The sequence below is a fragment of the Entelurus aequoreus genome, linkage group LG08 (assembly GCF_033978785.1).
Source record: "Entelurus aequoreus isolate RoL-2023_Sb linkage group LG08, RoL_Eaeq_v1.1, whole genome shotgun sequence".
NCBI classification, from domain to species: domain Eukaryota; kingdom Metazoa; phylum Chordata; class Actinopteri; order Syngnathiformes; family Syngnathidae; genus Entelurus; species Entelurus aequoreus.
Window position 1 is genome coordinate 21,115,584 of NC_084738.1, and position 144,179 is coordinate 21,259,762.

Here is a 144,179-nt window from a genome sequence, read left to right on the forward strand (position 1 = left end):
TTGAGTCAAACATCACCACTGATCACGTTGGATTGGTGAAACAGAATTGTGACTGCCACTACAAGAATTCTCTGTAACGAACCAAACAAATACATCTTTGGAAGCAGTAATCAATAGAATATAAATAAAAATAATGATGATGTAGGACTTGTCCAGGGTGTACCCTGCCTTCCGCCCGAGTGCAGCTGGGATAGACAAACCACCTTGCGAGCCTGAAAAGGGACAAGGAGTTGAAAAATTGATGGATGGATAATGATAATGGAAACAAATGTAGCGGTCAGAATGAAACTCATTGAAACGGAGTAAAAGTAGTGTTTTGTCACAAAAATATTCAAGTAAAAGTAAAATGCATGTTGCATTAAAACTACTTTGACAAGTACAAATTATCCAAAAATTTACTTAAGTAAATATAACGGAGCAAATGTAGCGCATCTGTTTGAAACAGGGTTGGGGATCGATCCATTTATCATCCATTCAAACCAATTTTAGAAAGAAAAAATTGTTTTGCTTTTTTTTTTGAATAAACTAAACCATTACCATTCAAATAAACAATATGCTGATCTACTGTCCTGTGTGTCTTATTAGGCTAGCCAAGGCAACCCTGACCCTTATTCCTTTGTTTGGGATCCATGAGGTTATCTTCATCTTCGCAACAGATGAGCAAACCTCAGGGGTTCTGCGCTATTTTAAAATATTCTTCACACTTTTTCTCAACTCATTCCAGGTAGGTGGAACTGTTTTTCCATAGTTTATTTCTGTTCTGTCCGTGCTTTAAGGCCTCACTTTGTCAAGGAAAATGACATTCTTATTCAACTGAATCTTTGCAGGGTTTTCTGGTGGCTGTTCTCTACTGTTATTCAAATAAAGAGGTAGGTTGTTCTATAAATTATATATGTATACATATATGTATATATATATATATATATATATATATATATATATATATATATATATATATATATATATATATATATATATATATATATATATATATATATATATATATATATATATATATATATATATATATATATATGCAGTATATTCATTTCCATCCATCCATTTTATATACTGTTTGTATACACTAGACTGGTCCCGAGCTAATTGCCAAAATGGATGGATGGATGGATTTAGACCAGGACACATTGAGACAAACAAGCATGCCCAATTAAACAACAATTTAGAGCACTCATTCTCATCGAGGGCATCATCACAATTATGGCTGCCTCTCTGAAGGCTTCTTGTAACAGTGATTAACAAAAGTCTGTAAAGTGTCAGTCAAACTATAAAAAGAAAATTCCACCTGTATCCAGGATTTTACCAAATCCTTAAGTGCTTGGATCACATCGGGGTTGCAACCCTTCTCCGCTTGCTTGCTTTTTGATGCGAATTGCCAATTTGGCAGAACCAATTAAAAAAATTAGCAGTGCATGCAAACCCTTTTAGAGAGGAGTATATGTTTGCCCCAAAACAAACAATTGCAGTGAAAATACCACACTTAGTCCCTGGAACCATTCTTTTAAAAGTTTAAACATGAGCTTTAGCCTGTGACATTGTACAAACAACTGAAAAATGGTCTCTTCCTTTGAACAAAAACAACAGTGTGTGCTAACCCCTGGCTCAATGCGCACTCTGTGTCTGTTCGTAGCTATTGCTCCAACACAAGTCTCCACTGGAGGCCTGCCATCATTTTTTCAATGGGCAACTTGTACAAGGGCCTCCAGCTGCCTTTCGGTGAGAAGCCTGGCCCCAAGAACTCAGTACACCTCGACTCCTTTACTCCAGTCAATGCACTTAGACGTAATACCTTCACACAAGTTTGGTATTCAGCTTTCTTCCCAGTTGTGTGAAACTTGTCTAGGGGAGGGATTGCAGTGAGCAACTGCCCCCACACCCTGTCCTGCCTCTCCCTCACTGCTGGTGTAATGGCCAGTGAGGTCAAACCGTACTCACAACCCTCCTCTCAGTGTTCACTGTTAGTAGGGTACTGCAAAAAAAAGCTCTCATTGGTGGTAGTAAGGAGGCAAAGACCTCTGTTTTCACTCTAATGAGGACTTTGCTTGAAGAGAGACTCCCACGATTTTGTTCAGGCAAAGACTTTGTCTTGAAAAGGTGTCCAAGTGTTGAGTAGCCTGACTCCCTCAGTCTGCTCTTCAATATTGCAGAGTCCAGCATGTTTCTGTTTATGAGGCTGTTCAAGAACAGTGGTTCCTCCAGCAGCCAGAGGAATGGAATGGATTTGCCCAACCCTTGAAAACCTCAGTAGCTGCCAGGCCTGCAATACTGAGGATTAAAAAATTGTGGTAGTGCTGAGAGATCCAGACCCCCAGGTGTTGTCAAAAACAGTTGCCAATTGTAACCCCGCCTGCCAGCTCTTCCGAGCAAAGTCATGGCAGTGTTGTGCCAGCTTGGGCCACAGGGGTAGAGCAGTCTCTGTGCAGAAGGAAGATGAAAGGAGGCAATCTTTGCTTGGATGTCCGCCAGCTCTCGTCTTCCCTCGTTGACCGATAAGTGCATTGATGGACAACTCTACCGAAACTCCGACATCACATACTGGCTTACTGGTGGAGGCAATAATGCCAAGCAGAGAGAACTGGACATGGCTCTCGCCTACAACGTGCACCCCTCCGGAGTAAACAATGGCGCGCACTGATGACGTCAGGCACGCGACCTGGGTTACCATGGTAGCCGGTACTAACTCACCATGAACTTACCCAAAGGGCTAATTCTTGCACATTTGAACACTTGCAGTTTAAAGGCTTACTGAAACCCACTACTACCGACCACACAGTCTGATAGTTTATACATCAATGATGAAATCTTTACATGCCAATACGGCCAGGTTAACTTATAAAGTGCAATTTTAAATTTCCCACCAAACTTCCGGTTGAAAACGTCTATGTATGATGACGTATGCGCTTGACGTCACGGAGTGAACGGAAGTATTGGCACACCATTGTGTCCCAATACAAACAGCTCTGTTTTCATCGAAAAATTCCACAGTATTCTGGACATCTGTGTTGGTGAATCTTTTGCAATTTGTTTAATGAACAATGAAGACTGCAAAGAAGAAAGCTGTAGGTGGGATCTGTGTATTAGCGGCGGACTACAGCAACACAACCAGGAGGACTTTGAGATGGATAGCAGACGCGCTAGCCGCTGACCTCACCTTGACTTCCTCCGTCTTCGGGCCGCCGACCGCATCTATGATCGGGTGAAGTCCTTTGTCGCTCCGTCGATCGCTGGAACGCAGGTGAGCACGGGTGTTGATGAGCAGATGAGGGCTGGCGTAGGTGGATAGCTAATGTTTTTAGCATAGCTCTGTGAGGTCCCGTTGCTAAGTTAGCTTCAATGGCGTCGTTAGCAACAGCATTGTTAAGCTTCTCCAGCCTGGAAAGCATTAACCGTGTAGTTACATGTCCATGGTTTAATAGTATTGTTGATTTTCTGTCTATCCTTCCAGTCAGGGGTTTATTTATTTTGTTTCTATCTGCATTTAAGCCCGATGCTATCACGTTAGCTCCGTAGCTAAAGAGCTTCGCCGATGTATTGTCGTGGAGATAAAAGTCACTGTGAATGTCCATTTTGCGTTCTCGACTCTCATTTTCAAGAGGATATAGTATCCGAGGTGGTTTAAAATACAAATCCGGGATCCACAATAGAAAAAGGAGAAAGTGTGGAATCCAATGAACCCTTGTACCTAAGTTACGGTCAGAGCGAAAAAAGATACGTCCTGCACTGCACTCTAGTCCTTCACTCTCATGTTCCTCATCCACAAATCTTTCATCCTCGCTCAAATTAATGGGGTAATCGTCGTTTTCTCGGTCCGAATCGCTCTCGCTGCATTGTAAACAATGGGAAAATGTGAGGAGCCTTTCAACCTGTGACGTCACGCTACTTCCGGTACAGGCAAGGTTTTTTTATCAGTGACCAAAAGTTGCGAACTTTATCGTCGATGTTCTCTACTAAATCCTTTCAGCAAAAATATGGCAATATCGCGAAATGATCAAGTATGACACATAGAATGGATCTGCTATCCCCGTTTAAATAAAAAAATGTAATTTCAGTAGGCCTTTAAAGGCCGTTGCTATCAGTGGCGTGCCGTCACTAGAGGCAGGGGAGGCGGGGCCTCACCTGCTGTCATGGAAAGAAAAAAAATGTAAAAAGAAAAAAATAATAATTAAATTGTTATATGTATCCAGTGATTATACTAAAGTTATTTTCCATTTAACTTCACCAGTTTTAGATTATTTTTATTTTTATTTTCACATTTGCCGTTCAAATACTGAGAAGAGACGGTGCGGTGATCAGCAGCCAGATGAGGCACGTCACTGATTTGTGCCTCAACATGGATTGTGCACAATGACTCGGCTAACTGCTGAGCTGCTGTGCAGTGAGACTGTATTGCTATATGAATTATATCAGCTAACTAAACTATGGCATAGTTTAGTTAGCTGAGGTATATAATGTACAGTGTATTTTGTCAACAACTGTATGTGTGTAATGTATTTCTTGTGCTGAGCAATCATAAATCTGCTGCAAAAGACGTACTGGTTGAGGCTCGCAGTAATCCGGCCTCCTGGTGGTAGAGGGCGGTAGTGATCCCAGAGATCATTCCTCGGCCGCAGAAGAAAGAAAAAAAGAAAAAAAGTTTGCAAGCGATTGTTTATTTCCTCTAGCCTGGACTTTTATTAAAAACATGGAGGATTACATATGTAAAATAAAACAGTTTTCTAAACTGGACTTTCAATCGAAGCAGGAGGTAATAATTAAAGGTAGACCAACGCCGGAGCTAAAAGGTTTGCTTTTGACTTCGGGACTTTGATTGATTGATTGAGACTTTTATTAGTAGGTTGCACAGTGAAGTACATATTCCGTACAATTGACCACTAAATGGTAACACCCGAATAAGTTTTTCAACTTGTTTAAGTCGGGGTCCAAGACAGAAGACCCATTCTTTTCAAACGGCGTGGTACACACGCAAAGGCTGGCCAGCAAGAAAGGTAAGACCATAATAATGTTTTTTTTATTAACTGTGCTTTTTTGTGTGCTACAGTTGTGTAAAGAATGCTGGTATGAGCTTTTAAACATAACCCGTTAACTGCTGCCAATCACATGGTGAATAAGATACTATTTAGGGTTCATATGTTTGTAAATCTGACTGTGATGATGCAGTGCCTCACCAGACATTGACTTCACCGCACGCCACTGGTTGCTATAGTTATTATCAATTGTGCTGAAGTTGTACTTTTCTATCTGTGCAAAGGGTCAACTTGCAATCTGGATTGCGAGCCGTCTCGTATCAGTGTTTGTGTCCAGAACATCGAGTACTGTGACGCAGACAAAGCAGAAACAGGGCGATATCACGAGTGTCAGCACATTTGCATTTCTGAATAATCATATATTGTGTCTAACTGGGGCTGCTGAAATTACCCCCCTTCCTTCAGCAGCAGCCTCAGTGATGTAACCAGGGACCTCCCAAATAAATAGAGGAGCACGTGGGAACTGGACCTTAGAGCGTAGGTTGGATCTGTAACTAAGAGTACAGCCCAAAACGTCTCTCCTCATTGAGCTAAATTTAACTCTGTCTCTGCATGATTCCTTGCTTCTTGTCTGTTTAATGTCATCAGTGTTTGAACCTGACATGGAGTGATCCCACAATCAACCGGGTTGTGAGAATGGCTTATAAAGTCCTCAGGTAATTATCCTAGCAGGTGCAAAACATAATCACTAATCACTCCTGGGTGAAGAAGACAGCGCTTAGCTGTAGGGGTGAAGCTCCTGCAGGAACAACACAGACAGAACAGGACGTGGAAACAAAATAAAAGAAAAACACAGGAAACAATACCCATAAACCTAATAAAATGGAACAGGTGGTATCATTAATTTAGATTATGAAAGCAGGTAATAATAACATGTGATTAATCGTCATTAAAAAGTGGAAATAATCTGACGGTGATGCACTTTTTGGTTATAAAAAGAACATAGTGGACCTGGACTTGATGATATGGTTGCCATAAACAGGGCCATCCTATGCTGGTTTCACTGTTATCAATTGTGGTATTTTTCAGATTTTACTGTATGAGTATGAACATGCATGCTACATACACAATTGGAGATCTGTCTGTGTACTTGCCTACAGGTGCGGACAGAGCTGAAGAGGAAGCTGCGCACCTGGAGGTTAGAAGCAGAGATTGTTTGTTGTGGACAGTGACTAGCCGGGTTCGACACACGCATAGAGCCAGTGCCAAAGTGCAACAGATCCCCCGAGAGCACAATGAGGGCAATGGCCAACGCCTCGCCATGCACTCCGAACAGTTCTTTGATTTTTCATCATCCTATCCAGACAATCGCCCAGCAAACCGAGTCCTCACTGCTGCATTGTCCCAACGTAACAAAGGGTGACACCCAACTACATTCTGCAGCTGGAGATGAGGCTGTGCTGGCGTCTGGAGCCATGCAGGTGTCTTTCGTAATTCATCTTCAAGACCCCATAGAGTTACTCCCACATGTTGTAGATCTAGAGTCAGACTAAACACTGAAATTATTGTTCAGTTCAAAAGCACTGAGTTTTGTATCATTGTGGTATTGTTGTCTCTGTGCAGAAATAAGTGTGATCGTTTTACTTATTGAGCTCTTTTAATTGTTGTGTAAATTAGTTAAGAAAAATGTATGTTTGTCAATATGGGGAAGTTAATGTGTGATAAAAATTAATTCAGGCAATGTTGTATGGCTAACTATTCTGATGGCTGACGAAGCAAGATTTATTACTCGTATCTTTGCATCAGACTCTTAAATATAGCAGAGCAATCCTTTGATATAGAAGATTTTTGAATAAAGTTTTTGCAGTAGTTGTTTAAAAAAACATTACTGCTCAGATCATATAGAGCAGTGGTGTCCTGGTGGGGCCTCTGGGCCATTTTCAGAAAATAGTGTGTCCGAATATTATCAATAATAAATAGTCCTGTGCTACATCCAACAGATTAAATGTATGAAGTATCCAATTGATCAGTAAACTGCCCAGATTATCGGTCCTGCTTAGGGATACCACCTTAACATTTGACAACAAAACAATTATACAAAGCAACTCGGTAAAGACTGTCGGTATTGTTTTTGACTCAACTCTCTCGTTTGAGTCACAAATTAAGAGTGTTACTAGGGACATCTGGTTGAGCTGGACGTTGCAGGGTGTGTTTAGCGAGGGGCTCCATGGAAATGTGATATTTGTTCTGTTTTATTAGCAGTTCTGCTAACTCCAGCCATCAACTTTACCATACCTTTTACTAACCTGTCATATGGAGCTTCTTTTTTTGTACGTTTGTAAGTTGCACCTGTGAATTCTGCGATGTCTGGTCGAGGAAATCTGACTAGCCAAGCCGATTCAAGCTTTGTGCGCCTCCGGATCAAGATATCATGGAGGAGTCGGTCGTTGACTCGGCTCTTTTTAGGAGCATAAGTCAGAAGACGGATGAAATGCGAGCCGACATCCTCAACAATCTTAAATCCGTTTTCAGAGGAGAGATAGCGGCTGTTATGGAGCAATTCAAGAGCAATCACTCGTCCTGTAGCGGGGCTATCGCTAGCCTGAAGCTGGCTGCTAATGCGAATGCCAATGAGCTAAATGAACTTCAAACTAGCGTAAACAAGCTAAGTGCCACCATGGATCCCCTCTCTAAAGAATGTGATGATCTGGAGGGCCGCTCGAGGGGTGTGAGGGCCTCCGTCCGACTGAGTTCACTGTTCAGTTCTTGCAAGCGGTGCTGAAGCTTGACGACAAGCCTATGTTGGACTGAGCCCACCGGACCCTGTGCGCTAGACCTACAGATGGCGATCCTCCTCAACCGCTCGTTTTCGGAACCAGATTCTACGACGGGCGGGTGAGGCTTCTCCGCTATTCTATATGGGCATGAGGATTTTGATTTTTCCTAACTTCACTCTGGCCGTGGCTCGGAGGCGAGCCGTCTTTGCTACGGTGAAGAGAAGGCTACATTTATGTCCCAGTTTGGACTTCTCTTTCTGCCGACGTTGCGAATCACTTTATCCAACGGCCAGACTCCCAGGTTAGATGATCAACAAAGGCAGCAGACTTTGTTGACAAAAACATTAAAATGGGAGTTGCCCAAGATTCGATCAAGGAGGCATGCTAGCATGATAGCTGGCCGCCGCCATTTAGTAGATAGAACACTACAAATCCCAGAAGTGTGATATATCTTGCCTTTCTTATTGATTGTGTTCTACCTTAATGAGATGGTATCCTTCCTGGGTACTGTCAAAATGACTTAAGTATTTTTTGTATTATCTTATGGACTAATTTACCGGTTGTATATCGGTATATACATGTATATATTTTTGCACATTCCATAAAGGGAATGGTTTTGATAGTAAGCTGTAATTAAATGGCCTTTTTTCATCTTATTCAAACATATACCTAACTAACTAGATGTCACATTTTTGGCACCTACTGTGTTGTTTGTCAGTGTAGAACAGGCGTTATGGTTGTTTGTGGGCAGGGGATGTTGCACGCATCCAGGGCACCCATGCTTCTGCAAAAGTTTTGGGGTGCTGGGGTGGGTTTGGCCACTGTTTTGTTTTTCTTTTCAGTCAAGCTTATTTTCTTGAGTTTTACCTAGCCTAATCTAACAGCGATATCCGGCGGGTGTGGTATTGGGTTTACCAGTTTTAATTGCAAAGGACTTAATAATCCTATAAAACAAAGTAAATTGTTATATCGTCTCGGCATCGGGGAGCCCAGGTGATCTTCTTGCAGGAGACTAATCTTAAACATTCTGATCACTTGAGGCTGAGGAGAGGATGGATAGGACATACTTACCGCTCTTCATTTACGGGCAAATTGAGGGGAGTTGCTATTTTGCTATGTAAATCTGTTCCTTTTTTAACACTGAAATAGTATTTCTGATCCCAATGGGAGATATGTTACAGTCACTGGTCAAATTTCCAACACCCCAGTAGACCTCGTAAATGTTTATGCTCCCAACTATGACAATGACACCTTTTTCAAACTTTTTTTTATGAATCTCGCTAAGAGGAAAACTAAGAGGAAACTCAAATTGTTGGCTCGATCCCCAGCTTGATCACTTGTCACTCAAAACTTGCCCACAATTATGGTCCACTAAGGTATTCAGTCTTTTTTTTAATAATACATTTGTTTTTCAGATTTCTGGCGGGTTTTTTAACCCCAGAGAAGGCAAATACTCCTTCTTCTCTAACGTCCATCACACTTTCACAGCTTTGACTACTTTCTAATTTATACTAAATTACTTTCATGTATATCTATATGCAAACATGATGCAATTGTTATCTATGATCATGCTCCAATTTCAAAGGATTTACTCTTTAAAAACCAGAGAACCCACATGCGCCATGCCGTCTAAATATAGTTACTTTTTAAGTGAGGACTTTGTAGATTTTGTTTCGCGTCAAATAGATTTTTTTGTGCTCTTGAACAAGACTTCTGGGATGTCGGCCTCTGTACTCTGGGAGGCACTGAAAGCATACATCGGGGAGAGATAATATACTGTACTATATAAACTCAGGAATAATAAATTAACTAATTTGACACATGGTATATCTCTGTTAGATAACTTGTACTTGTACCTCTCAAAATCCAGACACTTTTAAGGAAAGGCTCTCTCTACAGGCAGAACTTGATGTCCTTTCTACTGAAGAAACACTCCATTCAGGATCTCAGTTCTATGAACATGGCGATAAAGCTGGTAAACTATTAGCTCATCAACTACACCAGATATCAGCCTCCCATTATATTCCGCAGATCCAATCCGATTCAAGTATAGTTACGGATGATCTTGAGATCAAAAATGTATTTAAGAATTTCTATGCGTCCCTCTGCTCAACTGGTCCTTTTCTACACCTGAGCTTGATACATTTTTGTCAATCTGGACATCCCCCTATTATTGCCATGAATTCATTAACGTGGACTTAAACAAATTGAAAAACTTATTCGGATGTTACCATTTAGTGGTCAGTTGTACGGAATATGTACTGTACCGTGCAATCTACTAATAAGAGTTTCAATCAATCAATCAATCAGTCCACTGCGGTAGAGTTAGAGAGACCAATTACTGCTGCAAAATTAAATGTTGCAGCATTATCGCTACGAAATTGAAAACCAGATGGCTATCCTCCCAAATTAAAAAAAAAATTTGGGCTTAAAGGGGAACTGCACTTTTTTTAGAATCTTGCCTATCGTTCACAATCATTATGAAATACAAGAAGACAAAAGGGTTGGGGTTTTTTCCCCGCTATTTAACATAAAAATCGGCTCGTACTGGGTGGCTAGCAATGCAGTTCATAGGAGCAATCAATTGTACCTCTAAATCACTTTAAAAATGCATTCAAAAACCATCAACAACTCTTGATTTACTTTCTGTAACCCGAATAACAACCAAGCTGTAGCGACATCGTTATTGTAAGAGCGAACATTGAAGAACTATTTTTCTAGCGTAGTAACACATTGGCGTGCTTCGGTATTAGCTGTAAAAGCTAGCTACAGCGAGAGATAATCTCGCTTCTACGTCAGCACAACACTGCGATACGACACCAATTGGGTAGTGACTGAAAAATATGAACAATCATATTACAGTATCTGTAAAGTATTAGCCCACATTTCATATTTTGTTTGTACACAGCTGAGCTAGCCAGGCAGCGTATGTACTGTAGTTGTAGTAACGCGCATGGCGTGCTGTGTGTATCATGATCGATATTAAAATGACTCACTCAATGGACAGTTGTTTGTCTGGTCCAGCTGGCCGGGTGCGTTTACCGTTGATTTTAGGTAAGGACGGCATTATGTCGAAATAGCTTGGCTCCAAGTACCATATTTATAACGTCAAAATGGCTTTTACCTTTCTCTCCCAGCTTCAGTCTGCTACAACGCCTCACTCTTCCTTTGTGCTCGCTTCTATAAACAGCAGTATATTTAGATTCAAAAGTATAAGGTGAATCCTCATTTGTCCTAAAATAGTCGTCTTCGTTGTCTGTTACTAAGTCTACCATGATTAGACAACACACTGGTGTTTCATTCCAGAAGTAGGAACACACATTGTTGCCAGAAGTCAGACGTGCGCTGCTATCGAAACAGAAAACAATGCGCTAAAGAAATCAGTCCCGGAAAGGATTCAAATGATCAAAATACGGTAAATATTGAACGTATAGTTATAAACGTGTCTGTTATTACACTTTATATAGAGTTGCAGTGTGTACACAACGTTGCTGGATGGTTTTGAAATTGTTTTAGAGGGCTTTGAAGGCTACAACAGTGACTCCCATTAGTCTTTCAAGCGTTTTTTATCATCTTTAAAATCTTTTTTTTTTAAAAGACGTGTTCTTGTCTCTCATAATGACTGTGAACGATAGGCTAAAAAGTGCATTTTCCCTTTACGATAGCCCCCCTATTATTAGATATGTACAATGCATTGTTTCTCTCCTTTTGAAAAAACCAAACACCCTTTATCGTCCTAATAGCCTGTTAAATGTAAACTTTAAATTATTATTCAAATTGCTGGCTTTACGTTTGGATACTATTCTCCCTTCTATTATTAATGCAGATCAAACTGGGTTCATTCGGAATAGGCACGCTTTTTCTAATCTTCGACGTCTTTTCAATATACTGTATGATGTGCCCACTCTTAACACTGAAGAGGCAGTGATATCTATGGATGCTGAAAAGGCATTTGACCGAGTGGAGTGGAATTAGTTATTTTATCTTCTATATTTATCTCCTGAGGCCTCAGTCAGGACAAATACTATTCAATCCGAATATTGTTGCCTTTACCGTTCCACGCGATAGGGTTGCCCCCTGAGCCCATTGCTTTTTGCTCTTGTCATTGAGCCTAGGTCAATAGCGCTCCGTACCAACCCGCTTATTACGGTGAGCATATGTAGCTACAATGTGCAGGTGAAAGTCTTTCTCTATGCAGATGACCTCCTTCTATATGTCTCGGACATCTAAGGGAACTGCACTTTTTTATTTTATTTTGCCTATCGTTCCCTATAGATCCCCCCAAAAAACATCCAATCACATCCATTAAGATTTTATGTACAAACGTGTATATATGTAATGTAGTAACGGGCACATTTATAATAACCTTAAATATTTACGTATTTTGATCATTTTAAGCATACGCTGCACATTAATTTCAGAAACTAATCACAAGGTTTTCTTTTTTTTATCCACTACATCACTGATTAAAACTCACTGCAGACTTAATGAGAGCCAACAAACATAGTAAAACATCACTTACTGTACAATGTCTGTTGTCATTAGGATGCCAACTGCTAGAATCGTTTTATATTCCCGTGTTAGATGAAGAATGACTCATAATCCTCGCAAAGAAAAGGGGGGTGGAACCAAGCATCTTATCGTGTCGTTCTCGCCATTCCCAGTCTAAATTGGCTGTCAAAGTGTACCAACTTTTCGGAATACGTCCTCAATCTTCTATTATCAAGGTTAGAGGCATGATTTATGATGTACACTAAACTTCCACGAGCAAAGGAAGCGAGGAAGCACCTTACCACTTGATGATGTAAACATAGGCACACACGCTAGTGATCACGGCGCCGCTATAAATAGTTTGTCTGCGTTAGCGCTTATAATGACAATATCACTAATACTTGGTTAATATTCAGGTCATGAAATGTAAATGGAGTATTGTTGGCGCTTTTTGGATGGTTTTTAATTGGGTTTTATGGGCGGAATAAAGGACCTCCCATTGGTTCCGCTGTAAGCTGACTTTTCTTTTCTTTTATTTACGAGTTAGAATGCATTAAAAAATAATACATCCGTCGTCATGTCTTGATTGTGAACAATAGGCAAAATTCCCAAAAAAGTGCAGTTCCCCTTTATCCCTGATTGAAAAGTCATTCAAAGGTAGATCATTGATGAGCCTTTTGTCTGCTTTTGAGTAGTGCTGCACCATGTTGGGGACATTCAGGAGTGCAGTTGTCTGTGGTTTCATGTCAATATTTGCCTGAACTTGTTTGACTGATGCATGTTTTTTTTCCCAATTTATTATTTTTCGTTTATTTAAATATTTGTGGGGTACTTGTTTTGGGGAAAAACATTTGACATGTATTTAATTGTTGGACTGTTTTGTGTAAAAAAAAAATCAATAAACAATGTGTAAAAAAAAAGAGTGTTGCTAAAACAGCCTTTTTTCATCTCTGTAACATCGCTAAAATGTGTCCCATTTTGTCCACCAACGACGCTGAGATCTTTATTCATGCGTTCGTTACGTCTCGTCTTTAATACTGTAACATATTATTTTCAGGTCTCCCGATGTCTAGCATCAAAAGATTACAGATTATACTCCTGACAAGGACAAGAAAGTTTGATCATATTACGCATATAGTGGCTCACCTGCACTGGCTTCCTGTGCACTTAAAGGCCTACTGAAACCCACTACTACCGACCACGCAGTCCGATAGTTTATATATCAATGATGAAATCTTAACATTGCAACACATGCCAATACGGCCGGGTTAACTTATAAAGTGCAATTTTAAATTTCCCGCTAAACTTCCGGTTGAAAATGTCTATGTATGATGACGTATGCGTGTGACGTCAATCATTGAAACGGAAGTATGTGGACACATTGAATCCTATACAAAAAACTCTGTTTTCATCTCAACATTCCACAGTATTCTGGACATCTGTGTTGGTGAATCTTTTGCAATTTGTTTAATGAACAATGAAGACTGCAAAGAAGAAAGTTGTAGGTGGGATCGGTGTATTAGCGGCGGACTACAGCAACACAACCAGGAGGACTGAGAGATGGATAGCAGACGCGCAAGCCGCCGAACTCACCTTAACTTCCTCCGTCTCGGGGCCGCCGACCGCATCTGTGATCGGGTGAAGTCCTTCATCGCACCGTCGATCGCTGGAACGCAGGTCAGCACGGGTGTTGATGATCAGATGAGGGCTGGCTGGCGTAGGTGGATAGCTAATGTTTTAGCATAGCTCTGTGAGGTCCGGTTGCTAAGTTAGACTCAATGGTGTCGTTAGCAACAGCATTGTTAACCTTTGCCAGGCTGGAAAGCATTAACCGTGTAGTTACAGGTCCATGGTTTAATAGTATTGTTGATTTTCTATCTATCCTTCCAGTCAGGGGTTTATTTCTTTTGTTTCTTTATGTAGTTAAGCACGATGCTATCACGTTAGCTCCGTAGCTAAAGTGTTTCACCGATGTATTGTCGTGGAGATAAAAGTCACCGTGAATGTCCATTTCGCGTTCTCGACTCTCATTTTCAAGAGGATATAGTTTTCGAGGTGGTTTAAAATACAAATCCGTGACCCACAATAGAAAAACGACAGAGTGTGGAATCCAATGAGCCAGCTTGTACCTAAGATACGGTCAGAGCGAAAAAAGATATGTCTTGCACTGCATTCTAGTCCTTCACTCTAACGTTCCTCATCCACGAATCTTTCATCCTCGCTCAAATTAATGGGGTAATCGTCGCTTTCTTGGTCCGAATCGCTCTAGCTGCATTGAAAATAATGGGGAACTGTGAGGAGCCTTTCAACCGTTGACGTCACGCTACTTCCGGTACAGGCAAGGCTTTTTTTATCAGCGACCAAAAGTTGCAACTTTATCGTCGATGTTCTCTACTAAATCCTTTCAGCAAAAATATGGCAATATCGCGAAATGATCAAGTACTACACATAGCATGGATCTGCTATCCCCGTTTAAATAAAAAAAAATCATTTCAGTAGGCCTTTAAGATCCGACTTTAAGTTTTTTTTACTTACATGTAAAATACTTAATGATCTAGCTCCATCCTATCTTGCTGATTTTATTGTACCATATGCGTTCTAATATCTCCGGTTTAATAGTGATTCTCAGAGTCCAAAAAAGGTCTGCGGGCTTTACAGCGTTTTCTATTCGGGCTCCAGTACTCTGGAATGCCCTACCGGTAACAGTTATAATAATAATAGTACATTTAATTTCATAGCGCCTTTTAGGAAACTCAAAGTCGCTTTACAACAATATAAAATACAATAAAACCAAGACATATAAATAAACAACACAATAGAAAAAAATAGGGCAAGAGTATTTGGTGAGTTAGACGGAGTAGGCAGACCGGAACATGTGTGTTTTGAGTTTAGATTTAAAGGTGGGCAGAGAGTCGCAGTTACGGAGGTCAGGTGGTAGATTGCTCCGGAGCTGGGGAGCAGAGCGACTGAAGGCTCTGCCCCCCATAGTGATGACGCAGGCAAGGGTCTATTGATGTTGCGGGGATGGAAATAAGCAGTGCGTGTAGTGACGTTGATGTGCCTCTTAACCTAAGGGGAGGGGGAAACTGAGGAGCTGTCAATGGTGAGAGAGAAACTATTAACCTTAGAAAGGGTGGATTTGGTGCAAAGAAGGAGGATTTCAGTTTTATTGCAGTTTTATTTAAAGGCCTACTGAAATGAATTTTTTTTTATTTAAACGGGGATAGCAGATCCATTCTATGTGTCATACTTGATAATTTCGCGATATTGCCATATTTTTGCTGAAAGGATTTAGTAGAGAACATCGACGATAAAGTTCGCTACTTTTGGTCGCTGATAAAAAAAGCCTTGCCTGTACCGGAAGTAGCGTGACGTCGCAGGTTGAAAGGCTCCTCACATTTCCCCATTGTTTACACCAGCAGCGAGAGCGATTCGGACCGAGAAAGCGACGATTACCCCATTAATTTGAGCGAGGATGAAAGATTTGTGGATGAGGTACGTGAGAGGGAAGGACTAGAGTGCAGTGCAGGACGTATCTTTTTTCGCTCTGACCGTAACTTAGGTACAAGGGCTCATTGTATTCCACACTTTCTCCTTTTTCTATTGTGGATCCTGGATTTGTATTTTAAACCACCTCGGATACTATATCTTCTTGAAAATGAGAGTCGAGAACACGAAATGGACATTCACAGTGACTTTTATCTCCACGACAATACATCGGCGAAGCACTTTAGCTACGGAGCTAACATGATAGCATCGGGCTTAACTGCAGATAGAAACAAAAGAAATAAACCCCTGACTGGAAGGATAGACAGAAAATCAACAATACTATTAAACCATGGACCTGTAACTACACGGTTAATGCTTTCCAGCCTGGCGAAGCTTAACAATGCTGTTGCTAACGACGCCATTGAAGCTAACATAGCTACGGGACCTCACAGAGCTATGCTAAAAACATTAGCTATCCACCTACGCCAGGCAGCCCTCATCTGCTCATCAACACCCGTGCTCACCTGCGTTCCAGTGATCGACGGAGCGACGAAGGACTTCACCCGATCATCGATGCGGTCGGCGGCTAGCGTCGGATAGCGCGTCTGCTATCCAAGTCAAAGTCATCCTGGTTGTGTTGCTGCAGCCAGCCGCTAATACACCGATCCCACCTACAGCTTTCTTCTTTGCAGTCTTCATTGTTCATTAAACAAATTGCAAAAGATTCACCAACACAGATGTCCAGAATACTGTGGAATTTTGCGATGAAAACAGAGCTTTTTGTATTGGATACAATCAGGGGCGGATTAAGAAATTTTGGCCCCCTGGGCCTGACATGGTCTTGGCCCCTCAACCCCCCGCGCGTGTGGGCGCACACACACGCACGCACTATGCAAGAAATACTGTATACTGTGAACAGACATGCACACTGTACTGTACAGAAGAGTGCACATACTGCACACACACTATTAGGTATACCACACAGACACTGACAAGCACAGGTTTCACACAGACACAGGGGGAGGGGATAAATGGCCTAAAAATAAACATTTTGGAAAATGATTACGCCCACTTCAGTGATGGTGCATTGGGTCATTTGAGAGATATTATGTATTGGAAGTTGGTAGCTATCATGAAATAAACCCCCCACCCCACCAAAAAACTAAATCGGACATGATTTTTGCCCCCTTTTCCTCCCTTCTATCATTAAAAATAAAATAATATCTTAGGAAAACACTTTGGCATAACGGCAGCTGTGCAGCAAATTGAGGCTCAAAGTCTGTATCTATTTGTGGTTAAGCTTGAGGAGAAGGAGAAAGGTAAAATGATAACATGCATCGGAGAGCACCACAAAGAAAGGTGTAGGCCAGTTCATGGTACAAGGGCTGCATGCAGGTCAAGATAGCCCATTTCCAAGAATGCTATAGTGGCTGGACAGGCACTGGACATGTCCTGAACTCAGTGTCAGACGTGGCTGCCGAATACTTGGATGAAGTGAAGCAGCTGACAGATCTCATGCTGCCCCATCTGAAGACTGTCCTGGCCAGGCAGAGGATGGATGAGGAGACCTTCCCAATGGACCCTGTCAGTGGACAGGCTAGTAACATTGATGGCACCCCTGTGCACAACATTGGGATGGAGAGACAATGTGGCAAGGTGGACTACAAACTGAAGAAGTTGGGCACACTGAACGCAGTCAATAGGTCAATAATTTTACAGAAGAGCCAGGAGCTTCAGAGGTTTCAAGGCAGCAGCACAAGCAAAAAGGGAGGTTGAACTCAACTGGAGTAAATTCATGAAGGCAAAATTCGAGAGTAGGGCAGATGAGAAACAAGAGATGGCTCAAAGAAAGGAGACTAGACATGCTGGACACACTGAAATCTTTTGATGGCCCCTTCACGATAGTGGGGAAGTTGAAAAGTTCCTTGTGGATGAAAGTCTGCACAAGAATGCAAAGCTGCAGAGAATGAAGCTTGAGGTTCAGTTTGCCAGAGAAAGCACCAAGCTTCTGCCTAAAGTCAATCCTATCTTCACAATCCAGGTGACACTTCCCAGAAATGGCAAAAGTGCAATTCTCCAAGTCATAATGGATACTTAGAATTTTATGGTGGTGGTAAGTATTCATGAAAACAGGTAGCCTAACATTAGTGAATGGGTGAATTCTGGAAATAACCTAAAAATCGTACACAGTGCACCTTTAAGCAAGGGGTTTCTTTCGTGCTTTCAATTTTGCAAAATCATCCACCACATCATTGAAGTCCAACTCTCTTGTCAGCTCACTCTCAATTGCCATTAGAGATAACGCATTTAATCTTTTCTGAGTCATTCTTGTGCGCAGCTCATTTTTTACTCTTGACAAAAGAGAGAATGAGCGTTCTCCCTCACAGTTACTGACCGGTAGAGTGAGAAAAATCTGTAGCGCAATGTATGTATTAGGAAACGTAGGCTGTAGTCCAAAATGTATTATTGTTTTGAGCAGTCCTGAAGGGGTCCTCTCCTCATCAGTGTTGTTGAGCTGTATAAAAGATTTGAACTGTATAAGCTCCTGTCCAAGACTTTCATTGAGGTCAGATGGGTATGATTCAGTGAGAATCTTGGCCTTGTGAAGGACTGAAGCATTGGACTCTGTATCCAAAGAGAAAAGGACACTGAACAAATTGTTCAGATGTTTGTAGGCCTCCAGACGGTGATTAAGGCTTGAACTCAGTTGATCAATAGAGGCAATAAATGTCTCTATTTGAAACAGTTGCCTTCCCTCAAGCACAACATCTGGGGATGCTGATTCATCAGCAAACTTTTTACGTTTCCTCGTCCGTTCAGCCCTGTAAGATGGGGTGCCACCCAACATGTTTAAGGCTTTCTGCTCAAAATGATCAAATAGATCTCTTTGGGAGAGAACAAAGGTGCGCAGAGATTCCAGCAATCTAACTGCTGTACCAAGGTCCATGTCTGCTTTTTGAAGTTGCAGACTTGTGGCCTGAAATCTGGACAGAACAGTGTCCCAAAAGCCTGCCATGAAGGCCATCTCAAGTGAATCCAGCTTCCGCACTAGACTGTCAGCTTCAGTTCGTGTGTCTCGTTTCTCTGTGTCATCAGTGGAAATAACCTGTAGTGCTGCTTTTATTTTACTGTAGTTCTGCCACAGTGCTTTGGTAGATTCTGCACGGCAACTCCAACGCGTGTTGGATAAAGCTTTAAGTGTGAGATCTATGTTGGAATTGCCAAATACCCTGTCCCATCGGTGTGTGGATGCAGTTGTGAAGTTGTAAATAGACTGAATCAAGTCAAAATACTTAGAGACTTCATTTCCACATCTGTCAATGCTGTTGACTCCCACCAAATTCAAAGAGTGAGCTGCACATGGAATATAGTGTATTAATGGGTTGCTTTTCTTTAAGTGAGCCTGCAACCCATTATACCTCCCTGACATGTTGCTGGCATTATCATAAGCCTGCCCCCTGCAATTTGACAGCTCTAACCCTAGATTTTCCAACACAGACATGACACAGTTAGCCAAACTTTCACCTGTATGGCTAGTAATGGGCTCAAAACCCACAAAGCGTTCAACAACACTGCCCTCTTTGCTAACAAAACGGAATATGAATGTCAATTGGTCCACATGAGATAATTCTGGGGTTGAATCCACAATGATAGAGTAGTATTTGCTTGCTTGCAGTTCATCTGCTATAGCCTGTTTGGTTTTTGCACCCATCAATTCAATGAATTCCTCACAAATGGTGGAGGACAGATATGAGGTATTACCTCGACCCATCTGCCCAAACTTTCTGATGTGATCCTTTAGAAAGGGATCAAATTCAGCCAGGACCTCCAGAATACCAAGGTAGTTCCCATTGAGAGGAGACCCTAACGATTCATTTTTACCCCTAAATGCAAGGCCCCTTTCTGCAAGGAATTTAATGACTGCAACAACTCTTTGTAACACCTGCCTCCAATAGCTGCTCTCTGCCTGAAACTGTTTGAACAGGTCTGCATCAACTGTGGCACCTTTGGCGCGGTTCAAGACTGCTTGCATGCAGGTTATGTGCTCAGCACTTCGCTCATGTTCACCAAATCTTTCTGAGTGTTTCCAATCACAATAGCCTGTCACAAAAGAATGCGTTTTTGGGGAAAACAGTTTGCATGCAAAGCAGTAAACATTACCAGTAGAGGGAGAGTACATCAGCCACTCTCTTTGTACTCGTTGTCCATTGGGCAAGTGTGAAGTAAAATGTTCATTGTTTAGGCATCGGGTTTTGCCTCCTAGCCCACTGTTCCTCACAGAAGCTGGATAATGGCTGTGACGGTTGTGAAATGATTTTGCACCTCTTTGAATAAGAACTTCCTTCATTGACTCAGTGAGGGTCTCAGCCCATTTAGCGGGATCACTAGGTAGAGTTGTCACTGTAGATGGTGTTGAAGAAAGATTCAGCTCATTTTCTATGCTGTCCAGAGGTGCAGTGACCTCACATTCATCCGAGCAACTGGCTACTGCTGAATTGGTTGAATCATAAGCATCAGAAGCATTTGGTTCAGTGTCTACACTTGTAGTGGTCTCAGGATCTTGGGAGCTACATGCTAGCTCAGGTGCATTGCTAACCTTAGCTGAATTTGCAGTAGCATTTATAGAATTGCTTTCAGCAGATGTCTTTGTACTGAAGAAGCTGGAGATATTTGGAACACTCTCAAGTAAAACTGATTCCTTTTTTTTCTTTTCTTGCTGAATTTTTTTTCTAGCTCCTCCACTTAAACGTTTATGATCCATATTTCCCTTCTTTCTTTGCACATTGGCTCTTTGCCTATCACAGCAGATAAACCAACTATGTGTGTGTGTGTGTGTGTGTGTGTGTGTGTGTGTGTGTGTGAGTTTGTTTGTGTGTTTATGATCGGTGCTGCTTCCTTCAAGTGTGTGAGGTGATTTAGAAAACTAGCAACCCAGCATCAACACTCCAAAGCAGAGAATAACAGCTTACTAGCATAGACAATTGAGAGCAGAGAATCAACTGATTCGTCTGATAGACAGCAGGAGAGCAGAGTGGTCAGTGATGATCGAATCAAGAAAATGTCTAAATGGCAAGGGAACAGACTGATTTGTACTGAGGAGAAAGAGAGAGAGAGCCAATTACAGTGAAATATATTCCAAAAGAGCCAAGTGACTAGCTGAAGGCAGGGACAAATGCCTTGGAGTGACCAACAAGAGTGCAAAGTACCAAATGGCAAAATGTGGAAAGACCAACAGGCAGATCTGCTTTTACCTCTTATCTTTACAACCAAAAAGTTGCTAAATGATGTTTTCAGTCGCTAGCCAGGTATGGCCAAAAGACGCGAAATCTAGCGGCAAAGTCGGTCAATCACACTGACAGTGAAACAAATATTTTGAAAAGATAATAATTGTACACCTTTGTGCACTTTAGTCTTCTATCTAAATATTTTCACAAAGGACACCAAGGCAGCTTGCTAGCTATGATGGGAGCAACAATGTCTGATAGACAGCAGGAGAGCAGAGTGGTCAGTGATGATCCAATCAAGAAAATGTCTAAATGGCAAGGGAACAGACTGATTTGTACTGAGGAGAAAGAGAGAGCCAAGTACAGTTAAATATATTCCAGAGCCAAGTGACTAACTGAAGGCAAAGACAACAGCCAGATACCTTAGCAGAGACCAACAAGAATTCAAAGTACCTAATAGCAAGATGGCGAGACCAACACAATAAATTGTATTAGGATTTAATTTATTAACGTTAATCTTAACAGCCAAAAAGTTGCTGAATAATGTTTGTAGTCGCTAGCCAGGTATGCCCAAAACAAGAGTCGCTAAACCTAGCAGCAAAGTTGCTTAATTGCAACACACTCTAGGATTCAGGGGAATTAAGGATAATAAAGATATTAATTGTACAACTTTTTGTACTTTTTTTCTAGTTTTTTGAGTCGCCAGCCATGTATGGCCAAAAGTCGCTAATTGAATGCCAACGTTGCTTAATCGCCAACACACTGGGACTCACTGAAGGACTGACTGAATAAAAAAGATAATTAAGATAATTGTGTACTTTTCTCTTCTGATATTTTCTCTAAGGACCCCAAGCTATCTGCAAGCAGCAATAATGTCTGACAGACAGGAGAGCAGAGTGGTCAGTGATGAATGGCAAGGGAACAGGCTGATTTGTACTGAGGAGAAAGAGAGAGAGAGAGCCAATTACAGTGAAATATATTCCAAAAGAGCCAAGTGACTAGCTGAAGGCAGGGACAAATGCCTTGGAGTGACCAAGAAGAGTGCAAAGTACCAAATGGCAAAATGTGGGAAGACCAACAGGAAGATCTGCTTTTACCACTTATCTTCACAACCAAAAAGTCGCTAAATGATGTTTTTAGTCGCTAGCCAGGTATGGCCAAAAGACGCGAAATCTAGCGGCAAAGTCGGTCAATCACACAGTGAAACAAATAATTTTAAAAAGATAGTAATCGTACAATGTCTTGTACTTTTGTCTTCTTTCTTAATATTTCTCAAAGGACACCAAAATGTCGCTATCTGCAGGCAGCTTGCTAGCTATGATGGCAGCAACAATGTATCTTAGAGTGACTGACCAACAAGAGCTCAAAGTACCTAATGGCAAAATGTGGAGAGACAGACACAATAAATTGCATTAAGATGAAGAGAACTGTTGCTATTATTAATCTTAACATCAACCAGAAAGTCGCTAAATGTCACCAGCCAGGTATGGCCAAAAGTCGCTTAATTGGCCACACACAGTAACAGAGAAACTAACAAAAAAAAGATCATAAAGATAATAGTTGTACAACTGTGTGTACTTTTGTCTTCTTTCTAAATATTTTCCCAAAGGACACCAAAATGTTGCTATCTGCAGGCGGGAGCGTGCCTATGTTCCCCGGGTCCTATGTTCCCCGGGTCCTATGTTCCCCGGTTGTTCCTGGGTCTTTGTATGCGACCGGGGAACTTAGGACCCTTTTTCTAAAAAAGGGTCCTATGTTCCCTGCATTGTATCTGGCGAAATTGCGAAATTGTGCCCTGACCAAAACCATCCCTAAACCTAACCTGTCACAGGGCGTTGTGGAGCACTTTTTTTTGGCGAAATTGTGCCCTGACCAAAACCATCCCTAAACCTAACCTGTCACAGGGCGTTGTGGAGCACTTTTTTTTGGCGAAATTGTGCCCTGACCAAAACTATCCCTAAACCTAACCTGTCACAGGGCGTTGTGGAGCACTTTTTTGGCGAAATTGTGCCCTGACCAAAACCATCCCTAAACCTAACCTGTCACAGGGCGTGCGGCAGCAGATAGAGCAACTCAAACGCGAACTTCCTTCCTTCGACAACTTAAACGCGTCTCTGTCATGAGTGTCTGCGTGCGTCTTACTTAGTCGCGCATTGGAAGCAGCGGGGAACATAGAACCCTTTTCTGGAAAAAGTGTTGTACGTTCCCCGCAGCGGGGAACATACAACACTTTTTTTTAAAAAGGGTCCTTAGTTCCCCGGTAGAGGGGAACATAGGACCCGGGTAACATAGGGACGGGGAACATAGGGATGACCCGCTGCAGGCAGCTTGCTAGCTATGATGGCAGCAACGATGTCTGCCAGACAGGAGAGAGTGGTCAGTGACGATCGAATCGAGAAAATGACAAAATGGGTCAAAGACCAAAAAGTTATTAACTGACAGCAGTGACAAATGTCAGACTGTAAACTTTCTCGAAAGAAAAGGACAAAATGGGAAGATGCTGATAATAACAGCAAAATGGAAAATATAAGAATTTCCAAGTAATGCTCAACTCAAGTGTGTGTGTGTGTGTGTGTGCGCGCGTTAAACTTCTTGTTGAATGATTTCAAATTATCTCTGAGTCTGAACTGAGGGAAAGGAAACCAAATTTTGAGCAGTCTCTCACGAGCTCAAAATACCAAATGAGGAGATTCTAAAAGAACAGACCGGTTTATGAAAGACTTGATGGAGGAGGGGCACAGCTAAGAATACTTGAGTGAGATTCTGTGATCCAAATTCGAGATAGAGCTTTTTGATAATGATAATTTGTCAGAGTAAGGTTGTGTAATCAAAATTTGAGAATGAGCTTTGTCAATCAATCAAGAATATTTGCATTAAGTTCTGTGATCAAAATTCAGAAACAACCTTTAATAATTGATAAAGAATATGTGAGTGAGGTTGTGTGATCCATCCAATTTGAGAATTAGCTTTGATAATAATGATTGAGAGCCTCTGGCCCTCTGTGGATCATGGCCGCGGGGCCAATTTTGCCTGGCCCCTTGGGGCCTCTGTGGGTCGTGGCCGCGGGGCCAAGTTGGCCTGGCCCCTTGGGGCCTCTGACCCTCTATGGATCGGGGCCAAGTTGGCCTGACCCCTCGGGGCCTCTGGCCCTCTATGGATCATGGCCGCGGGGCCAAGTTGGCCTGACCCCTTAGGACCTCAGGCCCTCTGTGGGTCGCGGCCGCAGGGCCAAGTTGACCTGGCCCCTTGGGGCCTCTTACCCTCTATGGATCGTGGCCACGGGGCCAAGTTGACCTGGCCCCTTGGGGCCTCTGGCCTTCTGTGGCTCGCGGCCGCGGGGCCAAGTTGGCCTGGCCCTTTGGGGCCTCTGGCCTTCTGTGGGTCGTGGCCGCGGGGCCAAGTTGGCCTGGCCCCTTGGGGCCTCTGACCGTCTATGGATCGTGGCCGCGGGGCCAAGTTGACCTGGCCCCCTGGGGCCTCTGACCCTCTATGGATCGTGGCCGCGGGGCCAAGTTGGCCTGGCCCCTTGGGGCCTCTGACCGTCTATGGATCATGGCCGCGGGGCCATGTTGGCCTGGCCCCTTGGGGCCTCTGGCCCTCTGTGGGTCGCGGCCGCGGGGCCAAGTTGACCTGGCCCCTTGGGGCCTCTTACCCTCTATGGATCATGGCCGCGGGGCCAAGTTGGCCTGGCCCCTTGGGGCTTAAGATTATTATTTTTGCAAAAGTAGTTTTGCTTGGGTCGCGGCCGCGGGGCCAAGTTGGCCTGGCCCCTTGGGGCCTCTGGCCCCCTGGGACACCATTGTATCATACAATGGTGTCCGAATACTTCCGTTTCAACGTTTGACGTCACGCGCATACGTCATCATACATAGACGTTTTCAACCGGAAGTTTCGCGGGAAATTTAAAATTGCACTTTATAAGTTAACCCGGCCGTATTGGCATGTGTTGCAATGTTAAGATTTCATCATTGATATATAAACTATCAGACTGCGTGGTCGGTAGTGGTGGGTTTCAGTAGGCCTTTAAGGAAGTTCGAGGTGAACCAGAATTTTTAATTAAGAGAGACAAAAGATGAGGGAGGGCAATGGGAGCGAGGAATTTGGTTTGCAGGAGAGGTAGAGCTGGGTGTCATCCTCAAAGCAGTGGAATGGGATAATGAATTTTCGGAGGATGTGGCCGAGGGGGATGAGATAAATAATGAAGAGAAGGGGACCCAGGACATATCTCTGGGGCACACCTGAAGTGTCTGGGGAGGGTTTAGAAGAGAAGGATTTGAGCTGGATGAACTGGGTGCAGCCTGTGAGGTAGTAATGGAACCAGCTGAGGGGAGTGTGGGAGAGGCCGATGGAGGAGAGTCTACTAAGGAGGATGGGGTGTGAGATGGTGTCAAAGGCCGCACTCAGATCAAGGAGGATGAGGATGGAGACGGAACCAGAATCAGCGGCAATAAGGAGGTCATTAGTGATTTTTATTAAAGCAGTGTCTGTGCTGTGATGGGGGCGAAACCAGATTGAAAAGGCTCTTAGAGTGAGTGAAGGGATAAATGGGAGTGAAGTTGGGTGGCAACAGTTTTTTCAAGAATTTTGGAAATAAAAGGTAGGTTAGAAATGGAACTGAGATTATTGCAATTATTGGGGTCTTAGCCAGGTTTCTTTACTCTGGGGGTGACAGCGGCAGTTTTGAAAGATGAAGGGACTATTCCAGATGAGCGTGAAGAGTGACTAATGTCGCATACGAGAGGGAGCAGGGAGGAGAGGCAGGATTTGACTAGGGTTGAGGGGAGTGGATCAAGCTGGCATGTGGTGGGCTTTGATTTGAGTAAGAGGTCAGAGATTGCACAGGTAGTGGGAAGAAGAAAAGTGGAAAAGAGATAACAGGGAGGGGGGGGTTTCAGGTGGGGAGAGAGGTGGCAAATTGTGATGGAAGTAGAGATGCTACCTCAGTAGAAGCATTTAAGTCCCATCTTAAAACTCATTTATACACATTAGCCTTTAAATACACCCCTTTTTACACCAGTTGATCTGTTAGCATATTTTGTCATGGATTATAGCACATGCATAAAAGTCCCTAACCTGACTTTCGCCAGATCCTTGTAGTTCGCTGAGCTCCACACAAGGATCTGGAATCAAGGGCAATGCAAACTCCTTCAAGATAGCAAAAAATAATGAACCAATCAGGATCGCCGGGCGGGATTTCATAGATGTGACGTAGCGCCGAAGCGACTGTTTGATTCAAACAACAATGACATTGATTCTGCTATTGCAACCGCTTTGTCGAATCTATCGAATATTCCATCCATCCATTTTCTACCGCTTATGAATATTAATTATTTAAAAGATGAACAGAGAACTTTTCGCTCTGTCGTTATCCAATATGTCGGCTGTTCTGTTTTGGATTTCCCAGCGTCGCTCTCATCAGCGTCACGGGTTGATTTCTATGTGAGTGGTTGAAGTAACACGTCATTCAAGATAACGGACAAGTGGTTTATCCAATCACATACAATTACTTTTTTTACAATACATCTCCTATTGAGAAGTGCCAGATCCTTGTGTGGAACTCAGCGAACTTACAAGGACGTGGCGAGAGTTAGGTTATAAAGTCCCTGTACCGCACAGTCAATCAGAACTACATTACCCATAAGCGCATGTACTGCGTGCATTACGTGGTGACGTCACGCCTAACAACAGCGGCAACTAAAGCGGGAAGGATATAAACGCTACCATATGGCTGTCAAGTAAACTTGTCTTCGTAATTCTCTCTTAACAATATTAACTCGACCTTACCTTGCTCGGCACTTTGACGTGTGTGTAGTTACAACCAGTGGTTAACGGAGACGGCGCCTGGCTAATTGTTTAGCAGCATGTTTACAAGCTAATGCATGTGAATCTACGTGAAGGCAGCGAGGCGAGTTGTGCTGACCTTAGCTAAGTTCTCACCTCACATGACCAACAAGTGGAGTGTACTTGTTTACTGTCTATGGCCTCCAAAGCAGGTAGGAACTTAACCACGATGCCAAATTTACGGACCTTTATGAAATGGAACAACTTTGATTTCAGTTCAGTTTTGCTTTGAAATTGTATTCACCCTGGCCTCTTTCACATTTAACAGCTTGGCAAGAACCTTTCGTCAACATTTTCAAACATTTCAGAGTTGGAGAGTGGAAGAAAGCTTCGAAAGGAGGAGATGTGTCTACATACACGGTGCGTGAACTGTACTATGTAGCCTATACTATATAAATGGGTTATACTTGTATAACGCTTTGACAGTATTTCCACATTCACACATTCACACACACACATTCACACACTGATGGCGGAAGCTGCCATGCAAGGCGCTAACCAGCAGCCATCAAGAGCAAGGGTGGTTCCCCGACGCAGCTCTTAACTCAAAACACTTGTATCTCAAATCAATGTCGCTCATTGAAATTATTTAAAATCAATTTAATTGGTGGTTGTTACTAGAGATGTCCGAATATGGCTTTTTTGCCGATATCCCGATATTGTCCAACTCTTAATTACCGATTCCGATATCAACCGATACCAATATATAGAGTCGTGGAATTAACACATTATTATGCCTAGTTTTGTTGTGATGCCCCGCTGGATGCATTAAACAATGTAACAAGGTTTTCCAAAATAAATCAACTCAAGTTATGGAAAAAAATGCCTACATGGCACTGCCATATTTATTATTGAAGTCACAAAGTGCATTATTTTTTTTAACATGCCTCAAAACAGCAGCTTGGAATTTGGGACATGCTCTCCCTGAGAGAGCATGAGGAGGTTGAGGTGGGGGGGTTTGAGGGTAACGGGGGGTGTATATTGTAGCGTCCCGGAAGAGTTAGTGCTACAAGGGGTTCTGGGTATTTGTTCTGTTGTGTTTATGTTGTGTTACGGTGCGGATGTTCTCCCGAAATGTGTTTGTCATTCTTGTTTGGTGTGGGTTCACAGTGTGGCGCATATTTGTAACAGTGTTAAAATTGTTTATATGGCTACCCTCAGTGTGACCTGTATGGCTGTTGACCAAGTATGCGTTGCATTCACTTGTGTGTGTGAAAAGCCGTAGATATTATGTGACTGGGCCGGCACGCAAAGGCAGTGCCTTTAAGATTTATTGGCGCTCTGTACTTCTCCCTACATCCGTGTACACAGCGGCGTTTTAAAAAGTCATGGATTTTACATTTTGAAACCGATACCGATAATTTTGAAACCGATAATTTCCGATATTACATTTTAAAGCATTTATCGGCCGATAGTATCGGCAGTCCGATATTATCGGACATCTCTAGTTGTTACTAGGAGAGCAAACTTCTACAGTGTCACCTTCCACCTGCTTCTCTGTCAAACACACCATCAGCAAATGTACCATATTTTCATTGATAAATGTCCACTGCTTAGATATTATTTTAACATTCTTGGCCGGCAATGGACTCGTTCTGCTTTAGTATGGCTCAGACTAGCAGATTAGTAGTTTTCTTTCTTTAATTTAATGAATATTATATGCTTATTCTCAGCACAGTCCGTCACACTTACCTTCTTCCATAGCATTCTTGAAAAACAAAGTTATGTCAAACTGTAGCAATCTCTAATGCTAGCAAGTTAAACCAGGTATTTTGGTCGGCTCTTACAGGGTACACTGTATCACGCATCATAATAATCCCCTCAATTCCCCCCAAAAACGGATTAACTCGCTGGAATATAAAGACAATATAACATACATCCATAAACGTGGATGCATATGCAAAAGTGCAATAAATTTATCTGTACAGTAATCTATTTATTTATATCTGCATCTTATTGCTCTTTTATCCTGCACTACAACGAGCTAATGCAACAAAATGTTGTTCTTATCTGAACTGTAAAGTTCAAATTTGAATGACAATAAAAGGAAGTCCAAGTCTTAAGTCTGTGACATTTGCTACGCCAACCGGCGTAATGCCTGTAACTCAAGTCTTTGCTTGCAACTTAAAGCATAGGATGATGTTCATCCACCGCTAGGCAAAGATGGCCATGACTACAGGCTCGGCAAGGTGCCATGTGTCCGCATGTGGCTCGTCAGACCTATGCGGGCACAAAATGCCCTGCCACGGATGGAACACGTGTGAGTTTGCTTGGTTGTAGGGGCATATATAACAATGATATCTTATATCTTACTTCAAAATACTCTATATCGATTAATTTGTTAAATTAGTCAAGTAATGGGATAAAACACACTTTCTAGCCTCAGTGCGACTTTTAGGATTTTTCTAATAACCTTTATTTTATTTTTTCCTGTAAATGCACATAACATTTAAATTGCATCTTTTCAACGGGAACATTACTATATATTACATTTTCACAGATGCCTAGAGGGCGCTAACTTGCCAATGTATTTCACACAGTATATCCCACCCTCTTACGGCTTCTTGTACGTAATGACCTAATTACGTACTTATGTAACAAATGCAGGCGTTGTTAGCTAATAATAGGAATTTGGATAGCTGGCGTTAGCTGTCATTGAATGTATATTATATCATAACAACAACATGACTGCAAATTGTTTGTTGCTTCTCTTAGACTGCTTTTGTATGACGAGACCGGGTGAGTGACCGCTGTAAACACCAATCATTTTGTTCGGTAACCTTTTTTATTACATAAACTTTGTAATTTTGAAAAATATAGACAATTGTCAAACAAATGTGTTCTGTTAAACCACTAATATGTTTTGCTTAGAAAAATCTTACTGTGAGGAAGTTGCAAACAGCACATTTAAATAAAAGAAGTTTAAAAAGTTAAAAAAAAAATTTTTAGCCAGATTAACATTACCAGTTAGTAGATAATGAATAAATAACTAAAGAAAAAGACTGATAAAGTATGATAAATTGAGTGAAAATGTATTCAACAATTTACCATATACACATTTGAAAAGGTAATAATTGGAGAATGGGTATTAGATTTTTAGAAAAACAACTTGTTAGCGTTAACATTCAAACTGTAGATGCTAACATGTCTTCACATGTGTTTGAATAAAACATTTGTTATGCAAGTCAAACATATAAGAAGGCGTTCACTGCCAAAATATACCTTTACCTCGTTTTCTGCTCCTAAATATGCAGAATGATTTCTGGCAATGTTGTATCGTTGTACTATTGTGAAATGTCAGCTGTTTGACAGTACAAACATTTCACCACGGTCTTGTCTTTTTCACTTTTAAATGTTCGCAAAACCTCTCATCTTCTCTGAGCTCATTGCAGTCTTTCCACTCTGTCGTTGTTTTTCTGCTTCTCCAATATCACCCAGCTGGGGCCACAAAATCCAGTTACGGTATTAACATACATTTTGTTATTTTACTTTATTTAAAATGTGTTTGTCTATTTGTGTCCATCCCTCTTAAACCACTTTAGGACAAGACCCTCAACTGTTCCGTGTTTCGGATCAAGGGTTCTGTACCTACCATTGGTTACATCCTCGTACCTAAAAACACCAGCCAGTCTATGGGTTTGACAGGAAGATATTTTTACCTCCTCTTCAATCCTTCACAGGGGAAATCTTTTTCGATTGTGCTGGATGTCATTGCAGAGGTAATATTGACAATGTTGTAGAATGCAAGGCACTTGCCAGCCACTCATTTAGGTACACATTTATAATGTGTATAAAAAAACATTACTTGTCTAAATACAGATAATTAATTGATAAAGTAATGGAAAACGTTCTCCTGGTTCTTTTTTGTTATGGGCAGGATGGCCGGGTGGTCCGAATCTCCATCTCCAACATGTTCAAAGAGTTCAAATCTACTCCGACGTCGCTTTGTCTGCCTTTCCTGTGCGGATCTGACAAGGATATGTTCATTGAAACTAAAGACCCATCAAGAGGACAAGGTAAAATACATATAAAGTGTAACCTTCAAATGAATACTGCGTCTGTCTTCTATAGTCGCTGGGTCCATGGTCTACAAATGCAAATACCCGGAGTTTCTAGCATCTGGTCAAAAACATTGTCATTAACAGATGTGGCTGTAGGAAACCCCCATTTTTATTATTATTCTGCAAAATGATAGTGGCTTGATTTTAGAGGTATCTAAATTACTTGTTTTGGGGGCCACATTTCCAGAAAGCTAAGGACCTGCGGGCCGGATTTCTCCTTTCACTATTAATCTTATTTGGTATAATCCAGACTACCAATGTCCTCTACCATGGACATTTGAGTTTGGTCTGTTTATTTTGTCAGTTACTGGAGTGCTCTGCTGTGGTTTTAAGGACCTTTTGCAAAAAGCTAGTCAAAGATCATCTCTTTGACAACACACTAGTGTTTTTAAGAATCTGGTGCAAAAATGAATGAGTGCACAAGTTTTTTTAACCGAATTGTCAGGGCACCAGATGAATGGCCCAAATGATGAAAAAGAGAGGACCTAAAATGCAACTATAACAGGGCTCGAATTTAAACACGGCAACTGCTGCGATTGCCCTTGTCTTTCGCCGTAATGCCCAAAAAATTTACCAACATTTGCGGCAAGAACATGCCGTCACCGCCCTCAACTTTTTACTTGTTAATGGACTAGGTATGTAACGGTAAACGGTATAATGATAATTTGCAATAAAATTCCAGACGGTTAGTAATACAATCTTAAGTTTTTAATTACCGAAAAACCGTCATTTATTAATGCATTTTCAGTAAAACTCAAAGTAAGGCGCATGCGCACTAGCTGTGTTTGTCATGGCGGACAAGCTACACGGACTTTGCTGCGGAGATTTCCCCTCGGAGTAAACGGAGCCAAGCGCTTGGTTTACGTCATTTTCCCTCGCCCTCTCGGCGTGTGTTTAAGAGCGCACTGCTGTGTTTAGATGGACACATGTGTGGACAATTTTGGAGACAGACACACTTGTCCCCACACTAAAAGTATACAGCGAAGGAGAAAACTATTTGATGTTTTGGAGCAGGCGATGTGTCATGAGCGTTGTCACAACTTGTTTATAAAGTCTTTACTTTGTTGACTGGGATGTTCACTCGTCCTTTATTTAACTGCAGACTGTATCAGTGTTCAAATAACATCAATACAAGCTCAAATGTTTTGTCATCTCATCGAACTGAACAAAGGCTGTGAAGATTGGGTATTCGATGTGAGAGGCATCACTCCGGTTTTTTTTGTTGTTGGACAAACTGTTGTACTGAAACACTAGGGAGGTGTTGGAGAAGAACAAAGCTTGTTTATTAGACTTCATCTTCATTAGCCAAACTGCTTTGTATTTTATTTTGATATAAAAAAGTAAACGCCATGTTTTTTTTACAATACTTGTAGGGATGATGTTCGAAAACCGGGTCTCCCGATGCTTAGATAAGAAAAGAACCGATTATATGGATTCAAATCCCTTTTTGAGAACCGGTTCCCGTTATCAAAGCCACTATACCATATTTTCGCGACCATAGGACGCACCGTATTAAAAGGCGCCGTGTCAGTTACGGGTGCTATTGCTGTATTTAACGCATAAATAAGGCGCAGCGTACTTTTGGGTGCAGGCATGGTTAAACATACGCTAGCTTAAAACATACGCTAGCTTAAAACAGAGGCTAGCATGCATGGACGCTGTTTTAAAAAAGCAGCAGGAGCAAAGCTGAGTTTGGTTGTACTTTATTGAAGTATTTATCAATGTACTCACATTATTTTTTGATCAATCCTCATCCACAAATCCATCAAAGTCCTCATCTTCTGTGTCCGAAATTAACAGCTGGGCAAGTTCTACATCAAACACCCCAGATTCCCTCTCGTTATTTTCAAAGTCAGTCTCGTTGCCGTGGGGCTCCTCGAAAAAGATGCTGGCTTTTGCGAAAGCTCGAATAACAGTGCAAGCAGACACGTTAGCTCAAGCATCCACGATCGATTCACAAATTGTGGCGTAACTCGCCCGATGCTGCCTCCCAGTTTTCGTGAAGCTGTGTTCGTCTGTCATCCGTTGCTCCCATGACGCTGACAACTTCACTTTGAACGTCCTGTTTACACCCATGTCCAGCGGTTGGAGTTCCTTCGTCATGCCTTAATGATGACTCCAGGTGGAAACTTTTCTTTCGGCAGCATCTTTCCCTTGAAAACCACCTTAGGTGGCAGTTTCTGTCCATTAGCATAGCAAGCTAGCACAACAGTGTGACAGTCTCCAGCTGTCGTGTGGGTTCCAAGGACCAGCAAGGAAGGACATGTCTGCGGGCAGGTTTAGACTTCTTTATTTTTTCAAATAAAACCTCCGTCGTCGGTCGCGTCGCTTTGCAGCTCCGCCTCCTCCTGCTCGCTCTGCCGTTCGCTCCTCAGCGTCACAGTGTCGTCGTCTTCTTCCTTGCGCTCTCAGTCTCTCTCGCTCTGCATCCGCCTCTCTCATCTCCGTCTCTTTTTCTGACGTTCGCGTCTGTCGCCCTTTTTTACGGTGCGAGAGGATAATTACGTTGTCTGCAGCTGCGCAGCCCCCCCCCCTTTCGAGGGAGCGGGAAGTGGGGACGGCCAGGTCCCCCTGTGGCCCCGGTCTTCTCCTTTTCCAGCTGTTCTTTTTCTTCCTCTTCTTTGTCTTTTTCTTTGCCTTTGTGTTTTCCTTTGTCTTTGTCTTTTTTGTCTTTTTCTTCTTTGTCTCTTCCTTCTTCTTCTTCTTCTTCTTCTTCTTCTTTATCTTTGTCTTTTTCTTGTCCTTCTTCCACTTCCACTTCTTCTTCTTCCACTTTTTCTTCTTCCACTTCTTCTTTTTCTTCTTCTTCCACTTCTTCTTCCACTTCTTTCGGTTCGGGGGAGCCACTCGCCGCCCCCCTCCATCTGGTCCGCCAATGCCTGCAAGAGCCGACTTTGCTGTCGGCTGCTTGCCGCGAGCTCCGTGAGCGAGCCTATGAGAGCCCACAGGGGATCTTCTCCCCTGCCTCTGGTGGTCCTTCCCTGTTGGGCGTCAAATGTGACCGTCTCCAGCTGTCGGGTGGGTTCCAAGGACCAGCAAAGAAGGACATGTCTGCGGGCAGGCATAGACTTCTTTATTTTTTCAAAAAAAACCTCCGTCTTTGCAGCTCCGCCTCCTCCTGCTTGCTCTGCCGTTCGCTCCTCAGTGTCACAGTGTCGTCGTCTTCTTCCTTGCGCTCTCAGTCTCTCTCGCTCTGCATCCGTCTCTCTCTGGCTCATTCTCTCATCCCGTCTCTTTTTCTGACGTTCACGTCTGTCGCACTCTTATACGGTGCGAGAGGATAATTACGTTGTCTGCAGCTGTGCGATCCACACACCTTGTGCTGATTGCGGCGTCGCTCCTGGCGCCCCCCGCCTCGCTGCTCGCTCGTCGTCCACGCCTCCTCGCCGCCATCTTGGAGCGGGCTCCGGTGTGCACTGCCTCCCTGTTGGACTGCCGGCCACGCCTTCTCGCCGCCATCTTGGAGCGGGCTCCAGCGGGGCACGCCTCGCTGTATGTCTGCCGGCCCCGCCTCCCTACAAACAGTAAAAGCGACTTCTCTTGCACTGTTGTGCGTATCGATTCACTACCGTGCTGGTCCCCTTCTTCTCCACAGTGTGCTTCACCGGGATGTCGAAAGTGAGCGGCACTTCGTCCATATTGGTGATGTGTTTGTCTGCAAATGTTTTATTTACAACGCACATAGCAGCACTATATGCTCACTGTGGGCGTGCCTTTAGCGTCCTGTCTCACCTGAAACCTTCACCCTTTAACGTCTGCATGCTGTCCTCAGTCACGTCCGCCTTTCCTCCATATAAACAGCGTGCCGGCCCAGTCACATAACATCTACGGCTTTTGGAACTTAGTGCACACACAACTATCTGCATTCGATAAGAGATTCGATAAGGAATCGGTTCGATAATGGGATTCAATAATGGCATCGACATCGATAATTTCTTAACGAACATCAGTGTTTCCCACACATTCATTTATTTGTGGCGGTCCGCCACGAAAGAATTACGTCCGCCACAAATTAAAAAATATATATATATATATTTTTATTTTTTATTTTAATTTATTATTATTATTATTTTTGTTTTTTGTTGTTGTCCTGTCCAGCTCCTCAGGCAAATCATATAGTTGATGTAGATGCCCATATAGACTGTTCAGATTTACTTTACAAAAGAGAAGTGTAGGATACTTCTCTTGTTGCCTTATTTGTATTTGACCACTACTGTTTTCTGTTTATTTGTTACTGACTGTGGCAGGACACTTCTGCCTCTGTTTCACTTTATGTTGCTGGTAAATAATATGGTTGTAGTAGTAGGCTAAAGTTAAATTATTTAGTATGCACTAATTAAAGGGGCAGAGCTTTAAGAGACATTTTAGCTTTTATATTTTATAAGATATATTTTTTCTAAGAACCACAATTAATAAATATATTTCAGTGAATAACTTATTGTTCAAATCTGTATATAAATATGTACATAAAGTGTTGTAATTATATTGTTGAATGGATGGACGTTTAAAACAAAACTGTTATTATTAATTAGTAAGTATACATTTTTTGAGCCTTTTTAGAGAAAATCATATCATTGTAGTAAATTATGTAAATTACTCGATGATGTCATGTTGACCACGCCCATAGCCACGCCCCCACCGCCACAGGTATCTTGGCAGTTTATGGGAAACACTGAACATCATCCCTAATTACTTGTTTTTTTCATATCACAAAGGTATTATACTTCAAAAAGCATTCATGTGACACATCATTTTGTTAATATTTTATTGTATATAGTTAATTCCTATACAACACATTTCTGCTCAAACTCTTAATGGATCTGTCCCGATAAAGCATCTACATGTACATAACTTAAAAATATATATATATATTAAAAAAAAAAAAAAAACCTCTATCAAAATGTAAAAATAGAGATAAATGCATCATGTAATGACAAAAAGCTGACAAGTTGATATTATTAAAGAATTTAAAAAAACTAATATTTGTCTTTAAATATATGTATAACGTTTATCTATAGCCTTTTTATCAGACATTGCAAATGACATGATGGTGTTACGTTCACACCCCAACACTGCTTTACCTAACAATCAGTAATCATGATTTCAGTATTGATAACAATAATCTTTATTATTACTTTGGCCATAATTGGCAGCCCTAGATCTCATACATGAACACTATTTTTATCTATATGGACAAAAAGTACAGTTATGTCTTATGGCCATCTGGTGTCATCTTTCAAAATGATCTTACATATTCATATATATACCTGTATATATATAATGTTTATTATGTGTGTGTGTGTGTGTGTGTATATATATATATATATATATATATATATATATATATATATATATATATATATATATATATATATATATATATATATATATATATATATATATATATATATATCTCCTGCCTCGAAAGAAAATAATGTTTCTCTTGGTGTCCTAACTTGCCTTGGTGCCCTAAAATATGAGACCTTCGTTAAGGCAACACTTGCCTTGACCTTAAAAAGTTAAAATTGGAGGCTTGCTAGAAGAACACTACTAGTAAAACTAAAGAAGTACAGCAAATGAGTACTGACTGCATCTGAAGAAAACAAGCTACAGCAACACCTTATTTACATGAATCATATTATGATCATATCATACCATCTTTTTTCCAAAAATGAGAGGGCTTAAAGGGATGCCTTGAGGAACGCCTCAGTTATGTTAATCCCAAGTTTTTTGTTTGCTTGCAAGGTTAAAATGTCAATGCAAGGCTCTGCCAATGTGTTTACTGTGGTGCAAGTTCCCTTATACAACAGGAGCACTCTGGAGTTTTTAGGAATTTTCTGCAAAAATGTTTCTTACAAGTTTCAAACTAAACTTCCCCGGCCAGATTTAGCACAGTTGCATAGCCCTGCTTTATTTTGTCAGTGCCATTAATGCTGACTGAGCAGTTTTGTCTTTATCATTACTACAACGTTGGTTCTGTTGTTGCTGTAATATGCAACATACCGTAATTTCCGGACTATAAGGCGCACCTGACTATAAGCCGCACCAGCTAAATTTAGGGGAAAATACAGATTGCTCCATATATAAGCCGCACCCGACTATAAGCCGCAGGCGTTTTGATGTGTAATTACCGTAGTATATAGGGGTTTGGCGGGACAGAGATGACTGTTTGGGAACGCAAAGCGTCCCATTTATTAACAATAAATCTTTCAATCATTCAATCAAACTTTGACATCTTTGACATGACAAACAACATTCGTGCAGAGTACAAATAATACAACGGTGCAAAGTAATACAAAGTTATCAAAATGGTTATCAAAATAACCAGCCTACTACCGGTATATGAAAAGTCAGTCTTTAATCATTGTGTCATCGTCTTCCTCCTGCGTACTAAAACCACCGAAATCCTCTTCACCGGTGTCGGAGAAGAACAGGTCCAAAATGGCGTCGTCAGCCACTCTCTCTCCTTTGTTCTCGCTCTCAAAACCTTCCTCTTCGTCAGTGGAATCAACGGCTCCGGCTTCGTCAGCCGTTACGCCGTCCTCTTCATCATCACGACGCAGCAGTCCAGCTTTTCGAAAGCCGTTGATGATCGTGGATGTTTTCACACTTTTCCATGCTGTCAGGATCCACTGGCAGACTTGAGCAAAAGTTGCTTTTCGCATGCGACCAGTTTTGGTGAATGATTTCTCACCGTTAGTCATCCATGCCTCCCACTGAACTCGTAGTGCCACTTTAAAAGCACGATTCACACTGATGTCCAGTGGCTGCAAATGCTTCGTTGTGCCCCCAGGAATCACAGCTGGAATAGAGTTTGTGCTCTTGATGGCTGCTTTCACAGAATCTGTTATATGGGCCCTCATGCTGTCCAAAACGAGCAGTGCTTTTTTTTGGTGAAAAAATCCCCCAGGTCGCTTGCCCTAGCACTCATTCAGCCATTCCTTCATAACGCTTTCCATCATCCACCCTTTCTGGTTGACTTTTATGGAGATGTCTTTCGGGAATTTTTCATTTGGCATAGTAATCCGTTTAAAAATCACCATCGGTGGAAGCTTTAGTCCGGATGCTGTGCAGCCCAGAACACAAGTGAAATGTGTTCTCTCATGGCCAGTTGTTCTCAGTGTGATGGACGATTCACCTTTTTTGTTAACAGTCCTTGTGAGAGGCAAGTCAAAGGACAGAGGCACTTCATCCATGTTTATTATCTCGTCCGGTCCGATGGAATATTCGTCTATCTTTCTTTGTGTGAATTTGCGGAAGTTTGTTATTTTCTCTTTGTGGTCGGGAGGGAGTTGCTGACTCAGAGTCGTCCGTGCCCTAATGGACAGTCCTTTTCGTCTCATAAATCTGAGATACCATGATGGTCCACCTCTAAAATCTTCAATATTCATTTCTTTGGCGGTTGTTTGGGCTTTCAGTCGGATCTGCACGGGGGAAACACCCCGGCCGTCTGCTCTCTGTGTGTTCACCCAGTCCTCAAGAAAGTTTTCAAGTTCCGGCCATCTGCTTTTATTACCTCTGAAGGATTGTTTTGTCTTTTTGCATTGAATCAGTTCTTCATGCTGCCGTCTCCAACGTCTCACCATTGATTCATTGATGTCAAGGGTACGTGCAGCAGCTCTATTTCCTTCTTTGACAGCCAGATCGATTGCCTTTAACTTAAAAGCAGCATCATATGCACTTCTCCGTTTGTTTTCCATATTGAGGGTGTTTGCATGAACACTTCCTTCGCGCAAACTGTCGCTGATGCTCTCCTACTCTTTGTTTTGCTCTCGTTACCTGGCGCCAGATGTCTGCCTCGGTCTCGCGCATCCTCGGTAGTGCGCGCCCCTGGTTACCGTAAGCCGTAAAAAAGCCGCACTGTTGTATAAGCCGCAGGGACCAGAACGAGGGGAAAAAGTAGCGGCTTATAGTCCGGAAATTACGGTACTTGCTGAAATGACTGTGTGGTAAAAGAGAGCTGTGTTTTCCTGTTCACTTTGCGGTGCAGGTAAATAAATGATATTAAGAAGATTTACAATTAATTCTGAAAAGCAGATGCTTGAGTAAATAGCAGTAAGGAAATGCTCTCCTAATTAGTGATACCAAATGTATTCCATAATGTTGTCATCACACTTTTTGTTCCCTTGGTCTAGTTTCTGAAGCCCCATCTCCCAGCCAGGTCCGCTGGACCTGTCTGATGATGGATTTGCAGGAAACACTCTCAACCTACCTCAACCAACTCCACTTCAAGCACCTGAAGAATGTCAAGCTTTGTGCCTACATGTCCGTGAAAAACATGTTTACAACCAACATGCTACTCAATCCGGGTGAGGATTCCTGTATAAATTATATTGATGTCTTCTATTTCTATGTAAATAATAGTCAAAAGAAACACAGCTGTACCATTTCTTAGAAATGCTACTCAGGCTATGGATTTCCCCAGTTGTACTATAATAATAAATACTGGTTGTTCTCTATATACACCGTATGTCGTTGTCTAATGCACAAAAAGAAGACGGCCTGATACAAAAAAGGACACTTTGATCAATCCATTAGCAAAAGAACTTTTCATTGCCGCAGATGTTGACACTTCAATCAGTGAACCGGTCATTTTGTTAGTCAAGAGAACGCTGTAGGAGTGAGTCCTTGAAATACAGTTGGTACGGAACGTATTCAGACCCCTTTAAATTTTCACTCTTTGTTTCATTACAGCCATTTTCTAAAATCAAAAAAGTTAATTTTATTTCTCATCAATGTACACTCAGCACCCATCTTGACAGAAAAAAACTGAAAAGTATACTTTTTTGCTAAATTATCAAAAAAGGAAAACTGAAATATCTCATGGTCACAACCTGCTCAGTGGCCTTGTGGTTAGAGCGTCCGCCCTGAGATCGGTAGGTCGTGAGTTAAAACCCCAGCCGAGTCATACCAAAGACTATAAAAATGGGACCCATTACCTCCCTGCTTGGCACTCAGCATCAAGGGTTGGAAGTGGGGGTTAAATCACCAAAAATTATTCCCGGGCGCAGCCACAGCTGGTGCTCACTGCTCCTTTCATCAACCAGTAGGGTGAACAAGAGGATGGGTCAAATGCAGAGGACACATTTCACCACACTTAGTGTGTGTTACAATCATTGGTACTTTAACTTTAACTTTAAGTATTCAGACCCTTTGCTCATATTTAGTAGAAACACCCTTTTGAGATAGTACTGCCATGAGTCTTCTTGGGAATGATGCAACAGGTTTTTCACTCCTGGATTTGAGGATCCTCTGCCATTCTTCCTTGCAGATCCTCTCCAGTTCTGTCAGGTTGGATGGGGAATGTTGGTGGATAGCCATTTGCTGCTCTCTCCAGACATGCTCAATTGGGTTTGGGTCAGGGCTCAGGCTGGGCCAGTCAGCAAAGGTCACAGAGTTGTACTGAAGCCACTTCTTTGTTATTTTAGCTGTGTGGTTATTATAGGGTTGTAAAAGCCTGTAAAGAGTTTTGTCAAAAAACACATGAATGACTCCCAGATCATGAGAAATAATATTCTCTCGTCTGACGAGACCAAGATTGCACATGTTGGCGTTAATTCTAAGCGGTATATGTGGAGAAAACCAGGCAATGCTCATCACCTGCCCAATATAATTAAAACATGGTGGCGGCAGCATCATGTTTTTCGGGTGTTTTTCAGCTCCAGGGACAGGACGACTGGTTACAAAGGAGTGGCTTCAGTACAACTCTGTGACCTTTGCTGACTGGCCCAGCCTGAGCCCTGACCCAAACCCAATTGAGCATCTCTGGAGAGACCAGCAAATGGCTATTCACCAACATTCACCATCCAACCTGACAGAACTGGAGAGGGTCTGCAAGGAAGAATGGCAGAGAATCTTCAAATCCCCTTGTTCACCCTACTGGTTGATGAGAGGAGCAGTGAGCTCTACTCAGTGGCCTAGTGGTTAGAGTGTCCGCCCTGAGATCGGTAGGTTGTGAGTTCAAACCTCGGCCGAGTCATACCAAAGACTAAAAAAATGGGACCCATTACCTCCCCGCTTGGCACTCAGCATCAAGGGTTGGAATTGGGGGTTAAATCACCAAAAATGATTGGTGCTGCCCGTTGCTCCCCTCACCTCCCAGGGGGTGAACAAGGGGATGGGTCAAATGCAGAGGACAAATTTCACCACACCTAGTGTGTGTGTGACCATCATTGGTACTTTAACTTTAAAGTGAGCTTTTGGCTCAGTCTGCACACTCTGGAAGAGGTTTTCTTACAGGATATCTCTGTACTTTGCCGCGTTCATCTTTCCTTCAATTACAACCAGTCGTCCTGTCCCTGGAGCTGAAAAACACCCCAAAAGCATGATGCTGCCACCACCATGTTTTAATTATATTGGGCAGGTGATGAGCAGTGCCTGGTTTTCTCCACATATACCGCTTAGAATTAACGCCAACATGTGCAATCTTGGTCTCATCAGACGAGAGAATATTATTTCTCATGATCTGGGAGTCATTCATGTGTTTTTTTGGCAAAACGCTATGCAGGCTTTTATATGTCTTGCACTAAGGAAAGGTTTTTGTCGGGCCACTTTGCCATAAAGCCCCGACTGGTCGAGGTTTACAGTGATAGTTGACTTAGTGGAACTTTCTCCCATCTCCCTACTGCATCTCTGGAGCTCAGCCACAGTGTTCTTTGGGTTCTTATTTACCTCACTCACCAAGGCTCTTCACCCACAATTACTCAGTTTGGCTGGACGGCCAGGTCTATGGAGAGTTGTGGTCGTCCCAAACTTCTTCCATTTAAGGATTATGGAGGCCATTGTGCTTTTAGGATTTAGGAACCTTGAGTGCTGCAAAAATTCTGTTGTAGCATTGGCCAGATCTGTGCCTTGCCACAATTCTGTCTCTGAGCTCCTTGGACAGTTCTTTTGACCTAATGATTCTCATTTGCTCTGACATGCACTGTGAGCTGTAAGGTCTTATATAGACAGGTGTGTGCCTTTCCTAATCTAGTCCAATCAGTTTAATTAAACACAAATGGGCTCAATTAAAGGAGCAGAACCATCCCAAGGACGATCAGAAGAAATGGACAGCATGTGAGTGAAATATGAGTGTCACAGCAAAGGGTCTGATGTGATATTTCAATTTTTCTTTTTTAATAAATTTGCAAAAAATTCTACATTTCTGTTTTTTTCTGTCAAGATGGGGTGCTCAGTGTACATTAATGAGAAATATTGAAAAATTAACTGTTTAGGTTTTAGCAAATGGCTGTAATGAAACAAAGAGTGAAAAATTTAAAGGGTACTGAATACTTTCCGTACCCACAGTAGCCATCAGCCAATATCATTGTGTAGCACTGGACATCCTAAGTGCAGCCCATGATGCAAGATTTTGTATCTCTTTGTTCTATCTGCTCTTTCCACAGAGCTTTCCTATCATGACTCCAAGCAATTGGCTGGGGCCTCTTCAGAGGCCGCAGCACCAATGCCGAGAGACATGGCATTTCCGGTGCCCAAGGGACAATCCTGGCTTGACTTGTACCATTACTTCAGGTGACCTTAAATTATACTTTTATTGTTTATGAGTGCAGGTTTAAATAGAGCATTTGAATATGGCATGGAGTAACCAGGTACCGCCTTATTAAATTAAAGGAAAATATAACTTTTTTTATTTTTATTTTGCTCATCAACATTCACTATGTGAGACAAGAACACATGTCTTTAGCCCTTTCCTTTGCATTCTAGATAGTGGAGAAACTGCAACCACAAAGCAGCTAGCAATGCAGGTAATGGGGATTCACATATTTTGTCTTTAAAGCCCTCTAAAAACATCCTTATACATGCTGTAACCATGCACGTAACAGGCACATACGTGACAATATGTAATACTTACAGTTTATTGGTCATTTTAAGTATTAACAGAACTTCTTTCCTGCAGTAAGTAGTAGTAGCCGCTCCAGTAGCTATACATTACCTCTTAGCCCTCAATGGTAGCCTAAAGTGCTGTGAGCAAGGCTCTGTCTACCTCTGCTGGAAAAGTAGTTGCTCGGCTTTAGCTCTTACAATAACAATGTCGATATACCATGGTTATTATGCAGGTCACAACATTGAAATGGAGCTCTGGTAACAGTTTTTGGCTGTTCTTTTAGAGTGCTTTATAGGCAAAATTATTTTAATCCCCATTATCTGCATTGTTAACCGCCTTGTGCTACCATTTTTTTTTACTATCTAGAATGCACAGAAAAGGAAAAGACAAGTGTTCTTGTCTGGCATAGGGATTACGGATGATGGGAACATTTTTTTAAAAAGTGCAATTTTCCTTTTCAGCTGGGAAATCAATTTGGTAGTACTTCTGCAAGGTTCTCCTTTTTCCACAGAGAAATGCTGAAACTCTGACAGATTGAACATTGGGTTCTTGGTCACCTCCCTGACTACAATAGGGCCCTTCTCCCCACGATTGCTCAGTTGCACAAGTTAAGTGCCACTGAACACAGTACATTATAGTCCTGTTTCAAGCGTCTGTCCCTAAAGGGGAACTGCACTTTTTGGGGGAATTTTGCCTATTATTCACAATCACTATGTAAGACAAGAACACAAATGTTTTTCTTTTTTTATGCATTCTAATTTGTATTATACATCAAGAACAAGGTGGCTTACAATGCAGATAATGGGAGTCCACTATTACATCCGTAAAGCCCTCTAAAACACATCCAAAAACCGCCAACAATACTCCATTTACATCCCGTGAGCTGAATAAAACCAAGTTTTAGCGATATTGTTAAAATAAGCCCAAAGTACTGAGCTGTTGCTGCTGCTGCAGCTTCGCCTTTAAATTAGCAAGAGTTAATTCTGGATTATAAATCATGCATATCACCTGGATAGTAGAAGGTTGTAGCTGTAAACCGAGAAACTGGTCAACTTTGACATTCAACTTAGACCCAAAGATAGCGAAAAAAGACAGGATAAAATGCTCGTTTGAGGCCACCTTTTTTTTTAAATTTTTTTACTTCCGGCAAGAATATGAATAGCTCTTAATTTAAACAGTAAGATATCAAAATCACATCTGTCTGCATCCTAGTGAGAGCAGACATTGTACAGTAAGTTATTGTTTTATTATGTTCATAGTTTGTATTTCTTGTTGAGCACTTAGCAATAGTGCTACATAATGCTTAGTGTATAAATGAAGCTTAATTGTTTTAGCACACTGCTTCTTAAAACTTGTAGCTCATCCTTCTTATGTTCAGGCTCAAAAATATAAGGGTCTGGATCATCATTATTTATCCCAAGGTAGTATTTGATGGCTCTCATGAAGTCTGTCATGATTAGTAGTGTTGTTGTTGAAGGGATAAGCGAACGTTGCGATCTGTCTGAGAAATGAATACACCGCCGTATACTTAAAATGATCAAAATATGTAAATATTACATGTTATTAATATTAATGTGCCTGTTACTACATTACATATATACTTACGGCATGTATGTATATAATGGAGGTTTTTTTAGAGCACTTTATAGGCGGAACAAAATGAACCCCATTGGATCCATTGCTAGCTGACTTTTGCTAACGTTAATTTGCATAAAAAAAGAAAAGCATACGTGTGCTTGTCTCATAAGGATTGTGAATGATAGACAAAATTCCAAAAACAAGTGCAGTTCCCCCTTTAAGGACCCATGGTACACAGTACTTTTTTTCAACATATTTTAAAATAATGGTCTGCTGTTTCCTCGCTTCCCTGCTGCTTGTAAGTTTATTGTAGGTCATAAATCATGCCTCTCACCTTAAAAGTAGATGGCTGAGGATGTAATCCGACAAGTTGTGACACTTTGACAGCCATTTAGGACCTGGAACTAGCGAGGATGACATAAAAAGCGCTTGTCCCTTGGTCGCTCTACCATCTGAACCATACCACCCTAATTTAAATGGGCCGGTTAACCCTATGGTTGTCGCCAATCAGTGAATATTATCATGTGTTTCTATGGAAACCCTGAACTTGTCTTTTTCTATTAGGTTTCCCCCAAAAGAACGACACACAGACGTCAAAGAAAAAGACAAGAAGAAGAACGAAGCCAGTGAGTATCTGAAGACTAGCAAGACCATATTTTGCATGTAACATTTTTCTTTTAATGTGACGTCCATTGTAGAGGTTTAGAAGTTTATACAGCAACTGACATTAAAAGCTTCAAATGTTGTCTGTTAAGTGTTTACACTCAGTTTATGGTGGGGTAAAGAAAAACAAGGGAGATGTGTGAATGTCATCTTGGCATGCTTGAATAAAAACTAGTCTTTTTTTATTAGCAATATGAATTTTAAAAAGTCACAAAAAACAGGTAAAATGTATTCATACATACTAATGAGTTGAGCAAATGTGATTGTTATCCACATTATTTACATCCAAATTCTGTTTGTGGCTTGCAAAGTGCTCTGTCTGCATGCTCGGTTTTTCACAACTTTGTGCAGATACAGTGATAGTACTGTACATGTTTGCTCAATTCTGACAGCCGCAAAAACACTGCAAAAGTTAACTATTTAGCTTTAGCAGAGATGCTAACAGTCCCTTTCATAGACAATATATTGTTGTGCTTTCCTCTACCTTTGCGGACGTTCTGGTTGTTGTTAAATGAAAACACTTGATATGAAGCACACTACACCTTTTGCAAGAAAACATTTCTATAGCATATCTGAAAAATGGCTGTTATGATGTTTGCCAATATTTGTTCCAATTTGTTTACAATAGAGAGGTTTCTGGATTTAACAGTGTATTCAAAACAGGTAACGGAAAAGTTACAACATCGGTCTCAATCAGTGAGCTACTGCCAAGAGGTTCCTGTAGAAGTGTATGATTTGTGTTTCCACCACATTTCACAGTTCAGGGTAATTTATACAAATCAGGCTGATGATGTATGGAGGAGTGGCTTAGTTTATTTTTACACTAAAACCATTTCAATAAACAGACATTATAAGGTTTGAGTTATTTTACTAAAGTCAAAGTAAATAAAATACAAAGCAATAAAATACAAAGTCATATGATTTCAAAAATAAAGTGTACAGAATTGTTAATAAAAAGTCAGGCTTTTTTCCAACAATCAGAAAGTTGTCCTCTCGGTAAATGATGAATTCATGAGTCAGCTGGATCTTTTTGGTCTATTTCAGCTGTAAATAACAATATATAAATAATAAATGTCAGTGTTTACCTCACGCCGACAACACGTGCATGTTGCTTTAAGCTTGTTAGTATTAGCATTATGTTTACTCAGGTTGAGGCTACTACCTACACAAATGGAGTGTCACTGACTACTCTACAACATGTAATAAAGTACAAAGTTAATATTTGATGTTATTTACCTTTGTTCCACTCGTTTACCGCGTCCTTTATTTCACATTTGCCCAATGAAGGCAGAGTAGTAAGCAGATGAAGTCGCCGCTTCGAGTACGGCTTCATACTCCTTCGTAAATATGTTTAAAAGAGTCCGTCATTTCTTTGTAAAGAATAATAAACAACAATAAACTGCATATAGTTTAAAGATTACAGCTGAGTAAAAACACTCCAAGTTAGTTCCACTGATCAGCGATCTTCAGCACACAAATAGCCCACAAAAGTTATTGCATTTCGAAAGCTCCTTTCGTTTTTGGTGGAAACACAGGGGGAACTTTATTTACCCGAGTAAATGGGAAAGCTCCTGTAAAAGTTCCTGCGTTCGAAAAGGGCCTATTGTTAGAGTGGCCAAAAATATTAAATATACTTGTTAAATAAAACATCTTCCGTTTTTTTTATTAATAATTAGGATTATGATGCTACTGCATTTTAATGTTGGTCATTATGGTAGAACTTGAAGAGCCAATTATTTTCCAAGGTGGTACTTGGTGAAAAAAGTTTGAGAACCACAGATATAGAATTTTGATTGCGATTCTCTGGGGATAATAAATTACTACACACACACCATTGATTGTCTAAAGAAGAAATTACTGTTTTTATATAATTATTACTATACATTTTAAGACTCCATATTGTCTTGTTCTGCTTAAAAGGGAACTGCACTTTTTTTTAAAATGTTTCCTATCGTTCACAATCATTATGGGAGACAAAAAGAGATGTTTTGTTTTTTTTTCACTTTCTAACATGTAAAAATCGTTAAAATCTACGTCAGGGGTCGCCAACCCATCGGTCGTGATTGACCAGTCGATCTTTGGCACCTTCCTACTGGTCGATCGTGAAAATATTAGAAAAAAACACCCCCCGGAGAATGACCATAAGACCCGCAAACTGTCACGCATTTTAACCCCTGAACACGCCCGCACGCCTTAGATCCCGCGGCTCTCAAAACCACGGCCATACCCTCAAGCACGGCCGTGCGCTACAACCGCTCGTCTTGCATTACGTGACATGCTCATAAATCATCGCACTGCAACATTGACTGAATGTCTGACTGTTGCAACAAATGAGACATTCTCCAGCATCCAAAACCAAACAACTTTTCCCTCAACCACGAGTCTATGACCATCATCGCTCACGTGTAACGGGAAGCATACGAGACTCCATGAACATTGCGCCCAAGTACTGATTATGTGTTGATTTATTGTGAATACAAAACTAAACATTGACATGTGCAAAGGCAGTTATTTATGATAAAACAAGGCGGCAGCTAAAGAATGACTTCCCCATTTATCCCCTCTTTATCACACAGGAAAAACCCACCCGGTGAAAGGCTGATTTTGCTAATTCCAATGCTGATGTAAAAACCATGTGACTCGCGTCCCATATGTGACCAGAACAAATATACTATAGTACTAAGACTATAGTGGCCAGAGACAGTTAGCTTCTACATCAGGGGTGCCCAAAGTGCGGCACAGGGGCCATCTGTGGCCTGTGACTCCGATTGTCATTGGCCCCAGGCACATTACAAAAAGCAAAAACAAAAAAAAACACCAACAAAAATTGGGAATGAGAAAAACTCAAATTGTTGGCATCAGCCAATAACAACGACACAATGCTTTGTCTTTAAAAAACATAACAAAATATATTTCCATCCATTCATTTTCTACCGCTTGTCCCTTTTATCTATTTATATTTTTGGTGCAACCATAGTCAAATATCTGTCCCCACATCAGGAAGTACGCGAAGCCTCGCTGTACAAGAAAAAAGCCAACCTGTTGTGAGCAGCATACCGGAGCTTGGGGAAATTGTCACTGAGCAGACTGACCACATAGTTGATCAGCCAAAGGACCACACACGCTCTCGTCGTAAGCGGCTCCCATCTACCCCCTCCTGTAACACTGATGACGGCGGTGCTCACTTGTTTGTGCATCAGCCGGCTGACGTCCCCAAACACCACGGGGAAACTGATGAGGTGGTGAAGCAAAACATTTCAATCACATAATAGCCTTTACTTTCAGCTTATTTTATTTCCAGTATGTTGAAAGTCCTCTTCCACATCCTGTCTGGATGTCATTTTCTGAAGACACCAAAGAGCAAGTAAAATAAATTGCAACAGTATTATACAGTATTTTGCAGCAGTCATTATAAACTGTGTATTTCATCTTTCCCTCCTCATTAGAAGCTGTTGCCGGACCCAATTCTCAGGCTGAGGAGAATCATTGGTTTTGGAGGAGCCACCACCAAATGTGTACGCCTATTTTACGCTATTTTAGCCCACATATGTGAAAAAGTTATCTGCAGTATTTTACAAAAGTGAGTACACCCCTAATTTTTTAGCAACTAGTTCACAGTCAGGTCGAGGCATGGGCCGGTATGATGTTCTGAGGGTATAACAACCTTTGGCAAAAAAAAACGGTATGGTATTACAGCTCTAAAATGTGTTTTATTTTGAAATGTCTTGATTGAAAAGAAGAGAAGAATAACTTTTCAGTCAGCCTGCCTTTTTATAAACAATATAATAGAACATGATGAAAATATTTATAAAGTATTTAAAATAAATAATAATTGTGGGCGAAGTGGCTCGGTTGGTAGAGCGGCCGTGCTAGCAACTTGAGGGTTAACTGCTCCCAGTGCCACCCACACTGGTTTAAGTGAAGCTGTAATGTGTAGATAATGGTTTTCACTATGTAAAGCGCTTTTGAGTCGCTAGGGGAAAAGTGCTATGTAAATACAAAACCCAAAACCAGTGAATTTGGCACGTTGTGTAAATCGTAAATAAAAACAGAATACAATGATTTGCAAATCCTTTTCAACTTATATTCAATTGAATGGACTATAAAGACAAGATATGTAATGTTCGAACTGAGAAACTTAATTTTATTGCAAATAATCATTAACTCAGAATTTAATGGCAGCAAGTTGGCACAGGGCATTTTTACCACTGTGTTACAAGGCCTTTCCTTTTAACAACACTCCGTAAACGTTTGGGAACTGAGGAGACCAATTTTTGAAGCTTTTCAGGTGGAATTATTTCCCCTTGATGTACAGCTTAAGTTGTTCAACAGTCCGGGGTCTCTGTTGTGGTATTTTACGCTTCATATTGCGCCACACATTTTCAATGGGAGACAGGTCTGGACTACAGGCAGGCCAGTCTAGTACCCGCACTCTTTTACTATGAAGCCACGCTTTTGTAACACGTGGCTTCGCATTGTCTTGCTGAAATAAGCAGGGACGTCCATGACAACGTTGCTTGGATGACAACATATGTTGCTCCAAAACCTGTATGTACCTTTCAGCATTAATGGTGCCTTCACAGATGTGTAAGTTACTCATGCCTTGGGCACTAATACACCCCCATACCATCACAGATGCTGGCTTTTGAACTTTGCGCCTATAACAATCCGGATGGTTCTTTTCCTCTTTTGTCCGGAGGACACAACGTCCACAGTTTCCAAAAACAATTTGAAATGTGGACTCGTCAGACCACAGAACACTTATCCACTTTGCATCAGTCCATCTTAGATGAGCTCCGGCCCAGCGAAATCGGCGGCGTTTCTGGGTGTTGTTGATAATTGGCTTTCGCTTTGCATAGTAGAGTTTTAACTTGCACTTACAGATATAGCCACCAACTGTAGTTACTGACAGTGGTTTTCTGAAGTGTTCCTGAGCCCACGTGGTGATATCCTTTAAAAAACTGATGTCGCTTTTTGATGCAGTACCGCCTGAGGGATCGATGGTCCGTAATATAATCGCTTACATGCAGTGATTTCACCAGATTCTCTGAACCTTTTGATGATATTGCGGACCATAGATGGGGAAATCCCTAAATTCCTTGCAATAGCTCGTTGAGAAATGTTGTTCTTAAACTGTTCAACAATTTGCTCACGCATTTGTTCACAAAGTGGTGACCCTCACCCCATCCTTGTTTGTGAATGACTGAGCATTTCAAGGAAGCTGCTTTTATACCCAATCATGGCACCAACCTGTTCCCAATTAGCCTGTTCACCTGTGGAATGTTCCAAATAAGTGTTTGATGTGCATTCCCAAACTTTCTCAGTCTTTTTTGCCACTTGTGCCAGCTTTTTTGAAACATGTTCCAGGCATCAAATTCGAAATTAGCTAATATTTGCAAAAAATAACGTTTTCCAGTTCAAACGTTAAATATTTTGTCTTTGCAGTCCATTCAATTGAATATAGGTTGAAAAGGATTTGTAAATCATTGTATTTTGTTTTTATTCACGATTTACACAACGTGCCAACTTCACTGGTTTTGGGTTTTGTATAATTCACTTAACAAAAAAATCACTGAATTATTTATAAATGAATGTTAAAGTTAAATTATCAATGCAGTTTACTGTTGCTGAACTTGCAATTCAAGTGACAATAACACACATTTTCTTTGTACGAAATAAACAACAAAAAATGTGAATTAATGCAATTGCTAAGTGGCTCACAAAGATCACAACATAGATCTCAAAATGAGTTTACATCAAATTATCTTTTTTAAATGTAACTTTATTTTAGAATTTAAGTAAAGCACAGCAAGTTAGCTGGTGTTAGCCACAAGTTGGTATTTATGTCACTAAAGTCAGATGCAAGTGGGAAGAGTAAGTTCATGTCTAGACTTAAAGGAGAACTGCACTTTTTTTGGAATTTTGCCTATCGTTCACATTCATTATGAAAGACAAGCGCTTTTCATGCTGTTCTCGCCAGTTCCAGGTTCAAAATGGCTGTCAAAGTGTCCCAATTTGTCTGAATATATCCTCAGCCATCTACTTTTCAGGTGAGATGCATGATTTATGATCTACAATAAACTTACAGGAAGCAGGGAAGCGAGGATACAGCAGACCACTCGATGATGTAAACATAGGCACACCCGGAAGTGATCACGTCGCCGGTATAAATAGTTTGTCTGTGTTAGCGCTGATTATAACAATATCACAAATACTTGGTTAATATTCAAGTCACGAAATATAAATGGAGTATTGTTGCCGCTTTTTGAATGGTTATTTATGTGATTTTATGGGCGGAATAGTGGGGCTCCCATTGGCTTCCTTGTAAGAGGACTTTTATTCACGTTTATTTAATATTTAGAATGCATTAAAAAAAAAAATCCATCCATCACCTTTTTTTTTATAATAATTTTGAACGATAGGAAAAATTCCAAAAAAGGTGCAGTTCCCTTTTAACTTTGAATATTGCATATGTAGCGATGGTTGGTCCTCAAATGGTAGATGCACGATCATGTTAGGTGTTGCCTTTCTCTTGCTGCCATGTGCCGCAAGCAGCATGATCGTCATTTTTACACAGAGTGAAAAGTTCAGAGGACTAGTCTCCTTCATACATTCTTATACAGACATTACAGCCTGCAGAGCTGTGTGACGCGGGAGGGATCATGATGTAGTGGCGCTGTAACCGCACGCGACCTGAAGGATTTCTAAAAAAAATTAAAGTTTTAGTAGATTTAAAACCGGCACTTTTTTTATACCTTAGAACCTGTAACCGTCTCCTGCCTAGTCAGGTCCATAAATATTGTGACATTGACAACATTCTATTCTTTTCGACTTTATACGCCACCACAATGGATTTGGAATGAAACAAAGAAGATGTGCTTTGACTGCAGACTTTCAGCTTTAATTTGAGGGTATTTACATCAAAATAAAAGGGGAACGGTGTACTGTAGGAAATACAACAGTTTATAGATGTACCTCCCACTTTTTAAGGAATCAAAAGTAATAGGACAAATAAACAATCATAAGTTTCCCTTTTAAATATTTGAATGCAAATCCTTTGCAGTCTATTACAGCCTCATGTATTGCTGTACGATGTAACAATATATATCATTTGTATATTACTTGTGTTGCCACCTATTGAGACAAGGCTGTGTGATGATTCAAATCTATACTGCTATACAAGCTAGAGTAGTATAGCCAAGTTTAATATGGTATTGTCTCCTGGGAAAAAAAACGGTGGCTGTGAGGGGTGTTTTCACTTTTGTGAGATACGATTGTGTATTCATCTAACAAAGACTTAGGGAAGTGTGCTCTACTAAACCTTTTAGGCCTTATGGACCAGATTAGGTGACGCTGTGGTGTATCCATGTCATGCTATTGTCGTCTCCATGAAGATAGACTCCAACGAGCAGCGATTCTTCATCGGCCATACTGATAAGGTAAAATGAATTCCTCTTACAATGTGTGGCTTTGATAGTGTCATAAATACACTAAGGGTGTCCAAACCTTTTCCACAGTGGGTCGGATAAAGAAAAATTAAAAGGATGGGGGGGCAACTTTGATTTAACAAAAATGCCTAAACCAATCCAATGTACGTGAATATACTGTACCTCCAATGCTATGTGTCTTATAGGTGACGAATAAAGTAGTTAGGGTTATAGTATTGGTTATTTCAAACATGCATACAGTTAGATACAAAGTGGTACATCAAATATTTACATTTTCATATTTCAACATGTTGGAAAAAGGTTTAGAAGAAGCAGATCTTATTAAAAATTATACTCCTTTTCTGTTTTATAGCAATTGCTCACACATTTGTTCACTTCATGTACTCAATCTGTAACACAAACAAATAAATAATAGAGTTCACGTGAAAAGATAGTTTTTATGAATATGTGGTAAATAAAAGATTGTCTCTTTAATCAACTAAGTTAAAGATGTTTGAGTATTAATGGTGTTAGTATAGACATAAACTTCCTTTGATAGCAAAAAGTTAACCACTTGATGTAGCTGTAGAGCATTGGATTGAGTTTTTTCTAAACCTGATGTGGGGGTGCCGAGGATGTCGTGGCTTGTGCAGCCCTTTGAGGCATTTGTAATTAAGGGCTATATAAGTCAACTTTGATTGATTGATTGATTGATTGATTGATTGATTGATAGAGCATGGGTCTTTAATGTTTTCCAGGCCAAGGGCCCCAAATTAATGGAGAGATGGAGCAGGGACCACCTACTCATAAAATCCTGTATAAAACTGTTTTGAATTAAACTGGTCCTTAAGATACAGTACCTTGTTATTGTGCAGTACTAAGATGTTCAAATAATACAGTATATCGCCGCTAGTAGCAACTGGCATGCTAATCGCTAGCTGAAAACTGTTGTGCTAATCACTAGCTATTATGCTGCTAATTGCTAGCTGGCGACTGGCACGGTAATTGCTAACAAGCAACAAGAGCGCTAATTGCTAGCTATCTTAAACGCTAAAATGAATAAAAGTATATAATTATTTATGTATATTTTTTTTAACTTCAAGATACAGTGAGAACGGGGTACACGTCACATATTTTTAAACTCAACTATAGTGTGTTTAATCAATGTTAATGTGCATTTAAATTTGTGGGAAAAAAATTGCATCTATGGTCATGAGCTTTGGGTTATGACCGAAAGGACAAGATCACGGGTACAAGCGGCCGAAATGAGTTTCCTCCCCCGGGTGGCGGGACTCTCCCTTAGAGATAGGGTGAGAAGCTCTGCCATCCGGGGGGAGCTCAAAGTAAAGCCGCTGCTCCTCCACATCGAGAAGAGCCAGATGAGGTGGTTCTGGCATCTGGTTAGGATGCCACCCGAACGCCTCCCTAGGGAGGTGTTTAGGGCACGTCCGACCGGTAGGAGGCCACGGGGAAGACCCAGGACACGTTGGGAAGACTATGTCTCCCGGCTGGTCTGGGAACGCCTCGGGATCCCCCGGGAAGAGCTGGACGAAGTGGCTGGGGAGAGGGAAGTCTGGGCTTCCCTGCTTAGGCTGCTGCCTCCGCGACCCAACCTCGGATAAGCGGAATAAGATGGATGGATGGAAAATTGCATGGGAATACAAAATAATATTAATAAATAAATACTGACCCCTGCTGCAGTAGCTCTGCAGACCACCTGTGGGTCGCAGACCCCTGTTGAAGACCTCTGCAACATCCTTTTAATCTGGTTCTCTTGCTCTGGCAAAGCTCGGTCAAAATCACATTATTCATTCGTTTTTCTGGTCTATCTCATATATGGTCATCTTTAGAAAGGCGTTGTCTTCCTGTAGGACCTTAATATCTTGGTGCAGTGCTCTAATTTCCTCTCTAAGTCTCTTCATTTTATCTCTGAGATGTCATCATAAGCTAATATTCTGTAATTTCTATATTTGATTGCAGACTTTCACAGTTGATAATAGGATGTCTATTTTAATTATTGCAAAATTACAAATTGTATTGCAAAATTGTATTACCACTCGACATCCATTGCTTTCGGTCTCCCCTAGAGGGGGGGGATTACCCACATATGCGGTCCTCTCCAAAGTTTCTCATAGTCATTCACATTGACGTCCCACTGGGGTGAGTTTTCCTTGCCCGTATGTGGGCTCTGTACCAAGGATGTCGTTGTGGCTTGTACAGCCCTTTGAGACACTTGTGATTTAGGGCTATATAAATAAACATTGATTGATTGTTTCTAGGAACTTGTTCAGTGGACCAAGATTTCTTGGCCTAGGAATGTTTCTTAGCTATTTAGCGGCGTTTATATCTTGTGTATTTCAACAAATGAATACCTTATGCCAGACAGCGCTAAAGTTGGATGTGTCAGCTAAGTAACTTTGTGGTTGCGCTTACGATGCGTGATCAGAAACGCTTTAAATCCGTCCAAAAACTTCAGCAGCCTGATTGGAGCTACAGTTGTGGTCAAAAGTTTACATACTTGTAAAGAACATAATGTCATGGCTGTCTTGAGTTTCCAATAATTTCTACAACTCTTGTTTTTTTCTGTGATAGAGTGATTGGACCACATACTTGTTGGTCACAAAAAACATTCATGAAGTTTGGTTTAAGTTCAAGACAGCCATGACATTATGTTCTTTACAAGTGTATGTAATCTTTTGATCGCAACTGTATGTAGGTTTTAGGTTGCGAGACAACCACTTGCACTTGCTCAACGGCTTACAGTGCTTCTAGTTCGCTTGTCTCAACAAATATGTACCTCACGCCAGACAGCGTTCAGGTTGAATGTGTCATCAAGCTATCCTGTAAATGTGATCATGTTGAGTGGTCCGGAAATCGCCACATTTACTTAAAACTCCGGTAACAAGAGTGGAGCTTTTTACTAATTGTTATTAGTTTAATAACTTATAATTTCCATTCATCAATTTTACATGCCACTTATCTTAAATAGGGTTGTGGGTAAGCTGGAGCCTACCCAAGCTAACTTCAGACTAAAGGCGGGGCACACACTAGATTGGACACCAGCCAATCGCAGGGCACATCTAGACAAACAACCATTCGCACTCGTATTCACACCTATGAACAATGTAGAGCAGGGGTCACCAACCTTTTCGAAACCAAGAGCTACTTCTTGGGTACTGATTAATGCGAAGGGCTACCAGTTTGATACACACTTAAATAAATTGCCAGAAATGGCCAATTTGCTCAATTTACCTTTAACTCTATGTTATTATTGATAATTAATGATATTTATCTTTGTGGAAATACTAATCATCTTAATGATTTCTCACAATTAATATATATAGAAACAGATAAATATCAATATGCAACACTTTATTTTTATATTTTCTCTAAGTGCACATTTTTCAAATTCAATTTTTTCGAATGATCACTTTTAAGACAGTCTTGTGAAATCACAATATCCCATTTTAACTAGCTAGCCACTAACATTTTTGAACAAATCATGAATTACTTTGCACCATGTTTGTACAAATAACAACTCATGTAAAATACAAAAGTCAACTCTCAAATTTTTAAAGAAATCATGTCACACTTTGAACTGGACACCAAATCTGGGGACGGCGTGGCGAAGTTGGTAGAGTGGCCGTGCCAGCAATCGGAGGGTTGCTGGTTACTGGGGTTTAATCCCCAACTTCTACCATCCTAGTCACGTCCGTTGTGTCCTTGGGCAAGACACTTCACCCTTGCTCCTGATGGGTGCTGGTTAGCGCCTTGCATGGCAGCTCCCGCCATCAGTGTGTGAATGTGTGTGTGAATGGGTGAATGTGGAAATACTGTCAAAGCGCTTTGAGTACCTTGAAGGTAGAAAAGCGCTATACAAGTATAACCCATTTATCATTAATTTATTTATTTATCTGTTTCTTTGTCAGTTAGTGAAGACCAAGACTTTAAAATATTTTCTTGGATTTTTAATTTTTTTTTGAGTTTTGTCTCTCTTAGAATTAAAAATGTCGAGCAAAGCGAGACCAGCTTGCTAGTGAATAAATAACTTTTAAAAAATAGAGGCAGCTCACTGGTAAGTGCTTGTCAAGTGTTTTGCTTTTTTCACTGTGCTTATCCCACACTTGAAGGGATGTACCAATGCTGAATGTGGCTTCTGGATTTCACTCAAAAGACCAGACCGTAGTTACTTTTTTCCTTTTATTTTCCTTTAGTTTGCAAGTTTTTCCAACGAAGAAACAGCTTCTTTTTTCTTCTTTAGTCTTTTTAGCAGTCTTTAGCAGTGTTAGTAGACTTTAGTTTCTTTAGCTGTCATTAGCTGTCTTTAGTAGCCTTTAGCTTCTTTAGTAGGTGAAAAACCTTTAAGGACAAAACACCACAAGATTAACATGCTGTAAAAAATCAATCAATTATCAATCCCATAATTTACAATTATTAATTAGGCTATCAAACACTTAACAATTAAACAAGATTCATATTTTCCCTTTAAGTTAATTCAGATTTTAAATAAATTGTCTCAACATAAATGCACCAAGATACATATAAAATACATTTAACACCAGAAACACAATAGATAAATGCAGCAGAAAACCCAATATGCAAATACATAAATACCTAACCAATTAACCACCTATTTTAGATACATATTTAAAATCCATATCCAATATAAATATGTTATTAATTTAGCAGTGAAACACTCAATCTTAAACGCGGTCTGCTGGTAGAAAAATACCCCTTTTCTCTGCCCTCACTAGCAGCCAATGATCCAACACAGTTAAATCCAACACTTTCAGTTGAGCGACTTCACCCTCCTGATGAAGCAAACTGCTCCAACATTTATCAAACTAAGCAAAGAATCACAACACTTCCTTACCAAACAACAGTTACACAAAACACTGTGTGTATTTAGCCTCCAGACTAAGCACGCTACATGCACACAACTCCCCGCACCCTCCCATCTCACCAGCGCAACAGGTGCGCCACACCCACAAAGAGAAATAAAGTGCAATCTTACCGGCTGTCTGTTCAGCTTTTGGTTATAGTACACTTTTGGCACAACTCTGTGTTATCTGTAATGAACCAAAGCTTTCTCCACTCTGCGCTGGCGTCTTTTGTCCTCCTTTATTTGACACAGCTGTCTAATTACCGGGCTCGCGCACCAGCAGACGAGACGGGAGCGCGCCGCGTTATACCTGCGCGTTAACGTAAACTGATAATGCCGAATTATATACATTTCCTGGGGTTGCCTAGGTCAGGGGTCGGCAACCCGCGGCTCCGGAGCCGCATGCGGCTCCTTGACCACTCTGATGCGGCTCAGCTACATACATAATAATGGATTAGATTTATATAGCGCTTTTCTAGACACTCAAAGCGCTTCACAGAGAAGTGAGAACCCATCATTCATTTTTACAACTCATTCATTCATGCCGACCCCCCCCCGATTTTCCCAGGAGATTTATGGATCTCAGTGTCCCTCATAGATTACTCCCAGGGAAAAAATAATCCTATTTACACTCTAATTACTAAATAAAGGGTGTGCCCTAATTGCACTGCAGTAATTGTCCTCTATAGCATTTACATACAGTGTGCCAGTCCAGCCACATGTTGCATGTTATTACTTGCACACACAGGAGACAGCAAAGCATACTTAGTCATCAGCCACACAGCTTACACTGACGGTAGCCGTATCAAACAACTTTAACATTGTTACGTTAAAAATATGCGCCACACTGTGAACCCACACCAAAAAAGAATGAAAAACACATTTCTGGAGAACATCCCACCGTAACACAACATAAACACAACACAACCACTACCCAGAATCCCATGCAGCCCTAACTCTTCCGGTCTACATTATACACCCCCGCTACCACCAAATCCCCCCACACATCAACCCCCCCCCCCCCCCCTCCCCCTCTCCGTGCGTTGGTTGAGCGGAAGAGTTAGGGCTGCATGGGATTCTGGGTATTGGTACCGTCAGTGTAAGATGTGTGGCTGCTGAGTTAGTACGCCTTGCTGTCACTTACGTGAGCAAGCTGAAATTGCATTCTACGTGTGGTCGAGCAGGTACACTGTTAGGGCAGACTGTAGAGGGCGCCAAATGCAGTGTCATCACGCTCTGATATTCGGGAGTCTCCCGGGAAAAATGAGAGGGTTGGCAAGTATGACGCTATCAAGCGCCATTCATTCAAAACTCGCGGGCTGCACAAACATCAAATTTCCACATTAAAGTGCGTGCCGGTGCGTGTGTCGGAGACCCCTAGTTAACATAGCACAAAGCGTTTAAGCTTTGTATGCGGTGTTTTTCATTTTAAATTTAAAATTTTTTTTTGTGGCTCCCATTACTTTCTTTAATTTGTGAAACTTGCCAAAATGGCTCTTTGAGTGGTAAAGGTTGCCGACCCCTGGCCTAGGTGAATAGGGATGTGGATGTGCTCTAAAATAAAATATAATTTTATTAAGTGGGGTTTGGCTGGTTACGCACTCGCGCATCAGCTGACGAGAGTGCTGCTATTTGAGCTATTTTTAGAAAAGGCCAGCGGGCGACTCATCTGGTCCTTACGGGCGACCTGGTGCCCGCGGGCGCCGCGTTGGTGACTCCTGATGTAGAGTCTCCGAAAAAACTAACATGCATTTTTCTGTAATGTGAGAGCAGAAAACCCATCCACACACGGAGAAAAAAAGAGATGCCCAAACAGAGATTCAAACCAAGATCTCTTGACTGTGCGGCGTACATGCTAACCACTAGGCCACCATGCAGCCCATGTTATGATATCATATATCTCATTGATAGTTTAATTAATGTACTTTTCAGAGGGTCAACAAAAAACTACCTGCAGCTGTGTCTCTGGGCCGCTGTTTGGAAGCCCCTGCATTATGCATTACTTATGAGCTGCCTCATTTCTGTCGTTAAATATGCTGGTGTTCTGCAATGAAAAAACATATTAAGAACTAAACTCTGTTATGTTAATCATGAATTTGTTGTAGTCTACTTTGCTTAGTCTAAGTGTTTAATTTCAATGCATGGGAGAGACAACAAGGCCGAGTTGATTATCTTGCCTTTCAATAACTACTTTGATTGCAGATCACATGAGGGTGCTTATGTTGGTGCATGACTGCATTAAATTAATTGGACTGTCTGCCTCTGTAGGTGTCCGCACTGGCTTTCAATGGCAACTCTACAATGTTGGCCTCTGCACAAACGGGTAATTATTGTGTAGTTCGAGTATGGAACTACCTGAAAGGTAATTGTCTGGCCATGTTCAGGATGCAAGCCCAGTCTGTTACCTCTGTCAGGTAACCAGCTGTTATCTTACATGCAAAGTCAAAACAATACTAGCAGTAGGGACTGCTTTTCCTTCACTTAATGAAATTTTTTTCCCAAAGCTTCTCATACAGCGGCGGCTTTCTCTGTGGAGTTGGCAAAGACAACCACGGCAAAACGGCAAGTACTTCAAATGCAACTTCTACCCCCCCCAGATGCTTCAAAGGCCCGAATTTGTATTTGGTTTTCAAAAGATGCTGCATGGGTTACTGAAGTTGTCATTTTATTTTAAATGAAATGCCTCTTCTAAGTAACTGGGTACTACTTGAACTTTTGCTTTTTATTGTTATGTTCTGTTTCACAGTTGGTCGTGGTATGGAACACGGTTAATGTTAGCAATGGTGGAGAAGTGAGCATCTTGGCCAAGACAAAAACAGATGTGGACATTACAACCATGAAGGTTGCAAACTTTGATGATACAAGGTACGCTCCCTTCTTGTGCACGTGTACTACAGGTTTCCTAAAATTCTTTAATACTTACCATTTCATGTTGATAAGTATTCTATAGTACTTTTCTTTGATTGTGTGCTTGTTTGTGGTTTCAGGCTGGTGTCATGTGGTCATGATAACATTCGTCTGTGGCGGGTGCGCAGTGGCATACTGCGTTCCTGTCCGATCAATCTTAGTGATTATAAATCATTGGACTTCACTGATGTGGCATTTGAGGAAGGAGACTCCCCTGATCAGCATCTTGAAGACCGAACTCTGTGAGGAAGCAAATTCAATATTCAATTCAGATTTTTTATAGGTCTAACTTAGGAGATAATTCCCTCTTTGGTTGTCTCATCTTAGATTTGCTAGCAGCCAAAGTGGCCACATCTTTGAGATTGACTACACCAGAGTTGTCATTCGAAATGTCAGGTGGTTGTTTCCAATGCCACGGCAGGAGAAATTGACTTTAAACAAAGGTCGGTATTAAATAATTTGGTCATGAATGTTTCACATTCATGAGCTGAAACAATAAGTGTTTATTTTCATTCAGGTCACGGCATCGCAATAAACAGCATCAGCGTGTCCCCATCTTTCTGTGCCACGGGCTCTGAAGACGGCTACCTGCGGCTTTGGCCTCTGGATTTCTCCGGTGTCTTCCTAGAGGCTGGTAGGCACTTACTTGGAGCAAGCGGATTAATCTTTAATGCATCAATGCTTGTGGAAAGAAAGGGAAAAAAACCTCTGTGTTCAAACATGATTGCCGTGAATAAGTGTGATTTGATTGGTCATGGGGCAGTATAGCTCGGTTGGTAGAGCGGCCGTGCCAGCAACTTAAGAGTTCCAGGTTCGATCCCCGCTTCCGCCATCCTAGTCACTACCGTTGTGTCCTTGGGCAAGACACTTTACCCACCTTCTCCCAGTGCCACCCACACTGGTTTAAATGTAACTTAGATATTGGGTTTCACTATGTAAAAGCGCTTTGAGTCACTAGAGAAAAGCGCTATATAAATATAATTCACTTCACTTCACAGTTCCTGAAAGTTTCACTTTTTTTATTCATAGGAAGAGCAAAGGCAAAAGTGTGCACGAAAGAGCAATGGTGAAGTTGGAAGATTGTTGTACTTACTAAGCATCCAATGAGCTGAGCAGCTCACACTTCCTAGGGGACATATTTTTATGGTATCGAGAGATTGTTATGGTATGCCATCATGTATTATATCCAACATTACGCTCCTATATGAACATAAGAAAAATTAGTTCTCTCAAGCAATTAGAGAAATAGATAATTAATTACAATCTGTAATCAATTAATCTAATTTTTGATCTCACCTAAAAATGCTAAGAAAAGCCCTCAATTTAGGGTATTTTAATTTATATGAATATTGTGACAGATCAAAGTTAGTTTTTCGATACAACTTCTGATGCACCTGAACACATCCGCAGTGATGTTTTTGGGGTCATAAGATGTTTCGGGTCTTTCAAACATCATTCACCCTCTCCAAGGTCACCCAACCGCAAAAAAAAAAATATATATATATATAAAAATGCGGTTTGTGTTCAGGTGGCACTGGCTTGTCCTCCCCATGGTTCTTCTCTTAGGATCAATAGCCATCTCGAGGCTTTCTCAGCGGCTTCAGTGATGTTCTTGATGGCTCTGCTCCTTGCTGTTCCTGTGATGCCCAGGGCACTTAAAGCTTTGTGGAGTGAGTGCCCCACAAATCCTCTTCTGATGGGAATACATATTGCCCTCCAGCCTTGGTCACGACAGCTGATGGCCAGGGGCCGTACTTATCAAGCTTCTTAGAGTGCCATTTTACACTTAAGTCCTGAGAATTTGCGAAATTTAGTCCTACTCTCAAACTTAAGAATAAAAGCTTTTTATCAACGTTCTTAAGTCTAAGAATCACTCCTACTCTCCACGATATTTAAGAGACCTTCAGAGGTGTCTTAAGTGGTTAGGAGTTGCCAGCAGGGGATGGCACTGAGGCGAGAGAGACGTGCGCGAACATTCAGGGAGCAGAACGATGTTCTGGATTTGTTTGATGACGAGCAGCTGATCAAACGGTATCGTTTAGACAGAGCGGGTATTATTTTTGTCACAGATTTAATACTTTTCGATTCCATGTTGATTTCTGCATGTGGCTGCAGTGGGCTAGTATATATAGAGCTCCCAACAGGTATAAAAGAAAGGGCATCTCTATCCTCCTTCAAAACCGCAATAAAAGTTCACCTCCAGGCAGCTACAACCCTAAACTAACACCCTCCCCGGATTGCTAATAATCAAATGTAAACAATCAAATGCAGATACTTTTTCTTTTTCTTATGCCTTCTGATCTCTCTCTCTCTGTCTCTCTCTCTCTATGTCCACTACTTGATGTCCATATCCCCCCCACCCACCCCCCCTCCACACCCCTGATTGTAAATAATTCAATGTGATTATCTTGTGTGATGACTGTATTATGATGATAGTATATATGATAGTATATATCTGTATCATTAATCAATTTAAGTGGACCCCGACTTAAACAAGTTGAAAAACTTATTCGGGTGTTACCATTTAGTGGTCAATTGTACGGAATATGTACTTCACTGTGCAACCTACTAATAAAAGTCTCAATCATTCAATCAAAAACCCACACCAGTTTCAAATTAGTTGCCTAATTAATGAATTGGAAAGAAAATGTTATGACAGTAGCGTATACACACATACCGTGAGGTGAGTGACGTCAGTGAGTGTGTGGGCGACAGAAGAGAGGGAGCGGTAGCGTGAGTGCCGGCGGGGACTAGTTTGTTTTGTATTATTTTGTAGTTTATTGTCAAAATATACACTCCCATTGTCCACTTAAATATTTCCAAGATATTCCTTTATTCTTAGACAACGGATTCCCTTCCGTGATTGGTCATTTCTATGGACACAGAAATGACGTCACCTAAAATTCCATTTACGGCACATAGTAATGTCGTAATTCAGCTCTGAGTGTGACACTTAAGATTCAGTCCTACACTTCGCTGAAAGTGTGAGTAAGACGCTTGATAACTAACTTTTAAGTGCAGCTTTCAGCGAAGAATTTATTTACTCTTAAGTCAACTCTTAGCAGACTTCTTAGGAGTAATTCTGAGAAGCTTGATAAATACGGCCCCAGATGTTCATATAGTCATGGCCAAAAATATTGGCACCCCTGCCTTTCTGTCAGATAATGCACCACTTCTCCCAGAAAATTGTTTTTTTTGTTTGCATTGGAACAACACAAAAAAAGCCAAATCTGATATTATTTTACACAGAAATCAAAATATGGACTGAACAAAATTATTGGCACCCTCAACTTAATATTTGGTAGCACACCCTTTAGAAAGAATAACTGAAATCAATCACTTCCTGTAACCATCCAAGAGTTTCTTACATCTTGCTACTGGAATTTTGGACCACTCTTCTTTTGCAAACTGCTTCAGGTCTCTCAGATTTGAAGGGTGCTTTCTCCCAATTGCTGTTTTTAGATCTCTCTACAGATGTTCTATAGCAGGGGTCACCAACCTTTTTGAAACCAAGAGCTACTTCTTGGGTACTGATTAATGCGAAGGGCTACCAGTTTGATACACACTTAAATAAATTGCCAGAAATAGCCAATTTGCTCAATTTACCTTTAACTCTGTTATTATTAATAATTAATGATATTTATCTTTGTGGAAACACTGATCATCTTAATGATTTCTCACAATAAATATATATAGAAACAGATAAATATCAATATGCAACACTTTATTTTTATATTTTCTCTAAGTGCCCATTTTTCAAATTGAACATTTTCAAATGATCACTTCTAAGACAGTCTTGTGAAATCACAATATCCCATTTTAACTAGCTAGCCACTAACATTTTTTAACAAATCATGAATTACTTTGCACCATGTTTGTGCAAATAATAACCTATGTAAAATACAAAAGTAAACTCTCAAATTTTTAAATCATGTCACACTTTGAACTGGACACCAAATCTGTTATCTGTTTCTTTGTCAGTTAGTGGGAAGCCTGGCATTGCATGCTGTTAACTAGTGTGTTGTACTCTGGCGTGTAACTTGACACTGCAACTCTGAGTGAGTCTTGCAGATGTGCATCAGTGAGGCGTGTTCTGTGTTTGTTCTTGATGAAGTTCATGTCAGAAAAGGCTGATTCACAAAGATAAGATTTTTCCTCATTGTTTGCGGAACCTTCTTAATCTTTTGGACATATTTTCACAGCAATCTGGCCTTAAGCTTAATTATGATAAATGTAAAATGTTAAGGAATCGGAAATCTAAAGGGAACGTCCTTTCGAATGGAATGCAAAGTGCCTGTTTTGTGGACAGATGGACCAGTTAACATACTTGGTGTTGTTGTCCCAGAAAATCTGGAAGATCTAGGCTCAGTAAATTATGATAATCGACTAAGAAAGCTGGACAAAATTATGCAATTATGGAAAGGGAAATCCCTAACCTTGTATGGTAAAATGTCTATTGCCAACTCGTTAATTATTCCTCAATTTATGTATTTGTTTTTGTCATTACCAGCTCCATCACAAAACTTTTTAAAGATTTATGAGCGGAGGGTCTTCGATTTTGTCTGGAACGGCAAACCAGAAAAGATTAAAAGAAAGGTTTTGTACAAAGAGTATGAATATGGGGGCCTGAAACTTCTCAACCTTGAAGCTATGTGTCTGTCTTTAAAAGCATCAATTGTTCCAAAGATGTATTTAAACATTGAGTGGTACACAAATGTCCTGTTGGACAAAAAACATGTACTGTATCAAAAGAAGGTGTATCCTTTTTTACAAGTGATCCCCTCCCATTTTTCTTATGTAGAGAGTCTGCTGGGAAACATGGCGGGGTTCATAAAGGAAACAATCCACTCATAGTGGTGTTTTCAATTTTATGTGCCAGAAAAAAGAAACGATATTTTGCAGCAGATAATATGGATGAACTCTAATATTGTAATAGATGGAAAGCCTTTCTTTTGGAAAAATATGTTTGAAAGAGGAATCATTTTTGTCAATGATATTATCAATGAGAATGGTAAAATTATGAAGTATGATGAATTTAGAACTATGTATGGTGATGCTTGCTCAAGCTTTTCATTTTATCAACTAACTGGAGTAATTGGGAAAAGATGGAAACAAATAATTAATTATGGAACTACTAAATTATTAGTTTGTAAACCTCTAATAAGAAATTCTAGTTGGCAAAAAGGAACTAAAGTAAATAGAAAAATATATAATTTTTATTTAATAAAGAAATCTTTGAAGGCTGCCCCATACAACGCATATGGAAAATGGGAGGACTTTTTTGACTGCCCGTTGCCATGGGATGCCATATTCAAACTAATCTATAAAACTACTATCGATGTGCAAAATCGTTATTTTCAAATTAAAATTATTTATAACTTCTTACCCACAGGGAAAATGTTAAAATTATGGAATATGACAGAGTTTGTTGTCAGGAGCCTGAATCCACCCTGCATTTGTTTTGGTATTGTCATATTGTGTCTTTGTTTTGGTATTGTCATATTGTGTCTTTGTTTTGGGTGGAAGTTGAAAAAATGTGTTTAAGGATTGGTTTGTTTATGAAGCTTAATGTGGTTTCTGTTATTTTAGGAGAGTTCATTGACAATCATGATTTAGTCAATTTAATTACAGTACTCGGTAAAAGGTTTATTTTTAAGGCCAAAAACAGATATTCACTTAGTATTACTCTCTTTAAAACATTTATTCAGTATTTTCTAACTTTAGAAAGTTACATGGTTGAAAACAATAATGATGCCAAAAAACATTTAAAAAAAGATGAGAAGTCCTCAAAGGCTTATTTTGAAAGTATAATTATGTTTATAGATTATATGATATCTGTTGTTGTGTTCCCTAATTTGAGTGACCTGGACATAATCTGGACTGTACATAAATGCTTATTTTGAAAATGTAAATATGTTTATAAATTATATGCAATCTGTTGTGTTCCCTAATTTTTTTCTGTGTACATGAATGAAGGTGTGTGTTGCTGAGTCCGACTTGGACATTATCTGGACTGGGCCTGGTTTTAAAAAACCTTTAAACAAATCTAATTTCATTGACAACCTGGTCTGTTGAAGATAAGGCCCTTTTTTAAAAAATAAAATAAAATAAGATAAATAAATAAAAAACATTTTCTTGGATAAAAAAGAAAGTAAAACAATATAAAAATAATTACATAAAAAATAGTAATTAATGAAAATGTTAGTGGACCAGCAGCCTATACAATCATGTGTGCTTCAGGGACTGTGTCCCTTGCAGATGTGTTGTCTATGTTGTGGGAACCAGAATATTGGTAGCAGAAAGAAATAACCCCTTTTGTGTGAGTGGGTGTGGATGAGTGTGCATGGGGGAGGTTGTTTGGGTTGATGCACTGATTGAAAGTGTATCTTGTGTTTTTTCTATGTAGATTTAATTTGTTTTTGTTTTTAATTAATAAAAAAAAAATTTAATTTTTTAATTTTTAATTTTTTAATTTTTAATTTTTTAGAACAGGCCCGCGGGCGACTCATCTGGTCCTTGCGGGCGACCTGGTGCCCGCGGGCACCGCGTTGGTGACCCCTGTTCTATAGGATTTAGATCTGGACTCATTGATGGCCACTTCAGAACTCTCCAGCGCTTTGTCTTAAGCCATTTCTGTGTGCTTTTTGAAGTATGCTTTGGGTCGTTGTCCTGTTGGAAGACCCATGACCTCTGACGGAGACCCAACTTTCTTACACTGGGCCCCACATTATGCCCCAAAATTCTTTGGTAGTCCTCAGATTTTAATGATGCCAAGCACACAGTCAAGTCATCTGGTACCAGAAGCAGCAAAGCAAACCCAAAACATCAGTGAATCTCCACCATGTTTGACTGTAGGGATGCTGTTCTTTTCTTTGAAGGCCTCATTTTGTTTTCTTTAAACAGTGTGATGATGTGCTTTACCAAAAAGCTCCACTTTAGTCTCATCTGTCCACAGGACATTCTCACAGAAGGATTTTGGCTTCCTGAGGTAAGTTTTTGCAAACTCCAGTCTTGCTTTTTTATGTCTCTGTGTCACCAGTGGGGTCATACTGCATCTCCGACCATAGCGTCCCTTTTCATTGAGATGGCGGCGGATAGTGCGAGCTGACACTGTTGCACCCTGTGTTTGCCGGTCAGCTTGAATTTGTTTTGAAGTGGATCAAGGTTCTTTATCCACAATTCTAACAATCCTTCGTTGCAGTCTTTCATCAATTTTGCTCTTCCGTCCTCGTCCATGGAGGTTAGCTACAGTGCCATGGGCTTTAAACTTCTTGATGACATTGCGCACAGTAGACAGGAAGATTTAGATCTCTGGAGATGGACTTGTAGCCTTGAGATTGTCCATGTTTTTCCACAATCTTGGTTCTCAAATCTTCTGAGAGTTCTATGCTCTTCTTTCCTCCAATGCTCAGTGTGGTACACACAGCACAAAGATTAAGTCAACTTTTCTTCATTGGCTGCAAGTGTGATTTCTGTATTACCAACACCTGTTACTTGCTAAAGATGAGTTTAATTACAAATTAAAGGAGCATCACATGCTTAGTATACAACTAGTTATTACAATTTTGAAAAGGTGCCAATAATTTTGTGCAGTCCATTTTTGTAGTTCTGTGTAAAATAATATCAGATTTGTTTTTTTGTGTGTGTTCCAATGTGAACGAAAGAAATACACATGTGAATACCAAAGCATTTGTAATTTCAACAATTTTCTGGGAGAACTGGTGCATTATCTGTCACCTCAATATTCTCATTCTTCTGGATCTCACCGCAGCTTTCAACACCATAAATCACTCCATCCTTCTCTACCACCTGGAAACTTCCCTCAACATCACTAGCACTGCACGTTCCTGGATTAAATCAGGAACGACAGACAGCAAATCATATCCATCAATAACTGCAAATCATCCATCTTCCCCCTGTCCCAAGGTGTCCCCCAAGGTTTGGTACTTGGCCCTCCCCTCTACACCCTGTACATACTCCCACTTGGACAAATGTCAACATGGCCTCAGCTATCATTGCTATGCTGACGACATTCAGATCTACATTTCAACCCGGTCCATCACCCCTGCCACACACACCACCCTCACCAACTGCCTCACTGGCATAAACATCTGGATGAACAATAGCTTTTTCAAACTCAACCACAGCAAAACCGATCTCATAATTGTTGGTCCAAAATATCTAACCAAATCTGTTAAAGTTTTCAACATATCCTTAAACAACCTCACCCTGTCCCCCGCCGCACATCCGGAACAATGGAGTCATCTTGGACAATAACATTTTATTTGAAGATCACGTCAAACACATCACTAAAACAGCCTACCTCCGCCTCAGGAATATTGCCTGTCTTCGACTCCCCCTCTCCTTCTCTACTGCTGAAAGACTCATTCATGCATTCATCACCTCCAGACTGGATTATTGCAACAGCATCCTTTATGATTAATTTTCCAAAGTCCTCCATAAACTACAACTCATGCGAAACTCGGCTGCACGCCGCCTCATTCGTTCCCCGTCGCTATGACCATATCACCCCTGTCCTACAGGAACTTCACTGGCTACCTATCCTGCAGCGCATCCAGTTCAAAATCATTCTCCTGACCCACAACATGGCCCCGTTCTACCTCTCTGACTTCCTCACTCCTCACATTCCTGTTAGAAACCTGCGTTCCACCAACAATCACCTGCTGTCCTCTCCTCATAGAACTCAGCACCGAACCTGGGAGGACTGTGCCTTCTCCATCGCTACCCCCACCCTCAGGAAATCTCTACCCCTTTCCATCCGTTCATGTCATAATCCTACAATGTTCAAAAGACTATTAAAAACCCACCTTTTCAACATTGCTTTTAGAACTAGACAAACCATCTCATAACACAAAGTTATTTTAAATTTTGTCCATTTTCATGTTGACTGGTTGTTTTATTTTACTGTGTTTTTATGATTATGATCATGTTCAATTTTGATTATTGTGTTGGTGTCTTTGAGTGCCTTTTAAAAGTGTTATATAATTGAAAGGAATTATTATTATTGTTATTATTATTATTATTAAAAACTACAATATGGCTGACGGCGAGAAGACGCAGTCAAAGTGGAGGCACGTAAATACGACCGTCCACATCATGAAGAGATAGTCAGAAAGCAGCTTGAAGATGCTCTGCAAAACATAACCTAGGTAAACTTTTGACCAAAAAACACTGACATATGTTATGTAAACTTCAAGGAAGTGTTTTAAATGTAGAAAATAAACAACATAATATGACACCTTTTTGAGTTACAAGCATCCTCCCCATTAGTGTAGCAAATGCCATAGTGTAAATTCCACCCAAAACATACACTATATTGCCATAACTATTTGGCCACCTGCCTTGACTCACATATAAACTTGAAGTGCCATCCCATTCCTAACCCATAGGGTTCAATATGATGTAGGTCCACCTTTTGCAGCTATTACAGCTTCAACTCTTCTGGGAAACCTGTCCACAAGGAATTTTCAACCATTCTTCCAAAAGCGCATTGGTGTGGTCACACACTGATGTTGGTCGAGAAGGCCTGGCTCTCAGTCTCCGTTCTAATTCATCCCAAAGGTGTTCTATCGGGTTCAGGTCAGGACTCTGTGCAGGCCAGTCAAGTTCATCCACACCAGATTCTGTCATCCATGTGTTTATGGACCTTGCTTTGTGCACTTGTGCACAGTCACGTTGGAAGAGGAAGGGGCCTGCTCCAAACTGTTCCCACAAGGTTGGGAGCATGGAATTGTCCAAATTGTTTTGGTATCCTGGAGAATTCAAAGTTCACTGGAAGCAAGGGGCCAAGCCCAACTCCTGAAAAACAACCCCACACCATAATTCCTCCTCCACCAAATTTCACACTCGGCACAATGCAGTTCGAAATGTAGCGTTCTCCTGGCAACCTCAAAACCAAGACTCGTCCATCAGATTGCCAGATGGAAAAGCGTGATTCATCAATCCAGAGAACGCGTCTCCACTGCTCTAGAGTCCAGTGGCGACGTGCTTTACACCACTGCATCCCACGCTTTGCATTGGACTTGGTGATGTATGGCGCCTTAGATGCAGCTGCTCGGCCATGGAAACCCATTCCATGAAGCTCTCTGCGTACTGTACGTGGGCTAATTGGAAGGTCACATGAAGTTTGGAGCTCTGTAGCAACTGACTGCAGAAAGTCGGCAACCTCTTTGCACTGTGCGCTTCAGCATCCGCTGACCCCTCTCTGTTAGTTTACGTGGCCTACCACTTTGTGGCTGAGTTGCTGTTGTTCCCAAACTCTTCCATTTTCTTATAATAAAGCCGACAGTTGACTTTGGAATATTTAGGAGCAAGGAAATTTCACAACTGGATTTGATGCAGAGGTGGCATCCTATGACCGTTCCACGCTGGAAATCACTGAGCTCCTGAGAGCGGCCCATTCTTTCACAAATGTTTGTATAAAGAGTCTCCATGCCTAAGTGCTTGATTTTATACACCTGTGGCCGGGCCAAGTGATTAGGACACCTGATTCTGATAATTTGGATGAGTGGCCAAATACGTTTGGCAATATAGTGTATGAGGCCTCATGTATTAAGACTTACATGGAGTTTTAAAAATAATTGCGTACGCTCAAATTCAGAAAACGTTTGCATGAAAAAATTAATTTTTATTAAAATGTGAGCACGCATTAATTTAAGTACATTTTTAGTACATCCCAATTACCGTAATTTCCGGACTATAAGCCGCTACTTTTTCCCCTCGTTCTGGTGCCTGCGGCTTATACAACGGTGCGGCTTATTTACGGCCTGTTCTTCTCCGACACCGACGAAGAGGATTTCGGTGGTTTTAGTACGCAGGAGGAAGACAATGACACAATAATTAAAGACTGACTTTTCATATACCGGTAGGCTGGTTATTTTGATAACATACAGGCAAGCACTTTGTATTACTTTGCACCGTTGTATTATTTGTACTCTGCACGAATGCTGTTCGCCATGTCAAAGATGTGAAAGTTTGATTGAAAGATTTATTGTTAATAAATGGGACGCTTTGCGTTCCCAAACAGTCATCTCTGTCCCGACAATCCCCTCCATGGTAGCAGGAACCCCTATATACTACGGTAATTACACATCAAAACCCTGCGGCTTATAGTCGGGTGCGGCTTATATATGGAGCAATCTGTATTTTCCCCTAAATTTAGCTGGTGCGGCTTATAGTCAGGTGCGGCTTATAGTCCGGAAATTACGGTAACATGGAATTGAGTGCACAGAAGAAGTAAATTTATGTCCTTGGCTCGATCTTTTACATTGTTGAAATCAAACGTTGACAAAGCCCAAACGACCACGTCTGTGTTGCCAAAGTATGTAGAAATGTGCATACGCCAGCCACAAGGTTGCTGTGAGGCACTGCTCATTTCCACGTTCAGTTCACTATTGATACATCTCAACTTTGCTCTCAAAAAGGGCATACGCCATGTTTTTGAGCGTAAGCACGCCTAATACATGAGGCCCATTTTCACTGCTAACGTTAGCTGTGACTGCAGCTGCGACTGGGTGGGTGAGCTGCCACGGTGGTAAGCAAACTTCTCACTTCTCAGCCTTTGTGCGTTTTTGAAAAGAACATTTCACATTAATTGGACAAAAACTCGCTAGCAGCAGCAGAGTCTCCTCTGCGGAGAAGAGATGAGAAGCGGTGACTCTGCTACTTAGTGCTCCTCCATTTGCCCAACTACAATGACAGCCTATCAGCTTCTTCAAAAGAAGCCCAAAGACGATGACATCCAATCGATGTCTAATCAGGATGTGACTGACCATACAGAGAGAGTAAAGTTAGAAATTAAAAATGTAATTAATGAAAATAAAAAATATAACACGTTAAATATTTATGTAATTAATTTCAATTAACACTATAATTTCATGCCCTCCAATTTTATCCCTTCTTTTAACCCAATGTTTCTCTAGAACACGAGGGTCCTGTAAGTGTGGTGTCTATATCGTCAGACAGCATGCAAGTCCTGGCCGCCACCTCAACAGGTAACCTGGGATTCCTCAACGTAACAAGTCGGGGTTACAACACGCTGATGAGGTCGCACACGGACACCGTGCTTGGCTTCAGTGTTGATGGGATTCGCCGACATCTCACAACCGCTTCTTCAGACGGCACAGTACGCATTTGGTCTATGGACTCCTTGCATCAGGTAGGTCTCATGATCACATGATATAGCAAACAGGAAACATTAGGATTCCCATTTAATCCAAGAGGCAAAAGAATCCAGAATGTTCGTATTTCCCAAATGCTCTGTAACAACTGGAGCTACTATGTCAGAGTTCAACAGTGAGCTACATTTGATAATGGAGCTTAGTCACAAAACCACGCAGGGATCACAAATCACCTAACCTGCTGTAATGACACTGTCCATTTTGCATGACATTCCCGTTCACTGCTAAAAGACTATTCTGTGCTGTTGTCTCACATTCACAGCTTTATGACTTTGTGTCAGAAGATAGGCCCTGCTCGGTGGCCTTCCATCCCAGTGAGCAGATCTTCTCCTGTGGCTTCAACTCTGGTATTGTCAGAGTCTTTGATCTCTCCTGTGGCAAGCTCATGGTTGAACACAAGTATGTATCAACACAAATAGGATAAAATATTGTCAGGTAGAGACTATGGACATGTTCCATTTGCTTCAATTAGGTTTTTCATGTGAGGTGACAGGAAGTGGCTTGCACAAGTATACATACCCCTTAAACTTTTCCATATTTAATCACATTACGACCACAAACATAAATATATTTTATATAAAAAGACAACACAAAGTGATTGTGAAGTTGAAAAAATGTTTACATAAAAACAATTTTTTATTGTATTTTATACAAAAAATAAGTTAAAAGGGCATTGTGCAAAAGTAATCAGCCCCACTGAGTCAATACTTTGTGAAATCACCTTTTACTGCCCATTCTTCTTTGCAAAACAGCTCAAGCTCAGTAAGACAAGACGGAGAGTGGTCCAGAGTCACCATGGGCCTCTTGGTTGCATTACTAATCAGAGCTCCTCTTGTTCGGCCTGTAAATTTAGGTGGACGTTTTTGTCTTGGTAGGTTTATAGTTGGGCCATACTCTTTCCATTTCCGTATGTTGAATTGAACAATGCTCCGTGATATGTTCAAAGCTTGGGAAATATTTTTAATAGCCTAAGCCTGCTTTAAACTTCTCCACAACATTATCCCTGACCTGTCGGGTGCGTTCTTTGGACTTTGTATTGCTGTTTGCTCCCCAATAGTCTCTTAACCAACCTCTGAGGCAGTCTCAGATCAGCTGTAGTTGTACTGAGATTAAATTACACACAGGTGGATAATATTTAGTAATTAGCATTCAAAGGCAACTTTTGAAGGCAGTTTAGAACCTTTATTTAACCAGATAAGAAAACCCATTGAGATCAAGATCTCTTTCACAAGGGTGACCTGGCCAAGAGGTCAACAGCACATATCACAGAGCAGTTTCAAAATAAATACATTAAGACATACATTTTAAAATACATAAGAGAACTGTAAAACAACAGAGATTTACATCTTTAAAAACACAGGCACTGTGCAAACGTCTCTCGCTGTTTGTCCCTCAGGACAGAACGGAAGGCTCCAAATGGAAGTAGTTCTGTAAGTTTCAGTTTCGTCTGCAATTCATTCCATGCCATAGGGGCAGCAATGCCAAAAGCTCTTTTGCCAAATTCAGTCCGTACATGAGGAACAGTTAAAACATACAAATTGTTAGAACGTAATGCGTAAGAGCTGCTTTTTCTTTGTAACAGAGTACACAAGTATGGAGGTATTAAACCTAAAAGAGCCTTATAAATTAAAGTCAGCCAATGTGTGTATCTGCGTGCACTCAATGAAGATAAGTCTGAATTCATATACAGTTGACAATGGTGGGTGAGACTACGACAGCCAGTAACAAATCTTAGTGCTGAATGAAAAACAGTGTCCAAGGACTGGAGGCATTTAGATGAAGCACTAAAATAAAGCACGTCTCCATAATCAATTACAGGCAAGATAGTTGCTGTCACCAATTTCTTTCTGACTTTAAGAGAGAAGCAGTTTTTATTTCTAAAAAAGAAACCAAGCTTTACCCTAAGCTTAGAGACCAAGTTGTTAATATGGGCTTTAAATGAAAGCTCCTGATCAAGAGTAAAACCCAAGTACTTGTAATTTAAGACCTGCTCTATAGGGTTTCCATTTGATGTTACAATATTCGGAATATTTTCCAGTAGCACCCTTGAATGAGAGAAAACCATTACCTTGCTTTTATCTGTATTTAAAACCAATTTAAGATCAAATAAGCGAGCCTGGATGACATCAAAAGCAGCTTGTAAAAACTCAAAAGCCTGAGTGATGGAGGTTGAGCAGCAATAAATAATGGTGTCGTCTGCATAAAAATGGTACATTGCATTTGACAAATTATTACAAAGATTATTTATGTAGATAGAAAATAAAATGGGCCCCAGCATTGAGCCTTGTGGAACGCCTTTGGTAATGTCCAGTAATGAAGAGGTGGTCCCAGCCACCTGTACACATTGTGTTCTGCTGGAGAGATAGTCTGTGAACCAAGCAGCTGCATTTTTAGATGTGAAGTGAATTACATTTATATAGCACTTTTTCTCAAGTGACTCAAAGCGCTTTACATAGTGAAACCCAATATCTAAGTTACATTCAAACCAGTGTGGGTGGCACTGGGAGCAGGTGGGTAAAGTGTCTTGCCCAAGGACACAACGGAAGTGACTAGGATGGCGGAAGCGGGGATCGAACCTGCAACCCTCAAGTTGCTGGCACGGCCGCTCTACCAACCGAGCTATACCGCCCAACTAGATAATCCAACGTGATGAAGGGCTTGAATTAACAGACTGTGGTCTACTGTGTCAAATGCTTTTGACAAATCAATAAATAGGGCGACACAATATTTCTTGCCGTCTACAGCCTCGATTAAATCATTGAAGACCTTAAGAGCAGCTGTAATAGTGCTATGCTGTTTTCTAAAACCAGATTGAAATGGAGATAACATATTGTTTGATTCTAAAAAATCCTCTAGCTGGTTACTGATGATCTTCTCAAACAATTTTGCTAAAATGCATAATTTAGAAATTGGTCTGTAATTATTTATATTTGTGGGTTCACCCCCTTTTAGCAGGGGAAGAACAAAGGCGGATTTCCAGATTTTTGGAATGCTTTTACTTGTTAGACTTAGGTTAAAAATATGCGAGAGAGGCTCAGCAACAAAATCAGCAGCCAATTTTAAGAAAAAGGGTTCAATTTGGTCAGGTCCTGCTGCTTTAGTTGTGTCCAGGCTCTTTAGTGCACTGTTTACCTCGGATATTGATACAGGTGTAAACTCAAAAGTGCAGGTGCTGCGTCTATTTACAGCCTGTGGTGTATTTGGTATATTAACATTAGTTAAACCAACATTTGACAATTGAGGATTCAACGACTCAAACAAGGATCCGGCAGAAACAAAATACTCATTAGAACAATTTGATATAGTTGTCTTGTCAGACAAAGTACCAGATTGAGTAATTAAAGGACTTGGAAAGTCATTTGTTGTCACATGATTTAAAGAAGCTTTTATGGTTTGCCAAAACTTTTTGGGATCATTTATATGTTTTTTGCATTCATGCAAAGTTGGATGCGCTCAGAAAAAAAAGGGGGCTGAATACTTTTGCACACCGCACTTTTCAGTTTTTAATTTGTAAAAAAATGTTTTGAATCATTTATAATTTTCTTTCAACTTCTTTCACATGAGATATATTTATCTTTGTGGTTGTAATGTGACAAAATATGGCACAGTTCAAGGGGTATGAATTATTTTGCAAGCCACTGTATATGATGCATACTGCTGTGCATGATTGAGATCTTGGACCAGTCCATTTGGTGTCTGGCTTATTGCATAGTGCTCACAAATGCAGTTTACTGAAAGCGTAAACCTTAGCACATGGTAATGACAGTAATTTGTGTTTTTGCAATCCCATTATTATAGTGATTTCAGTGGTGAAGTGGTGGGTCTTGCCTTTTCTCCCGATGGAAGCTCCATGTACAGCGCTGGTTCAGAGGGCTCTCTTGCACGCTACACCTCTTCTGGGAAAGGCAACCAGTTGATCAAAGTTGTATGTGCGTATACACTATGCTACCTCAGGTTAATTGATGTCATGGATCAAGCTTGACATGTTCATATATGTTGGTTATCAACGAGTTAGCCAATTAAAATGAGGAAATCTTGATTTCCTGTTTTAGTGAACACCAAACATGGCAGACACTGTCGTAAGAGTCATTGATTCTCTCTCAACCTGATGGTTTAGGTGGTTTGGTGGCCCGAGGCACTGGCCGCGCTCCAGATGCCCTCACAGTGAGCAGTGACAGCCACTGTCTGGCGTTTGTCGGCCCCTCCGAGTACACAGTCACCATAGCTAACGCAGTATCTCTAGAAGAGGTACTTTTCACTACTGTTTCCACTTGAGTACTTCTAAAATGCACTGTATCCACTAATTGATATTGAATTGACTGAAAAAGAGTCAAGATAGCTTCTCTCTCTTTATGTGGCATTCTCGCCTGATCACGTTGCCTCATATTTTTGACTCCTCATCCAGTCGCTCAGAGTGGATGTGAGTATTTTGGACGTGGACAGCAACTTTCTGGATTCTGCGCTGAAGGTTTGCTTCTCTTCAGCCTCCCCTAAGCATTTGTTGGTAGCTACATCCGCAAACAAAATCCTCTGGGTTGACACTAAAACGGGCTGTTTGCTCCGTCAGGTAACAGGCACAAATTTAGTAGCAATTGTGACAATGGAATGTTTTACGTCTGACTCTTTTTCATCCTTACAGGTGACCAAAGTGCACAAGCACTGGTGTTCCTCTCTGGCTGTGAGCGAAGACAGACGATTCTTAGTAACAGCAGGACATATTTCTGTCAAAGTGTGGGATTACAATATGCAACTGAAAACAAACTCACAGGTACATGATAAGCAATTAATTTACATAGTTTCGATCACAGGTGTCAAACTCAAAGCCTGGGGGCTAGATGTGGCCCGCCCAATTGTGTTATGTGGTCTGCGAAAGCCTGAAAATATTGTGCGTCAGTAAAAGCACTTCTTATTTCTTACTCTATATATTCCTTCTTTCAAATTTGCTGGATCAATTGCATGCAATTGCATGTCTTTTAAACATTAATATTATCTCATCATGCAACAAACATATTATAATTAAATCTTTCAAAATTAACAAGTTAACTCGTCATTAATCACACAAAAAGTATCGCATCAATCATGTATATACGTAGATTAATCAGTTTGTTTTGACTGTACATACCCCTTTACCACGGATGGTTACCTGAAAGGCAGCATTGGTTGTCATGTGGTCAGTGATCAGGTCAATGCATACGCCAGTTTAGAGATGAATAAGGAGATGCTGACTGTTGTGCTCGCTTGGGAATTTTACTATAAAATACACCCAGGTGGGACTTAAGATGAAACTGTTGAGCAAATAAATGACATGCATTCAAATAGAACATTTTAAAACATGTTCCTGGATGACATTCTCAAAACAAAATTGTATTTGTGTCCAACTACTGGGTTCTTTTATAAGTTAATTTAATTTATGCAAGCAAGTAACTCAAAAGTGTGATCAATCAGATTTTTTTTTAAATATATGTATTATTTACCAGCAACAATTGAAATGTATTTTAAACTTTTTTGTTAAAATTAAAATAAATACACAAATGTCTGCCTGTCGCTCTGACTTATGATTTCTCCATTAAAAACATATTACATTTATTATTGTGTAATCAATGTATAAGCAATTTTTGTAATATCATGAGGCGATTACACATTAATATTCATGTATACTTACTGATACAAACGGCCCTTTAAGCGCAACCATACCTGCAATGTGGCCCTCAATGAGAACGAGTTTGACTCCCCTTGTTTAGATGGTCACTGATAGTAGTTTATCTACTTCTTTTTTCATAGTTCAACTTCTTTTCACTTTTTACTGGTTTACATATTTATTAATACAAACTGAGTTTGTTAATTACTTTGTTGTTCAATCTGTGCTTTTATTATATGTATTACATCAGTAGTAACTCAAACATGTATTTTTTTTAAACCAGATGTTTATAGGTCATAGTCAGCCCATCAACCAGGTGAGCTTTACCCCTGGCCAACTGGGCGTGGTCTCTGTAGGGGACGCCATATTCCTGTGGGACTTCCTGGCACAGCCTATGGACTTGCTGCTTTCCCACTGGTACTATTCACTATAAAATGTTTGTTTCTAGTCGCGTATGTCTATGTAACTCATCTCTCAGGCCAAACTCATGTCTTTACCCACAGTTCAAGACCCTCATCCTCAGGTACAGTTGGGTTCACCTTACCATTGTGACTTCGGTTCCTTTCACGCTTGATCTGATTGACCGTTGTAAATGACAAGCTGTAGGTGAGGTACAAGCCTGCAATGAGTTGCCTCGACAAAGTGCACCGCTCCCCTTCTCTCCTCCACCGCCAGTGGATATTAGCGCCATGGACACCCAAGAGTTTGAACAGGACGGTAAAACTGTTTTCATCAAGCTCTCGTGTAGATTACTAAACTCAATAATGCCTTTGCCATAATTAACACATTGTACTGTACGTACCTGTATGTGTCATAAGTAACTGGAGTTGCATGTTTGTTTTTTCCCAAGCTGACCCCGATACAGATAGCTTCCTGCTTCTCAAGACCTATGAATACCCTTAACCAATAATATATAAATATATATATATATATATTTTTTTTTAGATTTAACTGAAGGTTGTGCAGTCCTTTCTTTGTGTTTAGCTTTATTGCAGCTTCTTTAGTAACGGGCAACTTTGTAGGTCACAGGTGTCAAACTCAAGGCCCCCGGGCCAGATCAGGCACGCTACATAATTTAATGTGGCAAGTGAAAGTCTTGATATAATATAAAAGTATTTTATCTTTTCCTACTGTATGTATTTGTTCTTTCCATTTTGACAGAAAAAATACATGTATCGTGTGCAATTGCATATCTTTTCAACTTTAATATTATCTGCTGGAAATACTGCAACAAATATTATGCTATCATATATTTCAAACATTTTTATTGAGTAAAATAAAAAAATTAAAATCTGCTTGACTTATAAATTCAAAACAGGATATCCATCAAATTGTGCACTAAAAAAATGACAATAGATTTTATCGTAAGGAAACTGGCAGCTTAGTTGCCATAATTTTACTGTAAAAGCATTATTACCTTTTTTTTTCATTTTCAGTAATATGCTGTAAAAAACACCATAAATTGTGGCGACAGAGCCGCCAGTTTTTTTTTCTGCAAAATAAAAAAAAAAATTTTTTTACAGTGTTTGTAAAAAAAAAAATACATACCGGTAATAATCAAATGCATAGACAATTTTATATGATATCATGGGGTGAATCCCTATACATTTTATATTCATAAGTTTTTCACGGTTACAAACTGCCCTCAGTGTGCGATGTTTTTCCTTCCTTTGCGTAATGTTTGCAGAGCATTTGGTGCAAACATTGGCATGCTGACAGCGGGAACAAGCATGCTGTCAAAATAATAATCTGACCCGTCAGTTATTTGGACATTATAACTTTGTTGTGTAGTGTAGTCAGGTGCACACAAAACTACATACTCAAGCGCACACAATAGAGGGAGACTCGCGTCACGTAGAATCCAGCCAAAAGGATGTGGCACATCTTGATGACGCTATATAAGTGCACTGTAGCACGCTTCTTGAAGGTCATGTGACCAATGGACGGGACCAAGTGGTCTTATTTTGGACTTAAGTCATGGCGTTAAAAATATATTAGGTGACATTAAAGAGCTATAATATATACATTTATATACTGGATTATGTTTACCATGAGATATTGTGAATTCTTACATAGATGTGTACATTGAGGGTACAAGTTTGGTTTGATGACCCTTTTTCCCTGTGTGGTATGCCCATTTCCCACAGTGATATGCCAGGGGAGGGGCTTGAAATATTTAAGGGAGGCTGTTTATTTAGTCGGGGTGGGAGTAACTAAGATGCTTGTCTGGAGAGATGGAGTAGTGCTGAAAGTGAGTCATGATTTTTGAGCTGCAGATGGTTTTTTTCATTCCTGCATTTTGTAAATACTTATTTTTTGTGTTTACTTTTCATTTTCATGCATTTTTGCACTGAATATATTTTTGCACCATGTTCACTGCTTTACTTTATTTGGTGCAATAAACATCACCAACAAGTGTTCTGCGATTGAACCATCATTGGTTGCATTGTGTATATATATATATATATATATATATATATATATATATATATATATATATATATATATATATATATATATATATATACAGGTAAAAGCCAGTAAATTAGAATATTTTGAAAAACTTGATTTATTTCAGTAATTGCATTCAAAAGGTGTAACTTGTACATTATATTTATTCATTGCACACAGACTGATGCATTCAAATGTTTATTTCATTTAATTTTGATGATTTGAAGTGGCAACAAATGAAAATCCAAAATTCCGTGTGTCACAAAATTAGAATATTACTTAAGGCTAATACAAAAAAGGGATTTTTAGAAATGTTGGCCAACTGAAAAGTATGAAAATGAAAAATATGAGCATGTACAATACTCAATACTTGGTTGGAGCTCCTTTTGCCTCAATTACTGCGTTAATGCGGCATGGCATGGAGTCCATGAGTTTCTGGCACTGCTCAGGTGTTATGAGAGCCCAGGTTGCTCTGATAGTGGCCTTCAACTCTTCTGCGTTTTTGGGTCTGGCATTCTGCATCTTCCTTTTCACAATACCCCGCAGATTTTCTATGGGGCTAAGGTCAGGGGAGTTGGCGGGCCAATTTAGAACAGAAATACCATGGTCCGTAAACCAGGCACGGGTAGATTTTGCGCTGTGTGCAGGCGCCAAGTCCTGTTGGAACTTGAAATCTCCATCTCCATAGAGCAGGTCAGCAGCAGGAAGCATGAAGTGCTCTAAAACTTGCTGGTAGACGGCTGAGTTGACCCTGGATCTCAGGAAACAGAGTGGACCGACACAAGCAGATGACATGGCACCCCAAACCATCACTGATGGTGGAAACGAAAGCAAATTTTGCATTTCCTTTGGAAATCGAGGTCCCAGAGTCTGGAGGAAGACATGAAAGGCACAGGATCCACGTTGCCTGAAGTCTAGTGTAAAGTTTCCACCATCAGTGATGGTTTGGGGTGCCATGTCATCTGCTGGTGTCGGTCCACTCTGTTTCCTGAGATCCAGGGTCGACGCAGCCGTCTACCAGCAAGTTTTAGAGCACTTCATGCTTCCTGCTGCTGACCTGCTCTATGGAGATGGAGATTTCAAGTTCCAACAGGACTTGGCGCCTGCACACAGCGCAAAATCTACCCGTGCCTGGTTTACGGACCATGGTATTTCTGTTCTAAATTGGCCCGCCAACTCCCCTGACCTTAGCCCCATAGAAAATCTGTGGGGTATTGTGAAAAGGAAGATGCAGAATGCCAGACCCAAAAACGCAGAAGAGTTGAAGGCCACTATCAGAGCAACCTGGGCTCTCATAACACCTGAGCAGTGCCAGAAACTCATCGACTCCATGCCACGCCGCATTAACGCAGTAATTGAGGCAAAAGGAGCTCCAACCAAGTATTGAGTATTGTACATGCTCATATTTTTCATTTTCATACTTTTCAGTTGGCCAACATTTCTAAAAATCCCTTTTTTGTATTAGCCTTAAGTAATATTCTAATTTTGTGACACACGGAATTTTGGATTTTCATTTGTTGCCACTTCAAATCATCAAAATTAAATGAAATAAACATTTGAATGCATCAGTCTGTGTGCAATGAATAAATATAATGTACAAGTTACACCTTTTGAATGCAATTACTGAAATAAATCAAGTTTTTCAAAATATTCTAATTTACTGGCTTTTACCTGTATATATATATTTATTTATTTATTTGAGCGAACCCGCAACACTTGTTGTACGGACTCACAAATTGTCAAATAACTCAAGTGTCCAAAAACACATTGCCAAGCTTCAAGCAGGCAGTTGCCTAGCAACAGAGTTATAGCCATCTCCTGTATCAAAGATCTATTTGGCTCCTATATTTGAAACTGACTAAGATTAAGTTTGTAGCTCTTCAGTGTGAATAAGTTAAATGCCATCCTCATGCACATTCCACGTTCACTCTTTCTTTATCTTTTTATGATGCCTCAACCCGATTCGTTCCAGTCACAGTGATTGGTTCAGCTCCCAGCTGCAATTCCAAGCCTGCCACGTCCTTCCTCAAGATCACAGAACCAAGTGATGTCACAAACCTGAATACCAGTCTTCAGGGCAAGTCTCCAACTTCACTTTTATTTATTTTATTTATTTATTTTTTATCGTGTTCTGTTTGTGTTGTGTTGTTTGCTCGGTTCTCGTATTATCTTTTAACCTGTCCATTGTACAGCACTTTGGCTACCCCTGTGGTAAATTTTAAATGTGCTTTATAAATAAAGTTGATTTGATTTTATTCACTGTTGAGCGTTAAGAGAAAGTTACATAATATTTTTTTATGCGTGTCTATAATCTTTGTCATTTTGTAGGTTTTTCTAGGAAAAAGCCAGTGCGCCCAGATTGTTATCGACACTTTATACCACGTTTTAATAATTCCACTCTTGATGAGGTAAAAACATTGGTGCCTACATATATATACATTTGTACTGTAGTTTATTTTATTGTGATTTTGTTCAGTGAGATGGTTTCTCTTATCTAGACTGCTGTGACTCCTCAAGCATCAGAAGCGGCCATGAAGCTGAAAGCCGTAATTGGTTACAATGGTAATGGACGAGGCAACATGGTGTGGAGCCCTGATCAAGGTAATGTTACAGTGTTAAAATAACAACGAATAACTGTTTGCTATTTCTTGGGACTCTTTTGTTTCTTTGTTACAGGTTTATTTGCGTACTCTTGTGGTGGTGTGGTGGTGGTGGAGTACCTCAACTCAGGACGTCAGAGGCACTTACAAGGCCACAATGACGAGATCTCTTGTCTCGCAATCTCAAATGATGCTAAGGTACATCATATTGTTCCTACACTGGTACATCATGGCCGCCTTTTGGCTAAACTAATTAATCAATAAAAGCTGATCTATGTATGTTCAAAACTGCAACCAAATGTTTTCTGCAAAAAGTATCAAATGCAGTGATTACAAAGGAAGTCACTAAATGACTAGAAAGTGACTGGAAGATGTACCAAAAACTACAAACAGCAGAGCTACCTTTTAAGGCAAAGTCACCCAAATACCGCCAATTGATTTTCTCCACTCATTGACAGTGCAGATCGACAGAACTCCCCCCAAAATAAACATCTGCCGAAATGCTCTGCAGGGAAGTAGCCAACTTCTATTTTTAAGCTTTAGAGCTTAATGAGCGATGCCGCAGGTGGCCGCCAAGAAAACTCTCTCTCTGTCTACTCCCGTCTCCAATTGTTTAGGTGAGAAAAGGCAGAGGGGGGCTTCTATTTTTAAGCAAGTTTCATCAAAGAGACACACGGACATGGACTAGGTGTACTTGAAACGTCAGTGCTGTTGGGTCCAGCTCCAAATAATTCTGCAACTGCTCTCAGAGATGATAAAGCAGATATGGGCCTCTTTCTAGACATAATTAAAGGACACAAATGGTAGCAATACATGCTAGCATGCCAAGTTAACCTCTTCAAAATGATCATCTTAGAGAGTCTCAGGCTTTGTTTTAGGATGTGTAATGAACTCTACGGTATTTATTTATTTATACAATGCTGTATATGTAGCTTATATAAATACATTGTGGCAAATGATATATTTTTCTCACAATAAGCGGTCATAAACATGTAGTTTATGTAGTTGACAATAAATGTGGTACATTTAGTTTTGGTAAAAGCAAACATACGTATGTTTAATATGTTTTTGTTTGTCTGCCCAGATAATGGCATCTGCAGCCATAAAGTGTAATAGCAGCAGCCTCATTTGCATTTGGGACATTCAGAGTGGAGATTGTTTGAAAACTATTTCCTACCATAGAGGGGCAGTGCAGTGTCTCGCTTTCTCCAAAGACGATTGCTTCTTTCTCTCCGTAGGTTAGTGGGGGGGGGGGGGGGGGGGGGGGAATTCTTATGGCAGGAAACCAACTAAAAATCCTGGAGTTAATATTGTCTGCTCTTGATCACACCCTGCTAGGGGACTTCACCGACCCAATGGTGGCTCTGTGGAGCAGCAAGACACTCCAAATGCTCTCTGGCGTGACTGTCTCAGTGCCGATTCACGACGCAGCCTTCTGCCCCTCTGCGCCCGCCCAGCTTGCCTGTGTGGGAAGACAAAGTGTTTACTTTGGCTTTATTCAAAGCGACGGGCAAGATGCGGAGCTCAAAGTAAATGACTGCAGAAATACTGCCTTTAGTCCATCAAGGCTGCTGTGATTTTTTTGTCAGATATTTGTTATATATTGCTTTTGTCAGATATTTGTTATATATTGCTTTGGGTTAAAAAGTACTGATCACACCTTCCCACTTCTTAGGTTATGACAGTGAGGGCACCAGCAGAGGTTGGCGATGTGGAAATGACGGCTCTTTGCTATCATACGGACTCCTTATTATTTACCGCCACCAACCGAGGACATCTTTGTGTCTGGGACATCAAGACACAGACCTGCTTCATGACATGGGAGGCTGATGAGGGCGAGATTGGTACATATTTATGATAACCGTGTGGATTTTTAGAGCATCTAAACATTTCCACAATCTAAACCATTATCATAACAGGTCATGTGTCTTGCATTTATTCTTGTCCCAAGTTTATGAAATGGTATTTGATGAGTTTTTTTCTGAAGGCATCCTGCTGTGTCGAGGGAACAGCCTGTTGACAGGCAGCAACACCCACTGGCTGCGACTGTGGGAGGTAGAAGCTGTGCTAGGTATGAAGCCTCAAGCAAAGGCATTCAGCAGTAAAGACAGGTGAGTAGTCTTTACCATCTGTTGCTAATGTATTCAAAGTGGACTAACACATATGAAACATGTAGGTCAGATGCCATGCGTTTCTCTCTAGTATTCAACAATAACAGCAAAGTACAATTACATGTTTACAAATATCACAGTGTTATAAAAACATGTTACATAAAATTTATACTTTTAATGGGCAAATATATTTACTAAATTGACCATAAATCACACTTTATCAATCATTTATTCAAAACGTTGCAAAGATTTTATAAAGTTGTCAGAACTTAGTTCAATAATATTTTTGTTTAGAAAGCAGTTCCCTCTGAGGTGCGCGCCTGCGAAATTGCGCACTGCTCAAACGTCCTTCTGCGCACAGCAAATCTATGCCGTGCACAAAATCAAATCCAATCTGAACTCTAAACAAAATGAACACATAACAGTTTGTTCTGTAGGATTTTGCAATGCAACTGTGAGTGACAGGTGACAACAAGTAGCCACGACAGATGAAAGAATATTTGTCAACCTGGTTCAAAATCTGTCGAGAAACGAGACGAGGACAGAAATTCCATCAAACACTTTATTGAGCAAAACAAAAAACATTAGTAAAAAACATCTGTCTAGCAAAACTAGTCATTTTCTGCTGTACAAACCAGGCCAAAAGCAACTCTTTGTCATCGGTCATATCAAATCCAGCCGCTCGCTTGCTCTCAATTGCGCCAATGCACGCACTCATGGCACTTACACACTGATGTGTTTACGACCTCACAAAAAGTCAGATAACTGCAACACCACACACAACCTGTAAATGCCAGGTCGACTCCCCAATCAGTTGTATGCTTATTCTTCTGTCATTTATTAAGAATGTTAATTTATGGATATTAATCATGAAATGCTGTTACTAATAAAAATATATATTTTACAGACATAAAGTTATAAGAATGTACACTTTATCCCATGCTTACATCTCATTGTGCAACATGTGAATATTTTAAGGGGAACTAAATGTGATCTCTAAAAGGGGTACAACTTCTTTCCAAAGCAGGATTCCCACCCAGATATACAATACTAGTACATAGCTCATGAAAAACAAGAGTTTTTTTATTATTTTAATTGTAAGTCGGCCAAATCACTTCTATCAGGTGATAATCTAATGTAAATGACTTATAAAAATAAAACATTTAACTTTTTATGATGTCAGGTTCGGGACAGGTGTGCTGCAGGTATGGCCACTGTGTGCACGTTTAATATCGGTCACATGTGCTCCACTGAATGCTCATAGAGTTTTTGCATTTGCTCAGACACATGAAAAATTAGAGCGAACATTCCGTAGGAGTGTCCTGATCCTATATTGATATCGGATATTTGCGCGATGGATGGATGAATTATGTAATTGAGAAAAATATAGACCATTGTCAAACAAATGTGTTCTGTTAAACCACCAATAGTACCATAAAATGGTGGTGTTCTTGTTATATTTTTTACTTTGAAAAATGTTACTGTGAGGAAGTTGCAAGCAACACTTTTAATTGTTTACAAATTGTGTCTGTAACACGGCAGTAAAACGGCTGATCAAACAAATCAGAAGTCATCGTCATAGACCCACTAGCTGCGGAAGCTCGCTCTCCAATAAGCTAAACAGACTCAATAAGTCCATTTTACAAAACTGAAACAATACAAAAAAAATGCCATGATAATTTTATAATACTACCAAAGACACTCGTAAACGTGTTAGCATATTAGCTAATGCTAACGACACTAGCTTCATTATATTACGATAGCGCGTACATAACATGAAAACACGTCTACAGACGTCCCACATGGGACGGTTTAGTAAGTAAGAATTGTTTTAGTTGTACTGTAAAACTTACAAACGTTGTTTGGAGTCATTAATGAAGAATCCATACGAGTAAAAAAGGCTACGGACAGCTAGAAGATCTATTTCCGGTTGAAAGCACTAAATGGAAGGACATTGTAGCGCCTGCGGTGAGCGAACTCGTCCAAAAGATGGCTCCCCATAGCACAAACAAGAACACACCTAGTATTTGCTTTGTTTTCTAAAAAACTATTTGCATTATGACCGTCAGTAAAGAAAAATCCGTAAATTATCCGCACCGTTGTATAAGTCGCAAAGCGTAGAAAAGAGTAGCAACTTATAGTCTGGAATTTACAATACTTACATATACAAAGTCTCCAATGCAGAACTATATTTTAAAGTATCCAGTAACAATCATGTCCGCATCATTCAACTTTCTGCGTCATGCCTTTTATTTTAATAAATTATTGTGACCATTAGATTGAAACTTAATTGAAACTTACTGTGTCTGTAGCAGCCATCTCAATTTATAAGAATTAGCAGTGAATCTTTATAGTATTTGAGTGATTGCGCAAAACTAGAATTCAGTTGACAGAAATCGGTCACGGCTGCCCACGATACGATTTTTCACAAGCTTGCTACATTAACTTACGTAACTGAAGACGATGTAAATACATGAACGGGGTGTCGCACAAGACTAGCAATCAGTTGACAGTTTATCTTTAAAACAACACGAGAGCAAAGGGCTGCCCGCGAAATAAGTACCCCAAATTTCCGCAAGATAAGTAATGGCTGCTGAACTGCCACACCGCGGCCCTGACTTGACTTAACTAATGGAAAAGACGACAGTTTTTTTGTTTGTATTTGTAGCAAGAAACAACATCCCTGGCAAGCTTTGAACGCACCCACTTCACATTCAACTCCCACTAACCACATAGCTGCTTTCCCAACCACTGTGAGGTCCCCAAATAGCTGTCTAGGATATGCCTGTAAAATGATTTTTTGATTTTGGACCTCTAGGATCAGCATGTTCTCATCCATTGTGTCAACAGGGGGGTATTACAAGTTGACTTAATTTGTAAGATATGCAGAGCAGCTCTGAAGTACACTGGATATTTACTTTTTATTAATAGGACTGAAGGCCAAGACTTCTGTTCTTTTTTTATTTATACATTTAATTTGGTCATGTTGTATCATCTGTGGCGACTTGTCCAGGGTGTACCCCGCCTTCCGCCCGAAAGCAGCTGAGATAGGCTCCAGCACCCCCTGCGACCCCGATAGGGACAAGTGGTAGAAAATGGATGGATGGATGTTGTATCATCCCATTAAACAAAATGTCTTTTTTTGATCCATGGCTAAAAATAAATATATTTGACATGTGGTCTTTTTTCTTTATCTTTGCCTTACAACATATTTGGGGATATATGTTATTTTTTACAAATTAAAAAAAATGCTATTAGCATTTTTTAGATATTTGAAGATGAATGTGCCTACGAGTGTTCTCATTCATCCAGCTTGATTGTTATTCTAATGCAGGGGTGTCAAACTCAAATACAGAGTGGGCCAAAATTTAAAACTGAACAAAGCCGCGGGCCGAGGTTGAACAAATTAACCTTTTAATAGGGACCCAAACAAGTTTTGCATTGAATATTAAACAAGCAAGGCTTATATAACTTTATAGTGACATGCAAAATCGAGTTTCAAATAGTAGTAATAATAATTAAAAAATATCAATGGCATATCAAATACAATTTAAATAAAAATGTAATGCCTCTTTTCTATTTGCAGCCTTCTGAGGTGAATATCAAAATAAACTTTTTCCACAGGCTAATAATACATTTGAAAATAAAATAATAATGAATTAATCAAACATTCAAGCCTTGAAGTAGCAAGAGAAAGTGCATGAATAAAACGTTAAATATTGCTCAGTTTGCTGATTTGCTTTAACACTGAATATGGAACAAGCAACGCTTATAAAACTTAATAGTGCAAAATCAACTTTCAAAAAACAAAGGAAAAAACATCAATGGTATATTAAATACAAAATTGAATGCCTCTTTTCTATTTGTAGCCTTCTGAGGTAAATATCAACATTAACTTGGTGGGCGGGGTTGGGAGGGCGGGTTTGGTGGTAGCAGGGGGTGTATATTGTAGCGTCCCGGAAGAGTTAGTGCTGCAAGGGGTTCTGGGTATTTGTTCTGTTGTGTTTATGTTGTGTTACGGTGCGGATGCTCTCCCAAAATGTGTTTGTCATTCTTGTTTGGTGTGGGTTCACAGTGTGGCGCATATTTGTAAGAGTGTTAAAGTTGTTTATACGGCCACCCTCAGTGTGACCTGTATAGCTGTTGATCAAGTATGCCTTGCATTCACGTGTGTGTGTGTGTGTGTGTGTGTGTGTGTGTGTGTGTGTGTGTGTGTGTGTGTGTGTGTGTGTGTGTGTGTGTGTGTGCGTGTGCGTGTGCGTGTGCGTGTGTGCGTGTGTGTGTGTAAGAGCCGCATATAGTATGTGACTGTGCCGGCACGCTGTTTGTATGGAGGAAAAGCGGACGTGAAGACAGGTTGTAGAGGACGCTGAAGGCAGTGCCTTTAAGGCACACCCCCAATGATGTTGTCCGGGTAGAAGTCGGGAGAATGGTTGCCCCGGAAGATTTTCGGGAGGGGCACTGAAATCCGGGAAAATCGGGAGGGTTGGCAAATATGAGTATTAGAGGTGAATGCTGTGTTACAGCGGCACCGCCGCTGTATAATACCGGCGGGCCAGCTCTAATGTTAATTTGATATTGCCTCAAGGGCCAAATGAAATTACACGGCGGGCCAAATTTGGCCGCGGGCCAGAGTTTGATACCCATGTTTTAATGGAATTCAACTGATCAGTTGACTGTTAAGTTTGTCTGAGAAAAATGTTGTCCTCTCGTCCGAGTAGTTTTCTTCTTTTCATGCTCGTTCATACACCGTTTCGAATCTTATCGAATCATTCATTCTCTATGTGGAATCTTTCTGTTTCGTTCGAATCATTATGTTTTTAAAATATATCGATTATGAATTATATTGTAACCCCTTTATCGAGATACATATCGAATCGTCCATTACAAAAGATGTACAACTTTAGTAATAATGGTACAATAATGCCACCCATTACCACTTTAGTTATTAACAAAAATAGAATTACTGTGTCACTCCCTATCAAAATTGGCAATGAAATGTATAATTCATTCAGAGCAGTTGCACTAAGTAGTCAAGTGAGTATTAATGCAAAAGTTGTACGTTTTGTTTTTTGTTATTTTCACATAAGTGTGCATGCACAAAAAGAAATCAGATGTTTATGGCCACCAGCTACAAAATGTTGAATAGTGCCATAATTGTTAATTGTCTTTTGTCACCTGTAACCATGCTGCAGTGGGAAATCAGTGGTGTTGAAGCAGGAGATAATGCTGGATGGTACCACAGTCAGTGCTGCCTTTGACAACACAATGGACATGGGCATCGTGGGTACCACCGCGGGCACTTTGTGGTACATCGACTGGTTGGACAACAGCAGTATCCGTCTGGTCAGCGGCCACAAGAATAAGGTACCCTCAGATTAGAACATAACAGGAGTCTACCACAATGCCTTGTCGTTATCTTGAAACAATACAACCACATGTGCTTTTTTTCCCCCTTGTGAGTGGCTCGTGTCCTGTGATCTGGTTTTATATTTGTGGTTAGCTAGCAGTCATGAGAATGTGGAGAATACTCCGGCTTCTTCCTACATCCCAAAAACATGCATGTCAGATTAATTGGGCACTTTTAATTGTCCATAAGTGTGAATGAGAATAGTTCTATATGTGCCATAGGGGTGTAACGGCTTACAATTTGTTACGTGCCTCAGTATTAAAGTCCCCATTCAGTTTATTTTCGGTACAGCAAGGGTGCAAAATAAAACCACAAATCTACTTAGCCAATAAATACAGTTCTGGAATATGAAATAATCATACTATATGATACATCATATACAACAGTAAGTTGACCAGTGTGAGTAATTGTATTTTTAGTGCATGTATGTTCCTTATCGGCTGAAGTCAATGACCACAAATGTAATTTGACGATGACTTAATAAGCACAGCATCGATTTATATGACCCAATCCAAACAACGTTCCCCACTCATGGTGTAAATTACCTATAACCAGTGTTAGGTTAATTACTGAAAACCAGTTACTAGTTACTTTATTTCAAAAGTAACTCCGTTACTTACTCAGTTACTTACACCAAAAAGTAATGCGTTACTGTGAAAAGTAACTATTTAGTTACTTCTTTTTTTCTTCTTTTTTTAAAGCTCCCATTAATGCCCTTTTAGCCTTCATTTCAGTACTGTTATTGCACTGGAGAATAATACAATCTGTTGATCAACTTGACATCCATTTGCACCACTGAACTCTGCTAAGCAATGTGGTCTACATACAACACACAAAGACAAATATATGTTTCAACGGGGCTAATTTGTTTCAGGCCAGAACAAATTGACAAAACTATTTTAAATAGCTGCAACATAACATACATAAGTAACAAACAGCATAATAACAACATAGCTGTAAAGCAAGGAAGGCACACACTACATACACAAAGCCTAACCAGGCGTTTTTTTCTCAAGGATTTCTGAAACAAAATCATGTCTGAAGCCCAGAACACTCTACACATTTCCCCAGTTTTAGTTTAGAGGGAAGGGAAGATTGGCCTGGCCCACTGGCATCCCTCTTTATGTTTGTGAACTTTATAGTCTATACATTTAGAGTGATGTGATAATCAAACACTCTAGAAGTCTAGAATGAAAGAGTATATAAGAGAATTGACAGAATGTGTGTGTACCTTCAGTGCTGAATGATGAGCAGAGGCAGAGTTAATCCTTAAGTGGTGGTGGTGGAGGGGAAGTGCATCGGAGTCTGTGTCTCTCTTTACTAGCTTTGTCGAAGCATGTTGCTTTTGTAGGTGTTTCAGCAGATTTGAATTGGGCAGTAGATGGGATCTTTGATCCAAGACACAACTTAAATTTAACTAAAATGTTCTTTTCTTTGTGCTCGACAAAAGAAAAGTAGTGAGAATATCTACATATTCGACAAACTCGACGCAGCTCCGCCACGATCAGACACGACCCCCCCCCTCCCCTCCCCTCCCCACACCCAGACACACACAGAGCGCGCGTCTCTCTTTTCCGGCTTGTGACACAAGAAGAATCAGAAGGACGACACTGCAGCGCTCCAATAAAACACACTCAGATTTTCTATGTCTAACTGATACTACATAAAAAATAACGCAGTAACGCATCATGTAGTAACGGTAACTGAGTTACTGAATATAAAAAATAACGCGTTAGATTACTAGTTACCGCCGAAACTAACAGCGTTACAGTAACGCGTTACTTTGTAACGCATTAGTCCCAACTGCCTATAACAAACAGATAAAGTCAACACACGATTGCACATAAGACATCTTGCTCAGTGAACTTTATTGACATAAAACAAAATTTTAAATTAGACATATATAAATCAATTACAGTGTATTATGAGTGATATGCAAAACACATGATCCACACTTAGCCATGTTTGTCGCATTTTAGCTGCTTGATATTTCTGATTGGTTACAAAACATCAAGGAGAAGTCATCAGAGAAGTAAACAATGTAGGAGTCGAACTTTCACATACTCTTAATGTTCAATTTTGTATTGTTCATACTTCATATTGCATTGGCATCAGGATCTGATGTTGGGGGGTTGTTAAAAGTAGTTTAAGTTATGTGTTGTTTAGTCTGTTATAGCTTATTTTAATTAATGCAAACTGAAGTGCTGAGTACCTTGAAGGTAGAAAAGCGCTATAGCCATTTATACCCCATAACCCATTTATCATTTATCATATTTTGTATTATTGATTGTTGTTGCATCACAATCAATGCTCTGCTCTGTGACAAAAAAAAGTGTTAGTGTTTGTACGTGTGTGTGTGTGTGCGCGTGTGTGTGTATATATATGTATGTACAGTCGTGGTCAAAAGTTTACATACACTTGTAAAAAACATAATGTCATGGCTGTCTTGAGTTTCCAATAATTTCTCCAACTCTTATTTTTTTGTGATAGAGTGATTGGAGCTCATACTTGTTGGTCACAAAAAACATTCATGAAGTTTTGTTCTATTGAAAATGTGACCGAATCTGCTGGGTCAAACGTATACATACAGCAATGTTAATATTTGGTTACATGTCCCTTGGCAAGTTTCACTAAATAAGGCGCTTTTGGTAGCCATCCACAAGCTTCTGGCAAGCTTCCGGTTGAATTTTTGACCACTCCTCTTGACAAAATTGGTGCAGTTAGCTAAATTTGTTGGTTTTCTGACATGGACTTGTTTCTTCAGCATTGTAGTAATTAAGGTTTTAGAATGGCCTTCCCAACGTGTGGACAATGCTGAAGAAACAAGTCCATGTCAGAAAACCAACAAATTTAGCTGAACTTCACCAATTTTGTCAAGAGGAGTGGTCAAAAATTCAACCAGAAGCTTGTGGATGGCTACCAAAAGCACCTTAATTGCAGTGAAACTTGCCAAGGGACATGTAACCAAATATTAACATTAACAGCAGATTTGGTAACATTTTCAGTAGACCCACAATAAATTAATAACAGAACCAAACTTCATTAATGTTTTCGTGACCAACAAGTATGTGCTCCAATCACTCTATCACAAAAAAATAAGAGTTGTAGAAATCATTGGAAACTCAAGACAGCCAACTTACCTCGCCTCTGGACGTCCCTCAAATCGGATGCTTTCTCAACAGGTGCTACAGCATCGAACTTGTGCTAATGCGAGCTCCACTTTGCAATATTAGCATACTACTGTGTTTTCCTTCCATTTTAGTGTGAAGTGTTCCCACACCTTAGACAACTTTTGTCGCTTCTTAATTCCCTCGTTTTGCTATGGCTCTTGTCCACTGCTTTCTGCAGCGTCTGCCATTGCGAGTTATGTCTGTGAAAAAGTTTTCTAAACTCAAGCGTATTTAAAAGAGCAGTGTTGTGCAGTGCAGGGGGTGTATGATATGTGATGTAAACAAACTCTGCTATACCTAAACAGTCCGTGCGAAACGTGAGCTTTGACTACTGTTTACTAAACGAGGCAAAATGCCGTTAAAAAAAAAAAATCAACGACGCTTCGAGGCAGCTAATTTTCCCAGAATATATTTTGTAATCGAATTACTTGAGGAATCATTTCAGCTCTATATATATATATGTACAGTATGTATATGTATATATGTGTGCGTGTGCGTGTGCGTGTGCGTGTGTGTGTGTGTGTATATATACACTACCGTTCAAAAGTTTGGGGTCACCCAAACAATTTTGTGGAATAGCCTTCATTTCTAAGAACAAGAATAGACTGTCGAGTTTCAGATGAAAGTTCTCTTTTTCTGGCCATTTTGAGCGTTTAATTGACCCCACAAATGTGATGCTCCAGAAACTCAATCTGCTCAAAGGAATGTCTGTTTTGTAGCTTCTGTAACGAGCTAAACTGTTTTCAGATGTGTGAACATGATTGCACAAGGGTTTTCTAATCATCAATTAGCCTTCTGAGCCAATGAGCAAACACATTGTACCATTAGAACACTGGAGTGATAGTTTCTGGAAATGGGCCTCTATACACCTATGTAGATATTGCACCAAAAACCAGACATTTGCAGCTAGAATAGTCATTTACCACATTAGCAATGTATAGAGTGTATTTCTTTAAAGTTAAGACTAGTTTAAAGTTATCTTCATTGAAAAGTACAGTGCTTTTCCTTAAAAAATAAGGACATTTCAATGTGACCCCAAACTTTTGAACGGTAGTGTATGTATATATATATGTACACATTTATATATCAATCAATCAAAGTTTACCGTACTTATATAGCCCTAAATCACGAGTGTCTCAAAGGGCTGTACAAGCCACAACGACATCCTCAGCTCAGATCCCACATCAGGGCAAGAAAAAACTCAACCCAATGGGATGACAATGAGAAACCTTGGAGGGGACAATGGACGTCGAGCGGATCTAGCATAATAGTGTGACAGTCCAGTCCATAGTGTGGCCAGCAGGAGATCATCTTGAGTGGAGATAGGTCTATATGTGTGTACCATATTTTTCGGAGTATAAGTCTCACCAGCCGAAAATGCATAATAAAGAAGGAAAAAAACATATATAAGTCGCACTGGAGTATAAGTCGCATTTTCTGGGGAAATTTATTTGATAAAACCCAACACCAAGAATAGACATTTGAAAGGCAATTTAAAATAAATAAAGAATAGTGAACAGGCTGAATAAGTGTACGTTATATGATGCATAAATAACCAACTGAGAACGTGCCTGGTATGTTAACGTAACATATTATGGTAAGAGTCATTCAAATAACTGTAACATATAGAACATGCTATACGTTTACCAAACAATCTGTCACTCCTAATAGCTAAATCCGATGAAATCTTATACGTCTAGTCTCTTACGTGAATGAGCTAAATAATATTATTTGATATTTTACGGTAATGTGTTAATAATTTCACACATAAGTCGCTCCTGAGTATAAGTAACACCCCCGGCCAAACTATGAAAAAAACTGCGACTTATAGTCCGAAAAATACGGTGTATATATATATATATATATTTTGGTAGCCCAATATAAGGCAAGGTCTTACCAAAACAATGGAAGAGTGCCTCCAGGGTCTGTCTTCTTAGAACTATCGTGAGTCATGACTCTATTAGTCAACGGTCAGGCTGCACGCTTGTGGAGCTGTTCTGCACGCTTCCACACCTCGCCTTTCACAGCATTGGTAATGCACACTCCCTGTGGAGGGTTTGTGGAGGTCCCTGGCATGTCCAGAGTAGAAGTTGTAGTCATGGACAAACTTTGGATTTAAGCAGTGGAACAGGGACACAAATTGCTTGAGTACAGAGGGTGTGGCTTAATGCAGTGTTTCTTAACTATAGAGCCGGAGCCCAAAAATATCTGTTTTTCCGCTATAGTCCGAATGGGCCGCGGCTGTATTCAGTTGTAATGCACTTTTCCATCACTTGTGGCAATAATGACAATCTCAAACAAACAGAAAAAGTCTGTAGCGCTAAAGTCATTGATAAGTTTCTTAAACACAAAGATTATGACTAAAGTCTATGACTAAATATTGGAAAAATACAGATTTGTCCCACCCTAAAAATATATCGCGAATGTAAACATGTTTTTATTTCGAAAGTGTAACAGCATAGTGTAACTGACAGACCTCTTCCTTTACCAGCTCTTAGTGTGGCGATGGAAGAAAGCAGGCTTTAGGACGACACTGTTGGGAACGTTGCCATGAATATTGCTTGTTTAGAACGTCTTGCAGTTTGTCTACATTCATATTTTAAAACTATGACTTTTAAGTTAAGTCATCTTTATTCAGGCATGGTCACTTGTCCATTATTTAATTGCGAACTTCATCAGTGTTCCCATGTAACGTCATGATCTCACCCACCGGTTTAACAGCAACCATTTTTAAAACATTTCTATCACACGTATCTCTCCTGTGAATGATTGTGACTTACTTTTACATGTATCGCGCTTCTGACTACTGATTGGTGAGCTGCTGGATGCTGTCAATCAGTGTCGTGTTGGCAGGAAAGCAGCACCAGAGAGCCAATCAATGAGCTTGTCAAAAGGGACTAGCTTCAGTCTGAGCGGTAGTTTTCCACCTGGTACAAGTGTTTGACTTGTCTCCATTTACATTATTTTTTAACATTAAAAAGTGCAGGGCACAAAAACTGCCAAATTATGTCCATGGTTATAGTACTAGCTAGCATTTGATTACAGAGTCAACAGACTAAACAGTGTGGAGCAGGGGAAGTGTAAAGAACTGTTGAAAAAAATAGAACTACCAGACAGAAGAAAAATGAAGCTGTCGTGTGGAGCAGTACAGACCACGTCCCATTTATGAGGTGTAATCTAAATCTGAATATACATATGTTACACCCCTGCTGTGTCCTGTGATTACCGAGCAACCAGTCCAGGGTGTACCTTGCCTCTTGCCCAAAGTCAGCTGGGATACGCTCAACTTACCTGCAACCCTAATGAGTACAAGTCATTAAAGAAAAACATGGATGGTTTAATTTGAAGATGCTGACCGCCCACTTTTTGAGTAGAAATGCACTGCACACACCTAACACCCTGCTGCACCAAGTAAAATTCCTAGTTTGTGAACCCGTTCTCAAACAATGGCAATAAAACTATTCTGATTCTGATTCTGATTCTGATAACAGTGCACGCAGCTCAGAGGCAGTCTTACTGTTGCATTAGTCTCTCCTTATTCAGAGTGACTGCAAAGTGAAAGATTGTTAACTACCTGCCAATCACGCTCGGAAGGTGGGAATTGAATGTTTTAAGTAGGGAATAAAAAGGGAACTGCAGAAGGGTAGTCATTATTGTGACTAATTATGTGATTAACCCCCGATTTTAATTGTTTTATTTCCGTTTTGAGATCAAGTTCAACAAAGCTTACTTAAGTGTTTTATTAACATCCAGGTGAATGATTTGGCGTTTCACCCCAATGAGAGCCACTTTGCTACCTGTAGCGAAGACGGCAGTCTGAGGGTGTGGTCTTTTCCCGCTAATGAGCTGGTGGTCCAGTTCCAGGTGCTCGGTCAGGTGAGGACTTTTAAACCTACTTTTAGATAGACATGAAACTTCAGGCACATTTGAGTATTTGTATTGACAAACCACAACAATAGTAAAGAAGTGATGTGTGAATTATATAGTGCTTTTTCTCTAGTGATTTAAAACACTTTACATTGAGAAACCTATTGTCCTCAGGTTTCTGGCTGGCCGCTCTACCTTCTAAACCCCACCACCCCAATTGTAATAGGCACAATCAAATGAGCTGCATCAAATATTATCTCTACAAAAAAAATTATGCTTAGTTGTGACTGACACAGTCAAAAGCGCTAGAGGGGGAGAGCAGGAAAATCCAGAAACTTAGCTAACAACTTGATTAACAAATATGATTTGTGCAAAAGTGCGTCTACATTTAAGGGTCTAGCAAAAGAGAGCTGTACTAAGCCTAGTGGGACACATAGAGTGTTTGAGTGAAATGTGCTGCGTTCTGTACTAGTAACGTTCGCTCCCCAAGTTGACCCTTCCAGGGTCTGTTGGGTAATTTCCTGCACTCTGGTCACACACAATACTAAAAGCAAAACTGTGCACACACTGTCCCATGTTATGAAAAGCCCTAAGCATTTACAACTTATACCCAAATATTGGCACCTGTGTCGATGTGTCAATGTCTTATGTTTTTGCTCGTCTCAGTCCTGCAACTGCGTCTGTTGGAGCCCTTTTCCTAGTGAGCAGCGCATATCTGTGGCCGCAGGATACGGCGATGGCACTTTGCGCATCTTTCGGCTCGCCACCGCCGAAATGGAGAGGAAGTTGCAGCCACATTGCGTTGCTGTCACCGCTATCCACTACTCTGCAAATGGTGAGGGTCCTTGATACTTTGTATAAAAGTTTTTATTGATTCATGCTCTAATCAAACAGGTGATGTGATCATATCCGGTGGCAAGAATGGTCTTATTGCTGTAAGCAACACCAAAGACGGCACAACTATTCGCATCTTGAAGGACCACAAAGGAGCAGCCGTCAGCACCATCCAATGTGTAAATGAACAGGTCAGGTTTCAAAGAGATGTCTGCCTCCATGGAGATTATCATTTTTATTGTGGCAAGGACAAAAATCAGCACATCTCCTTCACACCTGAAATCTGTGTCAATCAGTTAGTTTGTTTTTGAATTGCACTTGATGTGATGCCTCTTCATTTTATAATGCACAAGTAATTACGTCTTGTTAACATAAAAATCACAGGCTGGCATTTCCTCTGCTCAGCTCACATCAGCTAAATTGGACAAGGTCAGAGATCCTACGCGATGTTATTTAAACTCTAGAAAAAAACTCTGGAATTCTTGTGACATTTCTCTTTTTTTTTTTAAATCACTGCTCATCTCAAATGCTGTAAACCCCTTTGTCCACCAGTGTAAGGACTTTGGAATGGTGGGAAACGAGTTGTGGTTGGCTGCCAGCGCTGACCGGCGCATCAGTGTCTGGGCGGCAGATTGGTTCACGCACAATTGCGCTTTACTGGACTGGCTCACACTTCCTGCTCCGCCGTATCGCCAGGTATACCACCTACTCTTTCTGTCATAATACTTGACAAAGATCATAAAATGTCACTTGCAAATGTCGAGAGCTCTGTTGCTTTTCTGCTTGATTTGTAATGCTTAATAGGCTCGTATATCTTAACAAGCCTGGATTGTTTTTATTGTTTTATGACCTATTTTTACTTGTGTTCCTCTTTTCTGACTTACAATTGTTTTTGGATACGAGTGTTAAACAATACCAAATCGTTCATGCATGAGCTTGCACTTAATTTTTAATGCCTCTGGTTACGGAGTTTGCAGTCTGGCTATGTCGTGATGTGTCTGGAAAAAAAATAGCAGCGGTGACGACTTTAGATGTTTATTTATTAACATTATACATTTTTAAAAGATAAATTATATTATTTTTGGAGAGGGTGGGGTGTGGTTTCATTTGCAATCTGGTAACGCCTCCACAATCCAACATCTTGCAGACGGAATTTTAAAAATGGGTTACAAGGCTCAATTTGAATTCTCCCTCCTCCTCTTCCCCTCTTCTACTTGACCCTTCCGCTTGGCTCTAGCATCTAATGCAATGGCAAAGTTTTGCAAATAAGCTATGCATGCGGGCGTTAGTCGAGTGTCACTACATCATCAACCCTCGCCGTTTGCCAGCAGTGATGTAAGGCAGATGTGACAAATGTTTGTTTACTTTCAAGATGCTTGTGCTCTTTTTATTTTTTTCGCCTGTCTTTATTAAGAAGACCGGTTAAAAGACAACCTTTTTAGCAAAATATGCCAGTGCTGGCTCATCAGCTTGTGGTATGTAAAGTGTGTTTTATTGTGTATTTGTGTTTAAAGCCAATATTTATGTGCAGTGGCAACGGTTTGAAGTCTGACTAAACCACCAGTCATCATTATGAAAATCATTAATTATGCTTATTACTTACATTTGTTCACTTCTCTGGGTTTCTGGTCTGCCATCTTTCTTCTCGCATTCGATAGTGTAGGAAGGTCTGCAATCTCACTTCACGTCGAGGGAGGTACGTAGCCCTTCCTCCCTACCTGGCGGATAATTGGAACGCCTCTTGATTGAAGTGAATGCTCAAAACCAAGAAGGGAGGCAAAAACAAGGGCGGAAGAGGGGTACTTGAATTGAGCCTAAAAGTGACTGAAGCAAAATTTACACCAACGTATTTTCAATATATATTATGGAGATAAATAGTAATAGGTTATAAATAGTGTAAAATGTTAATCACCATATGTTGGTTGTTTTGTTAATTTGCAGGCTTACACAAAAACTCACACAGCTTTGTAAGGTTGACTGAGGTGTCAAATTAGAACCCCTTAAGCTGTGGTGCAAGTCCAGGTAAAAATGTGGATTGTCATCTCAACAGCCAAATGTTCCTGCTAATTAAACTGCATAATTGATGTATTTTTTTTAATGTATCCATTATTTTTCCAGGTTTTGTCCCATTGAGATCAAATAGCTATTTTACAATGGAGACTTAGCCAAGAAGGAAAACATTTTTTTTAAAAGATGTCTTAGCAAGGCAAAAATATACCTATTTTTGAGAGACAACACATATATTTTTCTTCTGTGGCACATTCTATGTTTGACCAATCTGCTTATCTTAAGTAGTATGTACTAAAATTATGGGTTAGGGTGGGTAATGTTTATTTTCCAGGTATGTACCGTAATTTCCGGACTATAAGCCGCACCTGACTATAAGCCGCACCAGCTAAATTTAGGGGAAAATACAGATTGCTCCATATATAAGCCGCACCCGACTATAAGCCGCAGGGTTTTGATGTGTAATTACCATAGTATTTAGGGGTTCCTGCTACCACGGAGGGGATTGTCGGGACAGAGATGACTGTTTGGGAACGCAAAGCGTCCCATTTATTAACAATAAATCTTTCAATCATTCAATAAAACTTTCACATCTTTGACATGGCGAACAGCATTCGTGCAGAGTACAAATAATACAACGGTGCAAAGTAATACAAAGTGCTCGCCTGTACGTTATCAAAATAACCAGCCTACCGGTATATGAAAAGTCAGTCTTTAATCATTGTGTCATCGTCTTCCTCCTGCGTACTAAAACCACCGAAATCCTCTTCGTTGGTGTCGGAGAAGAACAGGCCGTAAATAAGCCGCACTCTTGTATAAGCCGCAGGGACCAGAACGAGGGGAAAAAGTAGCGGCTTATAGTCCGGAAATTACGGTATAAGTGATGGAAGCAAAGCTCTGACTGGCATGGGAACATGTTGTTTGGCACCACCTGCTGGTTTGCATGATTAAATCTAGATGCTGAATATATATGGAAATTATATTGCCTGACATTTTACTTCTGCATCCCTATTCATTCATTTGTATCAATTCTAAATGATGTAATGTGGTCACATTTTTTTTATTTTACTGGTGACGAATGTGTAAACCTTTGCTTTTCAGGATGACAGTCCACCCCCCAGCCTCGCTTCGTTCTGCCCAACAGACCCCAGTTTGGTGGTTTACACTTCTTACGGAATAGAGAAAGATATTTGCTTCTACAGCCTCTCCAAGAAAAGGGTACCCCCCCCCTCGTGTTTCCCTTTTAGGTGCACACTGTGCTGCTGATAGCGTGTCCAATAAGTGTGTTTAATTCCAGATCATCAAAAAGATTGCCATGCCCCACTGGGCCACGTGTTTCAGCCTCTCCTCCAAGAGTCAACTCATAGCTTTGGGCTCAAAAGGTAAACAAGGAAAGAGTTCTGTCCTGAATGTACCGACTGTCTTGGCTAAAGATCGACCGATTATTGGCCGATTATCGGCGCCAGTATTTATTTTTATGTATACATATATAACTACAACAAAATTACATCAGCATATACAATATAAACAAATATGATACCATTTTTTAAAATTATAATTAGTGAATTAGATATTAACAACTGCTTTTGCCCCGCATGAGAAAAGTTTCCTTTTTTTATTATTTCTAATTTAAAAATACAAATTACTCTCATTGTCAAGAATTCTTCCCAAATATGTTTTGATACCCGACAGGGCAGTTATTTGAGTTACTGTGAGAATTCTTCTTCAGTCTTCTCAGCTGCCTTCACCATAGCGCTCCTTCTGCCACACCTTCCCCACCCCCTCTCTCTTCCTCCTGTAGTACCAGTCGCCTGCACTAAGTCTGTTCTGCTTACCTGTCGAAACTTCCAAATTTTTGCCAGGAAATCCAGTTTTTGTCCTTCTTTCCTGTCATCTTTCCAGTCCCCTTTTGTTTGTTTTTGCTACTGTCGCGATAGTATCGCATGACAAGCCTTTGTTCACAACACTCTTGAGCATGGACTCGTTACAGGAGCGCCGCAAGTTTTGTGATTCAATTTAATCAAAACGCGACACAGATGGATGGACATGAAGACGTTAGGAAATATAGATACATACAAACCTTGTGTAAATATGTTGATACATAGGAGCAGGGCCGTTGCTCGGGATTCTGGGCCCCCTGAAAGAATATTGATGTGGGCCCTTCTACACCATTCGTTGCCACCTTCAATTTTGTTGTTTTTCAGTGTTCTTGACGGCGCCTGGTTTAATACACCCAATTAGTTTCCTTTTTTCCGATTAATGACTTAACAAGTCAGAGTATTATTATGTAAAATGTATTATTAGTTGTCTTATTCTCATTTCATTGATATACAACCTGTTATTACACCTCAGATTGCAAATACATTTTCAATTAACCATTCAACAAATAGGTAGTGGGTATTTTATTGTATTTAACAATCAAGCACTAGTAACAAAGTGTCCTGGCTCAAGATAGTCCACAGGTAAATATGTAGCATTTAACTTAAATGCGCAAGTAAAGAGTACATGGAATACGTTGTTGTGAAACAAATATAAATAAATAAATGATAAATGGGTTATACTTGTATAGCGCTTTTCTACCTTCAAGGTACTCAAAGCGCTTTGACAGTATTTGCACATTCATCCATTCACACACACATTCACACACTGATGGCGGGAGCTGCCATGCAAGGCGCTAACCAGCAGCCATCAGGAGCAAGGGTGAAGTGTCTTGCCCAAGGACACAACGGACGTGACTAGGATGGTGGAAGGTGGGGATTGAACCCCTGTAACCAGCAACACTCCGATTGCTGGCACGGCCACTCTACCAACTTCGCCACGCCGTCCCTTATATATAATATCAAAAACAACCACGAACTTCATCTTATCTCAATTAAAGTTTAAATTGGCTTGTTTGTTCACTGGAAGTCTCATCAGAAAGCCCAACACTGGGCCTTTTTGTTACCAAATTTGCTGATGAGGTCTTTTGGAGTCCAATCGTCAGCTTAGTTGACTTTCGATTGTAAGTCTAGCAAGGCTGTTTAGCGTCTTGTTGTTGTGGATCAGAAATAGTTCTTAACTAGTTTCAGTTTGCCCTTTCTCCACCTGCAATAGTCACAGGTAATGTTACATGAAAGTCAGTGTAAAACTATCCCAAATTCTATATAGTCTTTTTTACTTTGTTATTATCAGCTATTAGGCTGTCTTTTATTTTATATTGCTATGAAAACAAACAACAAATCTTTAAATATTTAATGTTTTTCTATATAGGCTATTTAAATGTCCCACTAATAACTTGTTTTACAAGACCACATTGAACACATCATGATAACATAACTGACTTTGTCATATGCTCGTAATTAGTCATTAGTAAACGCATTTCATGATTAACATCCATAAATTAACATTCTTCATAAATGACAGAAGAATAAACACACATTTGATTGGGGAGTCATATTGTTGGAGTTGTCCTGACCTTTTTTGTTGCCATAAAGGCATCACTGGCAGTGGCTAAGTGCCACAAGTGCAAGCGTCATATAACAGATGAGAGATTACAAAAAGTTGGATTGTATGGCAGAAAATTACTAGTTTTGCTAGATAAAAGTGTTTTACTAATGTTTTTGGTGTGGTTACGGCCGAAAATAAATAGTTTTGCTCAATAAAGTGATCGAGGAAATTCCTGTCCTCCTAAAGCGTCTCAACAGACATTACAGTAATTCAACAGTGTTGACGAACATTGTTTTAACTGTTAGGGCCGCCTGTTGTCACCTGTCACTCACAGTTGCATTGCAAAATCCTACCGAACAGATTGACTCTATTTTGTGTAGAGTTCAGTTTGGAGTTGATTGTTTGCGCTCCATATTCTTTGCTGTGCGTAGAAGACGCGTGAGCAGTGTGTGCACAAGCGTGCGCTGGAACATTGCTCACCTATTAAAAATTTTATAAAAGTATTTTAATGTCCTGGGCCCCTGCTGTGTTGCTCCTACTCCTGACCTCCTTTGCAACTCTTTTCTGATGTCCAGACTTGTGGGTGTTGGAGGGCACCCTAATCCTGTTGGTGTTCACTCGCACTCACTTCATTGCGATGAGGAAGAACCATGGCGGGAAGAACAAACCACCGTGTACACCAAACCATTTTTTAGGAAGGGGCCAATGGGGTTATTAAAAGTATTAAATTAGAATATTTTATGACTTGTGCCTTTGAGTCATTCGAATAAATATATATTCGTTCAGGGTAAGCATAATCATTTTGTCATGGAGGCTATTGGTGGCTCTGTGTGGGCCCTTAGAATTGTCATCACCTTTCCCCCCTATACGATGACCCTGCAAAGGAAACTTATAATTATACAAGTAAAGAGCAGGCAGCAGCTCACACATTCTCATACTTTCTGTAACATTCAGGAAGAAATAATGTCAGCCAGCTTGAAAAATGTCTCAACTCTAAGCTACTTGAAGGGGCCCATACTTGTTTTTGATTAAATGATGCAATCTTTCAGGGTTTCTCAAGAGGAAGCTGTAGAAAATTTGTATTTGCCATAAAATTGAGTAGATGGCCAGGTAGAGAATTCCAATGTTTTTACCAGTTTTCCCAGGATATTTACCATATTTTTAAATGCAAATGTTGATGCTTCTCTTAGACACATGTAATAGAGATATTTTTTTTGGTGCTAAATTAACCACAATAGCGCTGCATAAAACATTTTAAGTCGATTGTCATCCAAATGTTTCCTAAAAAAAAAAGTAAAGTTGAAGAGAAAAAAAAACTTAAGGCCCTTGGCCAGCTGTTAAATGACGTATACTATTCATGTTATATAACTTTTACAGTATAGAATATCGGCTCCAAATATCAGTTATTGGCCTTCTTGACTACTAATATTCGGTATCGGCCCTGAAAAAAACATATCGGTCGATCTCTAGTCTTAGCGAGTGTGTGCTCTCACCTCTCAATGTTCTCTCAGAGCGAGTGTTGAAGCTGATCGAGTGGACCAGCGGCAAGTTCCAGGACTTTTTACAGCACAGCGACGCTCTGCAGACGTCCCGCTTCTCCCCCTCAGGGAAGCTCCTCTTCTCTGTGGCCCATAATGAGATTCTCCTGTGGGAGGTTCAGGGCCTCTAAAAAAACGTTTTTTTTTAATCTTCCATTTCTTCTGCTTTTTGTGGAAGGAACAGCTTAAAATTGTTGCCACTGTGCTGATTTGGAGACCTTTTTTAATGTATAGTTTTTCAATACGTTTTCATGAACGATATTTATGGCTTTTCTCACGACTATCAAAAGCAAGATTAAAAGCGTTTCTGTCTCTAAACAAGCTTTGGGTTGTGTTGAATTGATGCAACTGCCGAAAGAGGATTTTTGTGGTAACATTTGCATTGACTTGCCTTTTTGAAAGTGCAGCCTGCTGCAAAATTAATCAAATGCTCTGAAAAACAAAACTCACAAGAAGGAATTTACGATGTGTTGTTTGATTTTTAAGACCAAAGGAGAATGACAACTCTTTTATACAATCTACTTTGAACACAGCTGCATGTGGTTTTACTTCATAACATCTTGTAAGCGTCTCAGCTGGAAAGCAGAGCTTTAACACTCTACCCCTAATTTTAAAAGAACAGGTTCAGATGTCAGCCTATTTCCCAAGCGATGTATGCGTCATTTTTACCCTTTAGTGCCGTTGTCTCGCATCCAAAAAAAGGAAGCTTTTATTGGAATAGCCAAATGTCTTTCTGCTAATTTCATAAATAACTACATGTATGTGTTTTCCTTCCACCAATGTAACTAAAATGTTATATGTACAAAGCTAGCCACAATAAATGTTTAGTAACATTTTAGTTGTGATTAAGTTTAATTTATTCAAATACATTTATGTGTTTAAAGAAACTCACAGTAAATATATATATTGTATCACAGTGGAGGGCCGTCAGGGCCAGCAAGGCCTTCTCTGCTGGCCTAACATAACCAGAAATCATGATCAAAATTACACATAAAATTATTTTTTAATTTACTTTCCCTAAATATCTAAAATTATTCATATTTTCTTCATGTCATATAATGCTCGTTCCAGTGCTGTTGTTAGTTTTAGTTTGTATCCAATCAGAATTCAGCTATCTTATGTTGCCATGCTGTACCAAATCTGCCTAGAGCAGTGGTTCTTAACCTGGGTTCGATCGAACCCTAGGGGTTCGGTGAGTCGGCCTCAGGGGTTCGGGGGAGGTCAAAAAACACCCGACTCATCGTGTAAATACAAACTTCTTCCTATCAGCGTATTACGGATACGGCAACAGCTGACTGGTTTGCAGGTGTGTAATTTGTTGTGAGTTTATGCACTGTGTTGGTTTTGTTGTTTGAACAAGGTGATGTTCATGCACGGTTCATTTTATGCAACAGTAAAAAAACATGGTAACACTTTAGTATGGGGAACATATTCACCATTAATTAGTTGCTTATTAACATGCAAATTAGTAACATATTGGCTCTTAACTAGTCATTATTAAGTACTTATTATACCTTAATTGGCATGGCCTTATTATAACCCTAACCCTAACCAAATAACTCTAAATTAAGTCTTTATTACTTAGAATATGTTCCCCTAGTGTCCAAATAACTCTAAATTAAGTCTTTGTTACTTAGAATATGTTCCCCATACTAAAGTGTTACCAAAAACATATAACATTGTCTTGAATTTGAAAAAAAAAAAACATTTTATTTTTCACTAAACAAGGGTTTGGTGAATGTCAGAGGTGGGACCAAGTCATTGCTTTGCAAGTCACAAGTAAGTCTCAAGTCTTTGCCCTCAAGTCCCGAGTCAAGACAGGCAAGTCCCGAGTCAAGTCCAAAGTCAAGACTGGAAAGTCTCAAGTCAAGTCCCAAGTCCTGCATTTTGAGTTTCGAGTCCTTTCAAGTCCTTTTAACCACAGATTAATATTTTTACACAGATTGTGTATGCTTTTAAAACGCTGTATTTATTTATTAAAACAAGTGCATTTGAAATTGCAGGGAAAAAAAGTGCTGACATTGCAATTCATAATAGCACTATTAACCAGTAATTTTAATAGTTTAAACCATTTTAAACATTTAACTCGTTCCTTTACAGAATAAACACATTTGAAAAAACAAGAGCAACTGTACTTATTTGTACAAAAGTGTTAACATTGTATTTCCATGGCATATTGCATTGTAACTAGTTCCACAGCAGTTTATATTCTGTTCTTACCTTATGTCATTGATCTCATCTCATACTGTATGTGTTGATGTGTGCGTACACATGAAAAACATAACAAATACATGAACATAACAATGAACAGAGTTGTACTTTTTAGATGTCAGGCCCCTATGCAATATGTACACATATTGTTAATATAGTATACATTTTAACTGACCTTTATTTGACTATGTTTGTCATTTTATAAGTGGCTAAAATATGCGGTGCTGCTGACCGCCGTCTAACGTTACGTTACTGTGTGTGATACATTGACTAACGTAACATTAAGTGTAGGTACCTCATGCAACCCTGCTTAAAAAAAATCACTTGACAAAAAGTATGAATAAGGTAGCGAACTGCAGTGGACGCATCAGATTGCCGTGTTTTCAATGACGTTATAACCATAGACATCTTATAAGTAGATGCAGCATTGGCTGCTGTGACGCGAGCAATTTGGCCGCCATCTTGAAGTGGTGACGAGGAGCCGGCGAGCAGCCTAAACTGACAGTTGACAGGTAGAAAACAAAGATGTTGTTCAGCGTTTTCCTACTCAAATGAGCGGACTGTTGAAAATAGGAATCGGGGATTACTTTTCACGAGTAAGATTTAACATTAACATACTATTGGTTTTATTTTATGAAAATAATATTACCACAGAGTTGAGAAGGAGCAAAGATCTTCAATATTTCTATGTGAAAATCACAAATAAATCTTCTGGGGGAGGATGACCCCCCTACAGGGGTTTGGTTTACAAACTTTCAGCCCCACCTAAAACAAAATTCACCAGCCGCCACTGATTATGATGCATTCTCATTTTAGGCAAAATATAAGACAATACTTTAACAGTATAATTGTAACCAAGAATAAGTCTTCAAGTAACAATATTCAAATACTAACATTGTTGGGTAAGACAGCATTTGCTTTTATTCTGAATCCAGTTAAACAAATTGGTGGTTTTAGCTGATATAAAGACTTCCAGGTGTTTATATATGTTGATTTGGCAGACGCTTTTATCCAAAGCGACATACATAAAAAATACATATAAAACAATCACTGTAAACATGATCATTTAAGGGAAGAATGTAATACAAAATATTAATACAAAGTGTCAAGACAGAATAAACTCTCTGCTGCTGCAGCAACAGAGATACAGTCTATAAGATATATAGATATCTAATGTATTCATACATTGTTTGTGTAGGATATACGCATGTATATATAACCTAATCATATTGTTTCTTCTATTTAAAAATAGCTGACCGTTTATTTCCCCTTTCTCTGGGATTATATTCCCAGTTTTGATCTGGGACGTCTGGTCACTTATAGCATATAAGAATATTATATTACTGTTAAACAAACTATGAATATTAAAACATGTGTCCATTATCATAGCTACACGTATGAGAAAAAAGCGCGTGAAAATCTGTGGTATTCAGTGAGGTAAAATGAATTAAATGCGCTGACAGTTCATTGCTCCTGCCAAATGAATTGCACTGAGTGCAGCGGATCACCACTCCAAGATGGCGGCCCCGCGTCTCGTCTGCGCCAGTAGGCAGTAGCGCTCCATGCTGCGTGCCTTTAGAAGATGTCTATGGTTATAACGTTAGCAGTGAGTTTACAGCCTCACTGATTTAACTACACAGCAAATAAAAGTAATGTTACTTAGCCAATAAACGTTATCTTACATTCAAAACGTACCCTTCTTTGTGCAACTTCAAATGTCGAACAAAGTTGGAAGTTGTTGCGTCTCCGTCTGTAATATTCGAAATGCGTGATTTGCATACGGCAATTCGTTTTTTGTTGACCAAGTCGTAGTTTTTATACCCGAACGAAACCAACTTTGGCATCACTTTTTCTCACTGCCGCGCTGTTTGACAACTCTTGTTCATTGGTTGTCCTGCAATTTGATTGGATGAATGCTGTGTGATGAAAACAATGTAGATCTAATTTGATTGGCTGTTGTACTGAGAGCACACACGCTGACAGGCAGCACACACGCTGATAGACAGACACGTAGAAAATGAAAGATACGGAGTGCTCCCAAATAACTTTTTAAGCTTTGGGTTTTGGGGAAAGTAGCAAGTCATGTCAAGTCAAAAGCCTCAAGTCCAAGTGAAGTCACAAGTCATTGATGTTAAAGTCTAAGTCGAGTTGCAAGTCTCTTTACATTTTGTCAAATCGAGTCTAAAGTCATCAAATTCATGGCTCGAGTCTGACTCGAGTCCAAGTCATGTGACTCGAGTCCACACCTCTGGTGAATGTGCATTTGAAACTGGTGGGGTTCGGTGCCTCCAACAAGGTTAAGAACCACTGGCCTAGAGCCTTCAGAATCAATGCAGGTGTCCTTGCACTGTAAGTGAACAGGCACATACAGGTGATAGACAGTTCCGATAGCCAATCAGATCACGAGTTGTTGTCAATAAGGCCTTCTAGATGGCCTCACGTTGAACGTGACATTTATGCGTCCTGTGATTGGATACTCATCGGGACCGTTCGCGGATGAATTTGAGAACACACAGAGTTGAGACAGTTGCGATAGCCAATCAGATCACAAGATGTTGACAGGATCTGTTCTGTTACAACTAAAAGTTGTAAATTCTTGTTGTTAAAGTATGTCATGCTTGTCATTGAATTAACATTGTTACATGTGTATTTGTCGCCCTCATGTGGTCAGGGCAGTTAATATATATTAGAGAAGTGTGTACTTTGAATCAAACTATATTGACCGGAAGTTGCATAAGCCAAGCACAGAAATTTACGGTATATGTTTTAATTGCTGATGCGTTTTGATTGATTTTTAAATGTGCCAGAAAATAACCCGTTTTGTACACTGGTGATTTGTTTCAATACCCAGTAGGCTGTAAATGTGTTCCTGAATAGTATTTCTCCAACAATGATCATGTGGTGACATCAATTATGGTATTTTGAGAGGTAATAATAGTGTCATCATGATACGGTGTATCAGGATGACACCATTATGAACTGAGCATTATTTTCATTGAAAAAGACCACGTTGCCATGTGTAATAATGCCGTTTGGCCGGCAGAGGGCGTGTTTTCGCGCTCTTCCTTTTTGAACCGGAAATTACGAGTTCACCTTCGCAGTAGAGAGACGAGGCACATAGTTCAAGCTTTGGCGAGGATTTTAACATACAAATGAAATATAAATGTCACATTAGCACAGCTGCAGCGTGTCTGGCTGTCCCAACAACTGGAATAAACCATGAAACAAGACGTGAGGATACTTCTGTTGGGGGAACGTAAGTGACCCAGGCTTGTCTGACAGCTGTGGCGACGAGCTAGCAGATTAGCAACAACAGCTAATGTTTGCTCATTTATAAACTTTATGATTCTCAAGCCTGTGCGGCACACATAAGTGATATGTTATTCCGTGGACATGGGTTACTGCTGTATTGAAGAGATGTTGTACCACTATTATGCTGACTTGACGCCGTGTAACTTGCATGTGGTAGTTTGGAGTTTATAGCGTTCATACAGTGTTAGCCCCTTACTGACACTTTTTTTATTTCATGTCAATGCAATCTCAGACCTTCGCACAGTTCTAAATAAAACAATATGATTATGATAGTCGAAGATACTGTATTTATTCTCTATAGTACAGAGCGCACTGTTGTTTTTAAAGACTTACTAAAATACACTAGTCATCCATCCATTCATCCATTTTCTACCGCTTGTCCCTTTCGGGGTCGCGGGGGATGCTGGAGCCTATCTCAGCTGCATTCGGGCGGAAGGCGGGGTACACCCTGGACAAGTCGCTATCTCAAAGATCCTTTAACACAGTGCATCCAGGAAGTATTTGCAGTGCTTCACTTTTTCCACATGTTATATTACAACCTTATTCAAAAATGGAATGATTCATTTTTGTCCTCAAAATTCTACACACAATAACCCATAATGACAATGTGAAAGTTTTGTTTTTGTTTTTTTTAACAAATGATTGCTAATGTTTAAAAAAAAAAAAACTATATCACATGAACACATGGTCACTACTACCTAGTTTCTCTTGTTATAGTCTTATTTTTACTGTTATATTTGTATTCTTATTGTTGCTTTTAATTTGCATTGTTATTGTTATATTTTCTATTTTATTTCCATTTATACCCCCATTATTTACTTTTTGCTTTTTAAATTCGATATCAATTCTGTACACAGCTGCTGAAATTTTAATTTTCCTGAGGGAACTCTCCTGAAGGAATCAATAAAGGACTATCTATCTATCTACAGCCTTTGCTCAATACTTTGTTGATGCACCTTTGGCAGCAATTAAAGCATTAAGACTTTTTGAGTGTGATAAAACAAGCTTGGCATACCTATCTTTTGGGCAGTTTTCGCCCATTCATGTAAGTATTATATAAAATAAAAAGATTTTCTGTGTGGAGTTTGTATGTTCTCCCTATGACTGTGTGGGTTCCCTCTGGGTTTTCCGGCTTCCTCCCACCTCCAAAGACATGCACCTGGGGATAGGTTGATTGGCAACACTGAATTGGCCCTAGGGTGTGAATGTGAGTGTCAAAGTTGTCTGTCTATGTGTTTGCCCTGCGATGAGGTGGCGACTTGTCCAGGGTGAACCCTGCCTACCTCCCGAATGCAGCTGGGATAGGCTCCAGCACCCCCCGCGACCCTGAAAGGGACAAGCAGTAGAAAATGGATGGATGGTTGGTTGGTGCCAGTGGACCAAAGCGGTAGTGTTTTGCCTGAAGGAAGACCACATTTCCCATGAGGAATCACAGTTTTTTTTCTTTATACAGTACTTTTGAGTTTGTGTGGTTGGTCGTGTCAGTGTGGAACTGCAAACTAACTAGCTGGTGGATATTTATTGCTACCACGCAAATTTCCGGTAGCTAACATTAGCATTATTACTTTGATTTGAGCATCGAAAAGTACTTACTAGTCCAGCAGGAACTCAGCCATGACAGCATCGGTCTGAAATCCCTCTTTGTCTTTGAGGTTCCTCAACACCAGCGAGTGAAAGCCGGGCTAATGTTGATCCTTGACTATTATTTTATCTGGGTCGCCTCCCTTTTTCTTTTTGTCTCCACAGACAAAACTTTTTGTGCCTTTGGTTGTTTTGCAGCTTCCGCCTGATAGCAGTAATTGCATTCATCCCAAAAGTTATGAAAGTATTTTATGAAGGTTGAAAAGTTACTCAGTGCTGCTTTAAGTTGGCTGTCCGTATTATGATTTGTCTGTGGGTAAAAAAAAAAAATCAGTCCGTATTTCCTTGTTTTGCTGTATTTTTTACACGTGACATTTTGCTACGTTTCTGCCAGGAAAGAGTTGTGTGTGCATATTAAGATGTGTGTATGTGTTAAGTGATAGTAATTGAACAAAATGTAGATTGTTACGTCCATGCCTTGATTGTTAAAGATGTTGGCAATGAAAAATTTCACATTCATACCCAAATAAATGCTTTTGATCATCTGTACATTCCGTGAAAAAATAAAAAATGTTATGCACACTCAACTCTTAGGCCTTGTTCACACTGCAGGTTAGTTCCGATTTGTTTGCTCATTTGCTACTTTTTTTATGTTAGTGTGAACAGTGTGATTCAGAATTGTTTTTATCCGACCCAGGCCTCGTATGTGGATATAAATCAGATATATATGCGATGCATCCTCGATGTGACGTCACTCTAGTTCACTTCCTGTTGCCATTATTCCTTGAAATATCGAGCGATCACTCTGTCTACGATAACACCGTCTGTATGTTCGATGTGCTCAATCGAGTAGTTTAGTTTCTCAAAACAGTAATGTGTTTATATTGTTATATGTTGTTTCTTAATGAGGAAATACGTTAATGACTTGCTCGTATTCGTGTTAGCATATAAGCTAGCATGCTTCTCCAGTAATCGAGCAGTATCGCGGTTTGTTAATTCATTAAAGTGTTATCAATCACGGTTTTTCGATCATTTTAATTTTAACCCGTAATACTAACCGTCGGGAGTTTCTACCACGGTTTATCATTATATTGTTTATTGTTACATCCCTAATATTGACATTCTGTATGCCTTTTCAAATCATGTCCCATCAATTGAATTTGCCACAGGTGGACTCCAAATAAGCTCTAGGAACAAGGATGGTCAGTTGAAACTGGATGAAACAGCACATTTAGACTTCTTTGCAAAGGCTGAGAATACTGTGTACACATGTTTTCTTAGTTTTTTATTTTTAATAAACTTGCAAACATTTCTAAACATTTTTACGTTGTCATTATGGGGTATTTTATGTCGAATTTTGAGGACAAAAATGGATTTATTCCATTTTGGAATAAGGCTGTAACATAACAAAATGTGGAAGAAGTGAAGCGCTGTGAATACTTTCCGGATGCACTTTATACCATATAACCGTAGCACTCTGTTGTTTTAAGGACCTACTGAAAACATTACTCAATGCTCATGTATTTGACTGGCGTGATCTGCTGTGTTTAAAGACCTGCTGAAAAGCACTAGTCAACGATTCTCTATAATAGACTACATAACAGGAGCACTCTTGTTGCTTTAAGGTTCTTCTGAAAGCACTAGTCAAATGTATTTCTACATTTTTAGTTTGTGTAAATGACAAATACATAAGTTAATATGTCATTATGCCATTTGGACATCCCTGCCATTTAGCACAAGAGGTTTAGGGTCATATCCGCTAAAACCAAAGGTTTAAAATGCACAACCTTGCCATTTCTCCAATTTGCTTGCTATCAAATTGACTACTGTTTCCGTGCTGCCTGTGTCTACTCATCATGCCAATTCTGTTATAAGCAGCTTTTCTTATTCTCTCTTTACTAGCCAAGGTGGGGAAGACTTCCCTCATCATGTCCTTGGTTGGAGAGGAGTTCCCTGAGGAGGTCAGTGTGTCAGCACAATTTTCTAGCTGGATAGTGCCGCATATCAATTGTCTGACTACTTGACTTTTGCAACTGTTGTTTGCCGCTTGTGACAGCTAAAATAAGTCTTGGGAAGTTAATGTTCTCTGAACTTTTGTAGCTGAGATGAATGACAAAATGGATGCATAGTACTGTATCAAAAAACAATTCAATTAAAGAACATTTTACTGTAATAAAACTTGAAGGAATTTGCGTTTTTTGGCATGCACAGTTTGTTTTAAACTATCTCTAATTTAACTGTGATTGCCTTAAAATGTTGCTGGCAAATGTGCAAATGACAACAGACTGCTTATTATGAGAAGATTAAAACAAAATAAAAATAAAAACACTCAAATAGTCATACAATTTCAGATTGTCAAAATGTTGTTCTATGTACTATGCAAAAACTGGTAGCTCGTAAGAACCCAAGTCGTAACGGCAGTTAAGGTATTTTTAGACCTACAAGGAGGACTATGGTCAAAGTGCAGGCGTATGTTTACTAAATGTAAATAGGCGTATGTTTACTAAATGTCTTATATAAAATATAGTTACCAAAATGTTATTTCACAAATAATCTTGTCTTTTCTTGGCTTACTGCCTTAGTCACTCATTGAAAGGTTCTTTGCTGTAATGCTACTTAATGTTTTGCAAGAATTTTGTTTGGTTTTGCAAAAAAAGTACAATTTGCTACAAAATGCTTTGCGGGTTTTGCAACAGTGTGATCTATCTAGGGAGGTGCCAATCGGTTGGCCACCAATCAGTATCGGCCAATTTTAGTGAAAAAGTAAATGATCGGCTATTACCGCATAATGCTTTTTAATTCCTATCACAAACGCAGATTTTCTCTGGCTAACAGTTAGTTAGCAGCTAATTATGTGTCTCCATACACAGTGTGGAGCCGCTCCCCTAAACTAATAATTACCTCCATTATGTAAAATAAACTGCATTTCGTAGTATCTTAAGTATCATTATCAAGTAATAATAATGACTCGGGGACAAGGCTGAACATGTTACACACTGAGTAAAAGCCAGGGGCATGCATGTTAATAATTAAGCTAACCTAGATTAAAACACCAATAAATAAGTGCTTAGTAAAGTTTAAGAAGTGCAGATGTAACTGTTACACCAGAAAGTAAGCAGCAAATTAACAAGTAGATTAATAAGAGTCTAGAGAAAGGATAACACAGTATAACAACAGTTGTTTGTGATTAATAAGAGTCTAGAGAAAGGATAACACAGTATAACAACAGCTGTTTGTGTGACAGCATCGCCGCAGTCCGTACACAACACGCAAGAACAGTGTCAGTTCGATGAGTAAATAAGTAGCATATAGTGGATGTTCTTTAGTTATTGTGTGCAATTGACTTTGTTTTGCTCAAACACTTGTATGTAATAAAGTAAAATAAGAAATGTATTTAAATATTGTGTTGATATTGTTAATCTGTCAAAAGCACTTACCATAAATTAATTTAAAAAAATGTACAGGTAATACATGTGATCGGTATTAGTATCGGCCGATCTCACTCATGGATGATTGGAATAGGCAGCATAAAACCTTAATTGGAACATCCCTATAGGAAACTCAAGTTTTTCAGATATCATACCAATCGCGTCTACAGTGACTTAATAATGTCAGCCAGAGCAAAGGTAATCACATCCACTTATGGGTCCCACCCGGCATTTTTTATATTAGTAATGGGGGCAAAGGCAACTAATAGGGGAAATACTCATTGTAATAATTCATGGTAACTCACAGGTTCCATCTCGAGCTGAAGACATCACCATTCCTGCAGATGTCACACCAGAGAAGGTTCCAACACACATAGTGGACTACTCCGGTATTATATCTGCTATTTTATCTTAATAACTGTGTTTAGTGTGTTTGCTGTTTGGGGCATACTTAAAATTGTCCAATTACACTGACAGAAAATGAGCAGAGTGATGAGACCTTGAGAGAAGAGATCCTCAAGGTGAGGCAACACAAATGGATAATAACAGGAATGCACCCACACAATATCAATGGTTCCTTTTCAATCCACACAGGCCAATGTGGTTTGTGTAGTCTATGATGTCACCAACGAGGACTCCATAGAAAAGGTAGTTATCACAGCATTCCTTTAAATTCAAACATTAAATTACGCTCAATTTATTTCAATCGTTGCATACTGTTTTTCAGATCAAGACTAAATGGATACCTTTAGTAAATGGAAACGCAGAGAAAGGACAAAAGTACGTATCAGCTTTTGAAAGCTGTCACAAAAATACACCCCTTACTATTTTTTTTTTGCATGTCACATATTAGGGCTGAACGATTAAACGATATCGAATCGACATCAAGGTTTTAATTAGTGAGATAAATAACCGCAGGAGGCAGCGACTTTTGTTTTTTTTTCGCCATCATTGGCATTTGAGTGGCAGACATGTCCGCCAATCAGAATGGTTGAGTCTCACGTCATTTGCCTGCTGGCCAATCAAAAGTGTTTAATGAAACAGCAAGTTTATGTGCGCTGCAGTGGAAGCAGCCACTAAGCTAATAACAAACACCACTTTCTCCTTGTAAAAAGTTTTAATGGTGAATACGCCTGGGCCGATAGCCAATAAATCAATCAATCGAACAATCAATCAATCAAAGATTTACTTATTAAGCCCTTAATTTCAAATGGCTGCACAAACCACGACATCCTCCAATCTGATCCCACATTAGAGCAAGAAAAAAATCAATCCAATAACAAACAATGAGAAACCTTGGAAGGGACCGCAGATCAGTTTAAGAGCATGATGTAGACAGAAGCTTTAAGCCAAATATTTTTAAAAGTAAATTATTTCAATTTTTTTTAATGATTAAAACAATATGCAATAATTTACGTAATGTGTGGTATCTTGATTCGAGAACATGTTGACAGTATAAAAGTAACATGTCTTCCTTCACTTGGTATTTTCACAGTTTTATTCATATATATGTATAAAATATAAAAATCGCAAATCGTATTGCAATTACATCTTTTCTCAAAATCGTGCAGCCCTATCACATATTGCAATTAATTAATCTTTTTTGAATAGCCTCGCTTACTTGTCTTTATACAGTTTCACCTTCTTTAATTAATAGGTCTATTTGTCCCTGTACAGGTTTCTTTGCCACATTGAGCTTTAAATATTGCGGCTTCACCATGTCATTTATTTTTTGGGGGGGGATATTATTTTATTTTTTTAAGTATATTTCACACATTTTTTGCCCTAAATTAAGCATTTCAAGTATAAAAATGGCTAAATAATCTAAAAATATAAATATAACAGTAGTATTGGCCACTAGAGGACACCAAACCATTGGAGCGTGCTATTCAGTAATGTAAAAGGTCAAAAAAAGGTGTTTTACCCTCTATTTATGAAACTTTTTTGACCTATAATAAAGATTCCTACTTCGCGGAAATTAATTTATTTCTGTCATGTCGGTAACCAATTAGCGGCCATAAATGAGGGACAATTGTAAAGAAAAAAATGTCAACTGCCCCAAAACTGCTTTAAAAATATTATATAACAATACCAGTCAATCTTTTAAAAACTACTTTTACCGGAATTATACATATCAATTCATATTTTTGGTTGGGATTTTAATACTTTAAAGGCCAGTATGTTTACATCATTCTACTGTCCACTGTTTTGTTGTATTAAACTTAATACATCTAATTGTGTCAGATGATTAAAGTATTTCATTGTAATTATTCGCATATATAAGTTGTTTTTAAATCTTTAAGTGTACCTGTTACAGATAATTTTCAAGTTTTTCCCCACTGCGGTGTGGGCCGACAGTCACACATGACGAGCGCACGTTAAACCTGCGTTATAAAAATTTGCGCCGTTTAGGGAAATTAGCATTAACTGGTTATCACGTTAACTTTGACATTTCTGATAACACACAGCTTTGTTACACACAGCTTTGTTACACACAGCTGTAAACATTTATTGCCTTTGAATGGGAAAACGCTGCGCCATCTAGTGGACAAATGTAAAAAATCTGTAATCAAAAGCCTATTGTCTGTGGCGAAATATCAGAATCAGAAATATTTATTAAAGATGCCATTTGTTTATTTTTATATAAATGTAGAAATAGAAGTGCCGTTTTTATCTAAACATTTTCTTTAAGGACAAATGTTTCGTTTTTTATGTAGCTTTGCTATTTTAGGCTGATTTAAAGGAACCAAGATGACAATTCTAAGCAATTTAATTGAGTATATTGTGATAAATTTGACCTATATTGATTCAGCACAGCCAAAATGGCTTGAAAAAAATTATGCATGGCAAATCTCTCTAGAATCGCTTAAAGGTTAAAAAAAAATGTTGCACCCAAGTAATCCTGAAAAAGAGCACATGTCCGTTCCCTTTAAATATTACACTACTTAGTCATCCTGTTTATAATTTTTTGTTACGTCAGAGTACCAATTATCCTTGTGGGGAACAAATCCGATCTGCGCTCTGGGAGCTCTATGGAAACCATTCTCCCTATCATGAACCAGTTCTCTGAGATTGAGACGTGTGTGGAGGTAAGCTTTATCTGCCTTTTAGACACACATTCTTATAGACATAATATGTAAATATTTGCATGTGCACATGCTCCCTGATAATAACTATGTATTTACTACTTTGTTTTCCCTTCAAGTGTTCAGCTAAAAACCTCAAAAACATATCAGAGCTGTTCTACTATGCACAAAAGGCAGTCCTCCACCCCACCGCCCCTCTGTATGACCCTGAGGACAAACAGGTTTTTAAATTCCCAGTCTCCTCCATTGCTATTTGTGCTTTTAGTGAATTAATTTTCTCCCCTCTCGTACTGTCTGCAGCTTAAATATCTGTGTGTCAGAGCGCTCAGTCGAATCTTTTACATCTCCGACCAGGACAACGACCGTGTCCTCAGTGACGCTGAGCTTAACTGTTTTCAGGTACTCATCAAAAGTTGTTGTTTTTTTAAGTTCAAAGTGAACAAAAGCCAACAAACTAAATACATTTCTTCCACATAGAAATCTTGTTTTGGGAATCCTTTGGCACCACAAGCCTTAGAAGACGTAAAGACCGTAGTTTGGAAAAACACCGGAGATGGAGTGCAGGACAATGGCCTGACCTTAAACGGTAAATAGCCCTCAGTGAGTGCTTGAAACGTAACACTGTGTTTTCACAAAGCCACTCTTCACTCACGACAGTGCTGTGTTGTTTTTTCCAGGTTTTTTGTTCCTAAATACATTATTTATCCAGAGGGGAAGACATGAAACCACATGGACAATCCTCAGAAAGTTTGGTTACGATGACAACCTCGAACTGACTGATGATTACCTTTACCCCCCGTATGTTCGTTGACATTTCTGCTCTGTTGTCATCGTCTTTATGTTTGTACTCACAAGTCCCACATTCTCATGCTTGTGTTTATCATGACAGACTACGTGTTCCTGCGGGCTGTACCACTGAACTCAATAATTTGGGTCACCAGTTCCTCCAGCGGCTCTTTGAAAAGTATGATGAAGTGAGTTGCCAAGTCCCAACACACCAAACATATCTGTCTAGTATGTGGCATTAGATATATTTGACTTCTGGTAGGATTTAGCTTCTGACCCTTAACCAGCAGAGGGTGCAGTTAATTTAGAAACGGTTACAGTGGCACATTGGTTTTCATTCTTTCTTTATGGTATTTAAAAAAACAAAAGCAACTTTTCCAATAAGAAATCATGTAAAACCAATCACACTGTTCCAGACACCCAAAAACATGAACACACATTTTAAAGAGAATAATTACAGTTTTACAGAAAACAATGCAAAATATGTTTAAACAATGAATTAAATTGATAAATTGCCACTTAACATCACTTTTGCCTTGATTGAAGACGCATGGAGGCAAAGACCCTGAGAAGGGGAGGGGCGAGCCAAGTATACACCACATATGTACTTTGCTATAAGTTCTTTCTTGTATTCAATAGTGCTTCTCACCTTCATTTATTAAAGTGCTGGCACTCGCAACTTTTCTTGGCCCCATATCGGGTTCTTCTGCACTCAGTAAAGAGAATGAGTCACCAAAGTATGGGATTTTTTGTTTGGGCACCTGATTCTGCAGAACAATATGTGGGCAGGCAGACTAGTTTGTTAATCACAATGTTTGGCTGCACGATAACCAAGACAATATACAAAATCTGGGGCAAAATGTTGTTAGTTTTTTTGTGGGCTGTTTCTATAATGGTAACCTCCTTAAAAACATTTTTTTTCTCAGGATAAAGATTCTGCGCTCTCAACGGCAGAGCTGCGGAATCTTTTCTGCACTTGTCCCTACATGCCATGGGGCGCTGAGGTCTACATGACTGTCCCGACAACCGATGAGGGTTACATATCTAGTCATGGCTACCACTGTCAGTGGAAGTATGTGCTGACTTGATGTTTTCCTACATTTCTTTTAACTTTTTAGATTAATTTATTGACAAAATTAATCTGTATTCACACAGGCTTTCCGCTTACCTCGACATCCATCGTTGCTTGGAGCACCTTGGATACCTTGGCTATCCTATCCTCACTGAGCAGGAATCGCAGTCTTCCGCAGTCACAGGTGTGTGTATGCTAATGTATATGATCGGATGTGAATGTCAGTGGTTTGCAAGATGGCACTTAGTCTGTGAGACAACAATCCTATGTAGGAGGATTAATGGTGTTTATCCCATCCAGTGCAGCCAAACAGATAAACCTGCATGTCTGTGTCCTTCTGTCGTGTATGACAATATGATGAATTAGAACAATAAAATAATTATTTTGTTGATGTTTTGTCTTGTTAAAGCTATGACATTAAAACATACTCACTGTGGTAGTCTTTTATAAACCTATGTATGTGCATCTTGTTTACCTTTTCTCTTGGCTGTTGTTTACATGTGCAGTGACGAGGGAGAGGGATGTGGACCTAGAGAAGCGCCAAACTCAGCGGTCAGTGTTTCTGTGCAAGGTGATCGGCCAGCAGGGGACGGGCAAAACAGCTTTTCTCCAAGCCTTTGTGGGCCGCAACACTGTGGTATGATGCCATCTGTTAAGGGGAAAATGAATTGCGAACATGCAGTTGTCTCTACATCATGCTGAGATCTATGTTTGTTTGCTTCAAAAGAACAAGGACACTAACAGCCGCAGTGCCTTCTCCCCCTTCGCCATAAACACTGTGCAAGTTGGCAATCAAGAGAAGTACCTTATTGTAAGTTGCTCCGTCCTCATTAACTACGACTTTTCACCTCTAACCCTGAAGACTATTCTTGTATCTGTGCAGCTCAACGAGGTTGATGTGGAGGCGGACTTCCTGAAGGCATCAGATGCCCACTGTGACGTTGCATGCCTCATGTACGACACCAGTGACCCACATTCCTTTGATTACTGTGCTAGTATATACAAGGTATTGTAATACTTAATGTTCAATTTTTTTGTACTTTAAATTTTCTTAATTACAGTGGTACTTTAACTTACAAGTACTCCGACTTACAAGTTTTTTTTAGATTAAAGTTAAAGTACCAATGATTGTCACACACACTAGGTGTGGCGAAATTATTCTCTGCATCCTGATGGCTGCTGGTTAGCGCACCCATTTATCATTTATTTGACCCATCACCTTTGATCACCCCCTGGGAGGTGAGGGGAGCAGTGAGCACCAGCGGTGCCGCGCCCGGGAATCATTTTTGGTGATTTAACCCCCAATTCCAACCCTTGATGCTGAGTGCCAAGCAGGGAGGTAATGGGTCCCATTTTTATAGTCTTTGGTATGACTCGGCCGGGATTTGAACTCACGACCAACCGATCTCAGGGCGGACACTCAAGAGTAGTAGATGCGAGTTGTCCCTCAGGTTTTTTTGTCCTTTGATTTGCAAGCATAATTTGAGTTACGAGCCTCCTCGCCGCCGGTTGAAGTAGTGACTGTCCACAGATCAACACAATCCTGCCCTCCAATCACCAAAACTGACAAAATTAGGGTAAAGAAGAAGTGGACAACTAAATCAAAGAAACAAATCATTGAAAACATGTTCTACCGATTAGCTGACACGACGAGTACCATCAGTCCACATAACACAAACCAGATTCCAGCCTCTGCGGTATGCAGCCACAAACGTCCAAACGACGGACATTTATCCTCCAAAACATGGTGACAGACGGTTTTCCTGCACTAAATTAGTCTGATTACTCAAATTAGTATTTTCACACCTACATGTGAAGTCCCAGTGTCCATGCACACTTTCTAATGTGACTATTGGTCTTACGCCGTGTGCCTTCCCACTGGGGGGTGTTTATTTATTTTTAGCGTGGATTTATGTATTGCTTTTTCGGTTGACTATCACTTCACACAATAACAAGGCATCTGCGGCTCCATACAAGTCAGCAGCACAGTTCTTATTGTACCTGATACCCGCTGTAATATTGGCAAAGATTACAAATATTGGCTGATGTTAAATAGCAGACAGCATCAATAAATAATCGGTCGGCGCTACGAACATGACACTACTACCAAGAAACTCTCGGAACTGATGCAGGTTTGAAGCAAAGAAAGACTGGCGGGAGAGAGTTGTTTCTAATGTATTTTTGGATGGAGAATCATGGAAACAAAATGTTTGAATGTCTCTGGAGTAATACAAAAGGATCTGTGGATTGATGGAAGAAGTTTTAAATCCGAAGGAAAAGAGAGTTTGTGCCCCGATACCGCTCCAAAGGGTTGCTATTGTTGTGATGAAGCTTGCCAGTTGTGTGAAATACAGAGTTTTTGCTGATCAGTTTGGAGTGCACAAATGCAGAGTGAAGAGGTTTGTGTATGCTTTCTTCTGTGTCTTTAATATACCTGCTTCATTGTCTTTTCTCTCATTCGCATTTCTTTCGAGAGTGTATTAAGCGGGCCTTCTCTATTTCCTTATCTACCTTTTTAAATTAATCTGTTTCTTTTTTTCTCCCATCGATGCACTTCAAAATGTTCCTTTATTTTAATTTGTGGAGCAAAAAAAGGTCTTTTAATTCCATTTGTTGCCTGTTTTGATTCAATGGTACCTGCTTCCGGATTGTATCCCGCATTGAGATTGGCGCATGCGGGATACGAAGGGTCCCATCCGGCAGCCCACACCGACTCGAGAGATCTGGTTTCCAATCGCATAATCTAGGTGTGTTAGTCCAGTTTCACAAAAGCCAAAGAAGATCAGGTTAAAGTGTTTCCATGGGTTGTAGGCTGCTTCTTTAGAATCGAGCTATTTGAGAAATCAGACTAATTTAGTGCATGGAAACATAGTCACTGCCAATGCTGTGTTTGGCGGGATTCAGCCCGTTCTATTTCCTGACATGACAAACTGGACAACAGAGCCTAACCTTTGGTACACAGACAGAGCTTGCTGTCAACTTTGACCTTTGGTCCGTCGTTAAAAGACATCAGTGTGCAACTTAACTAACAGTAGTTATTCGTATTGTTACACAACAGAGAAAAAGCATGTAGGAGACAAAAGTTTGCTCCCCAATGAACAACATTATTTTATAAACTACTGTAGTTGTTTGTAGTACATGCTGTTGTAATGTTTTTCAAACAATATTTCTTATCTAAAATTTTGTTTTTAAAACGCGTGTTACATGTTAAAATTGTGGGCTGCGGGATGTATGCTAGCCACGAGGCTACAAGCCTGAGGTGCTAACCAGGCGGCTAGCACACTATTTGAAGCTGTAAGGGAGTGAGGTTTACCGACATACATCTGGCGCAGCCTCTCCGGCTGGCCCCCGTTACACAAGCCCCAATTAAATTGATTTCATATAATATATGAAGGCGGGGTACACCCTGGACAAGTCGCCACCTCATCGCAGGGTCAAGACAGATAGAAATAATAATTTATTTCAATGGGCAAAGCTGATTTTAGGATGCGAGTGTTTTGAGTCGCAAACTCTGTCGTAAAAATTAATTGAGCTCATAAGTTGAGGTACCAATGTACTTGGTTTCTGAGTATTTGTTTTTTTCTGTGCATTCAGCAACACTACATGGAAGGCAACGTTCCATGTGTGTTGGTTGCATCCAAACAAGACCTTCCTGAAGTCAAGCAATTCCATGGAGTGACCCCAGCTGAGTTCTGTCATAAACACAGACTGCCTCAACCGTTGCCTTTTTCCTACATGTTTCCCGACTCCAACATCAAGAACATCTACACAAGACTTGCCTGGGCTGCTGTGTACCCGTACGTTGTACTTAACTAACTACCGCTAATACATTTTAATTAATCTGAGAATCACTCATTTTGGTGCCCTGTAAAAATGTATTTGTTCTGACCTATATTTTTTTGTTTTGTTTTTCTGACCAGACACCTGAATGGTTCAGACATGAGCAACACATCATTTTGGCTGAGAGTGGCGTTGGGCTCAGCTGTGGTTGCAGTGCTGGGCTTTGCTATTTACAGAGTGGTTGTCAGATTGAAATGACCAGTGACCAGCTGAGTGGTTTGTATTTTTGTTGCTGCGGCATACTGATCACAACTTCCAACAGTGTTCCTATCTGACCTGGTCTTCAATCAGTTGGTTTTAAAAGTAGGAGTGTTATTATTCCTAATTGTTTGTCATTTTGCCATATGCATTATTTCCCTGCCTTACATTTCCTTTGCCTTGCTTAATGCATTGATACACAAAAGACTGATGATGGACCAATGGGTGCTCTATCAAAAATGGACAACAGACAGGAAAGTATTTTTCAATTGAGTGTTCATGAGGTTGAAATGTTTTTATACACATGCAGTTTTTCCTAAGCTTGATTAATTTTACTCTTTAAAGTAGATTTAGCAACCTAACAGGGTGTATTTCATTCAACTGGAACCACCGACCTGTAAAATAATTGTATTTGCACCATGGATGTGCACTTCCCCATAAAAGGGAAGCATTGGCTGACTTTGCCTTGTTAAATTGTGTGTTGCAGTGAAGCCTTGGATGAAGATGAAATACTGTATTTTGGATTTGCTGACAACCCTTAAAAAATGCAAGAAAGTCTATACAAATGAGTTGCCCTTGCAATTATATTTCCATTTAACTGAAATTGTTTGGAACTGTGTTTTATTATTCATCTGAATACACAATATCATGTGAGCTATATACCTGCTGGTTTTATGAAGGTTTTTCATAATGAAAGTGAACTGATCTCAAAAGAACACACCAGGTGACTTTAATTTAATGTTTGCATGAATGTTTGTGCTTATTCTGTCACATTTGACGGCGTCTACTTGTAACTACAAACCTATCAGTGCCGTTACGGTATTTAAAATGTACGCAAATGTGTTCATAAACATTTCTCCATCTCGCAGGCCGTTCCTACAAATCGCCAGCGGGGGGCACTGTGGCATGTTAAATGAATGGCTTCTCCCATAAGTGAGTGTCTGCAAAGCCTTTTACGTCATTGATTTCCACTGATGGCACAAAGCTAGCAGTAAGTGACATCATGTGAAATGTACATCCATCTACCGCTTGTATTACTGATACTAATTTTAAGATGAAAAATGTACATAATGACGTATACGTTAAGTGTCCAATGAAAACTCTTGATCCTTTGTGCCACTATTCGTATGTGACGTCAGCCCTCTGTTTCGTCATAATTCATGAGAAAAAAAACATTTTTAGGTGTTTTATTGGATGGAATTCCAAAGTAATGTTAATTTAAGTTTGGATTTGAACAATTAAGAGGATGGAATGAAGGGATCTGGTACAGTATTAAACGCAGGACCACACAGTTGTGAATATACATATACTGTATATATGCATGATCATGTACACTGTAATACCGTTCCAACATGTCATGGTGCAGCAGAGAGGAAACTACTAAAAACAGCAGAAGTTTGCATGGAACTTTAAAAAAAAAATACAATACATATACGAAAACGTCCTTTAGGAATATTTACATAGTCTCTGATCATGTCCATTTACTTCTTTTTGCCTCCTTTGGCAGCCTTCTTGGGGGACCTTGCCTTGTGCTTGGCCGCTTTCTTGGCTGGCTTTGCTTTGGGTTTGGTCACCTTGGCCTTCGTGGTCACCTTCCTGGCTTTGGCCGGCGGAGTCTTCTTGGGGGTCACTTTCTTGCTCTTCTTGGCGGCCGCTTTCTTGGGTTTCTCCGGTGTCTTGGTCACGCTCTTGGGCTTGGACACCTTCTTCAGCTTCTTGGCGGCCGGCTTGGACACCTTCTTCAGCTTCTTCGCGGCCGGCTTGGCCCTGACGACCGCCCGCTTCTTGGCGGGAGACTTTTTGACGGCGGTCTTTTTGGAGTCCTCCGGCTTGGCGAGCCTGAAGGATCCGGAGGCACCAGTGCCTTTGGTGTGGCGCAGCTCCCCGGACGCCAACATCCGCTTGAGGGCCAGTTTAGTCTGAACATCCGCGTTGTCGCCCACCTTGAAGTTCTTCTTGACGTACTTCTGGACCGACTGACGGGACGCGCCACCTCGGCTGGCGTCGTGGATGATGGCCGCTATGATCATGTCCGAGTACTTGGGATGAGAAGCGGGCTTCTTGGGCTTGGGGGCCTTCTTGGCTTTGGCCGGAGCTGCCGATGTCTCTGCCATGTCTGCTTTAGTTCCACACACCCCAAAAACTACTCTTTAGGAAGGTTATGGCTCGGATAGTTCAACAGAAAGGCAGCGAGACAAAAAAGGAGAAATGGCGGAAAAAGTCCCAAAAGTGTCAGTTTTTCTTTAAAAAAAAACAAACAATATAAGAATACCTTCAAGTGTCCACGCAGTGTGACGAGACAGGACAGTGGATGTCTTCGGAGTAATTCCACAGGCTCTTCGGTAACGCATATGATGCCTCTCTGCGGACGTGATTGAAAACAGCAACTGCCAGCAGCTGATCTAGCGTACTCCATGGAACTGGCGCTGTCCCGTTTGTGTTTCTTCCTCCTGCCATTCCCCACAAATGTAACAAGTGCACGCCCGCAACGACTCGCCGAACGTTCCGGTTCGATAGCAGAGGCTTTGGGCTTCCCCCGGACACGTTTGTCGCGCCTCGCCGCCGCCGAATAACAACTTTTATTCCGGGAAAACCGACTCGAAGTAATACGCGCCGTCAACAATTTTGCACAATTCGCGCTAAATTGACCCGAACGGATGGCACCTGGCGGGAAATGTTGGCGTGCATATTAAAAGTGAATCTACGCTCTATCGATCGCACGCCACTGGGTCCGTGTGAGCTTCCGTTTTGGCTTTTAATACATGGATATGTTTTCCCAACTAACACAGTCCGACCGTTGACTTCAAGTGACGTGGTGGAGATTATTTACTGTTAAAGCTCGTATACATAAAATGTCACGGTGTCCAAGTCACAGGTGACTCCCGCGGTGACAACATGTCTTCATATGTGTCACAACACCTGGCTTATGTGCCACCATTCGGCTGTATTTGGGGGAGCCAACCGTTTACATCTGTCACTATGGCGGTCGCCGCTCCGACTCCATTGTCAGGAAAGTTGCCAACACATTCAAACATGGCATGGTTTTCTGTCGTGTGCGATTGGTAAAAACGGGTTATTTAATGTCAAGTGACGGTGTAAGTGTGTGTTGAGATGTGGGTGCAGTTGCAAAGAGATGTGGTGTAAAAGTTAAATCCTTCAACATAGCGCGCATTGCTTCTTTTGTTCAGGAAACTGCCTGATACGTTTGTCAATAACACTTTTGATATGTGGCGTCTCGCGTTTCTATAAAACACTACTTATTTTTAATGTCTTCCGCAGTGCAAAACCAACCTTTTAAAATCGTAAAATGTTGTAATTTCTCAGCTTTTTAATTGCTATATGTGCAATTTTTCTACATCTCTCTCTCTTTCTCTCTCTCTCTGCAACGCCATTTTGATTCTTGTCATCCCCAGCCACTGTTGTTGTGCTTTTTCTTGACACCATTTATCATCACATAATCACATGATTTTTTTTTACCTTGTCATCAGGTGTTTGTAAGCAACACCTCTTATATTGACTGATGTTGTGCAAGGTGGTCCTGCAGCCACACTGGCTATACTTAAGCACTACCCTATAAAGAAGTGGGTATTACAGATCATTGCAATTGAGATGGGTCCTTGCTAGTAAACAAGGTGGATTTGTGCATAACTCTCATTTTGTATAATCAGCGTGTCATTTTTAGGGTGCATGATGATAGTTGCGCTGCACACTGATGGTTGTATGATAATAATAGAAGCATGGCTGTTGTCCCAGTTTGGCCCATATCACAGAGCTCCTGCTTACCCTGCACAGTTGAGTTTAGTTTGTGTTTATTTGGAACATGCATGCATGCAACATGATACATCACAATGTCCAGTTTCTCTAGTCAATGTGTTCGAAAAGAAGTAGGAAGAAGCATAGCTTATTTAATCCTGCCCCTTTTCCTTTACATAGCTGTTGCTAAAACTTTTGTTCACTTCCTGTTCTCGGTTTATTCACAATATACTCCATAACTAATGACATTAAGAATAAATACATAAATAATTAGGGTAGTAAGTTATATTTCATATGGTGAGATAAATAAGATTATCTAGAAAATAAATGGATGGATGAAATATTTGGAATGTTTATCATGGTTCTTCTTCTTTGTACTTTGTAAACACTAAGTTTGAAGAGTTTTTTGAAGTGGATCATATTAGTACATTGTTTGATTTCTTTACTTAATCGATTCCATAATTTAATTCCACATACTGATATACTGAAGGTCTTAAGTGTTGTGCATGCGTGCAAATGTTTTGAATTAAAATGTTCTCTTAAGTTTATATTTCTCTTTTTGAGAATAATTGTTGTATATTCTTGGGTAGCAGATTATAGTTTGCTTTGTGCATAATTTTAGCTGTTTGCAAATTCGCTATGTCATGGAATTTCAGTATTTACGATTCAATAAATAAAGGGTTTGAATGTTCTCTATATCCAACATTATGTATTATTCCAACTGATCTTTTTTGTAACACGGTTAATGAATAAAGTGTACTTCTGTAGTTGGTTCCCCATATTTATGCACAATAACTCAGATATGGTAACACTAGCGAGCAGTAGAGAATATGAAGTGATTTTTGGTCTAGAACATGTTTTGCTTTATTCATTATTGACGTGTTTCTTGCCACTTTATGTTGTATATTTTTTATATGAGATTTCCAGTTCATTTTATCATCGAGCATTATACCTAGAAGATTGGTTTCATTTACTCTTTCAATTTATATTCCATCTATTTGTATTTGTGTTTGACTTTCCCTTTTACTGTTACCTAATAGCAATGTTTTAGTTTTACTGAGGTTTAAGGATAGTCTGTTTTTGTCGAACCATCTTTTTAATTTGTTAATTTCTTCTGTTATTATTTGTATTAGCTTCTGTGTGTTCTCTCCTGAACAAAACGCAATTGTATCATCCGCAAATAATACTAACTTTAAATCTTTTGTAACTTTACAAATATCTTTTATATAAAGATTGATCACTTTTGGTCCTAGTATTGATCCCTGGGGTGCACCACAGGATATATTTAGCGTTGTAGATGTGTGTTCGCCTAGCTTCACGTATTGCTTCCTGTTGGTTAAAGGCCTACTGAAATGAAATTTTTTATTTAAACGGGGATAGCAGATCCATTCTATGTGTCATACTTGATCATTTCGTGATATTGCCATATTTTTGCTGAAAGATTTAGTATAGAACAACGACGATAAAGTTCGCAACTTTTGGTCTCTGATTAAAAAAAGCCTTGCCCCTACCGGAAGTAGCGTGACGACACCGGAGGAAGGACTGCTCACATTTTCCTATTAATTACACCAGCAGCAAGAGAGATTCGGACAGAGAAAGCGACGATTACCCCATTAATTTGAGCGAGGATGAAAGATTCGTGGATGAGGAACGTGAAAGTGAAGGACTAGCGTGCAATGCAGAACATATGTTTTTTCGTTCTGACCGTAACTTAGGTACAAGGGTTCATTGGATTCCACACTCTCTCCTTTTTCTATTGTGGATCACGGATTTGTATTTTAAACCACCTCGGATACTATATCCTCTTGAAAATGAGAGTCGAGAATGCGAAATGGACATTCACAGTGACTTTTATCTCCACGACAATACATCGGCGAAGCTCTCTAGCTACTGAGCTAACGTGATAGCATCAGGCTTTGCTGCATATAGAAACAAAACAAATAAGTCCCTCAATGGAAGGATAGACAGAAGATCAACAATACTACCAAACTCTGGACATGTAAATACACGGTTAATGCTTTCCAGCTCGGTGAAGCTTAGCAATGCTGTTGCTAACGACGCCATTGAAGCTAACTTAGCTACGGAACCTCGACAGAGCTATGCTAAAAACATTAGCTCTGCACCTACGCCAGCTCTCATCTGTTCATCACGACCCGTGCTCACCTGCGTTCCAGCGATCGACGGTACGACGATGGACTTCACCCGATCACCGATGCAGTTGGCAGCCCAGAGACGGAGGAAGTCAAGGTGAGGTCGTTCGGCTAGCGCGTCTGCTATCCTCAAAGTCTTCCTGGTTGTGTTGCTGTAGTCCGCCGCTAATACACCGATCGCACCTACAGCTTTCTTCTTTGCAGTCTCCATTGTTCATTAAACAAATTGCAAAAGATTCACCCACACAGATGTCCAGAATACTGTGGAATTTTGGGATGAAAACAGAGCTTTTTTGTATTGGATTCAATGGGTCCGAATACTTCCCTATCAATTGTTGACGTTACGCACATACGTCATCATATCTAGACGTTTTCAACCGGAAGTGTGGCGGGAAATTTAAAATTGCACTTTATAAGTTTACCCGGCCGTATTGGCATGTGTTGCAATGTTAAGATTTCATCAATTGATATATAAACTATCAGACTGCGTGGTCGGTAGTAGTGGGTTTCAGTAGGCCTTTAAGTAACTTCTAAACCATTTTAAGACCAACCCTCTGATGCGATACCGTGCTAATTTTTTTATTAAAATATTGTGATTAATTGCGTCAAATGCTTTAGTTAGATCCATAAACACTGCCGCTGCACATTTTTTACTATATGTTGCATTGGTAATTTCAATTGAAGCTATCAAAGTTGAAATATTAGCTCTGTATCCATATTGGTTCTCAGGAAGTGTTCTATTTTTGTTTGTGAAACTCTCATCTGTTATTGAACAGTTGTTCAATGATTTTAGAAAATTGTGGAAGTATAGAAACAGGTCTATAATTTCTAAATTGGTAAGTACCATTTGAAACATTCTCGCTATGGTTTAAAGAGTTAAATTTGGTATCTGATTAGTAAATACAGTACTGCAAGCTATAGCTGACTGTCTAAAAAAGGTACGTAATCTTTCATGTAAAAGTTGCTGTTTGATACACTCCATTCATCACTAATCAAATATGTGTTCAAAAATAGTTAATCACATGTCAAAGTTGTTGACTGCGTTTAAAAAATTATCAGTGAACAATAAGATTGCAAAATTATATCTAAATGTAAAAGTTGTAGCGGAGTGTACTTAATTCATCACTACTGAAAATAATTGTTGTGAAAATTAGTAATTTTACTTGGCATGCATATACAAAAGTTGGGCTATATGTTATCAGTGAACTATAACATTGCAAAGTATTATCTAAGTGTAAAAGTTGTCATGAAATGTTCTTATATCATAACAAAACCAATCAAATCTTATCGTTGGATCCAAATCAGCTGTATAGATACACTAGTGGCTAATGTTTGTATTTGATTACTTCATTCAACACTAAACCTATGAAGTTGTTGTAAAATGGCCTAAATCTGTTATCTAAATAGTGCTTAATGTGAATGTATCATATCAAATAGTTGCATTAAAAAAGGCTGTAACCTTTATCACTTCATTAATTATAAACTGGAACCACAGTAACTGTTTCAATTGAGTCATTTGTTTATGGTATAGTTCACAATAAATGAAACTGTGTGTTAAACCCAAAATAAATTGTGAGGTGTTAACTACGGCTAAATCTGTGTACAACCAAGCCTATATTTATATTGCACGTGTATTTGTAGAAAACCCTTCACCGCTCATAGTTTGTTTATTGTGCCTTTAATAGTGCCGATACTCGTCCTGTGTAATTTTAGCTGCATTAAGCTTCTTCTTGCCACTAGCCCAAATCTTTCTGGGTAACATCAGGCACCACTTCAGCGCCACTGACGGCCTCTGTGTGTTCTCAGTACATGATCACATCCTGCTTTGTTAAAAGCTTGTCATATACTCGGTCTCTACAATTCAAATAAGATTAGATTAAAGGGGTCCTTTTTAATTCCTATGTGTCAGAGTCAAGGCCCGCGGGCCAGATCAGCCCACGAATGAATTATCTATGGCCCCCGAGATGATATTTGATTAGTATCAGAACCGGCCCGCAGGCTGCTTGTTTTGCACGCACCAATACTGCATCAGTGTTGGCGCTGGGAATTTTTAAAATGGGGTCTGAGAGAACCCATCAAGTCATAAAAATTTACTGTGGTCCCACTTTTTTGTAACCGTTTTGAAAACAAATGACAACTGTATGCAATTATCCTGTTGTATCTCACATTCTATATTGTGTTTTAGTAAAAGGTGGTCATAAACGTTACTTAATTCAGTAAAAAAAATAAAACAAAAGACAACACATTTTTATGCATATGTAAATGTATTCAGTTATAAACATTCATTCACTTTCTTCTTTCCTTCATGGATCCAAGCTTCACCGCTGCCAGTATTTTTAAAAATATTTTTATTGTAATATTTTCAGACAGTTTTTGTTCTATTTTTGGCCAAAGTAAGACAAAGAAAACAATATGAAGTTGTCTTTATTTTTTTTTGTTTTAATGCCATGATTTTAATAGTCCGGCCCACGTGTGCACAGCTTTTCCTCCATGCGGCCCCTGAGCTAAAATGAAGTTTGTCATCCCTGTTTTAATTGCTCAGGCATATACAAAAGACGATGGGGACTTTGTAATCACATCAATGTCAACACTTAACTTCTATTCACTCATACTTTTAATAGTGTATTTTTTGTACTTTGAACACCTACTTGCACAATTAAATTCTAAATGGATGCAATACCAAAACTCAACTAAATATTGCTTTACAAAGGTATGTTTTTCATGGAACTGTTGTAAATTAAACAATTTTTTATTGCGGTGCAATGCAGTAGTGCACAGCCGTATACTGCTTCATTTTAAGCACAATTTCTAAATAGTGCTGTGCGTGTATAGTTGGGAGTGAAGACAACTTCTGTTTAATACAGTATTTCAACAGTAAAACCAAAACATTATTCTACACTGCTTTTACCCAATATGTCATATTTCTTTATTTCCTGATTTAAAATGCTTGACATCTGGCTGTTATAGCTGCTCACACCTCTCAGGGTGCACTAAGAGTGCGCGGCTGATTGAGGGAACGTAAAAGTGAGAACAAGGCGTCAACAGAGAACCCTTTTCTCTACACTTGTCTGCCAGCCAGCTGCTTGTCCTGCAAGTTTGTTCACATCATAACAGCTTTCCTTGTGTGTGTGTGTGTGTGTGTGTATGTGTGTGTGTGTGTGTGAGCAGGTGTCCGGGGCCATGTGCTGCACAGCCAACAGAGTCCTGTCAGTGTGGCCCATTCAGCAACACTACATATATGCAAGCGCAGGTAACTATACGCGCAACTTCAGCTGTCATGTCAGCGCTCACAAGGCAACACACACACTTCTATAGCACATGTGAGCTGTCAGTCATACGTGCAGAGGTGCCTGTATGGAAGGTACTATATGTAGTTCCCCCTCCCAAACAGTGCTTTCTGAACAGCAGATATTGTTTAAATAGTCTTTACAGCAATGCAGTTGACATATTGCTCTTGAAGAATGCTACATTTAGCTGCTCTAATCCCAACTTTAACCCTTGCCCCTTTAATACTGGAGGATTTAGTTAGCGGACGTCGCTACGTACACTTTGACCCCTGCAGTGCGCTCACCAGCACGATGTAATGAGATATATGAGCAATATCACATCTTTATTTTTAGGATAGGATAGACTTTATTTATCCCACAATAGAACAATGATGTGGTTGCAGTGCAAATACAAAAAGTCCACAAAGATAAGGTGAAAACAAAAGAAACACAAAGGAGAAACATTAAAGGAGAACAAAGCTGGTGCAACCAGCTGCCACTTCAGCGGCGCCATTTCTGCATACTGTCACAAAGTAAAACACACCGGAAAACCCAAAAATGAGCAAGAAATAATACATATTGCCCACGTACGATTAGCATGCATAGAAAACAAAACAAAAACTCAATTTCAACTCCCACATACTGTACACCACGGTGACTGCATTATGCAGGGGTGTAGAACTGCATTGCATCATACTGACCAGTGCAAACTAGAGCCACAAGGATAAACATCATTTTTAATTAATACCTTCCAATACATTTGTAGGTAGGTGAGGTTGGTTGTCACATTCATTGCATAATTGTCGCATGGAAATTGACATATTTAGGAACATGGTTCCCCCTACGTAGTCTAGTCCAGAGGCGAGAGGACCTTTTGTGTTTGTAATGTAGTCTTTCTAGGCTTTTATGCAATGGCTTTATAACAAAGCAATTGTTCCCCTCAAGTGTGCAGGGAATGCTATAGTTTAGATCAGGGGTCACCAACCTTTTTGAAACCAAGAGCTACTTCTTGGGTACTGATTAATGTGAAGGGCTACCAGTTTGATACACACTTAAATACATTGCCAGAAATAGCCAATTTGCTCAATTTACCTGTAACTCTATGTTATTATTAATAATTAATTATATTTACACTTAATTGAACGGTTTAAAAGAGGAGAAAACACGAAAAAAATGACAATTACATTTTGAAACATAGTTTATCTTCAATTTCGACTCTTTAAAATTCAAAATTCAACCAAAAAAAATAGAAAAACTTAAAGAATTTACGGAACATCATTAGTAATTTTTCCTGATTAAGATTAATTTTAGAATGTTGATGACATGTTTTAAATAGGTTTAAAATCCAATCTGCACTTTGTTAGAATATGTAACAAATTGGACCAAGCTAAATTTCTAACAAAGACAAATCATTATTTCTTCTAGATTTTCCAGAACAAAAATTTTAAAAGAAATTCAAAAGACTTTGAAATAAGATTTAAATGTGATTCTACAGATTTTCTGGATTTGCCAGAATATTTTTTTAAAATTTTAATCGTAATAAGTTTGAAGAAATATTTCACAAATATTCTTCATCGAAAAAACAGAAGCTAAAATGAAGAATTAAATTAAAATGTATTTATTATTCTTTACAATAAAAAAATAAATTTACTTGAACATTGATTTAAATTGTCAGGAAAGAAGAGGAAGGAATTTAAAAGGTAAAAAGGTATATGTGTTTAAAAATCCTAAAATCATTTTTAATGTTGTATTTTTTTCTCTAAAATTGTCTTTCTGAAAGTTATAAGAAGCAAAGTAAAAAAATTAATGAATTTATTTAAACAAGTGAAGACCAAGTCTTTAAAATATTTTCTTGGATTTTCAAATTCTATTTGAGTTTTGTCTCTCTTAGAATTAAAAATGTCGGGCAAAGCGAGACCAGCTTGCTAGTAAATAAATAAAATTTAAAAAATAGAGGCAGCTCACTGGTAAGTGCTGCTATTTGAGCTATTTTTAGAACAGGCTGGCGGGCTACTCATTTGGTCCTTACGGGCTACCTGGCGCCCGCGGGCACCGCGTTGGTGACCCCTGGTTTAGATTATGGGTTATACTTGTTTTTAGTAAACTTATTATTAGCTAGTTTACTAGTTTAACACGTTTGTTAGCCTTGATGCTCGCGAGAAGGTCATCACACACACCCCGCGAGAAGGTCATCACACACACCCATATATACATTAGGGCTGGCATTTAATACATTTTTAAAATCAGATTAATCACATTTTAATTAATTGTGATTCATCACAGTAAATTATTTATTTGTATGATTTAAATTACCTTTTAAAAAAACAAAACATTTTGACACAAGTGCAATTTTATAGTCAGACAAACATTTATTAAGTGTTTCACTTAAATGAACGTCATTTATTTGCCCAGAACTTGGCAACATTTTTATTTAAAGTTCCATCCTGTTGTAATTTGAAGCAAAATGTACCACGGAGCACACCAGCCGGAGTCACCTCACTTACCTTTTCACTGGTGTATGCATTCAGTTCAGTTTCAGTTTATTTCGAACATGCATACTATACAATGTAATGCATCACATATTTCCAGTTGTTTCATTACAGTGCGTCCGAAAAGGAATCGGAAGAAGCTGAGTTTATTTAATCCTAACTCGTTTCATACAATAGCAATTTTATCCTATTTCCTTGTTCTCTGTAACAGAACAGTGAATACATAATACATAAATAATATACCATAGTAAGTAAACAAATATTAAATACATAATCTTTATCTCCAAAAAAAAAGGGTTCAAGATGTTCATCATAATTCTGTGTACTTTGTGAATACTTGTAGTTTGAACAGTCTCTTAAACTGAATCATATTGGTGCTTTGTTTGATTTATTTGGTTAATCCATTCCATAATTTAATTCCACATACTGATATGCTAAAGGTTGTAAGTGTTGTACGAGCATACAAATGTTTTAAATTTGATTTTCCTCTAAGGTTATATTTCTCCTCTTTTGTTGAGAAGAATTGTTGTACATTCTTGGGTAGCAGGTTATAGTTTGCTTTATCCATAATTTTAGCTGTTTGCAAATTCACCAAATCGTTGAATGTCAATATTTTTGATTCAGTAAATAGGGTTTGCATGTTCTCATCCAACATTATGTATTATTCTAACTGATCTTTTTTGTAACACAGTTAGTGAATGAAGTGTACTTTTGTAGTTATTTCTGCACAATAACTCGGATATGGTAACACTAGTGAGCAGTAAATAATATGAAGTGATTTTTGGTCTAGAACATGTTTTGCTGTATTCATTGTTGACATGTTTCTTCTTACTTTATGTTGTATATTTTTTACATGAGACTTACAGTTCATTTTATCATCTATTATTATACCCAAGAATGTGTTTTCTTTTACCCTTTCAATATCTGCTCCGTCTATTTGTATTTGTGTTTGACTTTCTCTTCTACTGTTACCAAATAGCATTATTTTAGTTTTACTGAGATTCAAAGAAAGTCTGTTTTTGTCAAACCATCTTTTTTAATTTGTTTATTTCTTCTGTTATTATTTGTATTAGCTTCTGTGTGTTCTGTCCTGAACAAAAACACAGTTGTATCATCCGCAAATAATACTCACTTTAAGTCCTTTGTCACTTTACAATGCCTTTATGGTATCCATCTGCAACTAAGGTGAAAACGCATGTGCAGTCAAGATAAACCGAAGGACCAATCTGTGTTTATACATTTGATGTGATCAGTTTTAGGTCATTAATCACATGCATTAACGTCTTAACTTTGACAGCCCCATTATTAATACATTTCACATATACTGGTACTGTACATTGTGACAAACAACTCCATGGTGGTTGTCGGAATGTTTCTGAGGGCCTGGTAGTTTATTTACTTCCTTGTTACTGTGAGTTGGAAAATGAGAGGGAAACACATTTCAAGCCAACAGCTTCAGCTTTTGATTATTGAAAGATACTTTGATGATGAGCGATTGGCACGAGAGTAAAAACTGACAACAAATCCAGTTCTCCCCTTTGTAAAACTAGCCTTGTGAGAGTATCAGTATATTTAGGGGTTTGGCACTTCCTCACCCTGAGACTATAAAATCTCTCTCTAAACTTTTAGCATTTGCCAGCAGTATTTCCTACAATTCATGGTTATGGCTTGGTGGTGGATGCTGGTACCAACAGATGGCGACAGCAACGTAAACATGAGGTAATGTTGTTCTTTTAATCCTTTTATTTCTTCATTGATCATTTAAAGTGTGTTCTTATACAAGCTGTAGTAATATATTTATTAGACTATAGGACTTGAAGGATGGTGACCTGGGATGCTGAGGTTTTTTTCCAGCATGTTGTTGACAATAACAATTACACTCTCAAACACCAGAGAGCGCTCTTCACTTATGTGTGTTTTAAGAGCCCAAAATAATGCACAAAGCACCTCATTGTTAAGTGGCATGGCAACAAAAAAAATAGCATTGAAGGCGATTCTTAGATGAGATAACGGGCTCTTAAAGTTCCCTTTTACTTCCTCCTAAAGTCGCCTTCTTCCGCTTTATATCCCCGAGAGGTCTTTTATGTGGAGCAGTGTGCACTGAAACTGTGTCATTCAGTGACCTGATTCATGGATCTGCCATTGTGCGTGTTTCCCTAAATCACACACCCACACGCCTGACAGTGTCAACAAGTTCCAGGGAGGGGCCCTCAAAGGTCAGGTGATGAGAGCAGGGGTGTCCAAAAGGCAGTAAGGGGGTAATATTTGTCCCACAGCTTCTTTTTGTTTCAGCACTTGGCATATTCTTAAAACATAACGTAGTTCCAGGGGCTGAAACAATGCAGATATCATAAGCTAGGAATCCATCCATCCATCCATTTTCTGCCGCTTGTCCCTTTCGGGGTCGCGGGCTGAAACAATGCAGATATCATAAGCTAGCCATCCATCCATTTTCTACCGCTTGTCTCTTTCAGGGTCGCGGGGGGGTGCTGGAGCCTATCTCAGCTGCATTCAGGCGGAAGGCGGCGTACAACCTGGACAAGTCGCCACCTCATCACAGGGCTAACACAGATACATTCACACTCACATTCACACACTAGGGCCAATTTAGTGTTGCCAATCAACCTATCCCCAGGTGCATGTCTTTGGAGGTGGGAGGAAGCCGGAGTACCCGGAGGGAACCCACGCAGTCACGGGGAGAACATGCAAACTCCACACAGAAAGATCCCGAGCCCAGGATCGAACCCAGGACCTTCGTATTGTGAGGCACATGTACTAATCCCTGTACCACCGTGCTGCGGAAAAAATGAAAATCTGGGCAAACTTTTGTTGGAAATTTTAAGTGCAATACGATAAAATACATATTTCAATTAAAATTTTCAACTAAAGTTTGCTCAGATTTTCATATGCTGTCTCAGTCATTGATTAGCGTAACAAACTAGCCCAAACAAAGAATCTTGCACTTTGGTGACTCAGTCTTTTGTTTTGTTTTTAGGGCCAATGAAAGTTGCGGGTGCCAGCACTGATAAAGAAGGCGAGTAACACTATAAATTCAAGAAAAATTTCACCGCAAAGGACGAAGTTAGCTTCTGTTTGGCTCTAAATAAAGGCAAAATAAATGTTAATTCGAATTTTGGAGTGTCGGGAACCAATTTATTAGGTGTGCATTATTTTTATGTTAAAATGCCTTTGGTTTTTGTACAATACGTTCGTCATCTGACATTTTAGAATTACTATTTGTATTATTAAGTGTCACTAGTGTATTATACAGGTACAACTAAACTAGAATATTGTGCAAAGTTTTGTTTATTTCAGCAAGAAGATTTACAAGGTGAAACTAATGACATGCAACTCCAGATATTTCAAGCCTTTTTTTAATATAATTTTGATTATGGTTTACAGCTGATGAAAACCTCCAATTAAAAATCTCAGAATATAGACTTAGACTTAGAAAACTTTATTGATCCACAAAGGAATTGTTCCACACAGTAGCTCAGTTACAAAGGATGGAAAGGATAATGCAGGTATAAAGTAGACTAAAAATGTACCATAGTGGCAATATAAAATATAACCTGTATGTATATATACTATACATATAATATATGTACAGTATATAGTATATACTGATTTTAAAGATAAGTGATTAAAAAAAAAAGCAAGAAAGGGTGAGAATAATACCAAAAATAAAGTAAAATGAAGGAAGTCCAAAGGAGCTACTGTGATGTGCTGCCACTCTTTCAGGCGCATCAGAGAGAGTTCTCTATATGTGGGGTTTTCAAAAACTGTAAGCCATGATCATCAAAATGATAACAAATAAAGGCTTGACATATCTCAAGTTGGATTGTATTGTATTTGTTTATTTGAAGGACAATGTGCAGTTACATTAAAACGATGACCAGATTTAGCACCATGCTAATTTCCATCTGTAGTCCTTTTATTGGACATTTAGCATTCAAAATTACAATTACACAAGATTAAAAATACATAAGATTGAAATTACGTAATAAACAGCTATTTAAAATACAAGTGCAATCCATAGAGAAATGAGTCAGTAGTGCATGTATCGACTTTATAGCATTTCACATTTGAAGTTGAATTGCTGACACAAATGGACTTTTGCACGATATTGAATCTTTTGAGTTCCATCTGTATTTTACACTAATTGGCCTTGGCACCTATAACAAAGGCTATAATGTGGATGTTTTGTTTCGATAGCTTAGCATGTATTGACCTACATCGGATTGGTTTTAGCAATTCATTAACCGTGTCCTTCAGTTTTTTCTATATGCTTCCCTCGCTAGAAAAGGCTTGGTCACCCCTGCATTAGAGTGTTATGTTATGTATTCCGGGTTGCCGAATTACAACATGCTAGGACTCTCATTATTACTTTACCATCAGATCTTTTGGTTTCTCTCCCCTTGTTTCATCGTCTAGACTCTCTCTCTTCTCCCTCAGCAGCTCTGTTAATACATTTTTAATGCTGCAAACCTTCTCAGTGGCTGTCAGCTTGATAGATGGCCAGATTGTTTCCAAACACAAATGCACGAACAGCATATCACCACCCGGCCTCCCCCCGTCTCAACGGGACATTCAGGTGAGGCTGCAAAGCTAAACACACAATCCACTAAAAAAACAGTCAGACACACACACAATGCCTCTTTGAGGCCGGTTCCGTGAAGGTTTTATATTTTATCTTCCAGATTCTACGGCACATTGTGCTCTTGTGAAAATGATATTTGAGAGTAGCTTGCAAAAATGTTGATACATTTATGCTTTTACTGCAACAAGCGTCTTCTCATACTGTCCTCATTTCTTCAAGACTGTAAATTACATTCATGGACCCCCTATTGGGTTGTGTTCAAATGTCTGTGGAAGACATGCTAGCACAGATACAGTACAGACATTCTCAATCTTTTGTCATCATTCGACAAATGGTAAACGGCTTTTGAACAACTAGTTGCTAGGTCTCAAGATGTGTTTGATGGCCACCAAGTTTTCAACCAACCTTGCTTAAATTTTAGACATGTGCCCGTCAGTCTCCAAAAGGTGTGTACCAAATGATGTTCTGATTTGTTTAAAAAAACACCTTAGAGTTACATTGGGTGTTTTTGTAGCACTTAGAAAATGGATGAATGGACATTGAGCTGTTTGAGAAATGTCATAATCAATCGCCAAATCTGAATAATTGGCCATGATGCATTTGCATAAAGTGAGTAGTGGGCTAGTGGGTAGCCTTGGACAGAGTCTGCTTTCTTAGGATAAGATAGCCTATTAATTATCCCACAATGGGGAAAAAGGTGTTGGGTGTGCTCCTTTCTGTGGCCGCCCAGAGGACGATGGTGTGGAGCATCGCGATGTTAAAGGTGTTAAGATGGTGCTTTTTGCAGTCATATGCGCAGTATATACACTACCGTTCAAAAGTTTGGGGTCACATTAAAATGTCCTTATTTTTGAAGGAAAAGCACTGTACTTTTCAATGAAGATAACTTTAAACTAGTCTTAACTTTAAAGAAATACACTCTGTACATTGTTAATGTGGTAAATGACTATTCTAGCTGCAAATGTCTGGTTTTTGGTGCAATATCTAGATAGGTGTATAGAGGCCCATTTCCAGCAACTATCACTCCAGTGTTCTAATGGTACAATGTGTTTGCTCATTGGCTCAGAAGGCTAATTGATGATTAGAAAACCCTTGTGCAATCATGTTCACACATCTGAAAACAGTTTAGCTCGTTACAGAAGCTACAAAACTGACCTTCCTTTGAGCAGATTGAGTTTCTGGAGCATCACATTTGTGGGGTCAATTAAACGCTCAAAATGGCCAGAAAAAGAGAACTTTCATCTGAAACTCGACAGTCTATTTTTGTTCTTAGAAATAAAGGCTATTCCACAAAATTGTTTGGGTGACCCCAAACTTTTGAACGGTAGTGTATATATTTTGTTTTTTGTAAATTTTTTGGTTTTCTCATTTATAGTTTTTCGTTGTGTTTGACTGTAGAAATGGCACATCTGAGTGCTCTTTAATTTCTCATGTTCTTCCCTCTATGTTTGTGCCGTGGTCTGTGTGGACTTTTTGAGCCTGCACTGCAACCACATGGTTTTGATATGCGCCTGAAAGAGTGGCAGCAGATCAAAGTAGCCCCTTAGATTTTCATCCTTTTACAATTGAGCTACTTTGTGTCAAACAATTTTCCTTGTGGATCAATAGCTTGTCTAGTTCTAATAAAACATGGAAAGCAAAACAAATACATTTAGAACTCCAAAACTCCAAACAATCTTTCTTCTGTCGCTCCTTTTTGTTGTTTTTTGTTGTTTGTGTTACAACGGAGCCGCATGCGAGTGCTGTATAGCAAACTGGCAGTTGTGTCATGTAAGAGTTCTGCGATTTCCAACGGTCTGTGAGGCCATGATCATGGCAGCCGGAGTCCTGAGTGTAGGTGCTGGCTATCAGTTGAGTGTGCCTATGTTGTTTTGGCCGACCATACTTTGGAAAAAAGAGATTGTTGATCAACCACATTCTTGTCATTCTTACAACATTAGTGTAGATGTTACTTTGCTTTCAGATGGGGGATGTCTCGCTGCTAAAATTATCATTTCATTGTTGAGGTTTATCCCTAAAGTTTAGTCTGTTAGAAGTATTATATATATACATACACCCCTGTGTATGTACACTATACATTGCATCCAGACTATTGTGGCCTTTATGCAGCATGCACATAACTACTGTAACTATCTTACATCAAGGTTTTCAGTTGTGGGAGTAAGAGTACGTGTCGGCAGACTAATTAATGCATTCTGCCTTTCTGTCTCCCCGTAAGGCCTCGTTAGTCCCTCCTGTCTCCCACACAGAAGCTAAACTGCTGTTTTGTCTGATGAACTGAGGCCATGTTATAGGCACTTGCCTTTCTGCAAAGGATTTAGTTTGGATCAAGACAAGACCACACAGGTGTGGATGCTCTGGCAAGATAGATACTGTAGGCCTATTTCTTTCACGGTGGAATATCAAAAACGGTCAATATTGATTTTACTTGATTTCAGCAATTTATTAAGGTGTGCATGTCAATAAATTTGGAATATATATAAAAAAACATTTTGTTTCTGTTAGAAAAAAGTCAAACTGTCAGGTTACGAGTTCCAAGTGTACTGTTGGACTGCTTGAACTGTTGTTTACTATTGTTGTTTTCATGTTAGGAGGATATTATTATACTGTTGATTGAACTCGTGATTGAATCCCGTCTCTCCTCTACTTTGGTGACCTCAAAGTGAGCGACAACTGTGACAACAAACTTGCGGCGCTCAATGCTACCGAAGCAGCTAATGTCGTCGTGATCTGTGCTGCAACAGTCAATTTTTATTTCTTCTTTACCATCCATATAGGTGTTATTTAACTGATTAATATTGTTATTAGATGTTTTAAATTTGTCTTGATTTTTTGCAGGTAATTTCCTTAAGAGTGTGAACCAGTAGTTAACACTGTTGAACTTAAAAAAATAAAAATAAATTATGGAGGTACTGAATTTGTTTTTTTTTAGCTGTAAGCTATAATCATCTAAATTATTGCACCATTTAAGAAAATCTAAAATATTTGACTTTGAATGTCCCTAA

General features: G+C 39.8%; 4 protein-coding genes and 1 long non-coding RNA gene across 6 annotated transcripts in view; 3 read left to right on the forward strand and 2 right to left on the reverse strand.

The window, feature by feature from the left end:
* LOC133655606 (glucagon receptor-like) overlaps positions 1-6,994 on the forward strand; it is an 84,171-nt gene extending 77,177 nt beyond the window's left edge. Inside the window, exons 12-14 of the mRNA XM_062055910.1 lie at positions 586-724; positions 828-869; positions 6,143-6,994. Of these exons, the coding sequence (XP_061911894.1) occupies positions 586-724; positions 828-869; positions 6,143-6,214 (253 nt within the window). The 3' untranslated portion in view covers positions 6,215-6,994. The remainder of the gene's footprint in view (positions 1-585; positions 725-827; positions 870-6,142) is intronic.
* Positions 6,995-26,635: 19,641 nt separating this feature from the next.
* Positions 26,636-105,722, forward strand: wdr90 (WD repeat domain 90). 2 transcript variants are annotated; one of them, XM_062055911.1, is made up of 42 exons: positions 26,636-26,957; positions 27,074-27,165; positions 30,348-30,524; positions 30,683-30,821; positions 39,002-39,175; positions 42,254-42,380; positions 44,836-44,897; positions 47,935-48,173; positions 48,236-48,298; positions 48,381-48,449; positions 52,263-52,373; positions 59,512-59,657; positions 59,748-59,805; positions 59,990-60,108; positions 60,231-60,392; positions 60,478-60,593; positions 60,668-60,784; positions 72,093-72,328; positions 72,613-72,749; positions 76,149-76,279; positions 76,468-76,598; positions 76,756-76,917; positions 76,990-77,118; positions 78,272-78,405; positions 78,492-78,511; positions 78,589-78,705; positions 82,412-82,516; positions 82,768-82,847; positions 82,938-83,040; positions 83,116-83,237; positions 84,124-84,277; positions 84,378-84,568; positions 84,715-84,883; positions 85,027-85,150; positions 90,346-90,517; positions 97,484-97,606; positions 98,264-98,432; positions 98,492-98,622; positions 98,984-99,127; positions 101,540-101,656; positions 101,736-101,820; positions 105,376-105,722. In XM_062055911.1, exons 1-42 carry the CDS (start codon positions 26,942-26,944, stop codon positions 105,531-105,533), a joined length of 5,331 nt encoding a protein of 1,776 aa, XP_061911895.1. In that variant the 5' UTR covers positions 26,636-26,941; the 3' UTR covers positions 105,534-105,722. The 2 variants fall into 2 exon arrangements, with proteins under 2 accessions (XP_061911895.1, XP_061911896.1); XM_062055912.1 differs by having other exon boundaries at positions 78,595-78,705.
* Positions 84,304-105,699, reverse strand: LOC133655608 (uncharacterized). Its single transcript, XR_009827020.1, has 3 exons — positions 105,358-105,699; positions 100,035-100,145; positions 84,304-84,501 (listed from the first exon to the last, which is right to left on the reverse strand). It is a non-coding gene; the product is annotated as an uncharacterized LOC133655608 (long non-coding RNA).
* Positions 105,723-110,660: 4,938 nt separating the features above from the next.
* rhot2 (ras homolog family member T2) lies at positions 110,661-125,561 on the forward strand. The gene is made up of 19 exons (XM_062055913.1): positions 110,661-110,869; positions 114,409-114,467; positions 116,242-116,323; positions 116,412-116,455; positions 116,529-116,582; positions 116,662-116,714; positions 118,915-119,023; positions 119,140-119,241; positions 119,321-119,419; positions 119,498-119,606; positions 119,698-119,818; positions 119,910-119,994; positions 120,733-120,878; positions 120,962-121,062; positions 121,385-121,515; positions 121,606-121,689; positions 121,762-121,884; positions 124,473-124,675; positions 124,799-125,561. The coding sequence occupies exons 1-19, from the start codon at positions 110,833-110,835 to the stop codon at positions 124,914-124,916; spliced, it is 1,860 nt and encodes a 619-aa protein (XP_061911897.1). The 5' UTR covers positions 110,661-110,832; the 3' UTR covers positions 124,917-125,561.
* Positions 125,562-126,088: 527 nt separating this feature from the next.
* Positions 126,089-127,382, reverse strand: LOC133655610 (histone H1.0-B). The gene has a single exon (XM_062055914.1). The coding sequence runs from the start codon at positions 127,028-127,030 to the stop codon at positions 126,398-126,400; it is 633 nt and encodes a 210-aa protein (XP_061911898.1). The 5' UTR covers positions 127,031-127,382; the 3' UTR covers positions 126,089-126,397.
* Positions 127,383-144,179: the final 16,797 nt, after the last annotated feature.

Bases quoted from the DNA above. Each gene is read 5' to 3' on its own strand.
- wdr90 (XM_062055911.1), top strand. The intron at 59,806-59,989 runs GCAAGTACTTCA...TCTGTTTCACAG, and splicing joins AAGACAACCACGGCAAAACG to TTGGTCGTGGTATGGAACAC. The intron at 82,848-82,937 runs GTAAAAACATTG...TCTCTTATCTAG, and splicing joins ATAATTCCACTCTTGATGAG to ACTGCTGTGACTCCTCAAGC.
- rhot2 (XM_062055913.1), top strand. From the start codon at position 110,833: ATGAAACAAGACGTGAGGATACTTCTGTTGGGGGAAC. The intron at 114,468-116,241 runs GTCAGTGTGTCA...GGTAACTCACAG, and splicing joins GAGAGGAGTTCCCTGAGGAG to GTTCCATCTCGAGCTGAAGA. The intron at 120,879-120,961 runs GTATGTGCTGAC...GTATTCACACAG, and splicing joins GGCTACCACTGTCAGTGGAA to GCTTTCCGCTTACCTCGACA.
- LOC133655610 (XM_062055914.1), bottom strand. From the start codon at position 127,030: ATGGCAGAGACATCGGCAGCTCCGGCCAAAGCCAAGAAGGCCCCCAAG.